Source organism: the organism of the source record quoted next, unplaced genomic scaffold, assembly GCF_019419815.1.
Source record: "Pyrus x bretschneideri cultivar Hongxiangsu unplaced genomic scaffold, Pyrus_bretschneideri_v1 Contig4, whole genome shotgun sequence".
NCBI lineage: Eukaryota > Viridiplantae > Streptophyta > Magnoliopsida > Rosales > Rosaceae > Pyrus > Pyrus x bretschneideri.
This window is the reverse complement of record NW_025999723.1, coordinates 13,419,011-13,563,189: the sequence shown is the minus strand read 5'-3', so window position 1 is coordinate 13,563,189 and position 144,179 is coordinate 13,419,011. Positions and strand designations below refer to the sequence as shown.

General features: G+C 37.7%; 8 protein-coding genes and 2 pseudogenes across 11 annotated transcripts; 2 read left to right on the top strand and 8 right to left on the bottom strand.

The window, feature by feature from the left end:
• Positions 1-46,351: 46,351 nt before the first annotated feature.
• On the bottom strand, positions 46,352-47,674 carry LOC103931116 (putative disease resistance protein RGA1). Its single transcript, XM_009340525.2, has one exon. It carries the CDS (start codon positions 47,672-47,674, stop codon positions 46,352-46,354), a length of 1,323 nt encoding a protein of 440 aa, XP_009338800.2.
• Positions 47,675-53,646: 5,972 nt separating this feature from the next.
• LOC103931114 lies at positions 53,647-55,594 on the bottom strand (annotated as a pseudogene).
• An 8,888-nt stretch (positions 55,595-64,482) lies between these two features.
• LOC103945906 (putative disease resistance protein RGA1) lies at positions 64,483-66,806 on the bottom strand. The gene is made up of 2 exons (XM_048565065.1): positions 64,859-66,806; positions 64,483-64,727 (listed from the first exon to the last, which is right to left on the bottom strand). The coding sequence occupies exon 1, from the start codon at positions 66,569-66,571 to the stop codon at positions 65,114-65,116; it is 1,458 nt and encodes a 485-aa protein (XP_048421022.1). The 5' UTR covers positions 66,572-66,806; the 3' UTR covers positions 64,483-64,727; positions 64,859-65,113.
• Positions 66,807-68,985: 2,179 nt separating this feature from the next.
• LOC103940867 (putative disease resistance protein RGA3) lies at positions 68,986-81,669 on the bottom strand. Its single transcript, XM_048565290.1, has 4 exons — positions 81,589-81,669; positions 81,365-81,505; positions 79,175-79,745; positions 68,986-69,215 (listed from the first exon to the last, which is right to left on the bottom strand). Exons 1-4 carry the CDS (start codon positions 81,667-81,669, stop codon positions 68,986-68,988), a joined length of 1,023 nt encoding a protein of 340 aa, XP_048421247.1.
• A 3,849-nt stretch (positions 81,670-85,518) lies between these two features.
• Positions 85,519-93,327, bottom strand: LOC103945905 (annotated as a pseudogene).
• Positions 93,328-96,068: 2,741 nt separating this feature from the next.
• On the top strand, positions 96,069-99,134 carry LOC103940866. 4 transcript variants are annotated; one of them, XM_048565045.1, is made up of 5 exons: positions 96,069-97,256; positions 97,492-97,569; positions 97,930-98,077; positions 98,423-98,532; positions 98,693-99,134. In XM_048565045.1, exons 2-5 carry the CDS (start codon positions 97,544-97,546, stop codon positions 98,790-98,792), a joined length of 384 nt encoding a protein of 127 aa, XP_048421002.1. In that variant the 5' UTR covers positions 96,069-97,256; positions 97,492-97,543; the 3' UTR covers positions 98,793-99,134. The 4 variants fall into 4 exon arrangements, 3 of the variants coding, with proteins under 3 accessions (XP_048421002.1, XP_048421001.1, XP_048421000.1); XM_048565044.1 differs by having other exon boundaries at positions 96,069-97,271; XM_048565043.1 differs by having other exon boundaries at positions 96,069-97,379.
• A 1,558-nt stretch (positions 99,135-100,692) lies between these two features.
• Positions 100,693-108,577, top strand: LOC103931099 (golgin candidate 3). The gene is made up of 15 exons (XM_048565478.1): positions 100,693-101,135; positions 102,156-102,254; positions 102,428-102,556; positions 103,007-103,161; positions 103,598-103,731; positions 103,823-103,887; positions 104,227-104,394; positions 104,485-104,544; positions 104,765-104,911; positions 105,973-106,269; positions 106,391-106,456; positions 106,916-107,118; positions 107,424-107,478; positions 107,705-107,887; positions 108,047-108,577. Exons 1-15 carry the CDS (start codon positions 100,917-100,919, stop codon positions 108,374-108,376), a joined length of 2,310 nt encoding a protein of 769 aa, XP_048421435.1. The 5' UTR covers positions 100,693-100,916; the 3' UTR covers positions 108,377-108,577.
• A 734-nt stretch (positions 108,578-109,311) lies between these two features.
• LOC103940864 (reticulon-like protein B1) lies at positions 109,312-111,316 on the bottom strand. The gene is made up of 5 exons (XM_009351048.3): positions 110,989-111,316; positions 110,412-110,592; positions 110,149-110,290; positions 109,849-109,918; positions 109,312-109,755 (listed from the first exon to the last, which is right to left on the bottom strand). The coding sequence occupies exons 1-5, from the start codon at positions 111,209-111,211 to the stop codon at positions 109,592-109,594; spliced, it is 780 nt and encodes a 259-aa protein (XP_009349323.2). The 5' UTR covers positions 111,212-111,316; the 3' UTR covers positions 109,312-109,591.
• Positions 111,317-114,553: 3,237 nt separating this feature from the next.
• Positions 114,554-115,993, bottom strand: LOC108865856 (probable methyltransferase At1g29790). Its single transcript, XM_018643464.2, has one exon. It carries the CDS (start codon positions 115,991-115,993, stop codon positions 114,554-114,556), a length of 1,440 nt encoding a protein of 479 aa, XP_018498980.2.
• A 1,343-nt stretch (positions 115,994-117,336) lies between these two features.
• LOC103931112 (RING-H2 finger protein ATL67) lies at positions 117,337-118,171 on the bottom strand. Its single transcript, XM_018643463.2, has one exon. It carries the CDS (start codon positions 118,108-118,110, stop codon positions 117,535-117,537), a length of 576 nt encoding a protein of 191 aa, XP_018498979.2. The 5' UTR covers positions 118,111-118,171; the 3' UTR covers positions 117,337-117,534.
• Between the last annotated feature and the right edge of the window lie 26,008 nt (positions 118,172-144,179).

Genomic DNA, 144,179 nt, shown 5'->3' with positions numbered 1-144,179 from the left:
TGGGTCTCATTTTTGCAACCGCACCATTGCGGCGTTGCTCAAGAAGTACAACGTGATGCATAAGGTTTCCACACCTTATCACCCCCAAACCAGTGGCCAAGCCGAAGTTTCAAATCAAGAAATAAAGCAAATCTTGGAAAAAACCGTTGGGCCAAATAGAAAAGATTGGAGCTTGCGTTTGGAGGATGCATTGTGGGCGTATCGAAAGGCTTACAAAACGCCCATTGGTATGTCCCCATTTCGGCTAGTCTATGGCAAGCCATGCCATCTACCCGTGGAGCTTGAACACAAGGCACATTGGGCAGTCAAGACCTTCAATATGGATGTGGACGTGGCTGGAAACCATAGGAAGCTATAATTGAACGAGCTTGAAGAGATTAGGCATGAAGCTTATGAGAATGCCCGGATTTACAAAGAGAAGACCAAGGCAATCCATGACAAGATGATTAGAGGCAAAACTTTCTCAATCGGGCAGAAAGTGTTGTTATTTAATTCCCGTCTTCGGTTATTCCCCGGTAAGTTACGTTCTAAGTAGGTTGGTCTATTTGTTATCACTAATGTTTTTGTGCATGGTGCAGTCCAAATACAAAGTTTGAAAACTGGACAAGAATTCAAGGTGAATGGCCATAGGTTGAAACCCTACTACGAGAACTTTGTTGAGCATGTTGTGGAGGAGATCCCATTGCATGCCATGGGCTCCAATGGGGAATGAGCATACCGTCGTCCGGCTGCAAGACGTTAAAGCAAGCGCTTCGTGGGAGGCAACCCATGCAATCACCAAGGAGAGGATGGCATTTACACTCCATAACCAGATTTGCGTCCCTAGCCTCTTCTCTTTGTTATTTACATTCTACCATGCTTAGTGTGTTTAGTTGCTGTTTGTGTGTTTACTTTTGTTTGGTGTGATTTTAGGCTTGAAACATTGAGGACAATGTTTGATTTAAGTGTGGGGGGGGGGGGGTAACTAAGTGTGTTGATGAAAATTCGTGGGATTTTATCACCCATAACTTCCAATGTTGTTCCTTGCTGTTTTTAAGTGTTTTAAAGCTATTTTTGAGTGTTTTAGTGTATGTTGACCTAAAAATCCGAAAATCCCATAAAAATTTGAAAAATTGTTTTGAAAAACCCAAAAAGAGTTGTTTTTGTGTGTTTGTTTGTGTCGTAGGTTACCTTCCAACACAATGATGAGGATTTGGTTTTTAATTGCATGATGGTTAAAGAAAGTTACAATCATGGTTGGACGTTTGATATACTTTTTGGTTTATGCTTGGTTGTAGTTATAGTTTATGAATTCACATGTAATCACAAAGGAAAATTAGTTTTTGTAACATGCTTGAAGGAATGAACTCAAACTAACGCTACATCCCTGTGAGACTTGAGCCTAAACTTTTATTTGGAGAGTAATAATCTGTGCATCATTGTTTTCTAAAGTCATTGCATGATCTCATTATTCTTTGCTTGGTTACTACTTAGAAGGCGTTTCATCACTTAGTTCCAAATGCTAGAACTCATGCCCATTTCATTCAAAGCATGTTATTGATTTGCATAACACATATTCAAGATGAAGTTGTGTAGTGACTACCATCAAAGCCAAATAGCCGTGTGCCCTTAATTCATTATGTGTTTAAGTTTAACCCCATTGAGCCGTGTTAGCCCATGTTCTTTGTTAACCCATATTATCCTCACCTAGCCTAGATTAGGACCCTTCATACCCTTGTTCTTGAAGCATAGTAAGCATGACTAAAAATGAATTCCTTTTGATTAATGTGTTGCAGAAAATAAGTGTGGGGGAAGGATTATGGATGTGAGTTTATGTGCCATAGGCACGGCTAGAAAAAAAAAAAAGTTGTGAAAAAAAAAAGAAAGAAAAAAAAAATGAAAAAGAGTTGAAAAGAGGTGAAAAGAGTTCCAAAGTATTGGTTGTTGAAGTAAGGGTCCAAAACAATGAATTAGGCCCTAAGAGTTGTTTGAATCTTCCCTGTATGTCTAAAAGTTGATTTCTGCATTCTAAAGGAATTCTAAGTCTTAATTTCATTACTTTGCTTGCGATTGCTTAAAGAACTTTTGTTTATCCCTATCCTTCCTTGTTAGCCAATACCCCAAGCCCCGTTACAACCCTTGACTTCGATCTTGAGTGTTGTGTATTTCAATTTGTGGAGTTTGAATTTGGTATGAGCATATGGTGTCACTGGTTTTCGCATCTAAGTAGTAGCATTCCGTTCATGAGATCATATCTAAACATGTTTAATTACTCCATAAATTGCTTTCTTTGTTATAATATATGTGAGTACTAGTCTTTCATGTTTACATCAATCGTCTCACATATAACTATTGTAGGGTGTGTAGTCAGAAAATCTGAGTGAAAATTGAGTGCATAACTAGTGAGGAATTGAGGGAATTCTCTAAGGCATTTTACTACATTCAAAATGTGTTTTAATTGATTAAATGCGAGCTAGTGAATGGTGACTATGATTAAGTATGTGCTCGAGGGGAAGGAAGACTAAAAGCTATGTGAATAATGATCTTTGACATGTCATGTTTCATTGGAAATCCCTGAGGCAAACGTTGAAAGGTTTAGGTTATGTTTTGTTTGTTTTGTTTCGTCTTGTTTTCTTTAGTTGTTTTGTTTTGCTCGAGGACTAGCAAAAGCTAAGTGTGGGGGAATTTGATAGGAGCATATTTATGCGACTTAACTGGCTTGTTCTCGTGCATTTATGTTGTGTTTCCATAGTTATTTTAGTGTTTAAAGTCATTTTTGTGTGTTTTCAGAGTATAAAGCCAAAGTGTGCAAGAAAATGCAAATTGGAGTCTTTTGGAGCAAAAGAGGAATGAATGAGTTGAAGACTTGAAGAAATGTGAATTCATAATTGAAGAGGATTCCTACTCCAACGAGGATTCCTACTCCAACGAGGATTCCTACTTGAAGTAGGAAAGTTAAGCCTAGGTTTCCCGTTTTGGTAACATTTCCTAATCTTAAAAATCCTTATTTTCCAGCCACTTTGAAGGCCTTGTATGCACTTTAGGACACAAAACAAAGGCCCTAGACCACTTACACACCTTTGCCGCACCTCTCCCTTTCTCCCCCATCCATTGCCGTGCAAAGGGGGTATTTATGTCCTATTTTATGCACTTAAACACATTCCCCTTTCTAAATAAAACCCTAGCCGCATATTTTAGCCAATTTCCTTTTAATTTCTGATTTGATTTCCTAATTCTAGAAGTTTTTGACTTAATTTTAGTTAACCAAAATAAGTTAGGGTTTTAATTTCTGAAAACCCTATATATTCTAAGCCTTGCCGCACCCTAGATGATCATTTTTCATTCATTCTTTCATCATTCACATCTCTGCCGCAGCCACCATCACCCTAATACCTTCAATGCGCAACTTCCATCCATTCTTTCAACCTTCTACATCTCTGCCGCAGCCTCCCATCCATTCCACCCACCATTCTACACCTCCATACATCACCCACAACCCTTGCCGCACCACCATACCATCCTAACTCCCTTCCTAAACCAAAATCACATCCAAAAATCCCCTAAAACCTCTCTGCCGCAGCAAGGAGAAGAAGAAAGAGGAGCTTGAAACGTGCAGAAATTCAAAGTGGATTCGTTGGGTGTTCTAGGTGTAATCAATCTTTTGTTCTCTATGTTTAATTTCAATTTTATTTATCTTTCTGTGAATATGAGAGGCTAAACCCCTAGTTAGCTAGGGGGTGATTCAAAACCATGTATATGCTTGCAATATAAATTGATTACCTTCAGTTGGAATTTCATGAGTTGTGGATTCAATTTGTTTAACTACTTGATTGATAACGTATTTATGTATGTTTATTGAGAGTGCACGCTTAGTTTTTATGCATGAATATGATGCTAGAATATGAGGGAGTTTCACCTAATAGTTACAAACTTATATTCACAAGTAGTGGAGGTTGCTTATAAACAATCGCGTTAAATGAATTCTTGGCACTAGTTTCATGCTCATCATAGTAACGAATGCCTCGTCAACACTTATAGTTTTCATGTTGCTTAATGATCTTTGATTGTATCTTTATTGTGCTTTTCACGTAAAGGACTTTTGGAGAATGTTTTGAATTGTTGTATGCGCTGTCCCATCCAATTCATTAACTTAAGGAGAACTTGAAGGTTAATTTAAGCGAACCTAATTAACCTGGGGTGTTGGGTTTCATGATTCATCGAAAGACCAACTGAAAATCATCTTGTATGCAAGTGTGACATGTCTGGAGAAGAACCTTCTAGCTAGCATTCCATCCATATTTTCATCAAATTCGTTTTTACAATCTGTTTTTATTACAATCTGTCTTCTTTATTTTAATTTCGTCAAAACTAAATCCCCCTTTACTTTAGTGCTTCAATTTAGTTAGAAAGTGTCTTAGTTGGTGTTTCTAAGTGTTTTGATTCAAGTTATAACCCAAATTCGTCCAAATTAGTGTTAGGTGCTCAAAACTGCCCAGATTGTGTTTTAGGGGCAGTTTTGAGTGTTTTGTTGCAGTTTTGAGTCTTTTGGTTTGTTTGAGTGTTTTAGTGTTTAGTTTTGCATTCTTTGAGTCTAGTTTAGTGTTTTAACCTTTGTTTTACGTTTTTGAGTCAGTTTTCAATTGATTTAGCAATCCCTCCTAATCCCTGGTTTAGAACAATCACTACTTATACATATACTACAATTGTCAAAAGAGGGTTATAATTTGTGTGTTTATATATTTCGCATCACGGGTTGGGTTGAGCGGGTATTCAAGTTTGTAGAAAATGGAATTTCGCCTTTAGACCAAAGAGATTGAAGTGTGGAGATGAAACTTTGAACTTGCTTAGTGGGTGGCTATGGTGGTGGAAAACCTCGAACAAGAAACATATTCAAATTCAGGATTAGGAGAAAAATATCACATCATGTTTGTAGTATTGTTGTATTAGCTGACAAGGGCACCACACTAGCAAGCAAATGATTATTGAATTACATTAGACATATGAGTTGGGTTTTGACGAGTGCAAAATAACTACAATGGAGCTTTATCAAATTTCAAGCGTCAATTATGAGTGGGTTGGGCGGTTTGGTCAATTTGACTAGAAAAACACCCAAACCTGCTACTAGCCATTTTTTATTATATGTGATTCTTAATCATCATTGATATACATTAGGATTAGGAGTGGGAAAATGGGTCCTTAAACTTGCGAGTCGAGGCTGGTCCAGGCAGTATGAGGCGGGTCCAAAAATCATGTTAAACGGGTACCTAGACTTGACTGTTTCAACTATTGGGTCTTGTGAGATTAAATCTCAATTGTTGGATCTTGTGTTGGGCCTATCTCCCACATTCTCTATCGTTAACCAGGTAGTTTCTTGACTCTCATTTCTAGACTCTTACAAGTCCCAAATCAAGATATTGCTACTCGAGACTCTCTCTCTCTCTCTCCCCGCCAACTTGAGCTGCTACTATTAAAATACCCACACATACACATCAATGTGCTAGTACTGGCTTCTATTCCATAGCTCCACCAGAAAAGGAAAAAAAAATAACAACCTCACCGTATCAATAATTCATTTTCTTTTGCACTTTCTCCAAAACAACTCTTTGTACCAACTTTCCTTCTATTTCCTCGAAATTCACGTCGGGATTATCTCGAGTGTGAGAACTAAATTCGTGCACCGCCGTAAATGGTGGTTGAGTACAAACTCAAGCAACCTGCAAAATAGTAAACAACTATAAGTAGGCCTAAGAACGTGGGGAGGAGGGTGTGTGTCGGCCAAAGGCTCTTTGACTGTCAAGTTAGTAAATGATTTTATACTATTTGCAATGGGCAAGAGAATTGAAGTGTTTAGATTGCATTACCATAGATGAACCTTAGATGGGTTTATTTATACTGTTGGGAGAGAGACATTTTTAGGATAGAATTGTCGTTCTAAGTCGGATGAATTCTGGAGGATATCTAGAAGCAGATATTGTATCATCTTAGGAGTTATGATTACTTGCGCCGCACGCTAAGTCCTAGATTGTAGGAACTCCAAGACTTAAAGGATATGATTGTGTCAATTTCTGGATCAAATCGCGTGTCTTGCGGAACAAGCATAGTCATTAAGCGGAGTTGCTAAGACTCTTTGTTCTGGTCGTCAGAATTGAATAAGAATGTGCGAGTTCCTAAAAAGAGCGTGATTTTATCATCTCCTATAAATTGAGTACAGATCATCTCCGGATCTAAAAAAACTGAGCCTAAGGATCAAAAGATCCAGACCTTTGAAATTTGATCCAACGGCTACAAACAGGAGTCCTCTAAAAGTTATAATAATTGTAGCTGTTGGATCAAATTTCAACAGTTCGGATCATTTGATTCTTAAGCTCAGTTTTTTTTGATCCGGAGATGATCTGTACTCCCATAAATTAATCTTCAAAACAATATCATTTGTTGATTGTCAATATGTAAGGAAATTTCCATTAATCTCTAACTTATCTCCATTGTGAGAATGCTTCCTCCGCTGTGAGAGATAATTGATTCTTCTTTCATCTGGTTCATATTTTGATCCAGATTGGCTCTCTGTATCGTTGAAATCAAGTAAGCAAGTTCCTTGGGATCAAATTTTACAGTTGTACCCTTAGCTATTTGACGCCTTGTCTCATTAAAGTATGTAGCCCAATTTCTTTTTGTTCCCATTCATTGATGGATGAAGTAACAGCGAGCCATTACTCCCAACCGCCAATGATTCCTTGTATATAGACCAACCAAACCATCTTTCAAATTCCATTAACTTTGTACAAAACGCAAACTTAAAAAATACTACCATCAGATCTCCTTTTCCTCAACTTTCTTCCTGTTTTTTCAACTTTCTCTTAATACCCTTGTTTATAGCCAAGCTCCCTGAATAGGAAAAGGTCTGCAATTACTTGGAGAATCTTAAGAGTTCCCAAAAAGTTTCCTAGAGCATAGAAAAAATGAAAACTTATCAACTTGCAGAGAGAAGGGGGTTGCATCTGTCAAGTTGTCTTTTTCAAATGGCTCAACCAGAAGTGGAAGACTTAGTGGTTCATCTTGAGGAATCCTTGGAGTTGTCTAGTATGGAACAAGGGGTGAAACTTGTTGGTGCTTTATTAGTGAATAAATCCCTTAATAAGTTTGGGGGGGGGGGGGGGGTGGGGGTTAAGAAATATCCTGAGATCGACATGGAGAGACCTAGGTGAGATTCAGGTAACATGGGTAAAGAATAACACTTTTATTATTACTGTTAGAGATGAGGAGATGACAACAAAGATTTTAAGCCAAGTACCATGGGTGGTCATGAAGCAAAATTTCTCAATGAAAAGGTGGTTCCAGGAGCATGCTTTGGAGGAAATTCAACTTCATTTGGTTCCATTCTGGGTCCAAATTAGATGAGTGTTGTTGCATTTGATCACAGAAGAAAATGCCAGAAGACTTGCAAGGGTGATTAGAGATATAATGGAGGTGGAAAATTTATTACTTGCCAGGGGATTTCTATAGGTCAGAGTTATGGTGAATACTAAGAACCCTCTAATTGCAGGAGTTTGGTTGCCTCGTTCCAATGATAGAGATACTTGGATTGAATTTAGATATGAAAAATTACAAGATTTTTGTTATAGTTATGGTCAGATTGGTCATGGTATCTTTGAATGTTCCTTTAGACTAATTGGCGGCAAGATATAGAGATTAGATGCGAGCAACAGCGGTTCATGATATACCGAAAAATTCCATACCCACAGTAGTCTCAACGAGAACAGGGGATAACTGGTTTAAGTAGAGAGGCCGAAAGATGAGGACATGAGTGGTGAGTGGACGGCACGCGTGGGCAGGGAAATGGATTACAAAAATACAAGAAGAAAGGCCCACAAGGGAACAAAAAAGTCAAGTAGAGGCAAGAAGACCAAGGGATGCTGATTCCAGAGATCTCTTGGTGGCAATCAGAAATTTAGGGCAAAGATGACGATCATGAATTGGATATTGTGGGGAATTAATAGCCCAATGACTCATCAAAACGTTATGGGGGGCCTATGATGGGGAATGCAATACAAGTCTTTGGACTTGAACAAAATCAAGCCCAACTAGGAGCAACAAGGATTGAAGAAATAAATGAGAATAATTATGGGTAGGGGGTAAGTAACATGAGCCCAAGGGCATCGAAGAGATGGAATGCTACAGAAAGTCAAATAACCCAGCCTATGCAACCAACGGAGGAAATAAGGGAAAAAGTATAGAAGAGCAAGCACACACGAAAAATCTGAGTATATTTGCAAGAATGGGTCTCAAAAGAGGAACAGAGAGGAAGAATAAGTGTATTTTTCAACCCCCATAAAAGAAGGCTAGGAAAGGGAAAGGAAGTTCATCACGAAGAAGGCGTGGGAGAGAAAGATTCAAAAGACAAGGTCAAGGGAGGATTACATGAGTACCTCGAAGATATAATCAATATTGAAAGAATGGAGTTGCAAGATAAAAGAGAATGCGATGGCAGCTAGGGGTGGTATTGGTACGATTATCCTACCAAAACCCATATACCAATTACCATACCTAACTTTTGGTATGGCAAAATCTATTACCATTACCGTGCCAAACTTTCGGTATACTAAAATTTCGGCATGCCAAATAGTTCGGTTGGCATGGTAATAGTAATTACCACTTTGTTTTGGGCCACTCTTTTGGGCCAAAATTTGGTTTTTATCCAACCCAATTCAAGGCCGAAACGTGTTTGGGCAACTGTCTTTGGGTTTCCAAAACTTTTTTATTTAATTATGAGAATTTTATAGAGATTCATTTAAGAAAAAAAAAAAAAGAAGTAAATAAATGGAAGAATTGATGAAAGAACCCAGCATCCCTAAAAAAAATAGTAAAAACATTCCTAAATTTCATCTCTACATTCTTTAAAATTGTACAAAAATTAACTTGATAGACGATGACAGGGAGAAAGACAACCCAATTTAATGTAGGAGAAGATGAGATAGATTGCAGAGAGCGAGTAGCCAGAACAGGAGCAACAGAGATGAAGTCGATGGCAAGATGATGCGAACTAAGTAAGCACACAAATTAAAACCCTCTTGTGACAATTGTAGTATATAAATAAGTAGGGATCGTTCTTAACCGGGGATTAGGAGGGATTGCAAAATCACTTGGAAACTGACTCAAAAACGTAAAATAAAGTTTGAAACACTAAACTAGACTCAAAGAATGCAAAACTAAACAATAAAAACACTCAAACAAATCAAAAGACTCAAAACAGCCCCCAAAACACTCAAAACTGCCTTAAAATCACTTTCTGGGCAGTTTTGAGCACTTTGACAACTTTGGACGAAATTGGGTAATAGAATGAATCAAAATGCTTAAAAACACAAACTAAGACACTTTCTAACTAAATTGGACACTAAAGTAAAGGGGGATTGAGTTTTTGACGAAAATAATTAAAATGCACAGATTGTAAATTAGGCAGATTCTAAATATGAATTGGATGAAATTATGGATGAATGCTAGCTAGAAGGTTCTTCTCCACACATGTCACACTTGCATACACTTTGATTTTCAGTTGGTCTTTCGATAAATTATGAAACTCAACACTCCGGGTTAATTAGGTCCGCTTAAATTAACCGTCAAGTTCTCCTTAAGTTAATGAATTGGATGGGTTAGCGCAACGCAATTCAAAACATTCTCCAAAAGTCCTTTACGTGAAAAGCACAATAAAGATACAATCAAAGATCATTAAACATCATGAAAACTATAAGTGTTGACGAGGCATTCGTTACTATGATGAGCATGAAACTAGTGCCAAGAATTCATTTAACGCGATTGTTTATAAGCAACCTCCACTACTTGTGAATATAAGTTCATAACTATTAGGTGAAACTCACTTATATTCTAGCGTCAAATTCATGCATGAACATTAAGCGTGCACTCTCAATAAACATACACAAACAAGTTATCAATCACACAGTTAAACGAATTGAATCAATCATTCATGAAATTCCAACCAAAAGTAATCAATTCATATTGCAAGCATAAACATGGTTTCGAATCACCCCCTAGCTAACTAGGGGGATTTAGCCTCTCATGTTCACAAAAAGAGAATTACAATTGAATTTAAACATAAAGCACAAAGGATTGATTACACCTAGAACGCCCAACGAATCCACGTGAATTGATGCGCGTCGAAGCTCCTCTTTCCTCTTCTCCTTCTGCGGCAGATTGGTTATGGGTGGTTTTTGGATGGTTTTCTGGGTTAGGGATAGATTTAAGGTGGTTTAGGGATGCGGCATGGCTATGGGGTGGTGTAGGGTGGTTTGTAAGGTGGTGGAATGGTAGAGATGGCGGCTGGAATGGAAGGGGAAAATGGAGAGGTGGCTGCGGATTAGAGAGGATTTCTGATGGTGGCTACGGTTTGTGTTAGGGTGAATGTGGAGAATAGGAGAGGGGGTGACGGCTTAGAATGAATGAATATGTGTTTTTCTGATTAGAATTATTGAATGAGAGGTGAATGAATAATACTCTAAGGTTAAAGGAAAAGATGCGGCTGAGATTGTTTTGGCTGAAAATGTGTGATGGATCCTACGGCTTAGAGGGGATTTTAGGGTTATGGATGCACGGATTCAAGGAGAGAATGGAGGGAATGATGGTGGCTGATTGTATATGGAATTTTTGGTTCATGGAATGCACGGCTTAGGGGATTAATGGCAAATTTTTGGGTGAATGAATGGGGGTCACGGCTTAAGGATGAATGGGGTGTGAAAGTGGCTGATTAGAATGAGTGGGAAGTGACGGCTACAAGGTTATAGGTTAGGGTTTAAGAGTGAATGGCTGAGATGATTTTTGTATGAATGAATCAAAGGCTATGAATTAAAGGAAGAGTATGAGAGGGTGCGGCTAGAGTGGGAAAAAGGGATTGTGGCTGAAAATTAAAAGAATGACAGGGAATAGGGTGCGGCTGCATGATATTAGGATGATTAGGGTTTAGGGTTAGGGTTTAAAACATGAATTGGGCCAGAAATACCCCCCCTTGCACGGCAAGGGAAGGAAAGAAGGGCTAAAGCCCACGGCAAAGGATATTAAGGTCCCTAGGGCCTTCGTTTTGTGTCCTAAAGCGCCTACAAGGACTTCAAAGTGGCTAGAAAATACGGACGTTTAAGATTAGGAAAGGTTACCAAAACGGGAAACTTAGGGTTGACTTTCCTAAAATAGGAAACCTTGTTTGAGTAGGATTCCTCGTTTTGGTAAGAATTCATCGTTGGAGTAGGAATTCGTCGTTTCTTCAAGTCTTCAACTCATTCATTCCTCTTTCGCTCCAAAAGACTCCAATTTGCATCTTCTTGCACACTTTGGCCTTATAATCTGAAAATACACAAAAGTGGCCTTAAACACTAAAATAGATAAGTAAACACAACATAAATGCACGAGAACAAGCTAATTAAGTCGCATGAATATGCTCCTATCAAATTCCCCCACACTTAACTTTTGCTAGTCCTCGAGCAAAACAAAACAACTAAAGTAAACAAAACGCAACAAAACAAACAAAACATAACCTAAACCTTCCAACGTTTGCCTCAGGGATTTCCAATGAAACATGACATGTCAAAGATCATTACTCACATGGCTTTTAGTCTTACTTTCCCTCAAGCACATACTTAATCATAGTCACCATTCACTAGTTCGCAATTAATCAATTAAAACACATTTTGAATGTAGTAACATGCCTTAGAGAGTTCCCTCAATTCCTCACTAGTTATGCACTCAATTTTCACTCAAATTTTCTGACTACACACCCTACACTAGTTATATGTGAGAAGATTGATGTAAACATGAAAGACTAGTACTCACATACGTTATACAAAGAAAGCAATTTCTGGAGTAATTAAACGTGTTTAGATATGATCTCATGAATGGAATACTACTACTTAGATGCGAGAACCAGTGACACCATATGCTCATACCAAATTCAAACTCCACAATTGAAATGCACAACACTCAAGATAGAAGTCAAGGGTTGTAACGGGGCTTGGGGTATTAGCTCACAAGGAAAGGTAGGGATACACAAAAGTTCTTTAAGCAATAGCAAGTAAAGTAATGAAATTAAGACCTAGAATTCCCTTAGAATGCAGAAATCAACTTTTAAACAAATAGGGGAGATTCAAACAACTCTTAGGGCCTAATTCATTGTTTTGGGCCCTTACTTCAACAACCTATACTTTTCAACTTTTTTTTTTTTTTTTTTTTTTTTTTCTTTTCTAACCATGCCTATGGCACATAAACTCACATCAATAATCCTTCCCCCACACTTATTTTCTGCAACACATTAATCAAAGGGAATTCATTCATGCTTACTATGCTTCAAGAACAAGGGTAAGGATGGTCCTAATCTAGGCTAGGCGAGGATAATGTGGGTTAACAAAGAACATAGGCTACACAAGGCTCAACGGGGTTAAATCCTACAAAACAAATGAAAAGGGAAATATGGCAATTTGGCTATGGTGTTCACTACACAACTTCATCTTGAATATGTGTTATGCAAATCAATAACATGCTTTGAATGAAATGGGCATGAGTTCTAGCATTTGGAACTAAGTGATGAAACGCCTTCTAAGTAGTAACCAAGCAAAGAATAATGAGATCATGCAACGACTTTAGAAAACATTAATGCACAGATTTTAACTCTCCAAATAACGTTTAGGTTCAAGTCTCACCGGGATGTAGCGTTAGTTTGAGTTCATTCCTTCAAGCATGTTACAAAAACTAATTTTTTATCATTTGTGATTACATGTGAATTCGTAAACTATAACTACAAACAAGCATAAACCAAAGAGTATATCCAACGTCCATCCATGTTTGTAACTTTCTTTAACCATCATGCAATTAAAAACCAAATCCTCATCATTGTGTTGGAAGGTAACCTACGACACAAACAAACACACAAACACAACTCTTTTTGGGTTTTTCAAAATAATTTTTCAAATTTTTATGGTATTTTCGGATTTTTAAGTCAACACACTCTAAAACACTCTAAAATAGCTTAAAAACACTTAAAAACAGCAAAGAACAAGTTTAAACATGTTAGGTGGTAAAACCCTACGAATTTCATGCAAAAATATCTCAAAACAGAATGTTACCCCCCCACACTTAAACTAAACATTGTCCTCAATGTTTTAGACACAATAAAAAAACATTACACAAAACATAAAGTAAGCAACAAAGGGAAGGGTTTAGGGACGCAAATCTGAGTGTGGAGCGATGCCCAAGTTCTTCCTTTGTTGATTGCATGGGTTGCCTCCCACGAAGCGCTTGCTTTAACGTCTTCCAGCCGGACGACGTTCTGCTCATTCCCCATTGGAGCCCACGGCATTCAATGGGATCTCCTCCACAACATGCTCGACAAAGTTCTCGTAGTAGGGTTTCAACCTATGGCCATTCACCTTGAATTCTTGTCCAGTTTTCAAACTTTGTATTTGGACTGCACCATGCACAAAAACATTAGTGATAACAAATGGACCAACCCACTTAGAACGTAACTTACCGAGGAATAATCGAAGACGGGAATTGAATAGCAACACTTTCTGCCCGATTGACAAGGTTTTGCCTCTAATCATCTTGTCATGAACGGCCTTAGTCTTCTCCTTGTAAATCCGGGCATTCTCATACGACTCATGCCTAATCTCTTCAAGCTCGCTCAATTGTAGCTTCCTATGATTTCCAGCCGCGTCCACATCCATATTGAAGGTCTTGACCGCCCAATGTGCCTTATGCTCAAGCTCCACAGGTAGATGGCACGGCTTGCCATAGACTAACCGAAACGGGGACATACCAATGGGCGTTTTGTAAGCCGTTCGATAGGCCCACAGTGCATCCTCCAAACGCAAACTCCAATCTTTTCTATTCGGCCCAATGGTCTTTTCCAGAATTTGCTTGATTTCTCGATTTGAAACTTCTGCTTGGCCACTGGTTTGGGGGTGATAAGGTGTGGAGACCTTATGCAACACGTTGTATTTCTTCAGCAACGCCGCAATGGTGCGGTTGCAAAAATGTGACCCACCATCGCTTATGAGCCCTTGAGGCATCCCAAATCTAGAGAAAATGTTAGATTTTACGAAATCTGCAACAACTGTAGAATCGTTAGTTCGGGTGGCTTTAGCTTCCACCCACTTCGACACATAATCAACAGCAAGTAAAATGTACGTAAAACCAAAAGACATAGGGAACGGACCCATAAAATCAATACCCCATACATCAAAGATTTCAACAACAAGGATTGGGGTTTGCGGCATTTGGTCTCTTTGGCCTATACTTCCGGTCTTTTGACATCTATCACATGTTAAGCAAAAAGCCCTAGCATCTCTAAACAATGTAGGCCAATAAAAACCACTCTCAAGAACCTTAAACGCTGTGCGTTGTGTGCCAAAGTGTCCACCACATGCATATGTATGGCAAAAACTCAAAATGGAATTAAATTCAGATTCATGGACACAACGACGCACAATCTGATTAGGGCATATTTTCCACAAATAAGGGTCGTCCCAAACATAAAAACGTGCATCCTTTTTTAATTTATCACGTTGAGCCTTGCTTAAAGTGTTAGGAACTTGCTTAGACACCAGAAAATTAACCAAATCAGCATACCAAGGCTCACTTACCTGGATAGACATTAATTGTTCATCGGGAAAGGTTTCAGAAATTGGCGCTACTTCCTCATGTACCATTCGACTTAGGTGGTCAGCCACCACATTCTCCACGCCCTTCTTATCCCGAATCTCAATGTCAAACTCTTGTAAGAGCAAAAGCCATCGAATTAGTCTAGGCTTGGCCTCCTTTTTCGTGAGCAAATACTTGAGAGCTGCATGATCAGTAAAAATAATAACTTTAGTCCCAAGTAAGTATGACCGAAACTTATCTAATGCAAATACCACAGCAAGTAATTCTTTTTCAGTGGTTGAGTAATTTAATTGAGCATCATTTAATGTTCTAGACGCATAATAAATAACATGAGGTTGTTTGTCCTTTCGCTGCCCCAAAACAGCACCAATAGCATAGTCCGAAGCATCGCACATCAACTCGAATGGAAGGCTCCAATCTGGAGGTGTGATAATGGGAGCCGAAGTGAGAGCCTCCTTGAGGTGCTTGAATGCCGTGGAGCATGCATCATCAAACTCAAACGCCACCTCTTTTTGCAGCAATCGGCATAGTGGCTGTGCAATCTTTGAGAACTCCTTTATGAACCGCCTATAAAAACCTGCATGACCAAGAAACGAACGAACCTCTCTAACCGAAGTTGGAGAGGGTAAGTGACGAACAAGGTCTACCTTAGATTTATCTACTTCAATGCCTTTTTCAGAAATAATATGTCCTAAAACAATACCTTGTTTAACCATGAAGTGACATTTTTCCCAATTAAGCACAAGATTTGTTTCAACACAACGATTCAAAATCAAACTAAGGTTACTCAAACAACCATCAAATGAATTACCAAACACACTGAAATCATCCATAAAAACCTCAATAATTTTCTCTACATAATCTGAAAATATGCTCATCATGCATCTTTGAAATGTAGCAGGTGCATTACATAAACCAAATGGCATGCGACGATAAGCAAATGTACCAAAGGGGCATGTAAAAGTAGTATTTTCTTGATCATCCGGTGCAATAACAATTTGATTATACCCAGAGTATCCATCAAGAAAACAATAAAATGAATGACCCGCTAACCTTTCCAACATTTGATCTAGGAACGGCAATGGGAAGTGGTCTTTCCTCGTGGTGGCGTTTATCTTCCTATAATCCGTGCATACGCGCCAACCGGTTTGGATTCGAGTGAGCACTAGCTCATTCTCTGCGTTCTCCACAACCGTCACTCCAGATTTCTTCGGCACACATTGGATAGGTGACACCCACTTACTATCCGAGATTGGATAGATGACTCCGCAATCTAACAGCTTGATTATTTCCTTCTTCACAACTTCCATCATCGGAGGGTTAAGACGGCGTTGAGCCTCTCTAGTTGGTTTGGCCCCCTCCTCAAGAAATATATGATGCATGCATGTAGCGGGACTAATACCTCTGATATCGGCCAACGTCCAACCTAGGGCAGATTTGAACTCCTTCAAAACACGCACTAGTTTCTCCTTTTCTTGTGCCGTGAGTGATGAAGAAATGATGGCCGGTAATGTCTCCTCTTCCCACAAGAAAATGTACTTCAAATGGCCCGGTAATGGTTTGAGATCAAGGGTAGGTGCCTGAACTATGGATGGTAACAACTTGTTAGTCGAAATGGGAATCGACTCAAATTTAGAAAACTTACCCTCGTGCCTAGGAAGTGACTCTAGGGCAGCAACCAACTCCATACATTCCTCACTAGGGTGCACGGCATGGGTTGCAAAGTGTGTGCCGTGGGTTTTCAACAATCCCCCTCCATTGGTTTTGAGTTCCATGCTTCTTGTAATGACGTTTTCAAGCGCATCATCGTTCAAATCTTCAAGGTATCCCTGCGCCAAAGAGTCAATTACATCAATGGAAAAACATGAGTGATCCTCACTAGGATACTTAATAGAATCTGAAAGACTAAAATTAACAACTTCCCCATCAAATTCCATGGACAAAGTTCCACTATACACGTCAATCTTCGTCCGGGCCGTCTTCATGAATGGCCTTCCAAGTAGAATGGGCAGCGAAGGAGCATGGTCCGATTCATCCATTTCGAGGACATAGAAATCCGCCGGGAAGACCAAATGATTAACCTGCACAAGAACATCTTCCAAAACTCCCTTTGGATAGGCGTTAGATCTATCGGCCAATTGTATTATTACCCCATCATTTTTCAATGCTCCTAAGTTCATAGATGCATAAATGGAATATGGCATAACATTTATAGAAGCACCTAAATCAAGCATGGCAGATTCAAATCTAGTATTCCCAATGACACAAGGAATGGTAAAGCTACCTGGATCCTTGCATTTGGGAGGTAGTTTGCGTTGCAAGATGGCGGACACATTCTCACCTACCTTTACCACTTCCTTACTCGACATCCTCTTCCTAGTGGTACACAACTCCTTCAAGAACTTAGCATACCTCGGGACTTGCTTTATTGCATCCAAAAGGGGTATGTTTACTTGCACTTTCCGAAACGTCTCAAGGATGTCCTTTTCGGTTTCTTCTTTCTTCGTTTGCCTGAACCTACTAGGAAAAGGAACATTTGAAGGGAAAACATTAGTAGGAACTGAATTTAACACATTTTTACCTTTATTGGCCGAATTGGGCAGATTTGGGACCATAGGGACTTGCGGCAAAGGTATGTCCACCTTTGCCGTGGGTTGCCTTAATTCCTCCTCTTCAATTCTTCGTTTTTCATCCTCTTCGGGGCTTGATGGTGATGGTGTAGGACCTGCCCTGACTTCTTTTCCACTTCTCAATAGTATGGCCTTTGCGCTTTCGAAGCCTCCCTTCGGATTTGGAATGGTGGAACTAGAGAGTTGTCCGGGATCTCGAAACTTACCTACAAACTCGGCAATCTGCCCAATTTGTTTCTCAAGTTGATCCACCCTCTTATCTTGGTTTTGCATAGCCTTCGCTTGATCTTCCTGCCCATTAGACAACTTAGTTAGTATCTTAAGAAGTGCATCATTGTCAAGAGACGTACCTGAGGCACTTGGGCCGGATTGGGCTTGATTTTGGGGTGGGCCGTAGGTTTTGGGAAAGAACCCCGGGGGTTGTTGCCTAAAGCCTCCTTGGTTCTGAGGTTGCTGGGAATCCCTCCACTTGAAATTTGGGTGGTCTCGCCACCCCGGATTATACGTGTTGGAGTATGGATCATGTCTTGACTGATTTTGGCTTTGAAACCCAATGGCATTCGCACTCTCCCATCCGCCATTCTCGATGAGTTGAGGACACTTTTCGGAGGCATGTCCTTGGATAGAACATACGCCACACACCACCGGTCCTTGCATCTTCATTCCCTCGGCCATCTGTGAAACAATAGAAGTAAGATTAGCCAATTGTGAATGAAGATTGGACGTTGAACTTACCTCATGTACTTGGTGCCGTGGATGCCCTCTTTGGCCTACTCCCTCATACTGTTGAGCGTTCAATGCTCGGTTAGCGATCAAGACCTTGGCATCCCTGGGCGTTTTGTCCACCAATGCTCCACCCGCCGATGCGTCAAGCATTTGACGTTCTAGAGGTAGGAGACCCTCGTAGAAATATTGCAAGAGCAACTCCTCCTTCATCTGATGCTGTGGACAAGAAGCAACAAGTGATTTAAATCGTTCATAATACGTAGGAAAAGACTCACCTTCTTCTTGCTGGATTCCGCTTATCTTTTTGCGTAGGAGGATAATGCGAGAAGTTGGAAAGAACTTCTCCAAAAAGGCCCTCTTCATGCTCTCCCAAGAAGTGACAGTGCCGGGAGCTAAGTCGTACAACCAATCTTTGGCCTTGTCCATCAAAGAAAATGGAAAAGCCTTCATCTTCAGAATGCTTCCGTCGACGTTGACGGGAGTCATGCTTGAACACACCACCTCGAATTCCTTTAGGTGCTTGTTCGGATCCTCCATGGACAACCCATGGTACTTCGGAATATGGTGGAGCAAGCTCGACTTCAACTCGAACTCCTCAGTCTTCCCTTCAGCAGGTGGGGGATATTGGATACACAAGGGTGTGGCATTATCCAATCCCGAAGCGGAAAGCTCCTTGAGTGTCCGGGTGTCTACGGCCATGTCTTGTGGCTCTTCAAATGCCCTTGCCGTGGGTTCCTCAAAGATCCCAGCCGTGGGTTCCTCCTCCTCTTCTAGGACTTGTTCTTCAAGCTCAGGTTCCGGGCTTCGCGGATTTGATTCGTGATGCTTCTTCTTTCGTCTCAAAGTCCTCTCAAAGTCACTGTCAAAATCTAAGATGTCCTCACGAATCGGTTGAGAACTCCGAGTCATGCACTAGTACCTAAAACAAGGAAAACAAAATAAGGTCAGAAACTTAACAAAAATAAAGTAAACAGAAAATACAATCCAAGGGATTAGCAAAGTTGCTAATCCCCGGCAACGGCGCCAAAAATTTGATGCGAACTAAGTAAGCACACAAATTAAAACCCTCTTGTGACAATTGTAGTATATAAATAAGTAGGGATCGTTCTTAACCGGGGATTAGGAGGGATTGCAAAATCACTTGGAAACTGACTCAAAAACGTAAAATAAAGTTTGAAACACTAAACTAGACTCAAAGAATGCAAAACTAAACAATAAAAACACTCAAACAAATCAAAAGACTCAAAACAGCCCCCAAAACACTCAAAACTGCCTTAAAATCACTTTCTGGGCAGTTTTGAGCACTTTGACAACTTTGGACGAAATTGGGTAATAGAATGAATCAAAATGCTTAAAAACACAAACTAAGACACTTTCTAACTAAATTGGACACTAAAGTAAAGGGGGATTGAGTTTTTGACGAAAATAATTAAAATGCACAGATTGTAAATTAGGCAGATTCTAAATATGAATTGGATGAAATTATGGATGAATGCTAGCTAGAAGGTTCTTCTCCACACATGTCACACTTGCATACACTTTGATTTTCAGTTGGTCTTTCGATAAATTATGAAACTCAACACTCCGGGTTAATTAGGTCCGCTTAAATTAACCGTCAAGTTCTCCTTAAGTTAATGAATTGGATGGGTTAGCGCAACGCAATTCAAAACATTCTCCAAAAGTCCTTTACGTGAAAAGCACAATAAAGATACAATCAAAGATCATTAAACATCATGAAAACTATAAGTGTTGACGAGGCATTCGTTACTATGATGAGCATGAAACTAGTGCCAAGAATTCATTTAACGCGATTGTTTATAAGCAACCTCCACTACTTGTGAATATAAGTTCATAACTATTAGGTGAAACTCACTTATATTCTAGCGTCAAATTCATGCATGAACATTAAGCGTGCACTCTCAATAAACATACACAAACAAGTTATCAATCACACAGTTAAACGAATTGAATCAATCATTCATGAAATTCCAACCAAAAGTAATCAATTCATATTGCAAGCATAAACATGGTTTCGAATCACCCCCTAGCTAACTAGGGGGATTTAGCCTCTCATGTTCACAAAAAGAGAATTACAATTGAATTTAAACATAAAGCACAAAGGATTGATTACACCTAGAACGCCCAACGAATCCACGTGAATTGATGCGCGTCGAAGCTCCTCTTTCCTCTTCTCCTTCTGCGGCAGATTGGTTATGGGTGGTTTTTGGATGGTTTTCTGGGTTAGGGATAGATTTAAGGTGGTTTAGGGATGCGGCATGGCTATGGGGTGGTGTAGGGTGGTTTGTAAGGTGGTGGAATGGTAGAGATGGCGGCTGGAATGGAAGGGGAAAATGGAGAGGTGGCTGCGGATTAGAGAGGATTTCTGATGGTGGCTACGGTTTGTGTTAGGGTGAATGTGGAGAATAGGAGAGGGGGTGACGGCTTAGAATGAATGAATATGTGTTTTTCTGATTAGAATTATTGAATGAGAGGTGAATGAATAATACTCTAGGGTTAAAGGAAAAGATGCGGCTGAGATTGTTTTGGCTGAAAATGTGTGATGGATCCTACGGCTTAGAGGGGATTTTAGGGTTATGGATGCACGGATTCAAGGAGAGAATGGAGGGAATGATGGTGGCTGATTGTATATGGAATTTTTGGTTCATGGAATGCACGGCTTAGGGGATTAATGGCAGATTTTTGGGTGAATGAATGGGGGTCACGGCTTAAGGATGAATGGGGTGTGAAAGTGGCTGATTAGAATGAGTGGGAAGTGACGGCTACAAGGTTGTAGGTTAGGGTTTAAGAGTGAATGGCTGAGATGATTTTTGTATGAATGAATCAAAGGCTATGAATTAAAGGAAGAGTATGAGAGGGTGCGGCTAGAGTGGGAAAAAGGGATTATGGCTGAAAATTAAAAGAATGACAGGGAATAGGGTGCGGCTGCATGATATTAGGATGATTAGGGTTTAGGGTTAGGGTTTAAAACATGAATTGGGCCAGAAATACCCCCCCTTGCACGGAAGGGAAGGAAAGAAGGGCTAAAGCCCACGACAAAGGATATTAAGGTCCCTAGGGCCTTCGTTTTGTGTCCTAAAGCGCCTACAAGGACTTCAAAGTGGCTAGAAAATACGGACGTTTAAGATTAGGAAAGGTTACCAAAACGGGAAACTTAGGGTTGACTTTCCTAAAATAGGAAACCTTGTTTGAGTAGGATTCCTCGTTTTGGTAAGAATTCATCGTTGGAGTAGGAATTCGTCGTTTCTTCAAGTCTTCAACTCATTCATTCCTCTTTCGCTCCAAAAGACTCCAATTTGCATCTTCTTGCACACTTTGGCCTTATAATCTGAAAATACACAAAAGTGGCCTTAAACACTAAAATAGATAAGTAAACACAACATAAATGCACGAGAACAAGCTAATTAAGTCGCATGAATATGCTCCTATCACAAGATGAGTGAAAAGATGAAGTCGCAACGGTGAGAGGATGATTTTGGATAAATGACTAGATAAAAATATAAAGTGCATATATACTGATAATACCTAATAATATATAGAAATGAATAAATAAATGATATAATACTAATAGAGTGGTATGGTACGATATACCACTAGTAATGGTTTTGAATACCATTACTGTACCGAACATGTATGATACGGTACAAATACCGTATCATTACCAATGTACAAATTTGTTGGCACAACTTTGGTATGGTACGGTTGGTAATTCGGTTGGTATGGTAATTTGACAAAAAATTCCACCCCTAGTGGAGGCTGGTCTTTAACAGTCACAAGGTCGCCATGAGTTATTTACTTTGGAATTGCCATGGTCTTGGGTTAGACACGGTAGTTCATGCCCTACATGGGCTTATTCGAAAATATAGACCCTCTGTGATTTTTCTATCTGAAACCAAAATGAAGAATCACAGAATTGCAGGTTCAAGTAAATTTCTTCTCAAAACATGTTATAGATTCTTGTATTAGATACTTAGGAACACAAACTTGGGTCAAGGCCACTTGGGTTTATGGCACACTATATAGAATCGACGAAAATTTTTGGAATTGGATGGAAACTAATTTCTAGCCCTGTGATATGCCATGGTTTTGCAGAGGAGATTTTAATGAATTTCTGTGGGAGTATGAGAAATTGGGAGGTAGAGAAGTATCACATGGAAGGCCCAGGTTTTTCCACAACTTCATGTCAAAGATGAGTTTAATTGATATGGGGTTCAATGGCCCTCAATTTGCTTGGCGAGGAACAAGAAATGGTGAATTAGTGGAGAAAAGAATTGATAGAGGCTTGGCAAATGCAAAATGGCAGGAGTGCTGGCCGAATGCGGTGGTTAGTCATTGCACGGTTTTGGGATTGAATCATTGTCCAATTCTAGTAACCTAAGAACCACAGGTTGGGAGAGGAAAAAGAATTTTCAAATTTGAAACTTTCTGGTCTAAAGAGAAAGAAGATTGATTATGAGGGCAATTGGTTAATTAAATGGCATAAAAAGCTCAATGCTTGTCATGAGAACTTAAAGGAGTGGAGCAAGAGGAATTCAGGGGAAGAAGAGAAGAAATTGATGAACTGGTTCAAAAGCTAGATGAGCTTTAGAAAAATTGGGATGAAAATACTACGCAAATTAATTCCTTATTGGTTCAAATTGACAGATTAAGGGAACATAAGAAAAATTTTTGGCAACAAATATCAAGAAACAAGTGGATGCACGTAGAAGATGCTAATTCGGCATTCTTCCATCAATCAACTTGTAGAAAATATGGCAAAACAAAATCTTTAAGATAAAGAATGGCCGCGGAGAATGGATGGAAAACCTAACCAAATCAGGGGAACTGTGGAGGACTACTTCAAAAGCTTGTTTAGTACTCATGGGCTGCGGGAGTGGGAGACAATTCTAGAATGTGTTGAACCATCTGTTACAAATGAAATGAACTCAAGCCTTATTTGTCTAATTACAAATCAAGAAATCAAGGAGGTTGTGGAAAATATGGAAGAGAATGCTTTTTCTCATTATTTCTCTACAAGATTACAAGTATCTATATATATGATACAAGTGTGTAGGTAGGACAAGGTAGGACGGCTGTAGGACGGCTTATTCTTCCAATACTCCCCCTCAAGCTGGATCAAGGAGGTTAATTGATCCAAGCTTGGAGAGTAGACTTTGAAACTGAGGAGAAGCAAGAGACTTCGTGAAAATATCAGCAAGTTGATCTTGGCTTCGAGTGAATGTGGTTTGAATTACCTTGGACTGGACTTGTTCCCGAACGTAGTGACAGTCAACTTCAATGTGTTTGGTGCGTTCATGGAACACCGGATTGGAGGCAATATGCATAGCTGCTTGATTGTCACAGAAAAGAGACATAGGTGTGTTGATTGAGAACCCCAAGTCCGAGAGAAGGCCCTTGAGCCAAATGAGTTCACATGCAGTGGAAGCCATGGCTCTATACTCAGCTTCGGCACTTGAGCGAGCAATTACATTTTGTTTTTTGCTCTTCCATGTCACGAGGTTTCCTCCAACCAACGTGCAGTAGCCAGTAGTGGATTTTCTATCAATAGCATTCCCTGCCCAGTCAGCATCGGTGTAGGCAATGATTTGAGTATGACCATTGTTTTTCATGACGATTCCCCGACCAATGGAGCCTTTGAGGTATCTGAGAATTCTTTTAACAACATTTAAATGAGCTTCAGTGGGTGCATGCATGAATTGGCTTACAAGACTGACGGCGTAAGTTATATCCGGTCTGGTGATGGTGAGATATATAAGCTTACTCACCAATCGTTGGTAGTAACTGATATCACTGAAAGGTTATCCTGTCAAGTCCAACTTCAATTTGCTATCAAGAGGAGTATGAGTTGGTTTGCAATCCATCATCTTCACGTCTTGAAGTAAGTCAATCACATATTTCCTTTGACTCAAAAAAAGTCCCTTGGGGGAAGTGGCCAGTTCAATCCCAAGGAAGTATTTTAAAACTCCTAAGTCTTTAATGGCAAATTGTTGATGAAGAGAATGTTTAAGAGTGTGAATCTCATCAATGTTATCACCTGTGATGATGATATCATCAACATAGATTAGTACAACTAATTTGCCAACTGATCCTATTCGAACAAACAGGGAGGAATCAGCATGACTTCTCTTGAACCCAAAATTTTCAAGTACCGAGCTCAGTTTGGCATACCAAGCACGAGGAGATTGTTTCAAGCCATAGATTGACTTATGAAGCTTGCAAGCCATACCTGAATTCTGTGCTTGTGGATGACCCGGGGGTAGTTGCATGTAGACTTCCTCTTCGAGGTCTCCATGTAAAAAAGCATTTTTTACATCCATTTGGTACAATGGCCATTCATGGTTCACTGCAACAGATAACAAAACCCTTATTGTGCTCATCTTAGCCACGGGAGCAAATGTCTCCTTATAGTCCACTCCAAAAGTTTGAGTAAAACCGCGAGCCACCAATCTTGCCTTGTGTCGTTCAATTGAGCCATCAGAATTAAACTTGATTTTATAGACCCACCGACTGCCTACCACCTTCTTGCCTTTGGGAAGTTGAACTACACTCCAGGTTTTATTTTCATTCAAGGCTTTGAGTTCTTCTTCCATGGCTAGCCTCCACACAACTTGACGATTGGCTTCTTGAAAGTTCCTTGGTTCACTTTCATATGACAGTTTACTGAGGAAGGCTGCATGAGAGTGAGAGACTTTGGAGTAATTTACAAACTTGTGAATAGGGTACCTTGCATGGTAAGTTTCATAGTCTTGCAGCCTTGATGGTGGATGTCGATCTCGAGTCGGATTCCTGCGGGGTTGAGCTGGGATCACAATAGGTTCAGCTCCACTCTCTTGTATAGATGTTGTGTTATGGTCATGGGGAACTACTTGTGCTTCTGAGGCTTCAGTGTCGTCTCCAATAAGCAGGTTGTCATTAAGGGTTGCATGAGAGTCCCGGTTGTGAGGTAGTGAATAGACACAGTCACTTGGTTCGACTGGATTTGGCAATGGGAAGAGATCTAGGAAGTGCTCCCCCTGACGATTTTGATCTGATGATTTGTTGAAATATGGTTGGTTTTCATCAAATCGTACATCTCCTGAGACAAACATCTTCCTGGAGCACGGATTGTAGCATTTGTACCCTTTTTGGGTGGAGGAGTATCCCATGAAAACACACTTGACAACTTTGGGATCAAGCTTGTCTCGGTGATGGGATTGAATATGAACATAACAGGTACATCCAAAAATTCTCAGATGGGAAAGATTAATGTTTTTGTTTTGCATAACCTCAGATGGTGATTTTGTATCCAAAACACGACTAGGCAGTCTGTTGATAAGGTAGGTGGCTGCAAGAACTCCTTGAGACCAAAACCTCTTAGGCACATTCATTTGCAACATTAGCGCCCTGGTTTTTTCAAGTAGATCCCTATTCTTCCTTTCGGCAATTCCATTTTGCTGAGGAGTACCTACACAACTTGTTTGATGTATAATTCCATGGGTGCTCAAATAGTTAGTCATATTTTTGGATGTATATTCAGTGCCATTATCAGACCTTAGTATGTGGATTTGGGACGAAAAATGGTTCATGACAAGATTATGAAAGTCCTTGAAAGCATCCATAACTTCACTTTTGAATTTTAGGAGGTACAACCAAGTGGCTCTTGAGATATCATCAACAAAGATAACGTAGTACCTATAACCATCAAAAGACTCTAGAGGTGCAGGTCCCCAAACATCGGAGTGCACCATCTCAAAAAACTTGCTAGTCCTAGACATGGAAGAATTGAATGGGAGTCTAGTAGATTTTGACAAATGACAAATTTCACATACAAGGGAGGATTTGCATAAACTAGGGAACAACGTAGACAACACAGATTCTGAGGGATGTGCTAGGCGTTGAGGCCACAACCGATGTTCTAGGTTTGAGCTGACTTGGAACCCCTTTGGAACATTGAGGTCCTCTGAAAAATAGTACAGCCCATTTAGGTAGTGACCTTCACCAATCAGCTTCTTGGTGGCTAGATCCTGAAAAACAACATTGTGGGGGGAAAAAATTGCACGACAGTTTAGAGAGTTTGTAATCCTTCCTACGGACAATAATTCAAAAGGAAAAGATGGAACATATAACGCTGTGGACTCAACAATTTCTGAGATCAGTTTAACTTTCCCTCTACCTAGAACTGGCACACCTCTACCATTTGCTACAGAAACTAGTGATGGTTTAGTGTAGCTTTCAAAATCGTATTGCTTTGAATATTGATTTGTCATGTGATCTGTGGCACCTGAGTCTATAATCCAAAAATCATGAGAGTGACTAACATTTAGAGCAGTTGAAAGAGCACACATGATACTTGGAATGTCTCCTTGAGGTACATGACCAGATTCAGCTAAGAACCCTGCAAACTGTCCAAGAAGAGCAGTTTGACTTTCCCCAGTCGACGTTTCACCTGTGCTTCCTTTTCTAGTTTGAAGGTAGGTTGAGAATTCATTCAACAAGTCAGCCGGATTGGCTGTAAAGTTCATCGACCCACCGATGGATGTAGCAGCAGCAACATGGTACTTGTTTGTATGTGGTCTAGCGTGTGAGCCCTTATGATCTCTTAAAGGCTTGTTCTCAAACCTTGGCTTCAACTCAGGGTGCAATATCCAGCATCGATTTATTAGATGTCCAACATTATTACAATGTAGACACTTCAGATCTGGCCTTTTTCCCTTGTATACTTTATCTCCAAATGACTTGTGATTTGTCACAAAAGCTCTAGCCTCAGACACACTAGGTTTTACGTCAACATTCATGACTTTTCTGCGTACTTCTTCTCGCTGGATAGTAGTGCAAACACTTGCAAATGATGGAAGTTCGGGATTCATTAGAATATGGCTTCTAAGATCTTCATATTCAGAACCCAAACTTGCAAGCAAATGAAAGATTTTGTCTTCCTCGGACCTTTTTAACAGTACGGCAGCATCGATAGTGTGTGGTCGATACATATCTAGTTCGTTCCACATGTTTTTCATGCAACCGAGATGATGAACAAAGGATTTATCACCTTGTTGAAGACTTGCGAGATTCCTCTTAAGCTGGAACACTCGAGCAACATTGTTTTGATTTCCATACATGTCCTTGACTGCCTTCCAAAGAGCACTAGAGGATTCTGAAAAACTGAAAATTTCAGACAGCTTAGGATCCATGGAGTTGAGGAGCCACGACATGACCAGCTGGTCTTTGCACAGCCATGCTTCATACTCCGACGATGCGACGTCAGGTGCTTCAATACTTCCATTGACGAATCCAAGTTTGGACCTTCCTCCAAGGGCAAGAGATATTGATCTGGACCATGGAAGATAGTTAAACTCATTTAACAACACAGAACACAAACGTTGGTTTGGGTTGACTTCAGCTTCTGGAAAACTAGGGCGAGGAGCTGTGAAGCTTTCAGCTTTTGAGCCAAAAAGATTATCTTTTGCCATTATCGAAACGAATGTGCAGAAGAAGAGAAGGGACAACAATGGAGTCAGGCCGGTTAAGGTTCCGGCTCTGATACCATGTGGAAAATATGGAAGAGAATGCTTTTTCTCATTATTTCTCTACAAGATTACAAGTATCTATATATATGATACAAGTGTGTAGGTAGGACAAGGTAGGACGGCTTATTCTTCCAATAGAGGTTGTATTCCAGATAGGAGGTCTTAAAGCGCCAGGGCAAGACGGATTTCAAGGAGTTTTTTTTATCGATCCTATTGGGAATCATTAACGAAGAAGTTTGAGGAATGACTAAGGAGTTCATGAATGGAACATCATATCCCAAAAAGGTAAATTCGACTAACATAGTCTTAATACCGAAAATTCAAAATCCATGGACTGTGGATCAATATAGGCCAATTAGTAAGGTGTTATCAAAAGTGTTTGCCAACCGATTGAGACCCTTGTTGCCGAAACTAATATCTCCGATGCAAAACGCCTTTGTTTTCGGAAAGCAAATTTAGGACAATATCCTTATAGCCCATGAAGTTTTCCATTTTTTAAAACTTAGAAAAACAAGAAAGAAATGTGAGTTGGGGATCAAGTTAGATATGAGCAAGGCGGATGACCGCATTGAATGAGATTTTTTTGGAGGCTGTAATGGTAAAAATGGGCTTCCACAATCTCTGGATAAATATTGTGATGAAATGTGTAAAATCAATGGACTTTGCTGTTACAATAAATGGGCAACCAGGTCGAAAGTTTGAACGATCTTGTGGCTTGAGACAAAGAGATCTTCTATCGCCCTATCTTTTTCTGCTTGTAAGCGAGGTTTTATCAATGTTAATTAAAAATAATGTTGATATGGATTACATTCATGGAATCCGTATAAGTAATGAGCCATGTCCTTCCCATTTACTCTTTGTAGATGACACTTTAATTTTGTTGTAGGCAAACCAACAGAATTGCAGCAATTTCATTCAGTTGTTGCATGCATATTGTGTTGCATCGGGGCAGAAGGTAAATTTACAAAATTCAAGTGTTTATTTCAGTCTAAACATTCCTACTGGAATAAAGGAAGAATTATGTCAGATTCTTGGGATGACAAGAGTTGAAAACCCTGGGAAATATCTTGGTATGCCAATAATCTGGGGAAAGTCAAAGAAAGAAGCTTTAAATTATGTGAAAGAATAAATGTTGAGGAAAATTCAGGGTTGGAAGCAAAACTTGCTCTCACAAGTAGGAAGATAGGCTCTCATAAAAGTAGTTGCACAAGCAGTACTAGTGTATCTGAAGAATATCTTCAAGTTCCCTTTGTCTTTATGTAGAGATTTTGACTTAATGCTAGCTCAATTTTGGTGGAATCGGAAAGAATAAGAAAGGAAAGTTCATTGGGTGAGTTGGGAATCTCTTAGCTTACCTAAGCAACAAGGTGGAATAGATTTCAGAAATCTTCATGAGTTCAATTTAGCTTTGCCTGCTAAGCAATGTTGGCGTATAATTCATGAACCTGATTTGTTATGGGTTATAGTACTGAAGGATAGGTACTTTCCTAATACCTTATTCTTGGAAGCTAAAAAAGGAAGCAGAGCGTCTTGAGCACGGGCAAGCATCCTAGAAGGATGAGAGGTATTACTGAAAGGTGCTCACTGGTAGGTACTGAAATGTAATTCAATTAAACTATGGGTGGATCGGTGGCTGCCCTCACTACCAATAAGACATCCAACTCTAATTGAAGGTGCTGAAATTGACATAAATCAAAGAGTGAATACTATATTATGTCAAGACACGAGAGAGTGGTAATTGGATTCAATAAGTTCTTAAATTCCAGATCATGAATAGGTAAATATAAAGGAGCTGCAAATTGGGGGATAATCAAAGTGAAGATAGGCTAAAAAAGAAAATTATATTGTGAAATCGGGGTATCATTGGCTACATGACAAAGAAGTCAGAATCAAACCCCGTTGTCCTTCTTCATCATTGTTGATAAACAATCAAGTATGGAAATTAATTTGGAAGTTAGAGGCCCCTCCCAAAATCAGAAACTTCATTTTGGAGAGTTCTGAGAGAGGCTATTGCTACAAGAGTAATTTTTTTTTTTATTAACATTTATCAAACACTCCAATATGCCCTATTTGCAGTGAGCAGGAGGAGTCCGTTGAACACATGCTCTTTCTTTATGCTTGGGTGGACCACATCTGGTTTAGGGGACAACTTAATTATGGAGTGAATAAAAATGAGATTACAACTTTTGAAGATTGGTTAAATACGATATTGTGTGCTGAGATTAGACCTGGCAATTTCTTACATGACCCGTTAACACGACACGTAAACGACACGAAAATAACGGGTTTCGGATCAACACGATAACTAATCGGGTCATTATCGGGTCACACGATAATAACCCGTTAATAACGGGTCCTTAACAGGTTTACACGAGAGTGACACGCGAGTAACTTGTTTCGACACGATAAGAAAAATGCTATTTTGATGATTTTCATTTTTTAAACTACTAAAAACTACTATAAAATGCAATAGATATAATGAATATGTATATATTGTTTATTAATTATTATTCTATTATTATCCTATATAAATTTTAAAATTTAAGTTTCATTTATTTATGTATTTTTATAGTATATTATAGGCAAATATTGAGATTAAAAATCATAAAACACATTAAAAATAAAAATATCAAGTAATTTAAAAATACCAAACACATAAAAAAAATTATAATAATTAATTTCCCGCCTAATATTTCAAGAGTTTCATCCATTTCCCGCCTAATGTTTGGGAAATTTTGCAGCCTATATCCATCCATTTCCCGCCTAATATTTAACCCAAAGAAACTCTAAGTGTTAGTTAATGTATCGTTTTGATGGGATACGCATCCTATGAATCTAATTTCAATGATCCAACCGTCAAACTTGTTTATATATGCTTCAAGATCACATACATCAAAATTTGCAAAAAACAAACATTCAGAAATCAAGTAACGAGACAAAATTTTTCGACGGTTATAAATGAAAAATCATGATTTAACGGTTATTTTAACACTGATTTTGAAGATTTTTTACAGCTACACTCCTTGACCCTATATGAATACAATGAATGAATTCGATCTTTAATTTAAAATATTTACACTAGTGGATACCACAAAATCTTATGTTATACTTGATGAAAGTATAAATAAACTCTTAAGTGTTAGTGAATATATCGTTTTGATGGGATACGCATCCTATGAAACTAATTTCAACGATTCAACCGTCAAACTTGTTTATATATACTTTGAGATCGCATACGCTAAAAATTGCAAAAAACAAGCATTCAAAGATCAAGTAACGAGACAAAACTTTTCGATGGTTATAAACGAAAAATCACAATTTAACAGTTATTTTAACTCCGATTTTGATGATTTTTTACAGCTACACTCCTTGATCCTATATGAATACAATGAATGAATTTGATCTCAAATTTAAAATATTTACACTAGTGGATACCACAAAATCTTATGTTACACTTGATGAAAGTATAAATAAACTCTGAAGTGTTAGTAAATCTATCGTTTTGATGGGATACGCATCCAACGAAACTAATTTTAACGATCCAACCATCAAACTTGTTTACATATGCTTCGAGATCACATACACCAAAAATTGCAAAAAACAAACATTCAGAGATCAAGTAATGAGACAAAACTTTTCGACGGTTATAAACGAAAAATCACGATTTAACGGTTATTTTAACTCCGATTTTGATGATTTTTTACAGCTACACTCCTTGACCTTATATGAATATAATGAATGAATTCGATCTTTAATTTAAAATATTTACACTAGTGGATACCACAAAATCTTATGTTATACTTGATGAAAGTATAAATAAACTCTTAAATGTTAGTGAATCTATCGTTTTGATGGGATACGCATCCTACGAAACTAAATTCAACGATCCAACCGTCAAACTTGTTTATATATGCTTCGAGATCGCATACGTTAAAAATTGCAAAAAAAAAAACATTCAAAGATCAAGTAACGAGACAAAACTTTTTGACGGTTATAAACGAAAAATCACGATTTAACGGTTGTTTTAACTCCAATTTTGATGATTTTTTACATCTACACTCCTTGACCCTATATGAATACAATGAACGAATTCGATCTTCAATTTAAAATATTTACACTAGTGGATACCACAAAATCTTATGTTATACTTGATGAAAGTATAAATAAACTCTTAAGTGTTAGTGAATCTATCGTTTTGATGGGATACACATCCTACGAAACTAATTTCAACGATCCAACCATCAAACTTGTTTATATATGCTTCGAGATCACATACACCAAAAATTGCAAAAAACAAACATTCAGAGATCAAGTAATGAGACAAAACTTTTTGACAGTTATAAACGAAAATCACGATTTAATGGTTATTTTAACTCTGATTTTGATGATTTTTTTACAGCTACACTCTTTGACCTTATATGAATATAATGAATGAATTCGATCTTCAATTTAAAATATTTACACTAGTGGATACCACAAAATCTTATGTTATACTTAATGAAAGTATAAATAAACTCTAAGTGTTAGTTAATGCATCGTTTTGATGGGATATGCATCCTATGAAACTAATTTCAATGAACCAACCGTCAAACTTGTTTATATATGCTTCGAGATCGTATACGCCAAAAATTGCAAAAAACAAACATTCAGAGATCAAGTAACGAGATGATGCTAACTAAGTAAGCACACAAATTAAAACCCTCTTGTGACAATTGTAGTAAAGATGCAAGTAGGGATTGTTCTAGACCGGGGATTAGGAGGGATTACTAAATCACTTGGAAACTGACTCAAAAACGTAAAACAAACGTTAAAAACACTAAACTAGACTCAAAGAATGCAAAACTAACAATAAAACACTCAAACAAATCAAAAGACTCAAAGAATACAAAACACTTATAAACACAAATTAAGACACTTTTTAACTAAATTGGACACTAAAGTAAAGGGGGATTGAGGTTTTGACGAAATTAAACTAAATGCAACGATTGTAATTTAAAGGCAGAATGTAAATATGAATGTGATGAAAATATGGATGAATGCTAGCTAGAAGGTTCTTCTCCACACATGTCACACTTGCATACAATTTGATTTTCAGTTGGTCTTTCAATGAATTATGGAACTCGACACTCCAAGTTAATTAGGTCCGCTTAAATTAACCTTCAAATTTCCCTAGAATCATTGAATTGGATGAATATGCATCGCAAACAAATTATTCCTAACAAGTTCTCTATATGAACAGCATGATAAAGATACAAGTTAGAATCATTACGTTCTTTGGAAATTATAAGCATCGACAAGGCATTTGTAACTATGAAAAGCATGATACTCTTGCCAGGAATTCATTTAACGCGATTGTTTATAAGCAACCTCCACTACTTGTGAATATAAGTTCATAACTATTAGGTGAAATTCGCTTATATTCTAGCGTCAAATTCATGCATGAACATTAAGCGTGCACTCTCAATAAACATACACAAACAAGTTATCAATCAAACAGTTAAATGAATTGAATCCAACATTCATTAAATTCCAATAAAAAATAATCAATTCATATTGCAAGCATAAACATGGTTTCGAATCACCCCCTAGCTAACTAGGGGGATTTAGCCTCTCATGGTCACAAAAAGAGAATTACAAATGAGTTTAAACATAAAGCACAAAGGATTGATTACACCTAGAACGCCCAACGAATCCACTTGAATTTCTGCGCGTCTAAGCTCCTCTTTCCTCTTCTCCTTACTGCGGCAGATTGGTTATGGGTGGTTTTTGGGTGAATTTCTGGGTTATAGATGGGTTTAGGATGGTTTAGGGGTGCGGCAATGGTGGTAGAATGATGGAGGATAGTGTGGAATGGTGTGGAAGGTGGCTGGGATTGGTGGGGAAAGCTGCGGCTGTAGGTTTTTTGGGTGATGGAATTGCGGCTGATTGTAAAAAAAATGTGGAAGATGGCTCGGCAAAAATGGAGAGAATGAATGATAAAAGAATGGCTGAATATATGTATTAGGGTTAATGGCTTGGTTGTAATTTAGGGTCAATGATGAATGGAAAATGCACGGATTATTTTGGCTTTTTAATAATTGGTGGCTGCGTGAATGGCCCAAATTAATGGGAAAAGAATGGCTGCATGCGGCTTAGGGTGAAAGTGTAGATTTGCGGCTTGTTTTGTGATGTTATGCACGGGTTTTGGGTGGAATTATGGAAGAATGGCTGAATATTAAAATGGCATCAATGGGATATGCGGCTGGATTGAATATGGAATCCCACGGCATAGAATTATGGGATAATGGTTATGGAATGCACGGGTAAAGTGGATGGATTTGGATGGTTGCTAGGTTTTAAGAATTATGGAATATATGAAGAATAATGTGCGGCTAGGGGAGTAAAAATGTGTAGGGTTTTAGAAAACTAACCCTAGCTTATTTAAAATTAAATCAAAGGCTTACGAAAATAGGAAATTAAAGCATAAATATAAAGGTGCGGCTAGGAAGGGAAATAGGACTAGGGCCTTGGTTTTGTGTCCTAAAGTGCATACGAGGCCTGTAAAGTGGCTAGAAAATATGGACGTTTAGAATTAGGAAAGGTTACCAAAACGGGAAACTTAGGGTCAACTTTCCTAAAATAGGAAGCCTTGTTTGAGTAGGATTCCTCGTTTTGGTAAGAATTCATCGTTGGAGTAGGATTTCGTCGTTTCTTCAAGTCTTCAACTCATTCGTTCCTCTTTCGCTCCAAAAGACTCCAATTTACATCTTCTTGCACACTTTGGCCTTATAATCTGAAAATACACAAAAGTGGCCTTAAACACTAAAACAACTAAGTAAACACAACATAAATGCACGAGAACAAGCTAATTAAGTCGCATGAATATGCTCCTATCAAATTCCCCCACACTTAACTTTTGCTAGTCCTCGAGCAAAACAAAACAACTAAAGTAAACAAAACGCAACAAAACAAAACATAACCTAAACCTTCGAACGTTTGCCTCAGGGATTTCCAATGAAACATGACATGTCAAAAATCATTACTCACATAGCTTTTAGTCTTACTTCCCCTTAAGCACATCCTTAATCATAGTCACCATTCACTAGTTCGCATTTAATCAAATAAAACACATTTTGAATGTAGTAACATGCCTTAGAGAATTCCCTCAATTCCTCACTAGTTATGCACTCAATTTTCACTCAGATTTTCTGACTACACACCCTACACTAGTTATATGTGAGAAGATTGATATAAACATGAAAGACTAGTACTCACATACGTTATAACCAAGAAAGCAATTTCTAGAATAATTAAACGTGTTTGGATATGATCTCATGAATGGAATGCTACTACTTAGATGCGAGAACCAGTGACACCATATGCTCATACCAAATTCAAACTCCACAATTGAAATGCACAACACTCAAGATAGAAGTCAAGGGTTGTAACGGGGCTTGGGGTATTGGCTCACAAGGAAAGGTAGGGATAAACAAAAGTTCTTTAAGCAATAGTAAGTAAAGTAATGAAATTAAGACCTAGAATTCCCTTAGAATGCAGAAATCAACTTTTAAACAAATAGGGGAGATTCAAACAACTCTTAGGGCCTAATTCATTGTTTTGGGCCCTTACTTCAACAACCAATACTTTTCAACTCTTTTTTTTTTTTTTTTTTTTCATTTTTTTCTTTTCTTTTCTTCCTTTCTTTTTTTCTTTTCTAGCCGTGCCTATGGCACATAAACTCACATCAATAATCTTTCCCCCACACTTATTTCCTGCAACACATTAATCAAAAAGGAATTCATTGCTTACTATGCTTCAAGAACAAGGGTAAGGATGGTCCTAATCTAGGCTAGGTGAAGATAGTGCGGGTTAACAAAGAATATGGGCTAACACGGCTCAATGGGGTTAAACTTAAACACAAAATGAGTGAAGGGCACATGGCTGTTTGGCTTTTGTGGTGGTCACTACACAACTTCATCTTGAATATGTGGTATGCAAATCAAGGACATGCTTTGAATGAAATGGGCATGAGTTCTAGCATTTGGAATTAAATGATAAAACGCCTTCTAAGTAGTAACCAAGCAATGAATAATGAGATCATGCAACGACTTTAGAAAACAATAATGCACAGATTTTAACTCTCCAAATAACGTTTAGGCTCAAGTCTCACAGGGATGTAGCGTTTGTTTAAGTTCCTTCCTTCAAGCATGTTACAAAAACTGATTTTTATCATTTGTGATTACATGTGAATTCGTAAACTATAACTACAACCAAGCATAAACCAAAGAGTATATCAAACGTCCAACCATGTTGGTAACTTTCTTTAACCATCATGCAATTAAAAACCAAATCCTCATCATTGCGTTGGAAGGTGACCTACAACACAAACAAACACACAAAAACAACTCTTTTTGGGTTTTTCAAAACAATTTTTCAAATTTTTATGGTATTTTCGGATTTTTAAGTCAACACACACTAAAACACTCTAAAATGGCTTAAAAACACTTAAAAACAGCAAAGAACAAGTTTAGACATGTTAGGTGGTAAAACCCTACGAATTTCATGCACAAATATCTCAAAACAGAATGTTACCCCCCCCCCCCCCCCACACTTAAACTAAACATTGTCCTCAATGTTTTAAACACAATTAAAAACATTACACAAAACATAAAGTAAGCAACAAAGGGAAGGGTTTAGGGACGCAAATCTGAGTGTGGAGTGATTCCCCAGTTCTTCCTTTGTTGATTGCATGGGTTGCCTCCCACGAAGCGCTTGCTTTAACGTCTTCCAGCCAGACGAAACCTTCTTTTACTCGTCACTCTGGCTCACGGAATGGAGGGTTATGTCCTCCACGGTATACTCCTTGCAATTTCTCGTAGTACGGCTCAATGAAGGGGAGAGGATAGTGATCCTCCCTGATTTTGGTGCTTGGGTTCCGACACTCCATGTACATGCTCCCACCACCTTTAAATTGGTTGTTCACCTGCACCACAGAAGGTAACAACCTATTACTTGAAATGGGAATCGGAATTGGGATTGGAGACTTGCTAGGATGTTGTGGCAATGTCCCTAAAGCAGCCACCATCTCGCTAATTTTAGCACAAGGCACGGCCATATTGGATGTTTTTATGGTAATGGCGTGCTCGTTGTGCTCCAATCCAATTCCTTCCTTGATGGTGATTCTAGATGCATCCTTCTTGATTGGTGCGGATCCTTTCGGCCCTAAGTCCTTATGCACATCTATAACACAACAAGAATGAACATCATTAGTACTCTTAATGGATTCAGAAACTTTAAAGTTAATTGTATCGCCACCAAACTCCATAGTTAAAGCTCCTTTGGCCACATCAATCTTGGTGTGAGCTGTTTTCATGAAAGGTCGTCCAAGTAAGAGCGGTGATGGTGGAGAGTAGGTTGAATCATCCATGTCAAGCACATAGAAATCTGCAGGAAAAATCAAATGTTCTACCTGCACCAAAACATCTTCCAAGACTCCTCTCGGGTATGCATTAGATCGATCAGCTAATTGTATAACAACACCATCATTTTTAAGCTCTCCTAGATTCATAGATGCATAAACAGAGTATGGCATGACATTAATTGATGCACCTAAATCTAGCATAGCATGTTCGAACTTTGTATTTCCAATTACACACGGGATCGTGAAACTACCTGGATCTTTGCATTTGGGAGGTAGTTTGCGTTGCAAGATGGCAGAGACATTCTCACTTACATGAACTACCTCTTTTTCTTGAATCCGTTTCCTTGTTGTGCAAAGCTTTTTCAAGAACTTCGCATACTTCGGGATTTGCTTGATTGCATCCAAAAGGGGTATGTTGACTTGAACTTTTCTAAATGTCTCTAGAACATCTTTTTCCTCCTCTTCTTTCGTGGATTGCAAAAATCTGCTAGGAAAAGGAACATTGGGTGGAACAAAGTTAGAATTAATCAATTTTGACCCCAACTTACCTTTGGTGGCCGAATGAGATGAGTTGGGTGCATTAATGTCCCTTGGTAGTTGCGGCAAGGGTGTTTGTACCCTTGCCGTGGGCTTGCTTGCTTCCTCCTCTTCATGTTGCAGCTTTTCATCCTCGTTATGACCTGTTTTTGATGTAGGACCTGCCCCAACTTCCTTACCACTTCTTAGGGTGATTGCTTTAGCTGATTCGAAACCTCCCTTCGGATTTGGAATGGTGGAACTAGGGAGTTGTCCGGGATCTCGAAACTTACCTACAAACTCGGCAATCTGCCCAATTTGTTTCTCAAGTTGATCCACCCTCTTATCTTGGTTTTGCATAGCCTTCGCTTGATCTTCCTGCCCATTAGACAACTTAGTTAGTATCTTAATAAGTGTATCATTGTCTAAAGAGTTACCTGAACTTGTTTGGTCAGATTGTGGAGGTGCTTGTGTGGGTGCGAATGGCTTGGTGAAGAAGCCCAGAGGTTGTTTCCTAAAGCCCCCTTGTTGTGGTGGTTGTTGGGGCTCTCTCCATTTGAAGTTTGGGTGGTCTCTCCAACCCGGATTGTAAGTGTTCGAGTACGGGTCGTTCCTTGGTTGGTTTTGACCCTGAAATCCAATCGCGTTGGCGCTTTCCCATCCACCATTTTCTATGAGTTGCGGGCACTTATCAGAAGCATGTCCTTGGATCGAACACACCCCGCATACAACCGGTCCTTGCATCCTCATGCCTTCAGCCATCTGAGACACAATGGACGTAAGATTAGCTAACTGGGAATGAATATCGGGGGTGGAACTTACCTCATGCACTTGCTGCCGTGGGGGTCCTCTTTGGCCTACTCCCTCATATTGTTGAGCGTTCAACGCTCGGTTCGCGATCAAGACCTTGGCCGCCATGGGTGTCTTGTCCACCAATGCTCCACCCGCCGATGCGTCAAGCATTTGTCGTTCAATTGGCAAGAGCCCCTCGTAGAAGTATTGCAGAAGCAACTCCTCCTTCATCTGGTGCTGTGGACAAGAAGCAACAAGAGATTTAAAACGTTCGTAATACGTAGGAAAAGACTCACCATCTTCTTGCTGTATACCACTTATCCTTTTTCGTAAAAGGATGATTCGAGAAGTTGGGAAAAACTTCTCCAGAAAGGCCCTCTTCATGCTCTCCCACGAAGTGACGGTTCCGGGAGCTAAATCGTACAACCAATCCTTGGCTTTGTCCATCAAAGAAAATGGAAAAGCCTTCATCTTCAATATACTTCCGTCAACGTTGACGGGAGTCATACTTGAGCACACCACCTCAAATTCCTTTAGGTGCTTGTTCGGATCCTCCATGGACAACCCATGGTACTTCGGAATATGATGGAGCAAGCTTGACTTCAACTCAAACTCCTCGGTCTTCCCTTCGGCCGGTGGGGGATATTGGATGCACAAGGGTGCTGCATTAGCCAATCCCGAAGCGGAAAGCTCCTTAAGTGTCCGGTTGTCTACGGCCATTTCTTGTGGCTCTTCAAATACCCTTGCTGTGGGTTCCTCAAAGATCCTTGCCGTGGCCTCTTCTTCCTCTTCTAGAACTTGTTCTTCAAGCTCAGGTTCCGGGCTTGGCGGATTTGATTCGTGATGCTTCTTCCTTCGTCTCAAAGTCCTCTCAAAGTCACTGTCAAAGTCCGAGATACGCTCACGAATCGGTTGAGAACTCCGAGTCATGCACTAGTACCTAAAACAAGGAAAACAAAACAAAATCAGAAACTTCAACAAAATAAATAAATAAACAGAAATTAAACAATCCAAGGGATTAGCAAAGTTGCTAATCCCCGGCAACGGCGCCAAAAATTTGATGCTAACTAAGTAAGCACACAAATTAAAACCCTCTTGTGACAATTGTAGTAAAGATGCAAGTAGGGATTGTTCTAGACCGGGGATTAGGAGGGATTACTAAATCACTTGGAAACTGACTCAAAAACGTAAAACAAACGTTAAAAACACTAAACTAGACTCAAAGAATGCAAAACTAACAATAAAACACTCAAACAAATCAAAAGACTCAAAGAATACAAAACACTTATAAACACAAATTAAGACACTTTTTAACTAAATTGGACACTAAAGTAAAGGGGGATTGAGGTTTTGACGAAATTAAACTAAATGCAACGATTGTAATTTAAAGGCAGAATGTAAATATGAATGTGATGAAAATATGGATGAATGCTAGCTAGAAGGTTCTTCTCCACACATGTCACACTTGCATACAATTTGATTTTCAGTTGGTCTTTCAATGAATTATGGAACTCGACACTCCAAGTTAATTAGGTCCGCTTAAATTAACCTTCAAATTTCCCTAGAATCATTGAATTGGATGAATATGCATCGCAAACAAATTATTCCTAACAAGTTCTCTATATGAACAGCATGATAAAGATACAAGTTAGAATCATTACGTTCTTTGGAAATTATAAGCATCGACAAGGCATTTGTAACTATGAAAAGCATGATACTCTTGCCAGGAATTCATTTAACGCGATTGTTTATAAGCAACCTCCACTACTTGTGAATATAAGTTCATAACTATTAGGTGAAATTCGCTTATATTCTAGCGTCAAATTCATGCATGAACATTAAGCGTGCACTCTCAATAAACATACACAAACAAGTTATCAATCAAACAGTTAAATGAATTGAATCCAACATTCATTAAATTCCAATAAAAAATAATCAATTCATATTGCAAGCATAAACATGGTTTCGAATCACCCCCTAGCTAACTAGGGGGATTTAGCCTCTCATGGTCACAAAAAGAGAATTACAAATGAGTTTAAACATAAAGCACAAAGGATTGATTACACCTAGAACGCCCAACGAATCCACTTGAATTTCTGCGCGTCTAAGCTCCTCTTTCCTCTTCTCCTTACTGCGGCAGATTGGTTATGGGTGGTTTTTGGGTGAATTTCTGGGTTATAGATGGGTTTAGGATGGTTTAGGGGTGCGGCAATGGTGGTAGAATGATGGAGGATAGTGTGGAATGGTGTGGAAGGTGGCTGGGATTGGTGGGGAAAGCTGCGGCTGTAGGTTTTTTGGGTGATGGAATTGCGGCTGATTGTAAAAAAAATGTGGAAGATGGCTCGGCAAAAATGGAGAGAATGAATGATAAAAGAATGGCTGAATATATGTATTAGGGTTAATGGCTTGGTTGTAATTTAGGGTCAATGATGAATGGAAAATGCACGGATTATTTTGGCTTTTTAATAATTGGTGGCTGCGTGAATGGCCCAAATTAATGGGAAAAGAATGGCTGCATGCGGCTTAGGGTGAAAGTGTAGATTTGCGGCTTGTTTTGTGATGTTATGCACGGGTTTTGGGTGGAATTATGGAAGAATGGCTGAATATTAAAATGGCATCAATGGGATATGCGGCTGGATTGAATATGGAATCCCACGGCATAGAATTATGGGATAATGGTTATGGAATGCACGGGTAAAGTGGATGGATTTGGATGGTTGCTAGGTTTTTAAGAATTATGGAATATATGAAGAATAATGTGCGGCTAGGGGAGTAAAAATGTGTAGGGTTTTAGAAAACTAACCCTAGCTTATTTAAAATTAAATCAAAGGCTTACGAAAATAGGAAATTAAAGCATAAATATAAAGGTGCGGCTAGGAAGGGAAATAGGACTAGGGCCTTGGTTTTGTGTCCTAAAGTGCATACGAGGCCTGTAAAGTGGCTAGAAAATATGGACGTTTAGAATTAGGAAAGGTTACCAAAACGGGAAACTTAGGGTCAACTTTCCTAAAATAGGAAGCCTTGTTTGAGTAGGATTCCTCGTTTTGGTAAGAATTCATCGTTGGAGTAGGATTTCGTCGTTTCTTCAAGTCTTCAACTCATTCGTTCCTCTTTCGCTCCAAAAGACTCCAATTTACATCTTCTTGCACACTTTGGCCTTATAATCTGAAAATACACAAAAGTGGCCTTAAACACTAAAACAACTAAGTAAACACAACATAAATGCACGAGAACAAGCTAATTAAGTCGCATGAATATGCTCCTATCACGAGACAAAACTTTTCGACGGTTATAAACGAAAAATCACGATTTAATGATTATTTTAACTCTAATTTTGATGATTTTTTACATCTACGCTCCTTGATCCTATATGAATACAATGAACTAATTTAATCGTCAATTTAAAATATTTACAGAAGTGAATACCACAAAATCTTATATCATGATGATCTATGAAAATTGAGGATTTTGTAAAAGGAATAACATGTAAGTTTTGAGTTCCATTGGTAAGGTTACATGGTCGTTTAGATTTTTAAAACCCTCCAAATCTCATGAACAATGTTATTTATTTGAGTGAAAAATTAATAAAATTAATAATAATTATTGTAGAAGTGTGAAAAATATAATACTCGTAAAAACTTTATAAATTTCATTAAGGGGCCAACTCCGAAATTTAGTATGTATATACTAATTTAGTATTATGTTTTACATTTTTTTGGGTCAAATTATGTTTAGCTCGATGGATCCCCAAGCTCGATGGATTTCTCGCCGGAGCTCCACACCTGAACCTGGGGTGAAGAACAGAAAGACTACACGAGTTAGAATCTCGGATTCGAGTCCAAAACCTGGGGTCGAATAGGAATGATTCTCAGGTCAAATCAACGACTGAAACGTCGTTCTTTAGTCGAACTTCGCCGGAAAAACATAGAGCTGCCCCGATCAGCCCCCACATCGAGTTATCAGACGGAACATGCAGAGCCATCTCTGTGATTCCCAGGTCACCCAAATGACTAATCTGGTGGTTTCGAGTTGGATTTGACTGAGGAAGGTGATGATTGTGAAAGATGGTGCTCGGTGGTTTAGAGAGTTTGCTGAGAAGGAAAATGATAAGAGAAAGGGACAGATCTCACAGGTGAAGGAAAAAGGGGAAAGAAAAGACTGGGCCGAGTCGTTGGGCTGGTGCTAGAATAGCCCAATGATTTGGGCCGAATGGATAAACCCAAGGTTAAAAACGTAATTTAACTCATAATTTGGAACGGGTTATTGCCTTTGGAGGTTTACTTTTGGTGTTTGTTTTTCACATTCTGTTTACTGCGATCCTGAGGCTGTGGTTGGATGCGAGGATGGGACAGCTCGTGTATTTGACATGTAAAATATGTTCTCAAATCATTAGGTGTGTACTGCAAGGAATGTAATGTAGCTTCCAGATTGGTGTTTCTATTTGTTTCATGTTTCTTGTAAAGAATACAGGGAATTTATATAGCTTAAGAAGATACCTTTTGACTTGTAGACATGTATTTAAATTTCTGGAGGCAAAAAATTTCTTGCCGTAAAACGAAAAAAAGGGAAATATAAGTTAGAATTTAGAATAAACTTCTCTTCTGGCATAAAATGTTCAGTATTTCCTGTAATATGAATTTATATGCTGCTCAATGGTTTATGGATTTCTTTTGATTTCTGATTGCAGAACGCATGCAAGGCCAGTAACATGCTTATGTTCGAGTGATGATCAGTTGATACTTAGTGGTTCATCTCTTGGTGGTATCACAATATCTGGACTTTCATCTGGCGAGCAGGTTGCGAATTTATGATCAGATGATTCCTCAGGTTACATTTTATGCATGTTCTACCATTGTTATGAGGGACACCTACATTCCAGTTATAACTTCTGATACATAAAACTAAAATAAATTTGAAAGCTTATGAGGACACTAATTACGTTCTTTTTTCATCCTCCGCCGCTCAGTCTAGTATATCTGATCATTCTGTCGTACATATCGACAGAGATACACTATACTCTGTCCATATAATTTTGAGTAGTTCTAGTTCATGAAACTGCAAATGGGATCATGTAAGTCATAATTGCACTGTCTCATATTTGTTTGTCATCTCTTATAACCGCTGGGTGTAGTCTTACTATTTGTGTCCTTTTGTCCTCACTGAATAAAATATATTCATGTGAAAGCGAAAGGATAAGGATTTTGATTGCAGTTGTTTGGAAGTGTTGCACTTACTATCAATATTCTAAATAACATATTTATGGGTTTTGAGTAATCCTTTCCCTTGGAGTGATATGGACATTATATTCGCGAGAGAGAACATAAATCTAGTCTCAAATTTTCATTGCAGGCATAAAGACTTTGTGTTTCAACCCGGGCTCTCACTCAGTATTTGCTGGATCCGCTGCTAGATTTGCATTATGTTGGGACGTTAGGTATGAAATGTGACTTCAAAAGCTATTTTAAGAATTTTAATTTGCCTGGTTTCATACTGTAGCTTGATGAAAGTCTATGTCATAACCGTTTCCATATTTTACTTTGTTAGAATTTCGAATACAAGGTTTGATTACTTCAAATCATCTTGGATGATATCATTGGTAGATGGAAAACTTGTCCTTTCTACAGAAGGAGAGTTGCTTCAAGATGAAAACTTCAATAAAAGCAACGATGAAAAAGCGTGTAGACCCCCAATTTTTACCTCCATCGGTCACCCAATGGAAGTGTCAATGGTTTTGAGAGACGTTAGCCCTCCTCTCTAATAGACAAGGGATTTTAATAGAAAATAGAGTCTGATGGCCCTAAGTGTGTTTTCAAATGGAAGTGTCAATTTAACGACATATTCTAAGGGGATTTCTGTTAATTAAATGCCCATTTAACTGTACATTAATTATGTTTAAAAGAAAACCCACAACTTTTAACCAAAAGAAAAAAAATCTTTAAAGGAAACGAATTAATGCAAAAAATTTGAGAAGCTAACCAGCCATGGATAGGGCAGTGACAATGATATCAACAAGGCGACAACCAAACACAGGTGAACGAACATCACATTACTTGTTCCAATTCTAGTAAAAGTTAGGGTAAATTACACTTTACCACATCAGGTTTAGGGTCGATTTCAATTCCTTACATCTTTAAAACATTTCACGTTCTTATATAATACATCCGTTATATTTTTCATCCATTGATCCATTAAGAACTGGCGTGGTTACCACATTTGTGCCACGTGGCTGCCAAATGTGTGCTAAGTGGCAAAAAAGGTTTTCTTAAACAAAGAACAATATGACATGAAGCCTGATGATCTAATTGCGCATTGAGTTTGTTGGGTGAGGGATTTCGAGTTTTCCACCAAGTCTCTCTCCTATTTTTAGTTTGAGTTGCATGTAATACTTTATGGTCAATGTGATCCTATATCTATTTAATTAATTATATTCTTAGATCATGTAGGAAGACTAGCAAGTAGCAATGCTGCAGCTTTTTAAGTTGTTTATTCCTCTTATTTGGATTTGATGTGGGATATCCATGACTGGTAGTCCGTCGGGAGATGAGCGACATAAGTTACCTTTTGAGAGAGAAAGGAAGGTAGGTTGGAGCACAACTGAGGCTGAGAATCCTGACCGAGAGAAACACAGAGGGGAAAAAAGCGGAGAAAAAACAGGCGAAGGAGATATGTGAAAGATAAAAGTGAAAAGCAAGGGAAATATGTAAAAAAAAAATGCATCGATACTCAATAGAAGAAAAGTGTGTTAGACTAAAAGCTAAGCATTTCAATGCTTTTCTGATTGTATCCTCATATCACCAGTACCATTACTTCCCTTTCAACCCTTTCAATTGTCAATTGAATTGCATACCATTTCGAGATTTATCTTCAAATATTGCCAGTAGTTTAGTTGCTTGGATTTCTCAAAAACCCCTTATGTGATGAACCATATGAAACGAATCGGTTTAAATCAAATAATTGTGAGATAAACTTATCGAATATTGACTCTTTATCAATTGGTATTTTCTATAGGTGGCATGATGGGATAGTCACATCAAAGTTCTATCGTGTTTGAAGTGGGCTACTTGAAAACAAGCAAGTTGGGAAATATTTTTGAGTTCCTTAAAAAAATTAAGATTATTGATTTATTTCCCCTATTTCAATGTCAATACAGCTATGTAAACTCTACTTAACTAATGGAAAAGACCTAGCGTTTGGCTGCAGTAAAGTTTTGGTTGGTAAGTTCCTATTGTGACTCATGTGAATCTGTTGTAGGTTGGTTTTAGTGTGTGAATTTCATCTTTCAAGCATTATCTAAATTCTTAGAGTGCTTTAGTGCTTCAATGTTTGAATTTGATCTTTCAAATTGTATCTAAATTGCAGTCCATTACGGAAATTTTTATTAAAATGTAATGGAAGCCTTTGGTTAATAATGCATATCAAGACCTTTGAATTTGTAGATTCAGATATTTGAACAATAATGCATTTCAAGACCTTTGAATCTGTTGATTCAGATGTTTGAACACAGTTGAAGCTTGCTATGTTGTTTCTGCAGTTTGATTAGCAATTGTTAATTAGAGTTGCCTATTTTTTTACTAAGAGTTTAGGGCCAATTAACAAAACTATTGAGTGATATGTAAGTCTAGAAGCAAACCTTTTGGAGAAGTTGAAGTCATTTAGAGTAAACTAATAAAATCTGCCTATCCTGCCCAACATGTTTTTTTGACTATTGACAACTTATCAACCATATTTACTGATTGCAAGAACTGGTTGCATTTCAAACCCATAGTATCGCGCGCGGACAATTTTTGCTAGTAGTACCTAAACCCCGACGATCAAAAGAAAAATCGTATACAACCACTCTAACCAGTCAACATGGGGATCACATATTGAATCCAAAAGGTTGACATCCCATAAAATTGAAAAGAAGGAAATTAAAGAGAAATTAGAAAGAAAAAACATAATTGAAGTTGGTGGGTGAGAAAGCAAAAGTGTGGACAACGAAATCTTTCATCCCCACATGGTATGTCATCTGAAAAGAAAAATAAAATGCTGGTGATGATGAATGAAGAATAAGATTAAGAAACGAGATTGACATATATTTCATAGTTTATATTGAATTAGGTGAGTGTAAATTGAAACAAGTTAGAAAACGCACCTTAGTCTCTAATAGTAATGTGTGAGATGTGAGCAATGTTGCGCAAGTCTTCACCTGTTTCTTTCTTGCATTTTTCGCTTAACATGTGGCACCAATTAATTTTCAATGTATTTAAACAGGGAAGTCCACGAATCCCTTCTGGTAGTGATGCCAAATTATAGCATTGTGTAATTATAAGCTCATGCAGTGATGTGAGATTGCTTATTTCTTCTGGCAGAAATGCCAAATCCTCAATTCCCCAAAGTGTCAGACTTGTTAATTTGGATAGAGGAGGGGAAGAAGAGGCAGAAACATCAACACCAACATCATGTGTAATATCAGATGCTCCTCTAACAAACAAGGAATCAACAACCTTCCAGCTGCTCCTCACGAGTTCTATTCCATCCACATTTGGATACAGAGGCATGGAAGTTAGATTAGGACAACCCCTGATAATCAATTGAGAAAGAGAGAGAAAAGAAGGGAACGACATATTTTCCGTTGATGAAGAAGAAGAAGCACTGTTATGAGTGTGCGCCCTCCACTGTCCCTTCAGAACAGGGCAACCAAGTATGCGGAGCTCTTCCAGGGAGGGAAAGAATGACATCCTCATCATCTCATCACTCATACTATTACTGCTTTCATTCTCTGATAGTAATATGTACTCCAAGTTCCCCAAATTCCAAAGCTCAAGAGACTTAAGGGAAGGCAAAAGATCCAAGGGTGGAAGATGTTGGCATCTCTCACATAAATACAATCTGAGATTAACGATATTTATGAGAGAAGAAAACCAACTCGCAAACCTCACACCACCATAATGCTCCACGCGCAACTGCTTTAGATTTGAATGGGGTTGCAATACTTCCATTGACTTTATAATATCTTCCTCATCAACTGCCTTTACATCTTCTCCATATTTCCACCACAATTTCAACGAATGGAGATGCTGTTTTTCCTTGAGAGGTGTACCAACATTTGATTCTGACACCACATCCCTCAACTTATCAATTTCTAAATGTCCCCTTAATTCCTTAAGGCTCCCCAGCTCACCAAGACCAGCACCACCGCCCCTCCCCAAACAAATGCTTTCGCTCAAAACAAATCTATTCAATGTACGAACACCATTCAATTCACCAATTCCACGTGGCGTTCCAGTCAATCTAACGTACGCATCCAACATGAGATGCCTTAAGTTGATCATTTTTTTAATGTCTCTAGGCAATTTCACAAGACGAACACACCTTGTGAGATCCAGTGTTTTCAAATTCGAAAGTTCAACTATCCAATCTAGAAGTCTCCTGATCTTGCAATTCCAACTAAGATCAAGATATCTCAAATGTTTCATTTTCCTAAGACAATTAGGTAATGTTGTAATTCCTAGTTCATTGAGACTCAACATTCGTAATGACTTAAAATTTGAAAACAATTATAGTATGAAATACATTACATGAGGAACTTTGGCGATCAAGCCAACCTTGTATCATAATATCCATTTACGTTGATGATATAATGCTAATAGACTAAAGGAAGTCATAAATTGGGGTCCATTTGGAATGAGGAAATTTCAAACCTCAATCTATTATTATTATTATTATTTTGAACAAATGATATTATTTACATTAAGGGGATGTGGGAGTAAACTAAGCCTCATAATACTCTATCAATTATGTGGTTCAAATTCGTCTTTGGGGAGAATCGAACCTAAGAATTATCACTTACAAATCTAGAAAAATATCATTAGATAGTAGCACTAAATGGTTCCTCAATCCAATATTTTTATGATTTCATATAATATGACATGCTTATTTATATAGAATAGGAACTAGAACCATTATGATTCTTGAGTTTCATGAGTTTACTGAAAAATATCCGCATAAACAAAAAAAAAACAAGAAGCACGTCAAAGAAACAAATTGATTTGTTTTACACACCATCTAAAATATTATGGTGGTGACAAAAAATTCACAACTGAAAACTTAGTAAACAAAGCGAAAATGAAATAAACTCTTGTATGACAGTTTACACAACTTCAATTTGATCACTGTACCTTTGTTCCCGGCTAAAACTATTGGTATCTAAATGTTGGAACTTGTGAGGAACCATTGTCCCACATCGCCCATCAATATTCACCAATCCCTCTTTTTAACTGAGTTCATTCACCTTGCCTGAAAGAAATTGGGCTGAATCCATGGACCTTGGGTCTTGGACTTTGGGATGAATTTGAGTATGTATTAAATGTCAAAGATGGGTTGTATCCTGCACCATAGAGAAACACATATCAATTCGCGCAATGTAGACGTCCGTTCCTGAACTACTACGTTAGTGATTATATTTACAACTTCTTTTAAAAAAAAAAAAAATCATTTACAACTTTATTAGTTATTCATATGTGGTTAGTGGAATTATATTTTAACATAAACTGTGCAATTATTATACATTATATATTGTTATTTGAGTTGTTCTAACACCAAACTCCCTCCCGAGACGTTGTTTTCATCCTCTGCCAGTGTGCCTACAAACTTTTCGCTGGTCCATACTACGCAGAAAAAAACCATTATTAGACGTTAGTTGCATTGACAAGTTTTAAGTTATAGCAGCCATACAGTTTGAACAACAGGATGAAGCATGGGCAGTAACATACTAAAGAGATAATTAGAGTCGCGTAGGACCTAAAATTCGATTATTGAATGAAAAACGGTGCCAGTGCGCCTACAAACTTTTTGCTGGTCCATACTAAGAGCATTTTCATTTTCTACGGCAATCCAAAATGGCAGGTTAAAGTGAATAAAGATTCAAACTTTTTGGGATCCAGTTATGCTCCCAAATAAGCCTACAAACCCAACTATCTAGTATCTAACGATGAAGAGCACAATCGCTAAACACATGAAATCAGATGACTTTCTTGAGCCAAATAAGTTCACAAGCAGTCGAAGCCATAGCACGGTATTCTGCTTCTGCACTAGAGCGTGCAACCACGCTTTGTTTCTTGCTCCTTTAGGTGACTAGGTTATCTCCTACGAAGGTGCAGAAACCAGTGATAGACTTGCGATCGAGAGTGTTCCCCGCCCAATCTGCATCTGTATATCCTGAGATATGAGTGTGATTATTGTTGCGCATGAGAATCCCTCAACCAATGGAGCCCTTCAGATATCGAAGCGCACGATGAACAATATTCATGTGATCCATGCCTGGAGCATGCATAAACTGGCTAACAAGACTCATGTCATATGCTATATCAGGGCGAGTGATAGTTAGATAAATGAGTTTGCCGACCAATCTCTGATAGTACTCTATATTGGGAATGAGATCACCATGAGATTGCAGCTTTAAGTTACTATTCAAAGGTGTGCGAGCATGTTTAAATCTGTCATGTTGGCCTCATGAAGAAGATCAATAACATACTTGCGCTGATTTAGAAAACAACCCTTGTGAGAGTGTGCCATCTCGATCCTTAGAAAATATTTAAGAATGCCGAGATCTTTGATAGCAAACTTGTGATTGAGATATTGTTTAAGAGCACTAATCTCTGACATAGTATCACCTGTCAAAATGAGATCATCAACGCAAATAAGCACCACAAGTTTACCCGATGTGCTTGAACGCACAAATAAGGAAGAATCAGCATTGCTCTGACATAAACCAACTTTTTCTAGAACATGACTGAGCTTGGCATACCATGCACGTGGACTTTGCTTAAGACCATAAATGGATTTATGAAGTTTACACACTATTTCTGGATTCTTTGATTAAGGATGACCTGGAGGCAGTTTCATGAAAACTTCTTCTTCAAGTTCGCCATGCAGATAAGCATTTTTAACATCCATTTGAAAGAGAGGCCATGCATTGTTAATAGCAACAGATAACAGCACCCTCACATTGTTCATCTTTGCCACGGAAGCAAATGTCTCCTTGTAATCCACTCCATAGGTTTGTGTAAATCCTCGAGCACCCAAATGAGCCTTGTTCCTTTCAATCATGCCATCTGAATGGAACTTGGTCTTGTATACCCAACGACTTCCCACAGCCTTCTTCCCTTTGGGACGTTTCACTATAGTCCAAGTGTTGTTTTCATGAAGAGCTTGAAGCTCTTCCGCCATAGCAACTCTTCACTCACGATGTAGATTAGCTTCTTGAAAGCTTTGTGGTTCATTAGTTTCAGTAATTGCATTGAGGAATGTAGCAAAGGAGGATGAAACTTTGCTATAATTAATAGCAGAAGTCAAGGGGTACTTGTCATTGTAAGTTACATAATCATGTAACTTGGATGGAAGTTTCCTCTCACAGGGAGGATTTCGACGAACTGTGGGAGATTGAGTTGCTTGCAATTGAGCCGTTTCTTGTTTGGAAGGACTACTTGAGGGTTATGATGGGATAGGTTCTTCAGGGACCACATGCGGAGAATTATGCAGGTTGCTAAAAGCATCCTCATTCAATACCTGGTCCCTTGAAATATCTGTTGTATCCTTTTCACTGGGATATGGTATTGGGAACAAATCAAGCAAATTCTCCCCCTCTCTAGAATAGGCCAGAGGTTGAGTGAAGTAAGACATGGTTTCTTCAAATTTCGCATCTCTTGAAACAACTATTTTCCGAGTTGTTGGATTTTAACATTTGTAACCCTTTTGAGTGGATGAATAGCCTAGGAAAACACATTTGGCAGCCCTTGGGATCTAGTTTGTCACTATTTGGTGCTTAAATGTGAACAAAGCATGTACATCCAAATACTCGCAAATGGGACAAATTGATCTGTCTATCTTTCAATACCTCATAAGGTGATTTAAAATTCAATATCTTGCTAGGTAATCTATTAATGAGATATGCAGCAGTAAGAACACCTTGTGACTAGAACTTTTTAGGCACATTCAAGTGAAACATAAGAGCTCTAGTTTTTTCAAGTAGATCTCTATTCTTCCTTTCTGCTACCCCATTTTGTTGAGGTGTTCTAACACAACTAGTTTGATGTAATATACCATGTGTGCTTAGTTAGTGAGACATGTTATGGGACATATATTCAGAGCCATTATCTTATCGTAAGACATGAATGTTTGAAGAAAATTGTGTGTTTACAAGTCTATGAAAATCTTGAAAAACTTTCAGCACTTCACTTTTAAATTTTAAAAGATACAATCAAGTGATCCTTGTGAAATCATCCATAAAAGTTACAAAATATTTGTATCCGTCAAAGGACTCTAGGACTGGTCCCCAAACATCAGAATGCACGATTTCAAAAGGATTACTAGCCCTAGACAAGGAGGAAGTGAAAGGTAATCTAGTGAACTTAGAGAAGTGACAAACATCATAGGGACTTGTAACTTTGCACAGGTTTGGAAACAAAAAGGATAGAACTTTATCAAAAGGTTGCGCAAGTCGTTGGTGCCAAAGTTGTTGTTCTTGAACCAGACTTGAAGTGACTTGGCAAACCTTGGGAGTTTGGACATGCTTGGAAAAGTAGTAGAGACCATTTAAGAAAAAACCTTCACCAATCGTCTTCTTGGTGGTGATATCCTGAAAACCCACAGTTTTTGGGGAGAAAATATCAAGACAGTTTAGTGAGTTTGTGATTTTTCCAACAGATAAGAGTTGAAAAGCGAAAGAGGGAACTTAAAAAGCCTCAGACTCAACATCAGTAGAAATCAAATGTGTTTTCCCTCTCCCTACCACCATAGCACCCTTGCCATTGGCAACTGACACTTAAGATGGACATGAGAGTTTTTCAAAATTATGCAGATTTGTAGACTTGTTAGTCATATGATCAGTAGCTCCTGAATCTATGATCCAATAATCATGCACATTACCTACTTTGATAGCAGTTGAGAAGGATTGTAAGATACCTGGAATATCTTATTGTGTCACACCTTCATTTTCAGCCAAAAAACCAGCAAATTGTTCGAGTAGAGCAGCTTTTTTGTTGTCACCTTGATTAGTTGATCCTTCATTATCTCCATGACCTTGTTTCTTGTAGAGGAAGGCAGAAAATTCATTGATCAGGTTGGCTGGATTGGAGGTGAACTTCTATGCTCCCTCGGATTGAGTGGTGACGGTATGATTTACCTTGTAGGATGAGTTGTGTGAACTCTTAAGGAAACCCTTGTTGTTGTCCCTCAAAGACTTGGGCCTTAGCTCCGGGTGAAAATCCAGCAATGATCTCGTGTATGTCCACCAGTATCATAGTAGCTACATTTCACAATAGGTTTCTTTCCTTTGTAGCCCCTCTCTTCACTAGTTCTGTGGTTAGAAAGATATACCTTAGCTTCTGGTATATTTGCCTTTAATTCCACAATCATGATTTTTCTGCGAGTTTCTTCCTTTTGAATCGTGGCACACACACTTGAGAATGAGGGAAGATCAGGATTCATGAGGACATGACTCCTGAGATCTTCGTATTCAGGACTTAAACTTGCAAGAAGTTGAAATTTTGTCTTCCTCAGCTTTCTTGATCAACACAGCAGCGTCAATGGTGTGTGGCCGATAGGCATTCAACTCGTTCCACATGGTGGTTAACTTCCCAAGATGCTGCACAAATGAGTTTCCTTCCTGTTGAAGACCAACAATATCCTTTTTTAACTGGAACACTCAAGCTGCATTATTCTGATTCCCATACATTTCTTTGAAATTTTTCCAAAGGATGCAGGAGGATTCAGCATAGCTGAAAATTTCTATAATCTTTCGATCCATAGAATTTAGTAGCCATGAAATGACTAACTGGTCCTTATACAACCAGTCATTGTAATCTGATGAGGACACATCAAGCACTGGAATAACACTATTAACATAACCAAGTTTCGATCGTCCTCCCAAGGCAAGAGTGACTGCTCTCTCCCAAGGAAGATAATTGAACTCATTTAGTAAGACATAACTGAGACATTGATTTGGGTTGACATTGACATCTAAATGAAATGAAGATGGCACAGCATGCGAGCTAACTTCTTCGCCATGCACTGAACTCTCTTCAGCCATGATAGAGAATCAGAAAAAACTCATAGATCTCTCAAGAAACTACTCAGAAGCAGGTCAATTAGGATCACTGCTCTGATACCATATTGAGGTTTGAAGGTGTATTTTCTATTATGAAGAAACAAAGTACAAAGATAGCTCATATATATGAGCATGGGAAGAAGATAAAAACAAGGAACAAGAAACAATCTTCCTTCCTTGATTTACGCCTAATCGCCTAACAACTAAAGCAAGATCAGCAATCCCTTGAATTAGTGAGAATGACAGCCATACTTCAAGTTGTTAGATAGCACCCCATGCACACACCCATGCTACCTACCGGCTAGGGTAAATGACAGCACCCCATGCATACACCCATGCTCCCTACCGACTAGGGTAACTAACAGAAGGTAGATCTTCTTCCTGATCTTCTTCCAATACTAAATCATCAAATGACAAGTTAACTACAGAGAATAAAAGCAATAAAGAAATCACAAAACTAATCGCAGGCTGAACAAGGAACATGCCAGAATTCTTCTACATATATTTTGTGTATATCAAAAGTACCAGATAACTTGGCAAGGCTATTTTTCCTAAAATCATTTCAAGTGGTCGTTGTTCATCCCATGTGTCCTCAAACTCTTGTCCTGTGCTTTCAGTCCATGCCCTGTAGTGCACTATGTCACATATGCCAATCACTCAATGATTGAAAAAAATCAGAGTAAAACTTCACTGTAAGACCTTTCTACATGTATCTTAGGCATCCCTTTTATAAAATTCAATGCAGGCACAAATAATTCTCCTATACACATACACAACTCTGTGAACATGGATGTTGTGTGTGTCTGTTTGCAAGACCTTTCTACATGTATCTTAGGCATCCCTTTTATAGATTTCTTTTTGTTTCTAATAAACACGTGTTTAGCAAGCAAACGTAGCTCTCTTGCAATAGCTTTGTCTTGAGGTTCAAATTTGCATGCGTTTAGAAAGTCTTCCCGTGCAGCATCTGTCTGCCCAAGCTCTGCTCTGGCTTTTCCTCACCTAAACAGTGCTTTGACGTTGTTTTCATCCTCTGCCAGTACCTGCAAGCATTCGTTTATCCAATTATAGTTAACAATCACATTGACAACTCAAGAGTATTCAAGAAAAGGTAAATATCTGCCAACTCCAAGCGAAGCAGAAAAATCAAATAATAGACATTAGTTGCATTGACAATTTATGAGTATTCATGAAAAAGATAAATATCACCCGTCTCCATACGACACAGAAAAATCAATTAATAGACGTTAGTTTCATTGACAAGTTTAAGTTATAACAGCCATATAGTTTGAACAACAGGATGAAGCATGGATAGTAACATAATAAAGAGAACATAAGAGTCGGGTAGGACCTAAAATTCGATTATTGAATGAAGAATGGTGCCAGTGAGCCTACAAACTTTTCGCTGGTCCCTACTAAGAGAATTTTCATTTTCTACGGCAATCCAAAATAACAGGTTAAAGTGAATGAAGATTCAAACTTGTTGGGATGCAGTTATACTGCCAAATAAGCCTACAAACCCAACTTTCTAGTATCTAATGATGAATAGCACAATCGCTGAACACATAAAATTAGATGACTTTCTTGTGATAGTACTTACAATACTGCATTGGTCCAATGGCTTCTTCATAACGCTTAAGCTTTATAAAAGACACTGCCATGATAAGGTGGCATGGATTTTTAACAGCCAAAGCCATGTCCCTATACTTCCCAAACAGCTGGAACATGAAGTCGTCACCCATATATACTATAGCCTGAGAAAACCCACTAGAATCTTGTCAGAAAGGAAATACAAAAAAGAGCCTGACAACTCAAAAGATCATCAGCCATAAATAAAATATGTAAGCATTACAAGCGCATAACCATTTCATACCGTTGCATTGCCTCCTCTAGTTTTTCCTCTTTAAATAAGGCATTCCCATCCATCTTTCTTCTATCTGCTGTTCCAATCCTTTCCTCCACAGTCATGTCACTACAAGATTTCCCCTATGAAAGGCAGAACCCACAAAAATACATGTTACTATATTACCGAAGCAAATCCCTGGAAAAAAGATTATGAGACTTCAATTAGTAACTACTTGGGAAAACATTTGAAAGCAAGTGAGCAACATACTTCTTCGGTTTCATCAAATCCAATAAACTCAACTTCATATGATATATCTACCAATGGTGGAACATTCGGAAAAGAAAAGCTCCCTTCTTTCCCATACCCCTACTCCCAGCCTACATGTAATAGGGCACACTCTCCAGACTTCATGCTGGACACCTCAACAGCCAAGCCAGTCATTTCTTTTTTCTCTGTTGCAGTAATAAAAATACACTACAAACTTGTTAACAAATTCATGGCTGCAATCATTAGAAAATCTAATCAAACTTTCTTGTCTATGTTGGGAAACTATAAATGTCAACAACTTCTGTTGTTTCCCCATTTGAATGGCTTCACACTGCCCAGCCATTTTCATGTAAGGCATATTTGTAGCAGATGAGACTGATAATCTTCCAATTTCATGTGTTGTCTCCAAAACCTGCACATGAATTGCTCTCTTTACTTAGCACAATGTTCAACTTGATGTAAGAAAAACTTAATTTTCTTTGTCTTCTTCTTGGATGGTGCTGCCATGGGGCAGCTGTTAGGGTGGTGCGGCACGTTGGCTGGTAGTTTGGGATTTCATGTCTAGGCTGCTTGCCAAAAATGAGGAAACTACTTGAGTTTGATTTCTCAGCTGTCGTAGATAAAGCAATCAAAGATGAAGCTCCGAAGATTGGAGCTGCTGAAGATGAAGTGTCGGATGAGCGAACTGTTGAGTGCGAAGTGGTTACTGCCCTTTGATCATTTGTTGCTTAGCTGGTCTTTAAGTATTCGATCTTTTGAATTATGTGGCATTCTTGCACTGGAGAGCTTACCCGGATGGATGTTGGGGAATTGGTTTATCCTCTTGCGTTAAAGAGCTTACTCAGATGGGTGTCGGGGAATTAGTTTACCCTTTAGCACCGGAGAGTAATTAGTCTAACTTCTCGCATTGGAGAGTAGACGCATATGGGTGTCGATGAGCAATTGGTTTACCCTCTTGCACTAGAGAGCAATTAGTTTAACCTCTCGCACGGGAGAACATACCTATATAGGTGTCTGGAAATTGGTTTAGTTTAACCTCTCGCATTAGAGAGCAGACCCGTATGGGTGTCGGGGAATTGGTTTACCTTCTCGCACTGGAGATTAATTAGTTTAACCTTTCGTAATGGAGAGCAAACCCATATGGGTGTTTGGCAATTGGTTTACCCTCTTGCATTGGAGAGCATTTAGTTATCCTATCGTACTAGAGAGCAGACTAAGATAGAGGTTTGAGCAATTGTTGTAGACAGCGGTTAAGCCAAGCTTATGAATAACTTCTTGAATCTTCATTGAGAATACAGAAATAGATCAACTGTGCTGGAAGGTAAAAATTGCATAATAATGACACGCCCCGATCCCAATGTCCGGGGGACAGCAAGCCATTTAATGAATGTATATGCTAAGAACATTTGAAACATGAATATAAATTTCGCAAGTAACTACGCAATATAATATTCATATACAACCTTACCAAAATAATATGATAATATGATAGTGACAATGCATAACATGTTCAGAGCATACATCTAATTCAGAATACAAGCGGAAAGTGTAACAAAAAGTGCTGTTACAAGTGATGTCAAAAGCAGAGAGGATGACACGATATCACTGGTAGGGGAATGCCTCGTAGCTTGGATCGTATGCCTCGTTCTTATGTCCTAAGGGGGCGCAAAACAAACATAAGTAAACCAAGTTGATATATATATATATATATATATATAATACTAAAATAGTTATTCATCATCGTACTAACCCCCAAAGTTTTATGGAAACTCAATAGTATAATATGTAATAGGTTTTTCCGAAAATCCTATCATGCTATAAAACCTTCATAAAACATATATCATTTATAGTGTGCTAAATAGTGGTATCAGGATTGCCCGAAGGCATAGAGTTCTCTTCATTCGACCGAAGGCATATAGAACACTTTATTCGCCCGAAGACCTTCATTTGCCTGTAGGCTCCTACAACACCCACCCGAAGGCATATATAAGTATCATTGCTCGTAGGCTCCTACAGCACCCACCTGAAGGCATATATGTGATCACTAGATAAGCACAAAAAGCATTGAATATAATCTTTCCAACATAAGTACATATAGGTTCTAAAAGACGCTAGGCACTAATCGGGTGGCAGGCCGAGGCCTAGCCCCTAGGCGGCTAGGCGAGCGTCTAGGCGGATTTAAGTAAATCTATTATATTTCGTGTAAATAAGTGTATGTTTATACTTAAAATATATATAATTTCATCATGAACTACAAAATAGAATGACATGTATATTATGAAGTACTGGACATAATGAAAACGTGGGGAACAAGCATATAATGTGGGTTTAGTAAAGTATTCAACTAGTCTTTACAATTTATTAAAAAAATAAAATGCAAAATGAAAGCTATCTATTTTCTATCTAAGTGAGTCGCAACCTAGTCGGTGCATAGGCGTGTCTGGTAGGGTTAGGCGGTGCTTAGGCGGTCTAGGCAGACGCCCCAGCTGGTATAGGCGCTCTTTCTTAATTTTCAAACGCCTAGGCATTAATCGGGACGGAGCTCAGTAGCTCAAACATCATATCTCAAAACATCTTCATAGTATATAGTCATCCATTATATATACTACAAAGCACGTAAAAATCGATAAAGTATGGTATTCCAAAATAATCTCAGTAAAGCATGATATCTCATAATAAGTAAAATCTAATTTACTCATAAAACGTGACCATTAAATCATGATTTTCATGTATGCATTTCTAATAGTAAAATATGCATTTAAGATGGGGTCCATTCACAGATACTCTGTCATTGAAGAGTCGTGCGAAATAGGAAGGACGAAATTGTCATTATAATGGACCTCGGGTACCCCCATGTGCAACCTCACGCGTCGCCGTAAGGTGGCTGCTCCGGCGGCCACGTGTTGTTGCCGTGGGTTGTCGAAAAGTTGGCCAAAAAATTAGTCGTGGTCGCTGTCGTCTACGACGGCACTCGTGCTTCACACGTTGGTACCAGCAACCTTTTCGCGTGTGACCACGAGCAGGTCCACACACGGCTTGGGTTAAGGTTTTGACTGGGTTTGGGCATGGGCTTTTGGGCCTGTAACCCGGCCAAAAGGGTTGGATTTGGGCTGGCTCAGTGGGCCGAAGGCCCTAGGCTTTAGGTTAAAAGGGTTTAGGCCTAGTAGCCCAACCCAAGGCTTGGGTTTAGGCTTTGCCCAATTTCCTTCGCATGTCATTAGAGTCCAACGGAAGGGAAGGCCAAGTTTTTGGCTAGAAAATTTCCCCGACTCCGATTAAAGGTCAAACCTCAACCAAAATTTACCATTGAAAAGCAAAAATGAAGTTAGAAGAGTGAGGATTTGAGTCGTACTAAGATGAGGTTGTGTCGAGGTAGGGATTGGCCGAAAAATGGCCTGCAACCTACGGTATTTCGTCAAAATTTTGAAAAATGCTTCCCCGAGCTGTTTTTGTGCTTAAACCTTCACCAAAACTGTTTTCCATTCAATAATCAAGAAGTCTAGACTATGAGGGAATGAGATCAAAAGTTGGTTTCGACTTCCCTTCGTTGGAAAATGCTTGTACCGTGACTGCAACGGTGTCGGGAAAGAGAAAGGGAGAGTTTGGTACTTAGTCGAGGTTGTGGGTTATCGTCACTGCCAACAGGTGGTGATGATGATGTGATCGTTGTTGTAAGTATGTAGGTGGGTGTGTCGTCAAAGTGGTGAGAGAACAAAGAGAGAAAAAGATAAACGAAAGAGAGAGAGAGCTAAGAGAAAGTTGAGAGAAAGCTCGGGGGGAGAGAAGAGAGAATGAGAGAAAAGGGATGAGGGTGACACGTTGCAAGCAAAGGGGAGGGGAGAGGGTTAAAATAATAAGAAGATAATAAAAATATCCCAAAAGGGAAATGGGTAAATCCAGATAGGGTGAGGGGATAAAGGGGGCAAAAAGATAAATTCATAAATCTATAAATATGAAATTACATACATTTGGGATGGGGTTTCACAAAAAAATGGATAATCCTCCACTTGCGAGGTCTTGTTTGTCGAGCTGCTTGAGACTTCGAACTTATTTGGAAAAGCCCTAACGGGGTTCAGGGGGTAATGGAGACTTCCCTTGCTTATGTGGGCTATGTTGTTGACTTGTTAAGATATTCATTGCACCATCCCTCATTTGTCAGCTTCTCAAGGTACTACTTCCACTTTTGGGAGTCGTTGGTAGTGTAGCCTGGTCCTTGATGGAATGCGCAGTACTTTGTCTCATCCAGCCTGGTAAGATCGCCATTCATGGGTGACGGCAGTTCGAACCAAGGTTCGTTCTTGAGTTTACGGAGAATTTGGCCAATTGGAGCTATGAACTTGATGAATGTTTCGGGCGCTAAGTCTTCTCCGATTGGGGAATGTTCCATGCGCTTATTTTCTAACTTGTTTTTGTTAAACTGATTAGCCTCATCCCATAGTGCGTGCTTCTCCGCCAAAGCTTACGAAGTTGCCAATGTCAATTCTTATCCCATGATCAATTTTTCGAATAAAGGGTGTTCGGTAGAAAGCTCATTTCTGAATGCTGCAGTTGCTATGTCTTCGTTGCAGCCAACAATCTTGGCCTTCTCCTTTTTCAACTTCTTGACATAGTCGCGAATTGTCTCCCAAGGGTCTTTTACGATGTTGAAGAAATGGTCAAATGTCCTTTTGATTGAGTGGTTAGACGAATATTCCTTAGTGAAAACTAATGAAAGTTCGTTGAAACTCCAGACTGACTACAGCTGTAGGGTGTGAAACCAGTCTTGCACCTCACCTTGTAGAGTTGTGGCAAAAATTTTGCACATAAACGCGTCGTTGTTCATGTAGAGGATCATGGTACTGCAATAATGCTTGAGATGTCGTTGTTCATGTAGATGATCATGGAGTGAAATGAGGCATGATGAACCTACAAGGTGAATTTGTCTACTCGATCTCATCCGTGAATGGTGACCTACTTATATTGGTCATGTCTCGTCGAAACGCATTGTTAGTAACATCTTCTTAAATTTGCATCTGCTGGGGTAGTGGATTTCAACTACCTCCACTTGTGACTATTGGTCTAGGCACGTTTATGTCGTGGCTATAATGCATATGGCACTTTCCTGGCAAACAAGCGGGTTGTTCACAAGCTGCTGGTTGAACTTAAGACAGATTGAGTGATTGCTTCTCTCCGTTCGCCGTGCTACCTACTCCGATGTAAGGTGAAGAATGCTCCTTACGAGCCTAGTTGCAAATGAACACTTCGCCTGAAAGGTTGTCCATGTTAATAATCGGAGTGTGGCCTCAACCGTGAACGTATGCTCATCCGTGGTCTTGAGAGTGCATGCTCCTCCATGCGCTAAGACAAGAGTATACGATATCCCGAGGACCTAGGTGAGAGCGTAAACTGCTAAAACATTCAGATCATGGCTAGTTGAGAGGCTGCTTACCAGGATACTGCTGAAGAGGTTCGTTGTTTACCATCATCATGCTTTGGGACACCTCGTCTAGGGCACATTGCATCTTGATGAGCTACAAGAGCTGATTCACCAAGGTCGTCTGATGTGCGAGGGCGCTTATTAACTCTATGACTTATCGAGACAAGTGTGGTTCGCCATTCGGGTTAGACAAGCTTAGACAATATGGTCTCTTTGAGTAATGGAAGAGTAATGGACTCCGGGTGTAAAATTTGAGTTAGGAAATGTTAAATCTGCGAAGAAATAAGGTGAAAATGCCTCTAGTTCAATCGTCGGTCCAGAAATCTGAATCTGGGACGATTGAATCGGTCTCGGATTGGTTTGGGCTACTTGGAAAGACATGGGAGTGGGCTGGATCCCGAATTGGACAACGGGAGCAGGTCAGATTGTTGGAATAGGCTGGGCCACGTGCGTGGGCTACCTTGCATGGGCCTGGGTGTGGGCGCTGGGCCTGCTTCTTCCCAGGCATGGCTTTGGCCCGGCTGTTGTGCTTCGCAGGCCTAGACTTGGCGTCGCTCTATGGCGTAGGCCTGGGTTTGGCGTCGCTCCATGGCGTGGGCCTGGGCGTGCCAAGCTTTGACTGCTAAAGTGGCTGCAAGTTAGGCTGCCTTTAAGGCTTGCGTCTTTTGGGCCATGGTCTGCTCAGTTTGTGCTGGCTGCCTTGTGGCACGGGCTTGGGCCTGTTGTTGCGAGGTGGCCTGCTTACCCTGAGCAGTGGGCTCGTCGAAGGTTGCTGTCATGGCTACTACCACGGTGGTGCCCCATGGGGGTGGTGCCGCTCTACTCATCGTCGTGTTAAGCCTCATGGATTGCCGTGGTCCAAATTCGTGAACGTTGGAATTTTCATTCGTCGTGGTTTCCGAATCTCTTGTCATTGTACATTTCTTTTACGTTTATTCAAAGGATTTTTGTATAAAAAAAAAAATTCTAAAAGTAAGAACATACAAAAAATCTATGAATGAACAAAAAATTAGAAATCTTGAATGCGAGAGTCTTCTACAAGCGTGTAAATCAAGACTCTCAATGAAAGCACCAATTTGTGGATACAAATTTCCGCCTTCTCATTCTTGGACGAAAATGCACTTGCAAAACAATTAACACCTAAGATCAAGGCCAAGAGCCTCAAGCTCCCACGATAAATGAGGGGGCTTTGGCCAAAGAATCTCTGATGCCAAAGTTAGAATTTGAGAGAGAAAGTGTTTAGAGAATTTTAGAAGAGAATTGAACTTAGATTTTGGAGAAAATGAGTGGCTATATATAGGGGTGTGGTCGGTCCTATTAGGAGAATTAGGACCGGCCACATTTGGTTGATTTGTGGGATTGATTGCAAGATATTATATGAAATAATATCTTGCAATTAATATAGCAATTAATCAATTAAGTTTGTCAATAACTCCCAATTTTAAAAGAATAATTGGAAGTTACCTTGTGGGTGAAGATTTGATGAGAGGGTATAAAGGAATACCATTGAGGTCACCCTTGACCTTGATTGAGCCATTATTGTCAGTTGTATACGTGTGGGAGTCCCGATGTGCCTCAAGGGTAATTTTATCTTTTTAACCTAAAAGTCCACTTGTCGCCTCCATATTTTTCTTGATTATTTTTTGCTCCACATTTTGGAATCTAATTCACTCAAAAGCAAAGGGGGAACGGCAATCTTCTTCTTAGATTTCTTTCTTTCTTTTTTCCACTCTAATTTCTCTCTTTTCTCTCAAATTTATCTTTTCTCCAAAAGGCAACTGACCTTTAATACGTTTTTTTCAATTTAATGGAAGCCAAAACCAAACCTTATTTTAGTGCTTGTAAATTTGGATCGAGCGAGGGAGTAAAGGGAGGGAGAAGACATAAGAAACGAAAACCCACGTACAAATCAGAGAAATGATGAAAAATAAAAAATCAAAATTGAAGGCTTTGGATCTCCTCCAAGAAACATCAAATTGATCACTCCAACTCTAAAAATTCATCAATCAAAAAGTGAAATTTAGCAAACCCAGTTCACAAAACCTCAAATGAAAAGGTAAAAATCGAAATTAAGAAACCAACCCGCATGTCGCCGATTCCATCACCTCTCTCAAATCCAACAACCTTTGTCAGACTCCCCAACAATGTTTCTTCTTCTCTTTGTTTGAAATCACTTTATGAACCATATCGGGCTTCGCGGCGACCTAGTCTGAACTCGCAAACTAGATCCAAGGTCGGGGTGGCAGGTTTCGGATCCGTTTGCTTCAGAATTTGAGGGTTTTGCCTCGAATTCATAGTACTTGCCGCTAACTAGAGGCTTTGAATCTAACTCGAATGAAATTTGGGCACTCAAATTTGTGGATTTGGGAGTTATGAAGTCGATTACTTGGGTAGAAAGGGAGAGATTGGATGAAGAAGATGTGCGGGTTAGAGAAAGAGTTCTTAGATGAAGAAGATTGGTGGGCTAGAGTTCTTCGAACTGGAATTGGGCCAGAGAGATTTTCTCTCTCCTCTATGTTTCTCTCTCTAAAAAGGGCCTCAAAGATCCCAAAGATTAAAGAAAGGTGGTGAAAGGGAAACGTTGTGTCAACACAAGGGGTGCTGAATTTTGAAATTATGGATTTTGTCTCTAGATTTAGAAAGATAATACATTGGTATTTACTAGTAAGAATTCTATATTCTTTTTTTTTTTATTTGATTTTTTTTTAAACAAACGATATTATCTACACTAAAGGGGGGTTAGCTTAGCCTCATAATGGACTAGCAATAATGTGGTTCAAATTCATATTTGCCGAGAATGCAACCTAAGATCTCGCACTTATAAGTGAAGAGGAATAACACTAGGCCGTAGTTCTAAGTGACATTTGATTATGAAATTTTGGATTTTGTCTTTGATTTAAAAAGATAATACTGGTATTTACTAGTAAGCATTCTATATCCTTATTTTTTAAGGAAAATTAATGTAAAAAGCTTGAAAACTTTAAGTTTTAACTATAAGGACAAAATAAATGGTAAAGTGAATAGTACTAGGATTGACTTTTTAGTGTAAAATTGTAGTTTTTTATTAAAGTGAACAGCACCAGGAGCTTTTCGTTAAAGTTCCCTATTTTTTATTTGACTCAATGAAAAAATGGCATGCGTTTTTTTCTTTTTAAAGTCTAAAAAAATTAAAAATATAATTGGACGAAATCAAAGAGAGAATATGAGAGGGAAAGAGCAGCAATGGCTGCTTATTTGTCTGCACTTTGGAGCAAAAGCTTTTGGTTGGAATAGAAGGAAGGGGCGAGTCAGTGCGATCCCAGAATGTCAAGTAGTGATCAAGTGACAGAAATGAAACATAAAAAACCATGTGGAGGCAAAATAGGAAGCATACTGTTTAACAGTGTTTTAGGCAAAAATGTGTTTTAATATATGTATTCTATAATATATATATATATATATATTATATAATTTTCCACTTTCATATCGTAATTCTTTTTACTATTCTTTGTGTATAATTATGTCACTTATATGTTATAACGTGACAAAAGTTGTCTCGCATCCAATACATCAACATATAGTAAAAAGAAGTATTTAAAAAGGGTTGGAACCTAGTCGAAGCTGGGGGGCTAGACCCTCACGCCCATATTATATTACTTGAAGAAAAAACACATACAATGGGGGAACATAGTACCAAATTCTAGACGATCAAAAACAAAATCATATACAACCACTCAAAGCAGTCAACATGGGCATCACATATTGAACCAAAAAGGATGGCACCCCATTCACTGCATATGAGACTATATAATTGAAAAGAAGGAAATTACATCGACAAAAAAAAAAAAAAAATTGAAGTTAGTGGGTGAGAAAGCAAAAGTGTGGACGACGAAATCTTTGCTCTACATTGTATATCATCTGAAAAGAAAAATAAAATGCTGGTGATGATGAATGAAGAATAAAATTAAGAAATGAGATTCGCATTTTGAATATTTCATAGTTTATACTGAATTAGGTAACTGTAAATTCAAACAAGTTAGAAAAAGCACCTTAAATAATTTGAATATTTGGGATGTGAGCAATCTTAGGCTAGTTCTCACCTGTTTCTTTCTAGCATCTTTCAGGCAATCCCAAATTTGCAATGTATTTAAACAAGGGAATCCACGAATCCCTTCTGACAGCGATGCCAAATTATAGCAATTACTAATTTGAAGTTGTTGCAGATTGCTTATTTCTTCTGGTAGTGATGCCAAGTTCGGGCACTTTCGAATGGAAAGTGATTGGAGTGATGTGAGGTTGCCCATCTATTCCGACGTTACACATTCTAAATCCTCAATTCCATCAAGTGACAAATGCGTTAATTTGGAGAGGTGAGGGGAAGAAGAAGAAGAGGCAGAAACATCAACATCAACACCAACATCATGTGTAATATCAGATGCTCCTCTAACAAACAAGGAATGAACAACCCTCGAGCTGGGTCTATTGAGATATAATGTATGCACATTCAGATACAGAGCAATGGAAGTAAGATTAGGACAATAAAAGATGCTCAATGTAGAAAGACAGGGAAATGAAGGCAACGGGAACGGCAGATTTTCGGTTGATGAAGAAAAAGCACAGTTATGAGTGTGCGCCCTCCACCATCCCTTCAGAACAGGGCAATTTTCTATGCAGAGTTTCTCCAGGGAGGGAAAGAATGACGTCCTCACCATCTCATCATTCATACTATTACTGCTCTCATTGTCTGATATGTACTCCAACTTCGTCAACCTTTCAAGTTTAAGAGACTTAAGGAATGGGAAATAATCCAAGGGTGGAAGATGTTGGCATCTCTCACAGGAAGCCAACGTGAGATTAACAATATTAATGAGAGAAGAAAACCAACTCGCAAACCTCACACCACCATAATACCGCACGGTCAACTCCTTTAGATTAGAATGGGGTTGCAATACTTCCATTGACATTATAATATCCTCCTCATCAACCGCGTTTACATCTTTTTTTTTCCAATACAAACACAACGAACAGAGATGTTGCTTCTCCTTCAGAAGTGCACCACCATTTGATTCTGACTTCACATCTTTCTTGTGGCCCAAATTTCTAATAACTAACTTTCTCCTTAATTCCTTAAGCCTTCCCAGTTCACCAAGACCAGCACTGTCCCTCAACAAGGAATTGCTTTTGCTAAAAACAAATCTATCCAATGTACAAAGACCATTCAATTCACCAAGTCCACGTGGCATTCGAGTCAAATGAGAACAGCCTTCCAAGATGAGATGCCTTAAGTTGATCATTTTTTTAATGTCTCTAGGCAATTCCACAAGCTTCCGACATCCTGTGAGATCTAGTGTTTCCAAATTCGAAAGTCCAACTATCCAATCTGGAAGTCTCTCCATGGGATTATCACTAAGATCAAGATATCTCAAATGTTTCCCTTTTTTAAGACAATTAGGTAATGTTGTAATTCCCAATGTATTGAGACTCAACATACGTAATGACTTCAAATTTGAAACAATTGTAGCACAAAACGAATTACATAATGACCCATCTCTATCAATCCAATACTTTTGGCAAGGAAAAAGAAAAGTTCGCATCTTATTTGCTTTTAGCAACGAAGTCGGCACTTCCCATTCCAACAAATTAATATTAAAATTGAAAGATATGTGACGAAGTTTTTCATGAAAATTCTTTTGGTTCAGATCAACTGTGGCGTTTCCGACCCCCAACACTAAGATTGCAAGTTCATTCATGAGATCGTGCATTTTACATGTTCTTATTATACCAGACTCATGTGTTTTTTCTTCTTGAAAAAATGATTTGCGCAACAATTCCTTGTAATATTCAAATGCAACATCCTCCAAACACTCGTTTTCGTCGGATGACTTAATGAACCCTTGCGCCACCCTGTGAACACGAAAAATTCCTGAAACACAAGAGACAAGAATAACGTGTACAAAATAATATTTTTTGCTTTGATGATTTTGGGGTTACGATCTCTTTGTAATTTGATCCTCGAATTCTATCTTCGTAGGGTGTAGGTTTGTGGATGATTTGTTGATCCAAAGGGCCGTCGGGGCTTGATCTAAGGATGAACAGTTGATGAATGGATCTTCAAGGGGCGTTGGGCTTGATCTTGAAGAATGGGTGTATGGGTTTGTTGAGGTTGTTGATCCAAAGGGCCGTTGGGGCTTGATCTTAGGATGAACGGATGATGAATGATGAACACTTTCTTCAAGGGGCCGTCGGGGCTTGATCTTGAAGGTTGATGGATGAGCGGATCTTCAAGAGCTTTTGGGCTTGATCTTGAAGAATGGGTGTATGGGTTTGTTTGTTGATGTTGATCCAAATGGCCGTTGGGGCTTGATCTTAGGATGAACGATGAACACTTTCTTCAAGGGCCGTCAGGGCTTGATCTTGAGTTGGTGGAAGTTCTTCAAGGGCCATCGGGGCTTGATCTTGAAGGAGGATTTGACGAAGAATGAAGAGTGCTTGAGAGCTTTAGAGTTTCAAAGCTTCAAGGATTTTGGATGTGTGGGGAGTATTCTCTTCCATTTTGGGAGTAGAGAAATGTATTTGTGAATTGGTCTTTTTTCCTCTTGATGGAGAAGCCTATTTATAGGCTTTGAGAGTGAATCACCACCACAAAATTTTCCCACCCAAGCACTATTACCTAATTTTCCCACTTAATGCAATATTGAAATTGAAGTGGTCTAACAAATGGCCTAATTTTCCACTTAATGCAATATTGAAATTGAAGTGGTCTTATTTATGGCCTAATTTCCCACTTAATACAATTTTAAACTTGAAATGTGCTTGCTTTGTCATTGCCCGAATGAGAAAAACTTGCTTTGATCCGTAATGGATTGAAATGTGCTTACCTTGTCATTGCCCAAATTGAGAAGAAAAACTTGTTTAATCATCCAAGGGTATTTCTTCCTATTTTGTTGAGTCACATGCCATGTGTACAATTTGTACGACACGTGGCGTATGCCATGTATGCCCTGACACGTCAAAACTTTAATACGTTGGTGAACATTTGTTTCATCGAAATTTCGATGTCTACAAATGCCCCCACTTCAAGGCGCGTCGTAGACATGTGCTTGTCACGTGTAGAAGATGCGTTTTGAAGTCCCTTAATGTAGATGTCAACCCAAGGGCCGTCGAGGCTTGATCTTGAATTGGGCTGGAAATTTCTTCAAGGGCCATCGAGGCTTGATCTTGAGTTCGACTGGAAGATTTTCTGGTTTCCTCCAATCTTTGATTTTCTACAGGCTTAGTCTTGAACTGGGCTGGAGGATTCTTTTGGTCTCCCCCAAAGGCCTAAACTTACTCCTTTTATCTGGAGTTGAATTTGATTCAAGGGTGGTGAACACTTGATTTTGAATCGGACTTGTGATTTCTTCAAGGGCCATCGAGGCTTGATCTTGAGTTCGACTGGAAGATTTTCTGGTTTCCTCCAATCGTTGATTTTCCACAGGCTTAATCTTGAACTGGGCTGGAGGATTCTTTTGGTCTCCCCCGAAGGTCTGAACTTACTCCTTTTATCTGGAGTTGAATTTGATTCAAGGGTGGTGAACACTTGATTTTGAATCGGACTTGTGATTTCTTCAAGGGCCATCGAGGCTTGATCTTGAGTGAAAATAGGACCATGAGCGGTTTCAGGATTCAGACACATGGCAGGCAAGCACGAGGTGGAGGTGATGACCTGTTTCTTTGTTCAATCTTCCCAATTCATATTGAAGAGGGTTAGAGGATGACTTAGCATATGCAGTTGTTGCGTTTGCTGACAATCCACAAGATTGATGTTTCATTGTCACTCGTCTTAGCTGTTCTCCAAGCAGATGTGGTCCCTTCTCTGGAAGTGTATAAACCGTTTGAAGATGACTACTCGAGAGCAACGCTTGGTAAGCAACCAGGGAATAGATTCCAGGTAGTCGGTTCCAGATCGGAAGACTGACTCCAAGTGCCGGCTGATTGCTCTCTTTCTCTTTACCCTGCGAGTAAGAACAAGGACAAAGGAAAGGACATGGAGAAAGCATGATATGAGATACTTTTGCTTTTTGAAGAAGTGTTGACGATATGAGATACTTTGCTCTTTGGTGACGGCGCCATCGGAGGGTTGTTGAGGCTTCTCGAGCTTTTTGATTAGAACAATGATGTCGAGCTTGGATTTGACTTAAACTCTTCTGTCTGGATGGTGCTGCAGGGGAAGGCGTCGTGCTCTAGCAGTTTGTTCCAGCTCCTTGTACCGCATTCTTCTCTGCTTGTTTCTTTTACATAGCCGAGGTGGTGCGCAACCCTTTGCCTTTAAATGGTCTTTCAAGGCATCACTTCTCAGCAATTCATCTATGCTTGGCAGCTTCAGTGTAAAGAGCCGACACTTCGTCGCCTGTCCTGAAGTCTGCGCTGAGGGAATTCAAGACTCACCAACAATTGAAGACGAGCACTCGAGAGCAATGCTAGGTAAGCAACTAGGCAAAGGTTCTGGGCAATCAGTTCCAAATCGGAAGTTTGATTTCGGGTTCCGACTAATTGCTTTCTTTCTCCTTGCCTTGGAGGCAAGAACAAGGGCAAAGGAAAAGACAGGGAAAAAGCATGATATGAGATACCTTTGCTTTCGCCCTTGATGATATGAGATACTTTTGCTTTTGAAGAAGCAGCGAATGAATCAGCACATATATTTGTTGTGCTTGTCTCCACATGCTTCGATCTACCGTTTCCTCCTGCCTCATCTGTACTCTAGGCATCTGGTATCTTCTTTGAGGGTACATCAATAGTTGAAGATGAGTACTTGAGAGCAGGGCTGGATAAACAATTAGGGAAGGGATTCCAGGCAGTCGGCTCCAAACGGGAAGCTTGATTCCAAGTGTCGACTGATCTCTCTCTCTCTCTTTGTCTTTCAGGGAAGAAGAAAACTGAGCATGTTGAGAGGTTTGGTTGCAGCTATATTTTCGGCCGAGAAGAAGAGTCATGCGTTTTTGGATGTATGCCTTGCCATGAATGTTGACATATATAGGAATTTTAATGGCAAGTAGTAGTGCGGATGCGGCTTTGTCACCCACGCTTGTCGGCAAAAGTGTGGTAGTTGGGATAATGACCTCCACGTGTTTTCAACTTTGTCAGAGATCTTTGACAAAGTTGCACGCGTTATCTGAAAAGCCGAGATTGTGTCTGAAGAGCTCTGAAAAGCTGAGATTGTGTCTGAAGAGCGTTGCCGAACTTTACGCAGGAAAATCCGGCTTTTAAGATTTGAAGAGTGGTGTCTCTTCAATTTTTTTTTGAATCGGTGGTTGTGTTGCCTCTCCTTTTATAGAGGTATCGATCACCTCCAACATGCACACTTTGAAGATTGCCCATTCGTGAAAATCATCTCCGGTGTATTTTGTTTTAACGACCCTTTGAGATTTTACTCCATCCAACCCTTCTCTTTTAATACCTTTGAAAATGGCTAACCCATCTAACATTTGCTTATATTTGAGTCTCAGCAGTGATACGGGTGCGCCGCGTCAGGGTAATGTATGGTGCCCGTCTTTCTTATCTTCTAATGGCCCTCTTACAGGTGAAGACTCCGTGATGAAGGATGCAACAACAGCTACGATAGTAGCTAGGAACCTCCTCACTCCTAGAGATAGTAGGCTGCTTTCAGGACGGTCTGATGAGTTGGCCGTTCAAGAGTCCCTAGCTCTCAGTGTTCAGTGTGCGGGCTCTGTGTCCAACATGGGCCAATGCCTACTTGCTCGATCCCGTCAAGTTGAATCATTGATGGCGGAGGTGGAAAATCTTAAACAAGAGATCAAACAGCTTAAGCACGAGAATAGAGGTTTACACGTGCTTGCAAATAATTATTCGACGAGCATGAAAAGGAAGCTTGATCAGCTGCAAGAATCTGAAGGTTGAATTCAAAGTGACCGTCAAAGGCTTGCGGCTTTCTTCTAGATGCACCTTTTTCCTTCGTCATCTAGCGTTCCACCAAGTATTGAGGCCTCGAATGATCCATCTTCGATGCTTCCCGCTCCTGGAGTTTTGCCAAGTATTGCGGCTTTCTTCCAGATTATGCAAGAACCGTCAAAGGCTTGCGGCTTTCTTCCAGATGCACCTTTTTCCTTCGTCATCTAGCGTTCCACCAGGTATTGAGGCCTCGAATGATCCATCTTCGATGCCTCCCGCTCTTGGAGTTTTGCCAAGTAGTGGGGCTTTCTTCCAGATTACGCAGGAAAATTCGACCTTCAGATTCTTGCAGCTGATCAAACTTCCTCTTCATGCTCGTCGAATAATTATTTGCAAGCACGTGCAAACCTCTATTTTCGCGCTTAAGCTGTTTGATCTCTTGTTTAAGATTTTCCACCTCCGCCATCAATGATTCAACTTGACGGGATCGAGCAAGTAGGCATTGGCCCATGTTGGACACAGAGCCCGCACACTGAACACTGAGAGCTAGGGACTCTTGACGGCCAACTCATCGGACCGTCCTGAAAGCAGCCTACTATCTCTAGGAGTGAGGAGGTTCCTAGCTACTATCGTAGCTGTTGTTGCATCCTTCATCACAGAGTCTTCACCTGTAAGACGGCCATTAGAAGATAAGAAAGACGGGCACCATACATTACCCTGACGCAGCGCACCCGTATCACTGCTGAGACTCAAATCTAAGCAAATGTTAGATGGGTTAGCCATTTTCAAAGATGTTAAAAGAGAAGGGTTGGATGGAGTAAAATCTCAAAGGGCCGTTAAAACAAAATACATCGGAGACGATTTTCACGAATGGGCAATCTTCAAAGTGTGCATGTTGGAGGTGATCGATACCTCTATAAAAGGAGAGGCGACACAACCACCGATTCAAAAAAAATTGAAGAGACACCACTCTTCAAATCTTAAAAGCCGGATTTTCCTGCGTAAAGTTCGTCTACACTCTTCAGACACAATCTCGGCTTTTCAGATAACGCGTGCAACTTTGTCAAAGATCTCTGACAAAGTTGAAAACGCGTGGAGGTCATTATCCCAACTACCACACTTTTGCCGACAAGTGCGGTTGACAAAGCCGTATCCGCACTACTACTTGCCATTAAAATTCCTATATATGTCAATATTCATGGCAAGGCATACATCCAAAAATGCATGACTCTTCTTCTCGGCCGAGAATGTAGCTGCAACCAAACCTCTCAACATGCTCAGTTTTCTTCTTCCCTTGAGAACACCTATTCAACCAAGTCTTCGAGAGCAAACGTATCCCATATCATTAGGGTCGAAAGCAAGAGTATCTCATATCATCAAGGGCGAAAGCAAAGGTATCTCATATCATGCTTTTTTCCCTGTCTTTTCCTTTGCCCTTGTTCTTGCAATCAGTCGGAACCCGAAATCAAACTTCCGATCTAGAACTGATTGCCCATAACCTTTGCCTGGTTGCTTACCTAGCGTTGCTCTCGAGTACTCGTCTTCAACTGTTGGTGTCTGTAGAGAAATGTATTTGTGAATTGGTGTTTTTTCCTCTTGATGGAGAAGCCTATTTATAGGCTTTGAGAGTGAATCACCACCACAAAATTTTCCCACCCAAGCACTATTACCTAATTTTCCCACTTAATGCAATATTGAAATTGAAGTGGTCTAACAAATGGCCTAATTTTCCACTTAATGCAATATTGAAATTGAAGTGGTCTTCTTTATGGCCTAATTTCCCACTTAATACAATATTGAAATTGAAGTGGTCTAACAAATGGCCTAACTTTCCACTTAATGCAATATTGAAATTGAAGTGGTCTTATTTATGGCCTAATTTCCCACTTAATACAATTTTAAACTTGAAATGTGCTTGCTTTGTCATTGCCCAAATGAGAAAAACTTGCTTTGATCCGTAATGGATTGAAATGTGCTTACCTTGTCATTGCCCAAATTGAGAAGAAAAACTTGTTTAATCATCCAAGGGTATTTCTTCCTATTTTGTTGAGTCACATGCCATGTGTACAATTTGTACGACACGTGGCGTATGCCATGTATGCCCTGACACGTCAAAACTTTAATACATTGGTGAACATTTGTTTCACCGAAATTTCGATGTCTACAAATTTGTGAACACGGAAAATTTCTGAAACAAGAAACAAGAATACGTGGCACAAAATAATATTTTTGTGTTTAATGATTTTGGGGTTACGATCTCTTTGTAATTTGATCCTCTGATTCTATCTCCGTAAGATGTAGATTTGTTGATCCAAGGGCCGTCGAGGCTTGATCTTGGATGAACAGTTGTAAGTTTCTTCAAGGGCCTTCGTGGCTTTGATCTTGAAGGTTGATGGAAGTTTCTTCAAGGGCCTTCGGGGTTTGATCTTGAAGGTTGATGGATGAGCGGATCTTCAAGGGCTTTTGGGCTTGATCTTGAAGAACGGTTGGTTTTCTTCAAGGGCCGTCGAGGCTTGATCTTGAATGAACAGTTGGTTTTCTTCAAGGGCTTTTGGGCTTGATCTTGAAGAATGGATGTGTGGATTTGTTTGTTGCTGTTGATCCAAAGGGCCGTTGGGGCTTGATTTTAGGATGAACGATGAACACTTTCTTCAAGGGCCATCGAGGCTTGATCTTGAGTTGGTGGAAGTTCTTCAAGGGCCGTCGGGGCTTGATCTTGTAGGAGGATTTGACGAAGAATGAAGAGTGCTTTCTCCATTCTTCGGGATTGTTGGGAATTTGGGGGTTGGATGCTTGAGAGCTTTAGAGTTTCAAAGCTTCAAGGATTTTGGATGTGTGGGGAGTATTCTCTTCCACTTTGGGAGTAGAGAAATGTATTTGTGAATTGGTCTTTTTTCCTCTTAATGGAGAAGCCTATTTATAGGTTTTGAGAGTGAATCACCACCATCCATTTTTTTGGTGAAGTGAGTGGATGTTGTAGGTGAAGTAAATGGAGTTGGTAGGGTGAAGTAAATGGAGTTGGTAGGGTGAAGTATGTGTGTGAGGTTGGTGAAGTAAATGGAGTTGGTAGGGTGAAGTGAGTGTGTGATGTAGGTGAAATAAATAAATGTTGTAATTTTAATACCTTGGTTAACATTTATTTCACTGAAATTTCGATGTCTATAAATGCCCCCACTTCAAGGCGCGTCGTAGACATGTGCTTGTCACGTGTAGAAGATGCGTTTTGAAGTCCCTTAATGTAGATGTCAACCCAAGGGTCGTCGAGGCTTGATCTTGAATTGGGCTGGAAATTTCTTCAAGGGCCATCGAGGTTTGATCTTGAGTTCGACTGGAAGTTCTTCTGGTTTCCTCCAATCGTTGATTTTCCACAGGCTTAATCTTGAACTGGGCTGGGGGATTCTTTTGGTCTCTCCCGAAGATCTGAACTTACTCCTTTTATCTGGAGTTGAATTTGATTCAAGGGTGGTGAACACTTGATTTTGAATCGAACTTGTGATTTCTTCAAGGGCCATCGAGGCTTGATCTTGAGTTCGACTGGAAGATTTTCTGGTTTCCTCCAATCGTTGATTTTGATGATGATTTTGCCGTACACAGTTTATGCTCTTGCGGGCCAGGAGCGTTTGGTGCAGTTTGCAGTTTCAGCTTGTGCAGGCAAGGAGCGTTTGGTGCCGTTTGCAGTTTCAGCTCGTGCAGGCAAGGAGCGTGGTGCCGTTTGCAGTTTCAGCTCGTACAGGCAAGGAGCGTTTGGTGCCATTTGCACTTTCAACTCGTGCAGGCAAGGAGCGTTTGGTACCGTTTGCAATTTCAACTCCTGCAGGCAAGGAGCGTTTGGTGCCGTTTGCAGTTTCAGCTCGTGCAGGCAAGGAGCGTTTGGTACCGTTTGCAGTTTCAGCTCGTGCAGGCAAGGAGCGTTTGGTGCCCTTTGCAGTTTCAACTCATGCAGGCAAGGAGCGTTTGGTGCCGTTTGCAGTTTCAGCTCGTGCAGGCAAGGAGCGTTTGGTTGTCACCTTTTAGGCTCGTGCGAACGAGGAGCTTTGGTGCCGTTTGCAGTTTCAACTCGTGCAGGCAAGGAGCGTTTGGTTGTCACCTTTTAGGCTCGTGCGAACGCGGAGCTTTGGTGCCGTTTGCAGTTTCAACTCGTGCAGGCAAGGAGCGTTTGGTGCCGTTTGCAGTTTCAGCTCGTGCAAGCAAGGAGCGTGGTGCCGTTTGCAGTTTCAGCTCGTGCAAGCAAGGAGCGTTTGGTGCAATTTGCAGTTTCAACTCGTGCAGGCAAGGAGCGTTTGGTGCCGTTTGCAATTTCAACTCGTGCAGGCAAGGAGCGTTTGGTTGTCACCTTTTAGGCTCGTGCGAACGAGGAGCTTTGGTTGTTGTTGTGGATTTGTCAAGCGATCTGGGAGAGGCGTTCCTCGCAATCTTCATAGGAAGGAGCCTTGACCGAGTAATTGAAGAAGTCTTCTGGGAAGAGGTCGCACATTGTGATGGGAATGGACGATCTTTGTGTCGAAATTTCATTATCTCCAACACTTTCACATTGTTCTGGAGGTTGACAAGAGCTGTTTTGCCCCCTTTTCGATTGATAAACTTGTGGACAAGATGGTTGCTGCTTGTCCAATTTCTTCGAAGCGATTTTCGAAAGGCATTCCTCACAATCTTCATAGCAAGGAGCCTTGATCGAGAAATTGAATAAGTCTTCGAGGAAGAAAAGATCTCGCATGAACGATCTTTATGTTGAAATTTTCTTATCTTCAACATTTTCACATTGCTTTGGAGGTTGGCGAAAGCTGCTTTCCCTCCTTTCTGATTGGTGCACTTGTGGAGAAGACATATGTTTCTCGTGCTGTTTCTTCGGAGTGACATGAGTCCATCCTTTAATTTCACTTGACTTGGAGCATGCCCCCAACAGTCGAGGTGAAGACTTTGAGTCGAAAGAGCCAGAAGTGACATCTTTCTTAAGGATTTCATCTTCAGTGCCGTTCTTGCAACCACCAAGGGAAGAAGCATGAGCACTTCCGCCACAAATGGAGCATCCATTGGTGCCACAACCACTCCTCAACCGCTGGGGGCATGCTCCAAAACCATGTCAGTCAATTCAAGTGAAGTTGAAGGATGGACTTATGTCACTCTAAAGAAAATGCACAAGAAACATACGTCTCTTCCACAAGTTCACCAATCGAAAAGGGGGCAAAGCAGCTACCGTCAACCTTTAAAGCTACATGAAAGTGTTGAGGATGATGAAATTATGACACAAAGATCGTCCGTTGCCATCACGATGCACGATTTCTTCCCCAAAGACTTCTTCAATCACTCAATCAAGACTCCTTGCTATGAAGATTGCAAGGAATGCCTCTTTAAGATCGTTTGACAAATTCAAAAAGTTCCTCGTTCGCACGAGCCTAAAAGGTGACAACCAAACGCTCCTTGCCTGCACGAGCTGAAACTGCAAACCGCACCAAACGCTCCTTGCCTGCACGAGTTGAAACTACAAATGGCACCAAACGCTCCTGGCCCGCAAGAGCATAAACTGTATACGGCAAAATCATCATCAAAATCAACGATTGGAGGAAACCAGAAAACTCAAAAGAACAGTTGGTTTTCTTCAAGGGCTTTTGGGCTTGATCTTGAAGAATGGATGTGTGGATTTGTTTGTTGATCCAAGGGCCGTTGGGGCTTGATCTTAGGATGAACGGATGATGAATGAATCTTCAAGGGGCGTTGGGCTTGATCTTGAAGAATGGTTGTGTGGACTTCTTCAAGGGCTTTTGGGCTTGATCTTGAAGGTTGATGGATGAGCGGATCTTCAAGGGCTTTTGGGCTTAATTTTGAAGAACGATTGGATGTGTGGATTTGTTGAGGTTGTTGATCCAAAGGGCCGTTGGGGCTTGATCTTAGGATGAACGGATGATGAACGATGAACACTTTCTTCAAGGGACCGTCGGGGCTTGATCTTGAGTTGGTGGAAGTTCTTCAAGGGCCGTTGGGGCTTGATCTTGAAGGATGGTTTGACGAAGAACGAAGAGTGCTTTCTTGATCATTCTGGATTTTCTTGAGAGCTTTAGAACTTTAAGGCTTCAAGGTTTTGGTGTGTTGGTTTGTTGATGTTGTTGATCCAAAGGGCCGTTGAGGCTTGATCTTAGGATGAACGGATGATGAATGATGAACACTTTCTTCAAGGGGCCGTCGGGGCTTGATCTTGAGTTGGTGGGAGTTCTTCAAGGGCCGTTAGGGCTTGATCTTGAAGGAGGATTTGACGAAGAACGAAGAGTGCTTTCTTGATCCTTCGGGATTTTCTTGAGAGCTTTAGAACTTTAAGGCTTCAAGGTTTTTGGGTGTGTGTCGTGGATGAGTTGTTGATCCAAAGGGCCGTCGAGGCTTGATCTAAGGATGAACAGTTGATGAATGGATCTTCAAGGGGCGTTGGGCTTGATCTTGAAGAATGGATGTGTGGATTTGTTTGTGTTGTTGATCCAAAGGGCCGCTGGGGCTTAATCTTAGGATGAACAGTTGATGAATGGATCTTCAAGGATCTGGGAGAGGCGTTCCTCGCAATCTTCATAGGAAGGAGCCTTGACCGAGTAATTGAAGAAGTCTTCTGGGAAGAGGTCGCACATTGTGATGGGGATGGACGATCTTTGTGTCGAAATTTCATTATCTCCAACACTTTCACATTGTTCTGGAGGTTGACAAGAGCTGTTTTGCCCCCTTTTCGACTAATAAACTTGTGGACAAGATGGTTGCTGCTTGTCCAATTTCTTCGAAGCGATCTTCGAAAGGCATTCCTCATAATCTTCAAAGCAAGGAGTCTTGATCGAGAAATTGAATAAGTCTTCGAGGAAGAAAAGATCCCGCATGAACGATCTTTGTGTTGAAATTTTCTTATCTTCAACATTTTCACATTGCTTTGGAGGTTAGCGAAAGCTGCTTTCCCTCCTTTCTGATTGGTGCACTTGTGGAGAAGACATATGTTTCTCGTGTAGTTTCTTTGGAGTGACATGAGTCCATCCTTCAATTTCACTTGACTTGGAGCATGCCCCCAACAGTCGAGGTGAAGACTTTGAGTCGAAAGAGCCAGAAGTGACATCTTTCTTAGGGATTTCATCTTCAATGCCGTCCTCTTGGGTTTGTTGGCATGAAGATTTGCCAGTGTGGACGATGATGCGCCTCCTTACCTTCAGTGGTCCTTTTGTGTCGACCTCTAGGATTGCTTGGCGCTTCATTCTTGAAGGAATCAAGCTTCGAACGTCGCCTTTTTCTGCTAACCCATCGAACTTTTCTTCCTTTGGTGTTGTCTTCCTCTTTCCAAAAGGCTTCTCATTATCTTCAAATCTTTCCGAAGCTGATCGTCGCAGAGGAGAGATAGCTGTGTTGCTTTGTTTCTTAGGCTTTAAGAACCTTTCAAAAACAGAGTTTTGGGATGTTGGCGCGTTAAGCCTCTTGAAGACAGAGGTTCGGTCTTGACTACCAATGTGATTAAGCACTGAAATTCTGGAGCTTGAATGGCTCATCCTATCGAAGACCGACGTCCGAGGGGCGGGTTTAGGCTCTTTTTGGTCTTGTTCAATGCTCACGCTGATGTGTTGAGCACTAGCTTTCTTCACTTTGCTTGAAATCTTCACGGGTGCATTTGGTGTGAAGCTAAGTCCAGCTTTGTTGTTCTCAACTCCGTAATCATGCTCCTTCAACTTCTTTTGAGCCTTAGTGAGGTCACGATCTTTGTCGTTGACGATGTTTGAAACCTTCTTTCCAAGATTTGAAGAGAAAGCAAAGTCATGCCCAGCCTTTGACATGAGTTCGTAGGTGTTTGGGTTAAAGCCTTCTTCAGTCTTCTTAGTTGGAAGAGAGCTTGGTTTCACTTTGACGCCATGTTGCGCCTCCAGACGGTTGATGAGTCCGGTGGTTTGCAAGTTTTTCTCTTCCACAGTCTTTATCAGCCTTGCAATTGTTTCCTTCATCTGAACCAGCTGTTTTTCAATGGAGGTAGTGCCGATGGTCATGACTTGTTCTTTGTTTGAAGCCATGGAGTGTGCTTGAATATCTTGAACGGAGACAAAGATTAATCAATCTCTGTACGTAGATTTCATAATCAGGTGGGAACAAGCTACAATAAGCAAAACAATGCTTCAAATGTGATGGGAGCACATCATAACTCAATTTAAGTGTTGGTAAAATTTCATTTTCTTTCTGGCTTATTTTTGAAAGTTTCTTTTCTTTGAAATTCAACCATTCTCTTTCGTGATGTTTGGTGCGCAACATCCCACCTATCGTCCTTATAGCAAGTGGAACTCCCTGACATTTTCTTGCAACCTCCATCCCAACTTCCTTAATTGTTGAATTCTCTGGCTCTTTTCCATCTATAAAAGCCATTTTTTTAAATAAAGACCCACTTTGCTTTCCATCCAAGCCCCTTAAGGTGTATGGTTTAGTTGTGTCTGATGTCGTCGCAGCGATTTCACTACATGTGGTTATTAGGATTCTACTACCTTTTCCACCACCCATTAACAAGTACTTCAAGCTAAGCCATTTCTCTCGCTCCTCATTCCACACATCATCCAGCACCAGTAGGTACTTCTTCCCATCTACTTTTCTCCTAAGTTCATTTTGCAACTGCTCTATCCCATTATGTTCGGATTGAAGGATTTTCTTAACAACTATATCCAACTCAAATACATTAGAGACACATGACCATATTTTCAACTCAAAATGATTTTGAATCATCTCATCATCGAATATGAGTTGGGCAAGTGCAGTTTTCCCCAATCCTCCAATTCCAATTATGGAAATGGTTGACACATTCTCAGTTGAGATGGGATCCAACAAGAGTTGGATAATTGCCTTTTTATCTTTATCTCTCCCTATAATAATATTTTCTTTAGGGACAAATGAGTGAGTGACCCTCTCTCTCCTTTTAAATTGTGTATCTTCACGATCTACTTCTAAGTGAAAGGTTCTACGAGATGCAACCTCACGAAGCCTCTCATTAATATCTTTTATCTTATGACCCATCTTCAGTCCAAAAACAAGTTGATTTGAGCTAGAAAAGAAAAGCCGCACCTATAAGAATTTGAGGAGACATAATCATTATTTCGATAAAATTGTATTAATTAAGTTAATAGAGTTTTGTAACGTTAGGTTATATGAAACGTTCAAAACAATTAGGTAGAAGATTTATTGTGGTTAATTATGAGTTATTGAGAGATATTGCATTCCTAATAGGTGAATATCAATAGACTTATGCGACTATAAAAATGTTCTACGAGATTCAACCACACGAAATGTTCTACGAAATTCAACCACGCAAAGCCTCTCGTCAATATCTTTTAGGTAGACTTTGGATCCAGTTTGACTCAAACGATATTAGCTTTTTTTTTCTTTTTTTTTTTAAATTTTATAAAATCTCTTGATTTTGAAAATTCCTTAATTTATGGACTTCAAATTTTATAATAAATGATTCCTTAAAAAGTATAAAAGACACAATAAATAGTAAAATTTGAAACCAACAGAACATTAATCTACTAATAATCAAGTGGTACATTCTAAACGCATAAAAACAACGTACAAATATAATTGGGTCCTCATAGACACGAATCCATATAATTGTTATATATATGAGTACATTTTGCATAGAAATGTATCAGTGAGACTAAAAAATACATTCAACTCAGGAAAAAAAAAAACAATTGCAATTTGTTCCCATTACATTGATACGGATGATATAATAGTATTTACTGGTTAAAAGAATGTACCCATACAATTGCCATATATAATTATGGTACAATTCCAACATCCTCCCAAAAGGAAATTGTTTTAATATGTGTGTACACCTAACTTTTTTTTATTTTATAAAAAGAATGTACCCGTATAATTACATGAGTACAATTATATATAAGTTTCAAAAGAATGTACTCATTTTGATTGAAAAAAAAAAGTATCCATATGCGCTCTAGTAAATATAATATACTCATGATTAGGATAAAAGATGGAGTAAATTCAGCCAAAAGAAATTCATATTTAAATTTCAAATTAAAAGGATTCTGGGGATATCAAGCTGCAACAAAATTCCTTAAATTGTGTAAATAATCATTTATCCTAAACAGAAATGACATAAAGGGAAATGAATAAATGAGTTTTTTAAAATTAAAAAAAAAGAAAAAGAAAAAGGAAAATCTGACGTGAAATTTGATTATTTTTTAAGAATTTGACGTGGACATAAGTAAAAGGACTTCAATCAAAAATTTAAAACTAATAATATTTCAATAAAAATACATTGGTGACTAGGAACCGATCCTAATTATTCCTATCTTTTATCTTATAACCCATCTTTTACCCCAAAAGACATTGATTTAAGATAGAAAAGAAAAGGTTCATGTAAGAATTTGAGTAGAAAACCATTATTTCGATAGAGCTATATTAATTAATTAAGTTAACAAAGTTTTGTAACGATGAGTTATATATGAAACATTCAAAATAAAAATGTAGAGGACTTGTTGTAGTTAATTATAAGTTATTGGGAGACATATTGTATTCCTAATAGGTGGATATCAATAGGCTATGTGACTATAAAAGGTTCTATGAGATTCAACCGCTCTAAGCTTCTTGTTAATATATTTTATCTAATGACCCATTTTTTGTCTAAAAACAAGTTGATTTGAGTTAGAGAACAAGAGGCGTACCTTTTTTAACAACTTTGTATTGCCACGCATAACTTGTCTCCGCCGAACTTCAGTATTAAACTCATCGAGCACATCATCGGCTTCATAAACTGCATCTTCTACGCTTTGGAGCCACAATTTAACTTCATTATTGTTGGCTTGCTTTTGCTCAGCATCAAGAAAACAATTTGGAATCCAGCAACTGTCTCCTTAAGCTTATGGAGCTCATCTTTGACACCCCAAACCAATCCAATCTCTTGGAAAGCAAGGGAGCCTAGCCTCTGGGTGATCCGTCCTGCAATGTTGAAGAGAACTCCTTCCGCCATTTCTTGGATTCAAGACAAGCAAAAACACATGCAAGGTCAATTAAACGAGAATATGGTTTTGGGTACTGAAAAATGTATCCTCCTGCCCGTCTTTATATGCCATTCTCATCCGACTACTCGTGCACCATTCCCTGTATAAAATATAAACAAATACTTGTGAATATGTACTGCTTTTCTGTGTAATTGAAAGTTGACTTTTAGAGCCATTTGCAATTTTATAGCTATCTTCAGTACTAATATTTGGATTTGGATCACATCTGGATTTAAATTGTGAGGATTCTAAATATTTTTGCATTCTAACCGTTTATAATATATCGTGCGGTTAAAAATTGTTTTGAATTTTTTATTTAAAATTAAATACAAATAATACTTTAAAAAAAATGACTGCGTGATATACAATGAACAATTAAAATGTAAGAAACTCTAAAATCCCAAAAATAAAAGGAAGTTTTAACAAAAAAACCCGCGGTACTGTTCATTTTAACGAAAAACCACATTTTTACATTAAAAAGTCAATTCTAATACTATTTACCATTTATTTTATTCTTATCATTAAAAGTCAAAATTTTCAAAGCATTTTTATTAATTTTTCTAAAATAAAATTCGTAAAGCAGCCTCATCCGGCCCTAATATTCTATATATACTAAAAGCCGGTGGATTGGCACTGTTCATTAACAGTGCCGTTCTGGTTTCGTCCCTCAGTTTCTTCATGGTTTTTCTGCTTTAGTGGGATTGTGCAGTAAATTGGCCATTTTGCCCTTCATCATAGGTGCTGCACGTGCCTGCCTGTTTGCTTCTAAAAGCCGGTGGATTGGCACTGTTCATTAACAGTGCCGTTCCGGTTTCGTCCCTCAGTTTCTTCATGGTTTTTCTGCTTTAGTGGGATTGTGCAGTAAATTGGCCATTTTGCCCTTCATCATAGGTGCTGCGCATGCCTGCCTGTTTGCTTCTAAGCGATGTTGACACGTTAGTCTGATTCGAAGAGTTCTCCACCGTTCCTTTTCATTTTTGGTGAGGAAGGTACTCGAAGGCTCTTCCATTTTCTTCCGTCATTTTTTCCTTTCTTTCCTTTCTGTGCTTTTCTCCCTGCGTCAACCCTTCGTGTTTCCCTGCTTCTCTCGCCGCGTTGATCATCGATCGTGTGTTGTGTGAAGAGTTTCTTTTTCCCGCTGATTGTATTGTTTCAGGTGGTTTCTCTGCTTTTTTTTTTTTTTTTTTTTATCATCTTTTCTCTGATTGGGAAGAAAATTTGTGTTTTCAGTGTGGTTGTTTAATCTGATTGGGTTTTTTTGTTTCAGGAAAATTGGTGTGCGAATTTAGGGGTTTTTTGTACAACCTTGCAAACCCCTGATTAAGGTCTGTGAGTTTTTTCTTTCAAATCTTTTCTTATTTTTTTCGATGATTTGTGTGTGGTTGTTCCATCTAATTCGATTTTTCGTTTTAAGAAATCTTGGTCTTCGAGGTTTAGGGTTTTCATCTAGTTTCATCTATTCTCACAAATTACAGGCGTTGGTTCACTTTACTTTTCTTCTCGTCTACTTTTGTGTTCCCACGCGACCACGTGGCCAACCCATAAATCCAGCTCCCCCATGTTCTCTCTCCCACTCCCGGGGCCCACACGCTACTATAAAATAAAAACAAGGACTTGTGAATATATTACTGCTGGTCTTTATAATTGAAATTTGACTTTTAATGCCAACTGGGTCCTTTACATTGTGTTGGTATTTTTCAATTCCATTTTTCGACTTTGGCTCTCGTAGAAAATTAAAATTTAGACCCAATTGGATTAATTATCGTTGTGGTCATAAGATACTTGCACGATGGCTTATGGGATAAAAAAAAAATTAGAATTAAACTCCTATAATCAAGACTGTTAACAAATTTAATCTAAACGCAAGTTTCTGTTAAAGATTTATTAAAATGTTGGGTAGCATTGTATTTTCATGTCCACACCAACCAAAGAAACATCTTACCATTGCTAATAAACTACATCCAAGGTCGTCTCTGACATTTTGAGGGTCATGTGCGCATTTATTAAAAAAACCCTCTTTATTTGAAAAAGATAAACTTTGTTCGACAATATATTCGTAAGGAGTTCAATAATCAATATTCAAATTTAATTGAAATCGGCATTTCACTCTTACTAATTGAATAATTTTCTAATTACCATGAAATCATGATTTAGGGTTCATTCATGAAAAAATAGAGCACGATAGAAAGAAAGATAAGGAAATATGCTTGCTTTTGTTGGAGAAAATAACACACAAGTTAGTTTTTTATTGTTAAAAAAAAAGGTGGAAGACAGTTAATACAAGTAATACACATATGCTAGGGCAAAGTGAAAATTTAATATATTAAATATAAGCTTTCCTTAATCAATTGTAGTATAGATAAAATCACATGACGATGATTTTTCTTTTCAGTTAAAAACTTTCTTATTAGAGCAACTCCAGCGTTGGAGCCCTCCCCCCAGGCAATGCACTATTCAATCCACCTAATGAACAGTAACTGCCCTTAATGAACAGTAAATAGCCCTGGCAATAGAATTTGCATCTCCACCGTTACACTTCAATAGCCCTGGCAATTAGCAATAAAATATTAGTATTTTTTTATTTATAAAATAATACAAAATAATTTTAATTGTAATATCGGATAAGATTTTTAATCGTTCTCGTTGCGCCACGTGTCATTATCCGAAGTATTATTAAATAATACAAAATAATTTTATTTGTAATTTTGGATAAGACTCCACATCTCTCGCAACTGCATCTCATTACTCCGCAACTGCATCTCATTACTCGTAAGCGAACTATGAGTAACTTCAACCCAGCTAGTACACAACGCAACATCTTCAATAAGCGACCAATTCGTACCTGCACCAGTGGTCATTTTGTTGAAAAAAAAAAAGATTCAAACTTTGAGACAAAGAAAGGAATGTGATTGAAAGTAGTTGAGAAAATATGAAATTGTTGTGTAAGGTAGATGATAATGAGAAGGTATTTATAGAAAAGTAAAAACAATTTTTTTTACATTTTTTTTCAGATTTTTCAGATTTTTTTTTGAATTTTTTTTACATTTTTTACAATTTTTTTTAAATTTTTATTCAATTAATTAATCTCTGCCGTTGGATATAAAAAAATTTGAATTCCAACACTCCAGATTGTGCCACGTGTCACAACGGTAACTTTTCTTAATTTTAAAACTATTTTTTCATTTATTTTTTATTTATAAAGAATATTAATATCCACCGTTGATCTCAGATCGAACGGTGGATATTAAATCTGACTTTTTTTTTTTTTTTACCGTTGAGATCGAACGGTCCAAATTAAGTAACCGTTGAGATCTAACGGACCGTGGGAAGCCACGTGGCTTCCCAACGGTAACTAACAAACTTTTTTTTTTTTTCTGATTTTTGTGTCGGCGACGCGCCCCCACGCGCGAGTGGGGTGCACGCGCCTGACACAAAAAAAATTTAATATTCCCTGACGCCAGGCTGACGTCAACCTGACGTCACATAACCCTCAGGCTCTCGAGCTGGCAATTCACCACGGGCCCGGAGCTCGGGCCTCCACCTTCGGTTGGGCTAGCCCACGCTGGAGCCCTCCCACCGACCCTCGGGCCCTTGTTTTCTCCACTGTCCCCCGAGGCAAACCCAACGCTGGGCTTGCTCTTAGAAAATTTATATGTAATATTTAGGAGAATCCAAAATTTTGTGGCCTTTCAAAAATTTGAGCCCCCTATAATTGCACTTTTTGCACACCCCTAACGCCTTCTCTGGCTACACCCTGACATCTTTAACTGATCGACGTGAACTCCGGCACCATCGACCGTCCCCGCTTTTCCAATCTTTTACTCTGTCTCCCTCTCTTTCTCCTCTGTCTCCTCGGTTCCCTCCCTCATCTTCTCATCCTGCTCGTGGCAGTCCCTGAATACAGATCAGGATTCAATTCTGCAAACAAATTAGCCCTTTCGATCTCCTTTCTACTGTTTTGCAATGAAAGCTTACTGAGCTTTGTTGTAGTGCCATGCCAAGGATTTGGTTTTCCCCAAAATTTGGCTGACTAAAATCTGCAGAATTTCCAATGCTTTTACACATTTGGTCCGATAATGCTCAAACTTCTTGCAATCAAGCCTAAGTTTCGCTTCAAAATAATCAAAAACGAAAGACCCAAAAAGCACCAAATGTATAAAACGTTAGGACTAAAGAAAGAAACAGAAAATCTCGCTGCCAAATCAACAAAGAACCCAAAATTCTCGCTGCCAAGTCGACGATGAAGCACGTGGCCACCCCATAAATCCAGCCCTCCCCATGTTTTCTCTCCTACCTTCTAGTAAATTGGAAGACTCAATCATTCTACTTTAGTCTAGTGACTTGATAAAGTATTGATTCATTACAATCATACAAATGGGAAAACTCAGTCATTCAACTTTTGTCTAGTAAAGTATCAGCTAGTGCTCTAGTAAAGCTTGTGTCGTGTGGACCCATAAGAAAACGCAATTACAACAATCGCAGATTTGTTTGTGTCTTCCATTAATGACGGGATTTGATTTCCAGCACATGTTCTCTCTCCCATTCGCTAGGCCCACACGCTACATTATACCCGTCATTAGCGCATTTGTACACCCAACGCTGCATGTTTCTACACCCAGCACTTCCAAATAGAAGCAATGAGTCCAATTTTAGTGGTATCTTCACTACTAATTTATTCATCGATCCTCACATTTATTGGGTAATTAATAACTAATAATTATATATTGTATTGTTGTTTATGTTTGAGCAGCTGAGAAAATTAATCTACTCCAACTACTGAAGCTTTCTTTCAGATGAGAAAATATAGATCTACTCTAATTTCTAGTTTCAAAATGAGGGTTGAGAAAAGAAAAAAACAAATAATAACAATGCTGCTCTTTTGTCAAGTGTCTTCATCTCATAAGATGTAAGATAAAAGGCTAATATTGCTTTGATGTAAGCTTGAATACTGCCAAAACTATGTAACCATTAGAAGACTACCAGTGAAACAACATTGTACACTAAAAGTAAAGGGATGATGAGATATAATAATGTTCATTGATGTTGATAATATAATCCACACTAAGAGCTGCTAATAATTAATGAATGAATTTAAATTGGTTTCCAGAATCTACAGTAAAAGTAGAAGGGATGAAGAGATATTAGTAGTATTATTATTATTATAGATTGGTTTATAGAATTTTAGTTTATTTATCAGATGCTATGAAATTAGCCCGAGGGCCATCATCCAAATGGAAGCAAGTACTCTGAAGGCTCTCCATTTTTAATGTCCTTCTCAGAGGACAGAGGCTAAAAATAAAAGTTTTAGGATAAATTTCAAAAAACTCTAATAATATCACACAATTCGAATACTTCTTTTCTCCATCTCGCAACTTTCTCTTGGAGTCAAAATCTCATGCCCTTTAAGTATTGGAATTCTTGATTTTCATGAGTATAATTACTGATTTTGAGTGGATTCCGCCTATTTTTCATTCTTTAAAAATTATTAAATGATCAAATTGCAGAATCAATTTAGAAAGAATCCAATTCCTTTTTTTTCCCACTCCCCTTTCACTATAGTAAACATATAAATATACCATTCCGAAGAAATCTCAAATTTAAATTTTGGTTCTACAATTAATTAAACAAAATTATAACTGACCTTTTCACAAGTTCTGAACGTTTACAATCAGACAATGAGGAATGAGGAAATTTAAGGCTAAAACCCTTTATTATGGGGACAAAGAAAGTCATAAATTGGGGTCCATTTGGAATGAGGAGATTTCAAACCTTAGTCCAATATCGATTACAATCAGACAATGAGGATCCAAGGGGAGCCTCATCCGTACTTTTTAAACCCATTTACAATTTTACTTTAATCTACGGGATTTGATTTTCAACAAATGTTCTCTCTCCCACTCCCTGGGCCCACACGTTACTATATATTATAAGAAAAACTAATGACAAGGATTTCAAAACTTTAAATTTTAATCAAAAGTTATGTAATAACTTTATTTAATGATTAGGATAAAGCCCAACAATAAATCAGTTCAACTTAAATTGCCCAAATATTGAGTTTCCAATTTTACCCATGACTGCAAACTTTTGTCTGTTTAATATATTTATTTTGTCTCCTTCCCACATTTCTTCCTGACATTCGAAACCTTTCATTTTTTTCTTTTTAATTTCACATCGCAGCTCCATCTCTGTCACCATGCAAAATCCACAAATTAGATCCCCAAACTTCATTTTGAGCCGTCACTATCTCGATTGCAAGGCTATACGGAGTGACCAATATTGACTGCTGAGCCAACGGAAGTCGATATTCATAAGACATTAGAGTTGGAGAAGGTTGTGCTGTCGAATTTTAATCCAGTCTAATATAGGTCTCGTGGACATCTTCCACCACAAAATTAAAAAACTCGAGGAATTCGTCGACAAACACCTCAAACCAGACCTCGTTTGTGCCATTGCACAATGGCACCGTTTCATAGACCCTATCCCAACTACTTTATTGAAGCCATTTTCTGTGGTTTTCTTTGCCGACATTACCAAGCTCCAATTGCAGCAAATTTAATTGCTCATCAAATTAAATTGTATTATGATTTTTTTTTGTTTTTGTTTTTTGTTTTTGTGGAGTGATTCTTGTTTTGCAGAGACAAGGTGTTCGAGCAACACAAATTTTTGTATCCTTTTCTATTTTCCCTCTTTCGTTATGACTAATTAAATTTTACCCGCATGTGATTTTTTTTTTTTTTTTTCATTCGACAATTGGGAAATGCAATCCCATTTGGTGATGTTTGGTTGTTGAAGGTGTTTTCTTGACTTTTATTTAAATTAAAGCTTGGATTTGTGGAAGAACATATAGAATGGAGAAAATAGTGTGACCAGTCTTAGGACTTCGGTTAATCTTGGCTCTGAAGTTCGTGTAAGAGTATAACTTGAATTCATTAAATCATTCAATGTTCTTGTTTTATGACTATGGTTGAAGAAGATGTGGTATATGGACTTGAAAGTTGTAGAGTATGTAGTCCATTGATCTTGAAAAATTGTGGTTGTACACCCATGGATGTATTTCGTATGAATCAATTCTACTTCCATCGACAAAGCTAAACATAATCTTGCTTTTTGTGACGACCCGTCCCTAATTTTCACTGTAATTTCCTTTTCGTTTGTGTAATTTGACATTTTTACCCTTTTGGGGAAAAGTGTAATCTGACGTGGATGTTGTTTTCGACTGTTGTTTCTATTCTTGGTTTCGTACTTAAATTGTACAAATTGCTATGAACGCGTGTTAGACTCGAATCGGATCTGTAACGAAAAAATTATGCCCCGTTAAAGTACGTTAACCACAAGTATTTTTGTACACACACATACGAATTTACAATGTCTAAAACGCTGTAAGCAATTTGATTTGTACATTAAAGGTAGTACAAACTTTGAAGGTCAAACAATCCCACAAAAAAGGGATCCGTGTTTCCTCTCCCTCACGCAAACAGCTAATCACTTGCCACAAATCACTCTCCATAATTCCTTTTCCCAGTTTCTCTCCTCACTGTCCAATTAGATTCTTCTCTCCTCGCGTAGCATACCGTGATTTAAAAAATGCAGGCATGTGTATGAAGGCTAGTGAATCATAAACCAAACACAATAGTTTAGGATGTAGTTGAACGAGCGTGGGTGCTTGGTGAATCAAGAAACTTCATGGATCTAGGATACCCAACAGTCAACACGCATACAATATAAGTTAGGAATAAACAATGTCGTATCAGTTGGCTATACCAAAAGATTTTTTGGCATCCAGAAGATTATTCTTCCATAGAAATTTCAAAAGATGATAAAGTTGAACTAATCAAATTTCAACAAGTTTGAAAAATCAACTATTTATATATATATATATATGAGGATCCTGATTGATGTGTTATGTTGATTTGAAGAACAGTCTTTGGAATGAGACAATCATTTAAAATTAAAAAAAAAAATTGTAATAATCAGAAATGGGTTGTCTAAATGGTGGGGTACTCATTGACACATGACCTAAAATAGAGGAAAAATCATACAATTTACTTTTTAAGTCTTTAAGGAACAAGAGTGGCAGGTTCCAAGTTGGAAATAATGCAATTTTCATCTTAAGAGGTTGTAATGCCGGTTATAAAAAAGGTCTTTCGTACGCGGATAATAATGTGTTTAAAAAATGCAGGCGCGTGCATGAAGGCTAGTGAATCATAAACCAAACACAATAGTTTGGGATGTAGTTGGACGAACGTGGGTGCTTGGTGAATCAAGAAACTTCATGGATCTAGGATACCCAACAGTCAACACGTATACAATATAAGTTAGGAATGCAGATTGTCGTATTAGTTGGCTATACCAAAAGATTTTTTTGGCATCCAGAGGATTATTCTTCCATAGAAATTTCAAAAGATGATAAAGTTAAACTAATCAAATCTCAACAAGTTTGAAAAATCAACTATTTATATATATGAGGATCCTGATTGATGTGTTATGTTGATTTGAAGAACGGTCTTGAAGTTATGGAATGAGACAATCATTTAAAATTAACAAAAAAAAAATGTAATAATCAGAAATGGGTTGTCTAAATGGTCGGGTACTCATTGACACATGACCTAAAATAGAGGAAAAATCATACAGTTTACTTTTTAAGTCTTTAAGAGACAAGAGTGGCAGGTTCCAAGTTGGAAATAATGCAATTTTCATCTTAAGAGGTTGTAATTCCGGTTATAAAAAAGGTCTTTCATACGCGGATAATAATGTGATTAAAAAATGCAAGCGCGTGCTTGAAGGCTAGTGGATCATAAACCAAACACAATAGTTTTGATTAGTTCAACTTTATCATCTTTTGAAATTTGATCAACTTTATCAACTTTATCAACTTTATCATCCTAAACCCTAAACCCTAAACTATTGTGTTTGGTTTATGATTCACTAGCCTTCAAGCACGCGCCTGCATTTTTTAATCACATTATTATCCGCGTATGAAAGACCTTTTTTATAACCGGCATTACAACCTCTTAAGATGAAAATTGCATTATTTCCAACTTGGAACCTGCCACTCTTGTTTCTTAAAGACTTAAAAAGTAAACTGTATGATTTTTCCTCTATTTTAGGTCATGTGTCGATGAGTACCCCACCATTTAGACAACCCATTTCTGATTATTACATTTTTTTTTTTTTGTTAATTTTAAATGATTGTCTCATTTCATAACTTCAAGACCGTTCTTCAAATCAACATAACACATCAATCAGGATCCTCATATATATAAATAGTTGATTTTTCAAACTTGTTGAGATTTGATTAGTTTAAATAGTTGATTTTTCAAACTTGTTGAGATTTGATCACTGTATCTTCGTTCCCGGCTAAAACTACTGGCATCTAAATGTTGGAACTTGTGAAGGACCATTATCCCACATCCCCCATAACCATGCACCAATCCCTCTACATAAGTGAGTTCCCTCACTTAATGTTCGAAAGGAATTGGTGTCGGTGAGCCTACAAACTTTTCGCTGGTCCATACTAAGAGCATTTTCATTTTCCACGACAATCCAAAATAGCAGGCCAAAGTGAATGAAAATTCAAACTTGTTGGGATGCAGTAATACTCCCAAATAAGCCTACAAACCTAACTTTCTAGTATCTAATGATGAATGGTACAACCGCTGAACACGTGAAATTAGAGGACTTTCTTGTGATAGCAGCGTACTTACAATACTGCATTGTCCAATGGCTTCTACACAACACTTGAGCTTTAAAAAGACGCTGCCATGTTAAGGTGGCATGGATTTTCAACAGCCAATGCCATGTCCCTGTACTTCCCAAACAACTGGAACAAGAAGTCGTCACCCATATATGCTATAGCCTAAAGACAACCCACCAGAATCATGTCAGAAAGGAAATATAAAAATGCTCTTCAGCCATAAATAAAAAATGTAAGAATTACAAGTGCGTAACCATTTCATACAGTTGCCTAGCCTCCTTTAGTTTTTCCTCTTTAAATAAAGCATTTCCATCCATCTTTCTTCTATCTGCTGCTCCAATCCTTTCCTCCACAGTCAGGTCACTACGAGTTTTCCTCTATGAAAGGCAGAACCCATAAATATACATGTTACTATAATACCGAGCAAAACCCTGGAAAAGAGATTCTAAAACTTCAATTGGTAACTACTTGGGAAGACATTTAAAAGCAAGTGGACAACTTACTTCTTTGGTTTCGTCAAATCCAATAACCTCATTTTCATATGATATATCTGTCAATGGTGGAACATTCGGAAAAGAAAAGCTCCCTTCTTTCCCATACCCTAACTCCCAGCCTACATGTAACAGAGCACGTTCTCTAGACTTCATGCTGGACACCGCAATAGCCAAGCCAGTCATTTCTTTTTTCTCTGTTGCAGTAACAAAAATACACTACTAAGAAGAAGTCCATTCCATTGAATACCCCTAGACAATGCTTAAATTCTTATGGACCCAAATCATCTGGAATGATAAGTTATTACAGAGAATCAAAGCAATAAATAAATCACAAACTACTTGCAGACTGAATAAGGAACATGTCAGAACTCGTTTGCATATACTCTATATATATAAATATAAAAAGTAACAGACTACTCGGCAAGGCTAATACCTTTTCCTAAAATCATTTCAAGTAGTCGTTGTTCATCCCATGTGCCTTCAAACTTGTGTCTCGTGCTTTCAGTCCATACCCTGTAGTGCACTAACACGCATATGCCAACCACTTAGTGATTGAAAGAACCAGAGTAAAAATTCACTGCAAGACCTTTCTACATGTATCTTCTCAGGCATCCCTTTTATAAATTTTAATGCATGCACAATTAATTCTCCTATACGAATAGTACATCCACAACTCTGTGAACGTTGATGTTGTGTTTGTCTGTTTGCAAGTTACAAGCTCATTCATGTCTTACTCCTATATTAACATATACATGCACACATAACAATTATTGGGTTTTGAACTAATGCACACAGCAAAGCACTACCAAAAAGGAAACCACTTGACGCTTACAGAATCAATTTGAAAACTTGGATGGTATTTGACAAGGCTCACATGGATTGTACTACCCTATAGGAATTATAGTGCCCCATAATATATGGGAACGACCCTATAGAAATTATAATTCACTCATGCACAGAAGGGAAAAACAATCTTCTTCTTTCCCCTGCACATTATACAGGGACTACATAGCTGCCATCCCCACTTATACTACATGAGTTTTGGAACACAGGATTTCTGAGTTACTCAACATAAAAAAGCATGGAGGAATGATGAATCGGTGTACTGGAAGTAGTAGTCATAGTATCCAACTATTGCATTCCTTCTCGATACATATATTATTTCCAAAATCTTATCAATTCGTAAATAAAAACAGTAAGTTTCCGGCTTGATAATGACCTAATGATGAATTGTCCTTGAAGAAACTAAGTAGAAAGGGGTAAGAAAACATCTTCATGTGTTCATTCAGTCCAACTCGATCACTCGAAAACACACTTATGAGTTATTTGAAGCTAACAAGCTACTAAAAGTCGAAGATTAGACATATATTTGCTTTTACAGAAACCGATTGGTGGCCTTTACTGCTCAGCCTGCTCCAGATCCCAGAACCATCCTCCATTACTTCTAACTTGTATAATCCCATAAGCCTTCTCAAAATTCTGCAAATACCCCAATCAAAGACGCAAAATTTAATGCAATTGCATTCGAATTCCAAACCAAAAATTAGGAAGGGTTTCGTTTTCCTTGGAATTTTCTTGGGAAACAAACAGAAAACGTAAAATAGAAAAAGGAAAAAGCGGGACTTACTTGTATGATGAGATACAGACGAGAGAGACATCAACTTAATTAATTAATTATCTGTTGTGCCCAAAAGGCCTTCGCCCACGCTCTTCCTGCACTGTCCTTGTGACACCTGTCTTTTTACTTAACATAAAAGATTGCCTGTTTCGAACTGGGCCGATTTATTATCCTAAAACCACTTAATGTATAATTGTATATTTTTATAATTAAAATAGTATAATTTTTTTTAATTTTATTAAAAGATAATTTTTTTAAGAAGCTATTTCAAATCGTAAATTGTTGATGCTTCTAACTAGATGAAATAAATAAATGCTGTGTGTATTAAGGAACATATTTATGATGACTGTTTATTCATTTGACACATTTCGACATAAATGGAGGCATCATATGCCCAATGGGGGCAGCTGTCCCCACTCAACTCTTTTTGTCCTGAACAATGCTCCAACTAATATGTATACTCAGAAATAAAGTTTCAGTAAAAACACTCAACTCAAAATACTCTTTGCGTTTTATACTTTTCTTATCCTCTCACCCTTCTGATCATGTAATTTTTCCATCAGCTAATACTTTACAATTTTACTGTTCCAACACCAGTTATCCAACATCATGTTGTTTGACAATAAGTTTTCCCCACTAGAATAATATTTGATGTGTTATAAGGTAAGAAATCTTATCTAAAGTAGTTTGGGTGTGACGTAAAGTATTGTCAATTGTGATGTAGAGAAAATTTCCTTATTCTCCTATATAAGGGACAAAAGAGAACGATGTCTTATCTCCAAATAGTTTTAGGGGAGGTTCGGGAAATTTCCTCCTAGGCCTATAAATATGTGTATATTCTATGTAGAACGCATACTTCAATGGAAATCAGTTATTTGTATAAACTTCTCTTGTTGAGTAAATATCCTTATTTGAGTCATTCTTAATTTGTAACGATCCTAATTAGAGTAAACCCTTTAGTTTCTCTAGATTCAAGCACAACACGAGCCTGAGCACCATCTGAGAACTCAACAAGGGACATTTGAGAGTGGGGTGTGAACCCATGTTCTCCCAACAACAAAAATACTCAATTTCCTCATGCTCCAACTTCTTCATTTTTGAACCAAAGGAGAAAGCTAAGGCAGCAAGGATATTGCATATATCGACCTCAATCCTTTTGACAGAGAGCACCTGATAAGGGTGAAGCTTGGATTTAGGGTGAAGAATTCCTACTCCTGTGGCCAGCAGCTGTGGTGGTAGACAAGTACGATGTACTGTAGGGTTTATGTTGGTGTAGCTGCAGAACCAAGAATTGACGGTGCACCTTGAAATGGTTCTCTTGGAACTTAAAGCAGAGCATTGACTTTATAGCTGTAGTTAAAGCATCTCCCAGATCCCATACAGGCGAAAGGTCAAGGTTACTAGTGAATAGCAGTGAGAAATCAACATGTAGATCAATAGTCAAGGCACCAAAAAACTATCGTCTTATTGCAGCATTTGGGATAGCTGCATCTTCTTCTGCCAGGATAGTTTCAAAGATAACTAACCCTTTAGCACCAGCTTGGGCAATCTCAACTAGATAGGAATTTCCTTTCAAAGATGTTCTAACTGAAATCTTGATCGATTGAAGATGACAACAAACAACTAGACTTGAACCCGGATACTTATGCCTCGCTAATGCCCATATATGATCATCATGTCTTCATCGGCCATTGCGAAAACCCAGCACACAGCTATCAAGAAGACCTCCCATATAATAACAAGAAAGCCATCAGACCACGGAGGAGCGTGCTGCACTTTTCGTCCATGAAGCGTTTGATTGCCAATTGTGTTTGTAAACAGGTACTCCAGAAAATATATTGTAGGAGATACAATAATTGTATTGCCAAGTATAAACTTTATAGCACAACTGTAGCAATCGTAGACAACTAGACAAACTAATGTCATAGTATCAATCATATGTGTAGATAAAGTAAAAGTGGAAATTGCTTTAGTTAAGCCACTCATGAAAGTGGAGAAAATACCATTGGCCATTAGAGTTAGAATATTGTTCCAAATTGTAGAACAAATCATGGAACCTCTATTTGTAAATCTAGAAGTCTGTACTGCAGTTTGTTGTAGCCTATAAATTGTATCAAAATTATCAAAATGGATTCCCAGTCCTTACTGTCCAAATTAAAACCTAACACGTTCAAAATCTTCATGTGCTGATAGATTTTCCCAAGCCGTATGTCAAAGAGCGATATTTGAACAGAAATTGTTGTGTGTTGTATTTATCCAAAAAATTGCGGAGCACTAAAAACTGCTAGAATCAATTGGGGATTAGTGGATTGAATGAAGTTCTTTCCTCTTCTATTAGACCATAGGTGAAGTTTTAGTCCCGAAATACCACAAAACCCAACTCCAATGAAGAGTTGGGCCAAAAAAAATTGCGACCCACCAAGCGAATGATAGCCAAAAGACTATCAAGCTAGGTATGTTGGGCCTGCCGAGCAGCCCAATTGTGGAGCCCAGCACCAACGCCTTTCTGGTTTCTTGACAGCTGAGTGGACGCATGCATCTCAAAAACCCACGAGGAAAATCATGCTTTTCTGTATAGACAAAAACATGGCCTGATTTGGCTATACTTTACTTAATCAGAACACATAATTTGCAAAAACATGCATATTGTAGGTATTTTAATTGAAAAAGATGCGGAGCCCTTAGAAATACATAATTTGCAAAAACACGCATATTGTAGATGAACACACCATGTCAACTTTTTGCCACTTTGTTTTCAATTTTGCCCTCACTTTTGAGACACACTCTTGACAAAAGGAGGGCAAAATAGTAATTTTGCATCTTCTAACAAAATGACAATCATACCCTCATTTTCCTATTTTATCCTCACTTTTGATACACAATATTTACACAAAGAGGGCAAAAATGGTAATTATGTAATATTAAAAAAAAAGGTGCCCTTCTTAAGAGATCTCATCATCATTGTCTCTTACTTTTTTCTAAAAATTTTAAAAAGCTAATCACACTACTTAATCAAAAACAAAAAAGAAAAAGAAATTGTTCACACACAAAGTGTGTGCTTATACCCTAGTTTTAATTGAAAAAGATGTGGAGCCCTTAGAAATACATTATGTTTACATATTGCAAATTAGGACCCATTTTAAAACATGAATTTTTACTATCTTGACTCATTTTTTCACATTCTATCCACCTAAAAAATTATGTCTAAATAACCTTATTTTCACATGATATGAGTAGTAAATAAATTTAAAGAGTAAAATTAAAACTAACAAATTAGTAAAAGATTATATTTAATCATTTCGATAGAAAATAGTATATAAATATAACATAACTCTGTTCATTAAAAATTAATTTTTTTATAACTCTAGAAAAAAAATATACATAACCCTTTTAATTGGAGACGACTGACAAATCAGTCTTGTTTGCCATCAAGTTCAATACACGGATTTCCTCATTTATCATACAATTCAAGTGCTTAAGATGTTTCGACCAAAAAAAAAAAAAGAATAAAAATGCCTTAAAGATCTTTGACCACTCAGCTTTACGCCCTTCGTGCCCGAAGACGTAACTCTCTTGCAATAGCATTGTCTTGAGGTGCAAATTTGATCGCCTTTAGAAAGTCTTCCCGCGCAGCATCTGTCTAGGCCCCTGTTTGGTTTCGGAGAAAATCACAAGCTCAAATTTACGCGCACATTTTCTCAATTTTTGTGTTGGCATTGATAGTTTGCGGTGAAGGAGGTTATCGAGAAGGTTCTGGCTGGGCTGATACGGCCTCATTTCATTATAGCTAAATATTGGAAGTGGGCATTTCCAAGTTTGTTTGTGTTCTTGCTCATATGAACCCCTTAATCTTAATTAGTATATCTGAGCACGTTGAGTTATTTGTATGATTATTATTTATTTTTTTGGGGGTTTGTGGGTTTTAGAGATTTTTCGGTGAATGCATTGATTTTTGTATGATTTTTGATAGTGGGTTTTGATGCAGAACCTATTCGGTGATCAATCTGAAGAGGAAGAGGAATAGAGCGATTCCGAGCATGAGTCTAATCCACGGCCCAATTCTGTATGATCCTCTAATTTCAAGTTTCCCTTCTATTCTGATTCCAAAAGCATGTTTGTGAATGATTAGGGTTTCAATTTTTGCTTTAATCTTAGCTGAAGGAACATATAGGTTATGGTGTTGTCGTTGCGGTGGATGATTTGGATGATAATATGTATCTTGGGATTTTTGTTTTGTTGACTGGATTTCACCATGTCGGATTGGTTTTGCTTCTGATTGGTGAGGCTTATGTTATTGTTGATGGGTTTGGTTAACAGGGTTTTCATTCCTTTTCAGATTTGTTTCGGCACACACTTCTTGAAATTTGCAGGATACTACGGTGATATTTTCTATGATCTAATCAAATGAACTATTTAAAGTCAGTACTTTGAGGGCTCCGACCGCAGCACACATCAGCAGCGATGGCGAGGAGAAGCGGCACCAGATGATGCAGAACCTATTCGGTAATCAATGTGAAGAGGAAGAGGAAGAGGTGAATTCCGACGACGAGTCCAATCCCCAGCCCAAATCTATATGACCCTCTAATTTCAAGTTTCCTTTCTATTCTGATTTCAAAAGCATGTTTGAGAATGATTAGGGTTTCAATTTTTGCTTTAATCTTAGCTGAAGGAACATATAGGTCGTGGTTTTGTTAATGGCGGTGGATGATTTGGATGAAAGGATGTGTCTTGGCGATTTTTTTGCTTGCTGTTCTTTAGGCCTGGACTGAAGAAGATTTGGATGAAAGTATTGTTTTCTGTGTTAAACTCTGCATTTACTCCTTTTAACGGTGGGTGTTATCATTTTCTCTCCTTTTTCATATCTGTGTTGCCATTGACTGGGGATGCGGGTGATCCTGCTACCCTGTACGCCTCAGTACTGGGCTATAACAAGATTATCTATTGTGCTACTGCATGCTCTGCTATCAGCGGAGACCTCTACAGGGTTGATCAAAGAGGGGTATACAATCTTACTAAAGCATTTCAGGTGTGATCCTTATTGCCATATCCTTGAAATACTCCTTTTTGACATTTAGTAATCTGTTTCGGTTTTGATGTCTTTAAGTTTATGGGTTGGTTCAATGTTGGATTTGAATTTTACCCTTCGAGAGTTGCTTATGCGAAGCTTTTGACTGTTTGCATTGCAGGACTATAACAACAAAATGTTGCGATTACGAGCAGGAAAGAGTAGCAAGAGCAGACTTACAATTGTTAAGTTCAAGACTCCGGCGACTCCGGCGGCAGTAGATGGACGGGAAGTTCGTCTGGGGACTTACTTTTAGGATGTAGTTGCTCCTACGTATGATGGAGGAATGGATGTCAAGTTCAAATTCACTTTCACCGGAGATGCTGTTTTCTCTAGAAAGAGAAAGACTAATGTGGGGTTTTGAGGCTCTAAATGGAAACCAACTATTATTCCATTTACTCTATTTTATGCTGCATTGTAGGATATGTTGAGCTGTCAAAAAAGCTTTCACTTCCTTTGGGTCGGACCCTTGACCGGCATGCCATATTTGCATTCTCAAATGGAGCTTCTAAGCTAAAAGCAGCTTCCCTAAATGAAATTCATGATATTTTTCTTATTTTTAATTACCAGATTTCGGTAATAAAATTCATGGTATCCTTCTTATTATTAATTACTTGGAATTTGAACACAAAATGCATTCACTTTCATTTTCATTTTTATTGATTTAAAATATATTTTTCTTAACCGGTAACGGGTCGGGTCATATTACCTGAAAATATTAACGGGTTGAATTCGGATTGGGTTATATTACCCGTTTACTTTAACGGGTATTACACGATACGATCCGTTAAGCTATCACGAACACGAGAAACACAACACGAATGTCAAGTCTAGCTGAGATGGGTAACAAAAAGGAGAAGGCATATGTTATGGCCCAATTTGCTTTTACTTGTTGGCAAATATGGAAAACTAGATGTAATTTAATTTTCAATCATAAAAATTACTTCACCAATGCAGGTTATACATGTTATATCTTGTACTTATAGAACATATTTGGAGCTCAAAATGGTGGTCATATTGAGAATCATCAAAACCAAAACATTGGGACATAAAGAAAATGTTGGTCACCTCCAGAGCATAAATCATTTAAGGTTAATGTTGATGCAAGTTGAAATTGTAGAACTAAACAAGCTTGTGTAGGAATTGTGGTGAGAGATGCATAAGGAAAGTTTGTGGTAGCCAACATGTCATCTTTTAGAGCCTCTAGTGTTACTGTAGCTGAAGCTATTGCTGCTCATAAAGGCTGCCTGTTTGCGAAACAACAAGGTTTGAAAGAAATTATGTTGAAGTCTGATTCAAAAGAAACAATATTATGTCTTAAAAATTATGTGGAGTTGGGAAGCTCTTCCTATCTTAAGGAAACTCTTGAATGCTAAGAAGTGGTTCCTCTCGTGTTGTTGGTCTTGGATCCTTAGGTCAGAAATTTGGCGGCAGATTTCATGGCGTCGCCCAAAAACACGGTGATAAGAGATGGTATTTGGGTCAACAGACCCTCATCTTCGCTTGTTCCTATTTTGGATAAAGACGGTTTACCATGCCCCCTAGTATATAAGTTTTGTTGACTGTTCATGGATGACTATTTCGCACTTGTGCAATGTCTGTATCATGGAATTTCATCTTCACCCATTAGATTTTCTCGATTGATGTAGTTTTTTTTTTTTTTTTTTCTCTTGTTAGCCTTTTGTTGGGCTTTTATTATAATATCGGCTTCTTGCCTTGGTTATGTTATGCCAGTGTATTTAAAAAAAAAATATATATATATATATATATATATATATATATCATTTGCTAATTCTTCTATTTGCTTGTTGAATTGCTAACTACGTTGAAAATGCATTTTTTTTTTTTACATGGTATAACAAATCCATCTTTGCTACTCTTCTTTTTCATGACCATTTTAATCATTTTGTTTGAGGAATTTTTCAGTGTATCCAAAATACAGTACATATGACCTACGCCATTATATAAGTGAAAAGATACTTAAAAAACAAATCGTGTAATAACATTTGATATAATGCCCTACGCACTGGCCAACCAAAAAAAAAAAAAAAAAAAAAAAAACCCCTCATCTTTGCATGCGCTTGCTTTATCATTTCATAAGTTACACAACGTGTCCTCTCTAACTATAAAATTAAAAACCAAACTTTAATTACGAAATTCCACCCCTTGGCTAAGGCTTCGCCCCTTCTTCCTCTCCCCCCTCAGATCTACCCAAATCCCAAATTTCAATCCCCAGTCCAAGAAATTTCACCTCCGACTTTCCAACGATTTTGGCGCCCGATTTCTTCAGATAAAGCACCCACGGATATTTGAATTTTTGCTGGTTTTTTCGAGGGTTTTGAAAGATGTGGAGCACGATTGCGAACCTGAAGGAGAATCTCAACAAGATGGCTCAGGACGTGCACGACGACGAAGAAGACGACGAAGAGCACGAGATCTACGCTATCAATGGAAGCCAAGCTTCTTCATTATCTGATCGGAGGAATTCCCACAGCTTCGCCCATTCCAAGTCCCCCTCGCGCTCTCCGATCCCCAATGGCATCGATTTCCAATATAGTCCCGAGGTTTGTGATTTTTTTTCTTGGCAATTTGTGTAATTTGGGTTTGGGAATTTTTTAGCTGTTAATAATGAATGCTTCGATCGATTTCGATGAGTTTGGATTTAGGATTATGTGTTTTTTGCTGAGAATTTGGTTATTATCTTAGTGAGCCATTGAATCTTTCGGCATCTGCGTGTGGCGTACAAATTCCAACTTCGAAAGGGAGGTACATTTGCAAATGGTTGTTTATTTTCGTATTGAAATGGGAGTCTCTAATTTATTTGCGGGGTTAGGTTGTGAGCAACGGAGTTTGAATGGGGTAATATGTGTAGTAATTAATTAGTGAGTGGGATGATTATGTTTTTCAAAATACAAAAGTTGGATACTTCCCGTTAGTAGGTGTCAGTAATTCAGAAATTGATGTATTTATTTGCTAAACTCTACACAAGTATAGTGCATTGCTGTGAATGCACGAATATTTTGTGTTTAATAAGCCTTGATACAGGCCCTGAAGCAGAATTGTCGATAAGAAGTGTGAGGGTCAACATTTTATCTAACTTATGTGGCAGCAGCGGTTATAGGAGGTCTAAGATTTTTGCCTATATGGCCTGGCATCCATGCACCAAGTATAAGTTTTATTATTCTTCGTTTTCCTGAGGAAGGCCTCATAGTTTGTAACGTTTAATATGGATATGATTTTAGCATTCTATCTAGTGTCTGCGCGGATGAATGGGTTTCAGAGTCATTCACTCTTTTGTATGTTGTTTTTGTTAATTTTGACGTTAATTTAAATTTTAATACAAGTAGGTACACCACTAAAAGTATTTTAGCAGAAGCTGAGTTCATGTCAAGAAATCTATCTATAACGAAACATTAAATTGATTCTTAGAGGAGTGTGTTCCATATTTTATTATCATCATCACTGGTTACTGTCCATGTTGACTTTTTTGCACCCCTTGTCTTTTGCAGCTGTTATTTGGTTTGTTTCATCAGATGGAGAATGTGATGATATTCTGATCTGCATTTTTTTCCCATTTCTTTTAGATTGAACAATACAAAGCGGAAATTAAGAGGCTTCAAGAATCCGAGGCAGAAATAAAAGCATTATCAAAAAACTATGCAGCTCTGTTAAAGGAAAAAGAGGTACCCAGATGACTCTATGAAATTATAATATCAATTTCATCCTTTTTGTTTATTGTGTTTGATGGAGGTATCTCTAATTGGATTTGTGCACCTTATATTCGGTATGGAGTGGCATCTTGATAAATACATTACAACTTGCCCTTTAACATTTGAAGCGCCCTCACGTTTGACAGGATCAAAATTTCAGACTGAGTAAAGAAAATGGCTTATTGAAACAGAATCTGGACTCAACTACTGCATCTCCGAATGCATCTAGAAACGAAAATCACAAAGCAGCTGCAAATGGAGTCAACGTGCTCAAGGTAGTTGTTATGAACTTATGACAAAGTCTACTTGTGTCATCATTAACATTTGATTGCAATGAATCTGTTCAGTAAGTTTGCCAGTACTCAGTGGTTAGCTTCAATCAAATCATAAACTTCTTTATGATACATCTGTTATCATATGTTACGAGGTTTAGTGGTCAGAAAAAACTGATTACTTGTTATTTATTTGGTCTGCATGTTAGTTATCTGAACATTTAATAAGAAGGGCATTAATAAAGTAGTTGAATCGAGAGTTGTATAGTTTAATTGCCATAGCAGAGTTCCAGATCCTTAACCCCTTTACAGAGTGGATTAATTGCTTCCATATAGTTTATTAATTTCACATGTCCTACTTTATTGAGTTAGCAAAAATTACGTAGTTGTCTCATTGTCATTGGTTTTCCTTGAGCTCTAATAATTGGCTAAGTTAGCCTCAAATTGACTCAGGGAAGCAGTAATCAGTTGCCCAACAGACAGCATAAAGTGACAAGTCCAGCAAAAATTGGACACTCTGGATATCAGAAACAGAATGGTGTTGTCCATATAGAAGACAATATAAGTAATGGGATTTCTCAGCTTTCAGATATTCAAGGGAGTGAAGGGTAACGCACCTTGTATTCTTTTCTTTTTCAGTTAGATCTACCTGTCTCCTGTTTCCAATAGTGTTTGATTTTTCTTTCTATAATCTGTTTCCAGAAACAAAAAATGATGAAACAATAAAATTACACAAGGAGTGGACAAAATGGCCACAACTAAGATAGAAACAGTTTTAAAAAAAATTATAGAAGAATATATTCTAAGGCACTATCCACTATGACATAAACATAGACCACACAACCTAGATTATAAAAGCTTTCCAATCTAACTACATACTAGAATAAGATAAAGCCCGGAATTCTGTAGAGACTGAAGCCCATAATAGTTATCTAGAGCAGTTTTGGGTGTAGTTAGAATTCGAATTTATGTTTTTGATCCCCAGTATGTTATTTTTCTTGTAATGATGAAAGAACTTGACGACAGATGTATAAATGCCTTCTAGGAGCTTGCAGATTTACAAGAAGAGAATAATAGGTCCCCAGCAGCAGTGCTAGCTACTGCTGAGATGACAAAATTGCGGATAGAACTTGAAAAAGAATGCAATCAGTCGAAAAATATACATCGAAAGTTACAAGGTACACTGCTATGCGAAGATTCAGAAGGGATTCTACAAGTCATCTTGAACATTTTTGTAATTTTTTTTATTTAATCTCTGTTGATTCGCAGAACAACAGAAATTGAATGAAGCAATCCAGGAAGAGCTCAAATTTCTGAAGTTGGATAGAGAAAAGGTGGGTTTCAAAGTTGGACAGAGACATTCATATTAGATGCATATATTTTTTATCAAATGCCTTTATTTCGGTTCTGTATGGTTATTGTTAGCTCTTGACTGCTCATTATTTTTGCACTAGCCATTTGTATCTATCTACCCATGTATATGTGTAATTTATGCGGGTTTCTTCTACACTGCATCATTACCATTTTAATTTGGAAATATCCAAAAAGATTTCTGTACTTTATTTCAGACATCAAGGGCTAGATTTATGGGGGCAGCTATACATGTACATGTATGTTCCTCTTTTTGGTGCTCTGACCTGTGTCTTTGGTATGCATGTACTTTCTTTTGGCAGACCTCTGTCGAGATTAGCAAAATAAGCAATGAGTTAAATGAGAAAATGGCTGAGATAAATCGACTGCAAATGGAGTTGATTAGATGGGGGGATGAAAATGCAAACAATGGTGCAGAGAGTTTGAAAAGGTTAATTGCAAACCTGCAGAAGGAAAATAATAGTCTTAAGGTTGCTAAATAGTGCTTTATTTTGTTGTAAATTTTTTATGATAGTTTTTGTTACTTTGACAATCAACCCTAATACTATGTCACTGCATAGGTGGAGAAAAATGAACTTGAGGGTGCCTTGAAAGTGAGCAGGACCACAAGTGAAATGCAGGTAATCCCGTTTTTGAGAAGAGAATACAATCTTTACTTTTTTTTTTTTTTTTCCTGCAATAGGATGGCATCGTATTTGCTAATCCCTCTTCCTTTGAGTATGGGTGGGGTCATGCGTTTTTACTGTATTAAATATGTTTATGCATGGTAACATAACTCAGTTCTTTGTACTTTGACAGCAATTCTTCTGCTAATTATCAATATTTTAAAATTTTGTGCAGACGGTAGAATCTTCAGAAAGTTTTCCTGGAAAGGAAGAAATGGAGAAATCGTTACAAGAGTTTGATAAAAATTTGAAGGAAACACGTCTTGAAAGGGACAAAGCATTGCAACAATTGTCACGCCTTAAACAGCATCTGTTAGAAAAGGTTACTTGCAATCATTCATTATTTGCATTGTGGTGCATGACAAATGATATTGCATGAAAAATATTTATTATTTCTATTGTGATCCATTTGACTATGAAATTGATGGGATTTTGATTGAGGATATTTTTCAGTGGATTATTCTCTCTAATGCACTCTCATAATTAAATATAATGAGGGGGACAATAGGTAGTGACTGCAGGCTAGCAGAAAATCTAATGACTGTTAATGATAAATGGACCTATGCTTGTTTTTGTATGATATATTCTGCTAGTATATGAACTTTGACACTCCATATCATCTTCAGCAAACATTATATATTCACTATTGTTGAAGAATTTCCAGATTATTATATGACAAAGAGAACTCTTGGGATAGGCTCGGGGGTAGATATAAGATGGGAGTTCTTGAGTACGTTTTGAGGTAGATGTCTCCAGCTTCTAGAGATTGTTCATTATCTGTAAATTGGTAAGAGAGATGAGATGACTGAGACGGGAGGAAAGGGAGTTGGCAAAGACTGCACTAAATCTGGGAGCTCTTGTGGGGTAGAAATAGGACGGAACTTTCAATTGTTCACTATCTGTAATTGGTAAGAGAGATGAGATGACTGAGACGGGAAGAAAGGGAGTTGGTAAAGACGGCACAAAATCTGGGAGCTCTTGTGGGGTAGGAATAGGACAGAACTTTCTATATTTAAATTAAGATGACAGATTTGTAGTTTAATTCTGTGTTGATATATGAATCAGGTTCAAGATGGACCTCTTGTTATTGAGTCTTTATATCTTTATCATGGTTTTATTGTTAAATATTCCTTTCGTAGAAACTTAGAAAAGAACTCCACAACTTTGTTTGCGTAATTCTGTTTACAAGCGTGATTTTATTTAGTGCTTACAATAAGCTGGGTAGTCCGGATGCTGAACTTTTAGCTTGACCACATTGTTTATGTGTACTGTTTTCTATTGCACGGAAAACATTTTTGATGCGTTTTGCATCCAGTACCCCCTAAATGAAATGTCATGCAAAATTAGTGACTTATTTTTCCATATGGCTTATACTTTCTCTAGGAATCTGAAGAGTCTGAAAAAATGGATGAAGACAGCAAAATTATTGAAGAACTCCGAGAAAGTAACGAATATCAAAGAGCTCAAATAATACATTTGGAGAAAGCTTTGAAGCAGGCAATAGCAAATCAGGACCAATTCAAGATGACCAACAACAATGAAATTCAGAAATCAAAGGAAGTTATTGATGATCTAAATAAAAGACTTGAAAGCTGTATGAGCACAATAGATGCCAAAAATGTTGAACTTTTGAATCTTCAAACTGCTCTTGGTCAGTACTATGCTGAAATTGAAGCTAAGGTAATAAATGTTAATTTTGGTTGTGCGCCAATTGTATTAGCAAGGAAGGCATTTGGCATGTTTTGTGTTGATGTACAAAACCCAGATTATTGTTTTGATGCTAGTTTCCTTCTATGTTTAGGAACATTTGGAAGGAGATTTGTCTCGGGCAAGAGAAGAGTCAGCTAAGCTTTCTCGGCTCTTGAAAGTATGATTGCTTTCTTTTCCTTTTTATTTTCAAAATGATTTTGTCTGAGTATGCAATTTCTAATTTGCTTTGTGTTATATAATATTTCTTGCAGTACATTTATTACATTGGTATTCCATCACTGTGATTATGCAAATCATACTCCTTTGTTTGGTTTTTTGAGGATAATCTTATTGACGACAAGAAGAAGAAGATTATTCCTTACATGGTTATATCATATAAAGTTGCATCATTTACACGAATTTAAGCTCTGTATATTCCGATGGTTGCTACTATTTAAGTTCACAATGTTAAACATGCATAAAACTGGAGTCCACCCCGCCCACGGCCCCTCACACCTACACACACACACACACACACACACACACATTCTCTCTCTCACACACACCCCTACACATGCTCTCACACACACACACAGGCACAGGCATACCAGAGTTTAAATGTTTATGATTCTACCAGGAAGCGGATCATCAGGCGGAAGCATCAAAGAAGGAAAAGGAAGAAATTTTGTCCAAGCTTTCACAAGCTGAAAAAATAGTAGTAGATTGGAAAAGCAGAGTAAATAAACTTGAGGAAGACAATGCAAAATTACGCCGAGCTGTTGAGCAGAGCATGACCAGGCTTAATAGGATGTCGGTAGATTCAGATTATCTTGTTGACAGGTTGGTCTGTTTAAACTTTTCAGGTGGCCTTCTATTGGGTTTTAGGTATATAGAGTATTGGTGTTCGTTTGGCCTTCAATTTTCAGTTATGGCTCGTGTTCGTTTGGCCTTCAATTTTCAGTTATGGCTCGTGTTTGTTTGGCCTTCAATTTATAGGCCCCCCTCTTTTATTTCCTTCTTTTTACTTTTTCAGAGAAGTGCTTTCTTTTATTGTCATCAAGGATTATTGGTATTTTTTGTTTACATACTTTATTTATATGCTGTTTCATTAAAAGAGGATTAATGAAGATTGGTTTTGTTCACAGACGCATTGTGATCAAATTACTGGTGACCTACTTCCAGAGAAACCACAGTAAAGAGGTATGAAGATTTCTTTAGACTACCTACGGGGAGGGGCACTACCGAAAATTTTGTACTGTTTTCTTCAGTTTCTGCTGGAATATAATAATTTTTCGTTGGTTAATTCCCTGAAACCAATCAAGTGTTATGCACCAGACACAAGACAATAGTTTTGTGCCCTCTAAGCCTGGTTCTCTCCTTTTATTTTAAGTAACCAGACTCATGTAGTTTTGATGTGGCTCTTCAGGTTCTGGATCTTATGGCTCGCATGCTAGGATTCTCTGACGAAGACAAGCAGAGAATAGGTGTATCTCAAGGTGCAGGCAAAGGTGTTGTTCGTGGAGTTTTCTCTCTGCCTGGGCGCCTTGTTGGGGGAATTTTGGGAGGCAGCTCAGCTGGATTATCTGCAAATGCAGCTGCTGATAACCAGGTACTTTTTTGTCTCCTTTCGATCCAGAGATTAATTGGCATATAGTTTTCTACCTTGCATAAGGCTTTTGTCGATATGTTGTTCTACATTAGTTTTTAAATTCAAATTATTTCTGCATTCATGGACTCTTCCCCTGACTTTGTTCCGTACCAAGTCCAGTCCTTTGCAGATCTGTGGGTTGATTTTCTTCTTAAGGAAACTGAAGAAAGGGAGAAAAGGGAGTTGGCAGACGGTTCAGGCAGATCTGACGAAGATTCATATACAACTCCAAGCAAGGCACACACCGGTCCGGATCCCAACCACAGGACGACAACTAGCGGGTCTGAGCCTGGTTTCTCAAGAAGTAATTTATCACCAGTCCAAAACACAAGTTCCGCACCTTTTGGCGGTAATTTTCAGTCGGAGCATTCGGATTCCGAATTCTCAACAGTTCCTCTCACATGGTCAGAAAGCAATCCATACGCCTCAAGAATGCTTCCTAGATTTTGAAATTGCGGCGGTGTATCTTGTAAGTAATCAAAGGTATAGATCATTGTTTGATTTTGTAGACGCGCAATCTTTGTTCAATCAATTCTTTTTACCCATACCAGTTTGTGCATGGTTGCCTGGTAATTTTAGGTTTGGGGCCTGTTAACTCTCAGACGATTGCAAAACCTAAATACAATGACGGACTTGAAACGATTCAATTTATATCCAAGATCGGCCTGAATCTAATTGGTCACAGATCTTCGGTGAACAATCCTTATTGCCTATTAATAAGCAGTCCTGTTGTTTCAAGGCACCTTGTGCTAAATCCTTACCTCTCTTTTAAGACACACATGGAAATAATCCAGCGCTAAATTACAGTAAGATTGCGAGAAGTTTTGGAAGCTGAATGAATCTTAAAACGTCATTTCGTTCGGTTTTGTACCATTTTTTCCGTTAGATCTAAGTAGTCCAAGATTTTTCTTAGAATATCTATCCAAATCTTCCGAAGTTTTCTTCTCTACCCCTTTAGTCCTGAACCTGTCTCGTAATTGCATCCTCCAGTTGGAGCGTCTACAGATTTTTGTTTTATATGTCCAAACTACCTTAACTGATTTTTTTCTCACATCTACAATTTCGGTTATTCCTACTTTACCTCAAATATGCTTCAATTTCAACTACTCATAATTTACCTCAAATATTCTCATTCCTAATCTTATCATTTCTCGTGTGCCCCACATATCAAACTAGGCATTCTCATCTCCGTTACACTCATTTTATATCTTAAGCTTTAGTGGCATGCACCCATCGCACAATACATCCAATGCACTCTTCCACTTCATTCAAACACCAAAATTTAAATACTTGAACCAAACACCAAAAACTTGCGTACTTGAAACACAAGCAAAATTAACAAACGACCAAAACATCATGCTGACAACCAAAAAGAGAACCAAGCATGAAATAACAAATACACCACAAGTGTTCAAATATTAATCGACAACCCATGTACACGCAGCGTTGAGTAACATAAAGTTGTCATAATTAACATATGGCTCAGGTGCTGTTTAGTGGCTTCCCACGATTACGTATAAGCACAAGAACAAAACCTAATTCTCGAAACTGAAGACCACATGAATATAGTCATTCAAATTACAAATCCAAAACACTTGGAACAGAATGGGAAGCTCAACTATGAAACCTAGAGCTTTGGAACACAACGAAACACCCCCAAGCTTTCTAAGCCCTCTTGTTTTTCAGACCACGCGGAATCTTACTCAAAACCTTGGCATCAAAGACGGCATACTGCTTTTTGAATTCGATTGTTACCTTCTCCGCAAGTGGGTCGATTTTGTCTTCATACTTCTCATAAATGAAGGGCACGGTGTGCAGCAAAACAAAGGCTGTAAAATGAGGGTCATACATTAGTAAGCGAAATTCAGTACAATAATATAAATAGGCATCGAAAGCGCACGCAAGTTTTCCATAGTCCTTACATATGTAAAACAAGGTCAGGAAGTTACACCATTTGCCCACAACGGAAAGAACCCACAGGCCAGCAATAACCTAAAAACAACGGTACATCGTTAAACTAACAATCAAACAAAACCGTACAACAAAATCAACAAAACCTAGGTAAATTAAGGTATGAAACTTAGCATAGCACAAATTCTAAGTGATTATTATTAACCCATGAGACTGACTGAAATTTCTATTGAATAAAAGCAACCAATCTAGTCACCGTAAACCGACTGGGAAGCCTGTATAAAAGGGTTATAGAGATCAAATGTTCTTACAGCAAGGAACTTCTTCAAGTCTTTCCCAGATGCAATACTGTGAAGGAGTGCAAATGCACAGTTGATTACAACTCTCAGCTCAGATGCAACCTGCAGGAATGGTTCTTCAGGAAGACGAACTTCTGGAATACGAGGAGGAGTTCTACACAAGCAAAGTTATTAACCCATCACGCAATGATCCAAACATAACCATATATTACATTAAGATCCAACAAAAGCATCAGACGAAGAAACAATCAAATTGGAAAGGCCGAGCATCTTACTTGTGGATAAAAGTATGGGCATTGGACCAGAGGAACAAGATTGCAAGGGTAGCAATCAAAATGTGGGCAACAAGAGTAAGCAGGTGGTACTGAAGCAACTCAAAAAGGACCCAGACTACGGTGGCTCCGCCGAGAACTCCACCCGAAACCTTCTTGTTTCGCCACAAAAATACATCAGCAGCTGCAACATTTCAGCAATATTAAAATCTGAAATCTAAAGTCTAATGCAATATTAAACAAGGCATCCGAAGATCCAAAACTTAATAAAGTAATTAGTATATTGATCAACTTCGCCGATCGGGACTACCCCGAAAAGACACTGAATAACTTAGCTACTCTGCTTATACGGTAGACCACAACAAATAGATAATCAAAAAGCAAAACTCCAATCGGTTCAGAAATTTTCTCAGCTTCCAAACACAGCTGAAAACCATCTAAAATCCCAGATCAACATACAACCGACACAAATCCACACTTCCTAAAACCCTAAATCACTACTCACACATCAAACATACATATATTCATTTCTAATAATAGGGAAAGTAAAGGCTTCAAGAGAGAGAATAGATGTCCGTACACTTTCCACCGCCGAGCACATGGTGAACCGGCTTCTCCCGGCCGAAAATCCGGAAGACCTTGGCCTTCACAGACTCTGCCTTCTTCTCCGATTTCTCGTCATCTGAGTCGGAAGAAGACGACGAGGAGGAATGGCGATCGCCGCCGTGGATCTTCTCGCCTATCTTCTCCAACAGCGATGGCTCGTGCTCCACCGGCGATCCGGCGTTCTTCTCGTCGGCCATGGCCACCGAAACCGAAAAAGTTCAAAAAAGTACACAAAAAATCACACCGAAAATCTCAGACGAGTGAACCGAAATAATAACACGGACAGTGAGTAGGGTTTTGGGGGTTGGATAAGAGCGTAGATATATAAGGTTGCGGGAAACAAGATCAGATCTGGGCCGTTGATTTTTGTTGATTAGCGCGAGGCTGGAGGTTCGGGTCCGAAACCGGGTGCTTCGGGGGAAATTTGAAATGGTTCTGGTCCACAGTGACCGACCTCGTTTGAAAGGTTGCGAACCACGTGGCGGGGAGCAGTGAGGATATGAGTGGTTTGGACGGTCGGGTGACTTTTTTCCTTTTGGTTTTGGGTGCAGCAATTTTTCGTTGTGCGGAAAATACGATCTGATATATTAAATGTAATAATACAATCAATTTAAATATTTTTTAAAATTTTAACTAATTATATTATACAGTGATATATCAAATCGTCTTCTTGACTTGCGTTAATCTCTCTTTTATAGGTAGGGTTTTCGTGGGGTCCATGACCTTCGTAGGGGGATCCACGTTGGTGTGTGATGTGATGGGAGTAATAGAGATGGATCCAGAATGGGGGTAATATTGACATCAAGATTTATTTTGTAATTTTTTTGTGGTGGGTCGCTTCAAGAAAAAAAGAAAATGGAAAAAATTAATTGATATTTGGTGGTGTTTTAACTTTTAAATGTTGAGGTAAGCTTTTATTTACCTGAAAAAAGGCCTATAATTTTGAGGCTTAGAAAGAAAATGAATTGTAGTCGCAAATATAGTGGAAAGTCTACAAAGAGGAAGAATTAGATAAAATTTTGATACCTAATTCTGAAAAACAATTAATTTTGTCCAATTTTTGTTGGTTAATTATTTAATTGGATTTAAGAGTTTTAAGCGGTAGAGTATTGTATATTTTTCACAAATTTTGGATATATTCAAGATTTTTAGCCCATTTTTTGGAGTTTTAGAAAAGCAACCACTCGAGGAGATTGGAGCTTATTGGGGTTCAAACAATGTTCGAGGGGGCTAAAAAATTATACTATTACCTAACTTAATTCAAACTCCTCAAAAATACTTAATTCTAATTGATTTTTTTTTTTATCTTTAGTCATCACTTGAGGTAACCCCAAAGGATTTAGGTTTTAGGCTTCCACATAAAACTTTCAAAAGTTGTTTTCTTTGGTTTAAACAAAATTCATAGGCATTCTAATTTCTAACACAACTCATATCCTAAATGACGAGACAAGTGTTGTTTATTTATTCTATTCAACTTCATCGTGAACTTATTTATTTACGATTAATATAATCTTTGGAATTTATTTAGTTAAGTACAATAGTTGCATTTCACTTTAGTACTACTACATTGTAAAAAACCGAACTCTTGATTTTTGGGTAAATTACACTAACCACTTTTGAAGTTGAATAAAATTATAAAGACAAAAGAAGGAAGGAAGTTTGAATTTTATTTGTTTCTCACGTGAAGATTTTGAATATAACATCTTCACCTTTACTTATTCATTTCATTTACAGAAAGTATTGATATTTTACACGTGAAAGATGTTATTACTTACGCTCCAAAAATTTCATCGTCACTGTAATGTGACTGTTATTTAACCTTTGTAAAAATGTAGTTATAGATAAATTCGTAATATTGTAAACTTCAGAAGGGGGTCATGCAAATTTACAGTAGCTTCAACTTTTTTGTTGTTTAGATATTTTTTACATATTTGTTGGCTGGCGGAGGGCCCTGGCACTTTAGAATCTTTCGTGGTGGGCCGCTGGAGGAAGGAGCAATCTGAGTCCGTTAAAGAATATGCAGTGACTGCGACCTTCTTTTGAGTCACAGTCACACTGGACAAAGGCTACCTTATTATTTGTAGAGGGACGTAAACAAAGAATAAAGAAATGGGGCTAAACGGTTGGCTGATGGTATTTAATACTACAGTTTAATGATATTTTTTAATTTGTATATAAGAGATTTTATGTTAAATTCTCATTAAAGATGAATTTGAACCGTATTAGTACTCCTTAATGTAGATAATATCGTTTGTTAAAATAAAAAAAATAAAATAAAAAACCAAAAAGAAGTTTGGCTGATAGCCAATTGTAAGGAAGGGCCTGAGGCCCATGGATTAAAAAGGTCCTTCTGCCCCATTTTATCAAAGGCCCTTTTATATATGCAATATCCATGCTCTCATTCTGCTTTGGATTCGTGTTTTTGATCCAAGATGCCGTGAGTAGAAAGTAAAAACTTTTATCTATCACAACAATTCATTATTTGCGTTAATTGTCATCATTATTAAGTTCATCAAATATAGAAGTAATGTCACATCCCGGGTCGGGCGGGACCACTTCCTAGGCCCGACTCCACCGTAGCACGATATTGTCCGCTTTGGGCCCCCAGCATACCCTCACGGTTTTGTTTCTGGGAACTCACACTAGAACTTCCTGATGGATCACCCATCCTGAGAATGCTCTCACGCACTACTTGCTTAAGTTCGGAATTCCCATGGAACCCGAAGCCAGTGAGCTCCCAAAATGCCTTGTGCTAGGTAGGGATAGGAATATACATATAAGGATCACTCCCCTGGGCGATGTGGGATGTCACAAGCAAACAATTAATTTATTTTAATTAATTAAATCATGTCTAGTTTCAACACTAATCACGGGCTTAATTCAATATAAGCAAAGAAATTTGTGCTACAAGAATACAATTTGAGTAGGGGTGTGGCCACGTGATTTATAACCACTCTCACAAAAATATAAGACCCTTTTAACTTAGTACGCTCGACTACATATTAGTCTCATCTAATATGAAAACTATCCTCCTTAGACAGTCCTATGGAAATTTCTGTAGCAACAACTACAACTACAGGTTCCTGCAGGTTTACTGCTAGACAACTATAGCTCAATTTTAGTGTTTTTTTACTTCAACCTGAAATGAGTGGACCCTGTAAAAATACACTTTGAAATTAACTATTGCCTCCAACAATGTAAATTGCCCCGTGGCTGCCCGAACTCCTACCTTCTGTTGGGAAGCAGGGCTGCCTGTTCTATAACATTCTTATTGTACTCAAACACATATGTGAGTTAGGTTAGTTGATCAGCGCAATATCCGCTCTCTAGCATCCAAATTCAAATCCTCTTTTCCATAACTTGGAGTCGTTTAGTAATATCGTATTGTCAAAAGAAACAAAGATGGATTTTGCATAAAATTTTCCCTTCTATGAGAGCAACCTCATCTAACTGTAATGACAATTATAACATCACAATCAAAATCTTAAGCTCATATAAAATCAATAGTAATTATGAGACACATATGATCAATCTGTAATTTACCGGAACGGCCTTCCCGGCTTCTCTAATAGAGCAGAGAAGAAAACTTCCTTATCATCACTTTTATCAAGCTTTGGAACAACAACCCATTTGTGCTTCTTGTACCTCAGCATCTTCAGGGATTCCAAATAATCACTTAAATCCTCCTTCAAACAAAAGAAGCTGTCGATCCACAAGAATCCGCCTGGCCTCAGAACTCTGTCCCAATCATAAAGAACAAAGTCCAGCAGCACGAGATCTATCCATCCGTCTAGAAACCTCGTGGTGTGGATCAAATCAAGGGTGTTATCGAAAAATGGAAGCCGTTGATTTATTGTCAGGTAAAGCGGAACAAGTCCACGCAGCGCTATCATTTCATTGAAAGGTGCTCCAAGATTGATAGTTGCCGAGACTATAGTCACATTGAACTCCCTCATCCTTGCTGCAAAAGTCCCAGTTGCTACGCTGAAATCAAGCCCAATCCTGATCTCCCCGGGCTTGATTTCGAGCACTTCAGGGATGAGAAAATCTACGGTTACATTTGAATTGGAGTCTTCTAGGTTTGCTGGTTGGATCCATCTTGGCATTTCGTGGTCTGCAAGATTGAAGCAATCTGCACATTTGAAGAACCCCCTTCGAGTTTTGTTGCTTGCGAGGCAAGTAAAGTTTTTGCAAATGTAGTTACTCCAGCGGACATTTCTATCATCAGGGAGCTTCCACATGGACTCATGAATTGGAAACGGCATGCTGTATAGCTTTGGGGCTCTGGAAAAGCACCTCCTCCTCGGAAGCGGATCACATCCGTGAATCATCAGCTTCTGAGCCAGCCTCCAGTCATCGTTGCAAATGTCGCCGATATCATAGTCCATGTACTCTTCGAGCTCTTTCTTCATAGCAAAGCAAGCATGGCCGATGCTGGGGAATGTCCCATTGGCTCCCATGAAATTCTGCTTCCCTAATCTGTTCGGCTTGATCTTGACGTACTTTCGAATCTCCTCGGTCAGAAAGTAATTAGCAGGTTCATCGGATTGCTGCTTCGGTTTTAAGAGCGGATGAATGTCTTTGCTCCCATTGTTTACTTTGCGAGCGTCTTCATTCTGTGACAGAGATGTCTGCACTGACTCAAGAAGCCCCAGAACATCAGCAAGAAAGGAACTGTATTTCAACACAAGTCCGTGTGACGCCTCTGGTTCCGAATCTCTTAAATTCTTAACTTGTGTTTGGATTTTCTGGATTACAGTTTCAAGCGTTTTTGTGACATGGCCATCGCTCCTGCTTGGACTCTGATCAGAATTTACGTAACCGCAGAGCGTATCGGTGACGTGAAACGATCCGATAGAGTTAAATTTGGATAAAGTAACAACAGAGATGAGAAGAGCAAAAGCACTTAATGCAAAGATTGAGCTGCGAACTCTTCCTCTCCATGTTCCTAAGTTTTTGAAAACATTTGGTTTCCTCATATCTTTCTGATACAGAAAAAAAAAAAAAAAGCAGCTGTTTGAGAAGTGCTTTTCCACAGTTCACATTTCAACTGTTTTCAAGAAAACGGAATAATCTAAACTGTTGCTTGGTATCTAATTTGAGAAATAAAAAATGTAGGTCAAGGCATGGAGATTGGTGCATTTGTTTTATTTGATCGAAGAGGTTTATGGGCGGATTTCATGAGCACTTTATCAGAATGCAAAAGTCATAGAAGAGCCTTGATCTTTGTTTAACAAAAATATGGGGATCATAAACTACTCCATCCTTCCAATTTCAATATTTTAAGAGAAGTGACTTTATACAAACTCCAGTTTTTAGACTGAATAAGCAAAAGAAAAATTAAAAGAAAACTAATAAAAATGGTATGAAAACTTTGAGTTTTAATGATAAGGACAAAATAAAGGGTAAATGAATAGTACCAGGATTGACTTTTTAGTGTAAAAATATGGTTTCTCATTAAAGTAAACAATACCGTGAACTTTTTGTTAAAACTTCTAAAATTAAAAGGCTAAAAAAAATGAAGGAGTACAAAAGAAAAAAAAACCAAAGAGCGAAAATTCCTATTATATTTGAAAATCACTCTTTCCTATATACAAAGTGGGGACGCAAATTCCACATTTTAAAGAAAGTGGCTTTCATACTCCTGTTTTTTTTTTTCCTGCACTGTTTACTTCTTTTTTTTCTCTTCCTTTGTTGGATTGAACAAATAAAAAGAGAATAAAAAGATGTGAAGAAAGAAATAAGTGCAGAAGGAAAAACGATAGTGTGAAAATCACTATGTTTATTTTAAAACTAATCTTTCCAATACACAAAGTGGGAGGCAAACTCAAATGAAAGCGACTAAGACTTGTGTAATCATTTTAATTGGGATTTAAGAAACAGTGTGAGGTGAGTTAGTCAACATAAGAAGGAAATACAGTTCCATTCCTTAAAAAGCTGATCATTATTCTGGTGTGGTGCGATTAAGAGACATCTGGAGGATGAGCCGGAACAATTAAAATGTATGATTTTGAATCATGACCACCACATGACCTTTGACCTCCCCATGAAATGTATGATTTTTAGCATTAAGACTTGACCATGATTAGCTACCAAGCAAGAAATATAGACGCAACCCTTGGCCGAATGGGGAATGCTTTGCACATGTGACATGACTAGCTTGTCAAGTAGTGTTCAGTTTTTATTTTGTTAGAGGTTGTAAGTTTAAATATCGACCAATGCGTTGCACATGTGACGTGACTAGCTTGTCTAGCAGTGCTCAATTTTTATTTTGTCAGAGGTTGTAAGTTTAAATATCGTGTACGAGAGTTGTTCGTGTTAATTAACATTAAAACAATTCAATTCACCGATTTCACAATCCCAAAAAATTAACATTTCCCAATCTCCCGAAACCAAGCAACAATTCAATATACCCACACTCCATTCAAAATCTAACACAATTCTACAGAAAAAAATAAAACCCAAAATTATATAAAGGAAAAAAACACAGAAATCTAATCATTCAACCAGGGGCAATCAGTCACCCCCTCCATCCCCGATCGGCCGGGTACTGAGACAAAGGCACGACCTCCTGCAACGGAGTCGACAGAGGCGTTGGAAGCGGTGAGTTCCGGCAAACCGGGCACGACCCGTTGAGCCGGAGCCACGCGTCGAGGCACAACAGGTGGAAGTAGTGCCTGCACTCCGGCATCATCCGGAGCATCTCTGCGTCCTTGTAGTCGCACAGGCAGATGGAGCACGTGGACGAATCGGGGATAGCCGCCTCCTTGGAGAACGGGAATTTCGGGTAGGAGTTGATGGCGCTCGGGTGGAGCCCGACGACGGCGTTCTCATCGTCGTCCTGCTGCTCCTGCTCGTTGTCGTCTTCGGCGACGAAAATGATGCGGGGGAGGATGACGCCCTCGGGGTTCGGATTCGGATTGGGGTTTCGGGGCTGAGGAGGGCGGTGGCGGGAGACGCGGCAGCAGAGGTAGGAGGCGAGGAGGAGGGTGGAGAAGAGGACGAGGAAGCCGAGGGAAATGGCGATGCCGTAACCGAGGCCGAGGGTAGTTAGGTAATTATGGGGCGAGTGGGAGGTGGAGTTGGAGGAGAACATTGGAGGAGGGGAGGGGGAAGGGGGGTTTTAGCCATTGGAAGGGGGTGGGGATTTTTTTTTGGGGGTGGGGTGAGAAGGTGGGTGGGTGCTCCTGCTGCTGCATTTAATACTCACAACGTAGACGCATTAAATTGGTGGGAAAATGTGTGAGTGACTACTGCCACCCTTAATTTTGGATTGGGTTTTGTTTTGTGTTTGGGTCTTAGCCCTCCCCACACAATCCCCAACTAGCCCACTAAATAGCAACGTACGATTTTAGGCTTCTTCACCAATAGCCCACACCCCACCGCAACAATTTCATATACACCAAATTCTGAATCCGATGTTGGCGTTATTTAGTAAGAAACTTAAGATACGTCTGTGATTACTTTTGACAAAAGCTAGGGTTGTTTTCTGATGAATGAAAGCATTTCTCAAAAAGTAAAAAACGTTTATGCGTCCTAGGATTGTCTTCACGAAGCACTCCCAAGTTCTTTTTTGAAAAAACACATTAAACTTTTAATAAATTTTTTCCACATGTTTACAATAGAAGCAATTCTAGCATAAGCGCTTATAATGATGTATCTGATGAACAATTATTTTATTGACAAACGTTAGGAATATCTATACTGAATTCATCTAAACTAGTGCTTATAATGATCTATCTGATGAACTATTTTTTTATTGACTAACGTTAGAAAAATCTATACTGAATTCATCTAAACTAGTGCTTATAATGATGTATCTAATGAACAAACTTTTTTTTTTTATCAACAAACAATAGGAAAATCTATACTGAATTCATCTAGATTACGAGGAAAGAGATTCAAACACAGGACTCAAGGACATGAATGAATATTCTCTAGTCTTAACCAATTGAGTTACAAGTCACTTGCGCACCTAATAAACATTTCAGTTATATATATTGTCATGTATACATGTCCGTTCATTAAAAAATTTGTGTTAATATATATGTTATAATTTGGTGAACGGATGTTCCTTGATGTAACAAAGTTGGATTAGGCGGTTCCCGAATCCAGAAATTTGGAAATAATCAAATGGCATTGAGGCAACGTCGGCATCCAAACATAAGTAAATGGATTGATTAGTTTAATTAGAGACGCTTACAGAAGCAAGTCATCACACATACGTTATTATATTTTGTTTATTTTAAAGAGCGAGTTTTGACTTTATATGCATTGGCTATAAAGTATTTGGAAATGAATTTGGCACCTTGAAGCTCCACCACGTCATTTCAAGTGCATGGAGGGCTACGAGGAATCCATTGGCAACTTCTGAGGGCCTATTGAAAATGAGGTCAGAATGCAAGTAGAAACGGTGGAGCAGATGCTCTTCTTATGTCCTTGGGTTGAACCTGTGTGGTTTGGGGGAGTTCTAAATTGCAGAACGATTAGGCAAGAGATCATTACTCTTGATGCCTGGTTTTCGAAGATGATTGAGAGAGATTTTCGAACAAAGAACGAGAACCGGTGATTCTTGACATACATTGCATTCACTTGCTACAGCATTTTTATCTGCCGTGGAAAATATGAAAAGCACGATGTAGTGCGGTGTTAAATGATAAAAAACCCTATTCTATTTCTGTTACAGCATTTTTATCTGCCATGGAATGCACGAGGCCGCAGCATAGGATCGAAAGGGCAAGTAGAATAGTAACAGATCATTGGGTGCCACCTCATTCCCCAAGTCGTAAAGTTAATGCCGATGTTAGCTGGCAAGTGGGTTCCCCGATGACATGGGTGGGTGGTGTGGTTCGCAACCAAGTTGGTGAGTTTGTTGCAGCTCAATGAACAGTTGTGAAGCATCCAGTGCGTTATTAGTGGAGGCAATGGCGGTTTTGGAGGGATGCAAGTTTTCAAATCAGAGAGGTCTCCAACATATCATTGTGGAATCTGACTAAAAGGAAGTTATTGGATGTTTAGAGACAAATTTGGAGGATGGCAACTGGGAGATCTACCCTATTCTGCGTTTGACTGTAGATAGTAAACAGCCTTCCAGGTGTGCAGCAACGTTTTCAGCTTTTGCAGCAGCGTTTTTTTCTCTCTTTCACTGTTTGCTTGTTTCAAGTTTGTTGATCTACTTAGCAGCACTTATCAAATCCAATCAACCCAATTAACACGGCGAGAATCGAAAGCATGCAGAAATTTAGACGCTTTGTATTCACAAATTGAGGGATGCCAATTAAACTGGACTAGTGGAGGTAGAGGGACTAAATTTCCAAAGTAGTTCTAACTCAAAGGAAAACCCTACACAAAAAATCTAAAGAAAATAAATTATCTAAATCTCCAAACTAATTAATGTACCAAAATAAAGCTACGAAGAGTTAAGAGCTTACTGTCATCCACCTACACCAACCACAACAATGCAAGTTCTCTATGCCGCATGATAGGACGCCATGGACATAATAAAGTAATTGAAATTCCATATTTCCTTCTTGTTACCAGAAATCAGCGATTTTGGTTCAGCTTATTAAATTTAAAACCCTAGCTTTCACACCTGACTCGAGGTTTTTGCTACAATAAATCTCCATACACAAATCCCAGTGACAAAAATCTTCAAATTCAGCATAAAGAAAGCAACTTTATTCCCAAATCCTCATCCCTGGGCGTCGGATTTAAGGGAGAAATTAGTAACATTGAAATTACAAGAAAAACGCACAAACAAAAAAAGGGGAAAAGTGAATACTAATAAATAAATAACAACAATAAAAAAAAGAGTAAAATGTTATTTCATTTCATGTTGCAACCGAGTTACAATAACATCAGAAAAACAAAAGATCGATCATGACAGAAACACACAGTGAGATACCGACCGGACATGACAACTAGAAACCCACTACTAAGAAAGCCACATACCACTACGGACCACAACACCAGGTCGACCTACCAAACAACACCACTGGACCCGATGGACCTAAGTTTCAGACGTCTCTACCTCTCCTCCAGCTTCTTCTTCTTGAGTTTGTTTGTTTGTTTTTTTTTTTTTTTTTGTTAGAGTCCTTATCCGCATCAAATATTCCAAATTTTTTTGTTGCGATGGTTGTAAGAGAGCGGGAAATTCACATCCTTTGACAGCATAAAGGCTCACACCCATGACATACACCTCTGAACTCACTACATTTGCTTGGAGTACACCGGGTAAGTGTAGTGAGTTCCGAGGTGTATATAATGTACGTGGGTCTTTAAGCTTTTAAAAGATGAGAATATCCTGCTCCCTTTCGTACAACCATCGCATCAAAAGCTTTGGTACATTTTGGAATTAAAAAATAAACAGTTTTGATAGAGAAACTAATGGCCCTTTTGGATTTGAGTCCAAAGTTTTTAACTAAAAAACAATTTTTAAGTTTTAGGCTAAAAAAATCAGTTTAGTAAGCCTATCACAGAGGATTATCAAATGGTTGGCTTATGGTTTCAACATATCAGATGGAAGCATATTTATAGGGAGACTAATTTCGTGGAGGACGCATTAGCTCATATGGGCCTCATTGACCCTCATTTTTGAGATTATTGTCTTCCAACTTCAGCTATGAAGGCCTTTAATTTTGAATGTATGGGAAATAGTTGTATTAGAAGTTCAAGCTTTAATAAATTTATTCTCCTTCTTCTTTAGAGAAAAAAAAAAAAAAACTCAAAAACAACCCTTTATAATAAAGAACAACAAAAGTCAGATATTAGGGCTTTCTTTCACACGATTCATATTCTCGCGATGAAGGTCTTAATTACCAATCAGAGTGACCAAGAGATTCCAGTCAGTAGGCTGAAGTTTCCACTGAATAGCTTTAAGGCACGAATCTTTGAGTGCTTGATTGAGGATGAGACTGGGCCATTCTCTTCACTGGCAGGAACGATTAAAGTATTGGGGCTTTTTTTTTTTTTTACTGTTTTGTTTGGTTCCTCGGAAAATGGAGGAAAGGATGAGAAAGTTGATTTATGTGATTTGTTTGTTCGGGTTGTCAGAAATTAACTTTATTTGTCTAATTGGTTTGATTCATTTGTGTGTTGTGTATATATGTTGACCTAACTGAGCTCAATTGAGCTCATTTAGTTTGGTAATTAATATCTGTTTATGGACCATAATCACAATTTGTAAATCTAAAAACATTTATGTTTATGTTTTCTGATGTGCCCATGAGGACTGATTTACTGTATATTTTGAAGTTCACTTCTTAAAGCCTTGTCTCCCCCAATATTGCAAACCACCTCTTTAAGCATTGCTACTTTTAATTGTTTTTTTTTTTTTTTTTTTTTTTGTAAAAGTACTACTATAGCTTTTGACATGCATTTTGCATTTAGAATCCTTGTTAGGACTATTGGTTTTAGTTTCAAAATTAATTTTGACTGCCCTAATTAGGACATGCTACCCCTAATTGGATTGTGGTTTTATTTTCCTGGTAGCATGTTTGGAATGTTGTCGAGAGAATAGTTGGGCCAAGTTCAGAAGGGTTGAATGTTTATGATTTCGTTGATAACGGCTATTCTCCTTTCTGTTCTAGATATGTATCCAGGATGGGCTTTCAAACAATGGTTGATATTTTAGATTATGGTTGGATTATTATGAAATGTGATGTTGTTCTTGCTTTTCGTCATCATTCTTTTCTTTGTGTTGCTAAAGAAAGCTTTGTAATCTTGTTTTATAGGTGGGTCTCAAGAGTGTAATGTGAGCTTCTCACCCCCCCCCCCTCCTTTTTTTGTATGTTTATTTACTTGTCTTCCTTGCTAGGAATGATCAAGGTATTGGGATTTTTTCTTACTATTTAATTTGGTTCCTTGGAAAATAGAGGAAAGAATGAGAAAACTGGTTTATGCATTTTGTTTGTTTGGATTGTGAGAAATTGAATTTATTTATCTGATTGTTTGAATTATATTTTGTGTACTCACATGTTATGATTTAAACTAGGCTTTTTAGTGTAAATGGTCCTTGAGATTTGCATAACTCTTCACTTTGGTCCTGAGATTTGAAATCAACAAAGTTGGTCCTTGAGATTGTTCGCTATCAATCATTTTGGTCATTCCATGAAAAGTTATGTTAAATAAGGATCAAAAGTGACAAAAATACCCTCTATTTACTAAACAATAGGTCAAAATCATTTTGACAAAAATTGAGGGTATTTTTGTCATTTTATCATGATTTAATAAAGATTTTTCACGGAATGACCAAAATGATTGATGGTGGACAAACTCAGGGACCAATTATATCGATTTCAAATCTCAGAGACCAAAATGAGGAGATGCAAATCTCAAAGACCATTTTAGCTAAAAAGCCTTTAAACTATAAAATGGTAGAATTGCCTTAGCGTTATTGATGAAACTCATATCTGTGCATGGGCACTTACATAAAAAAAAATTTCGTATCGCTTATGTGTTTGTGGGCAAAAACCAAATCTTTGAAAATCATTTCATAAAATGCATTCTAACCCCTCGCCGTAAAACCTGTATACTTCCCAGAAAATAAACACATATATGCAGATATGCCAAGTCATGCTCAAAGGTATGCCATCTTGAAACCTCATAACAACATGCAAGTGCTCAGGTATAAATCGCATCAATATCATAACATCTGACAGCCGGAGTCCCCTAAGTGACCTGTACGGCTGAATCTAGAGCTCAAATCTCAATTTCCATAACTAAACCTGCCCACGAGTCGGAACCACCTAAAGTGGTCTGTACGACAGGCCTGGGTGCAAAACATATAAACGCTCTAGTGCTACGATCACGTGAAGGCTGTGCGAATAATCGCGGGTCACCTACGAGTCGGAACCACCTATAGTGGTCTGTACGACAGGACTGTGCACCTAACTTGGATTCAAGCTGAGCGTGTGGTGCGGGAGGTGAACAACACGTGAAGGACTGTGCCCTACTCTGGGCGGGAGCACTAACACCGGGGGTGCAGGTTATGAGCTCTCTAAGCACCTCTAATCGCTATTTAATGCAAATGTTAAATAATGCTTACCTGGCTACTTACCTACGCCTCCACAGCACCAACATATATAATGCAATCATAAATGGATATGTACTTAAACGTATATGCCACAAGTCGTGCATAACCATCAATCATATAAAAAGGATGACATAAAACAAAGCATTCGTACTAATTTCTGGGAATATATATGTATATAGGTGTATACGGAAAACAAAAGCCCACTCACTGATATGTGGAAGGGTCGTAGCCCCCCTGCCTCAAATGTGCACGCTCGTCCTCGGGATACGTGTCACCTATATGCGAATTAACTATAAAAACGTTAACTTTAGAGCACATAACCGTCCTTTCAAAATAACTTCTCATACATTGCTCAAAATGGACAAATGAATATACCAACGTGATCTACACAACCTCACGATCACAACTACACCCTTGGTTTCCTCGAGTTAGTGTTATGTTGGCATGTTCATTTGACATGAAGTTCGCTTATGCATTATCACTTACATGAATTTATAGGAAGAGGTAAACGTCCAACATGAGCAATAGAATTATTCAACTTTAGGCAAAACATTGTTGAACGATGCATTAGAGTGCTTAAGAATCATTTTCCTATTCTAAAGTTGGTGAAAAGTTATCCAATAAATTCTCATTGCATGTTGTACGTGCACAATTTCATTAGAATGCAATAAAGAAATGATATAATGTTTCAAACAACTCGAAGACAATGATATATATATATATATATATATATGTATGTATGTATGTATGTATGTATGTATATGTATGTATGTATGTATCTGTGATTTTCCCAACAACAGCTTTTACATATTATGATGTGACATGCCATGTTTAGCTTTACAAATAGACTTTCCCTACACTTTATGTCTTTTTTTAAATATTATTTGTGAGCATAAACATGTGGCATGGCATCCTTGCATTTTATCTGCTCATTATTATGTGTTTGCATGGTGTCTCTTAGTTATTTGTACTGTCCTGGGCCAAAGACCAACTTCACGTGTAGTTCACATGCACCGTTTACGTTCGCTTTGGATCCATAGTTAGGTGCTAGCCTATTCTTTTGTGTGATGTTTTGGGCTCGTATGTGATGTGACTAGCGCAGCTCACATGATATAGTACTAGAATGTAAAACCTACATCCAACCTGTTCCATTGTTTGAAAATCTCTGCAGTGGACTTATGTGCCTACATAAATTAATGAGCATTGATTTCTTGTAATAACGATTTGAGATTTAATGTTGAGATACCTTGTTGTTGTACCTTACATCTTTGACTCACTTCTGTTGCAGGGTACCGCATTACATACTGGTATTATAATATTTTCGAGAAACTTTATACTTATTTTACAACCAGGGGTTACACATTTTCTAAAACAATTCACAAAACTTTATTTTTTAGGCCCACTCACCCTTATTTTTCGCCACTCCAGGATTTTAGTGGCAGAGTTTTGTGACGATGAGGATTGCTGGTAAAAGCTATTATGTTGGAGACTTTTTCTTTCTGTACAAATGTCCTTACTCTTCTTTTATTGCAATTTATCTATGCTTTGACATCACTTGTGAGATATGGGTTCATTCCTGCTCACATGTGCACTCTAAATTAGTTACTTTTAGGTTTTAATTTATTCACATTTTCCACATTACTACACTTTATGGCTTCGTCACCCTTCTGGTGTCGGCCAGCACATCGAAATTTGGGTGTCTACGTGGACATTCCGGATTGAGGTGTGTCAGTTTAATTTGATTCATCAAACATATATGCATTGTATTAACACATGGATATCAAAATAATATGTTCAAGGATTAATTTTATATGTTTTGTCCAGCTTCTAACAAATAAATAATTGGAAAAAAAAAATGTTTTCAATAATTAAACCCAACAAGTTTCTAAATTATTAGATTTAAAAACAGATTTTAAGTTCAATACCAAATAAGTTTTTGAAACTTTTGAAAAAAAAAAAAAAAAAAAACTATTTTTAAGAGATGTTCCTAACAATTGGATTTTAGAACAATCAAAGTTTTTTAGTAGAATACCAAACGGACCCTAAAACAAAAGTTTTTTTTTAATAAAGAAATCAGATTGATGGACCTAGAGAAATTTAAAGAGATGGAGGTATTTTATAGAGCAAGGATTATTAGGGAGATATTAATTTCTTTTGAGAGCCTAATTACTTAGATTTTCACGCAAAGTGAAAATCTTTTGGAATGGACTAAGTTGAGTAGGTGAATTAATCTTTCAAGCCCGGGGTCAAATCAAGAAAACGAAAGCATACATTTCAATGATGACAATGTGTTGAATGATTTTAGAAACCACATAGCCGGATCAATGTAGCTTGATTACGTTAATTTTTTTGATTTTGTTGAATGTTTTAATACAATATTTATCTTCTAAGGCTTGAAGTTCAATTTGATTCATCGAACATATATGTATTGTATTAGCACATGGATATCAAAATAGTATGTTTAAGATTTAATTTTATATGTTTTGTACATCTTAAAACAAATAATTAATTGAAAAAAAAAATGTTTTCAAGTATTAAACCAAAAAGTTTCCAAATTTTTAGATTTAAAAACCAAATTTTAAGTTTAATACTAAGCAAACTTAAAAATAGAAAAAAAAAAAACTATTTTTGTGAGATGTCCCTAGTACTTGGTATTAAGAACAATCAAAATTTTTTAGTAGAATACTAAATGGACCCTAAAATGAATGAATTTTTAAGAATAAAGAAATCAGATTGATGGACCTAGAGAAAGTCATAGAGATGGATGTATTTTATAGGCAAGGATTTTTCGTGAGGTATTAATTACTTTTGAGAGATTAATTACTCAATGATTTTCACCTACCTAGGGTGAAAATCTTTTGTAGTGGACTAAGCTGAGTAGGCGAATTAATCTTCCATGCAATGGTACCAACTTCAATTAATCATGCAAAACATGTAAAAAAAGATTTATCTGAATATCTTTACCATTAACATTCAAAAAGAAATGTTGTAGCTATTTTTAATTAAAATTTGGAAGCTCAATAGTTCAAGATTGTTGTTAGTTAGAGTGTTGATAATGTGCTTAATTTGTTTAGAATTTAGGAGAAGGGTCCCCACATCACTATGGATATGCTTTTATGGTTGGTATTGAGATCTTTTACTTTATGATGAGCTATCATTAATTAATTAATTAGTTTTCTTTTTATCATATAGTATTGTTTTGTTACTTGTTTAGCTATTAATTATTTGATAGTTGAAGAGAATAAAATTTGTTTGTTTATATAGGACGGATTTAGATGAAGTTGACAACAATGGTTCAAGTTCTTAAAGTGATACATCATTTGATGAATCATATGGGGAGTTGCTTTTAGTTACAAGATTATATGAATATACTCTTGTTTAAATAAAGAGGCATGCATGACTTCACAACTTTCAGATTGCCAATATGTGATAGAATTATTAAATGGACATCCACATATATTGTTTTATATTACAAGGATGAATGAAAACACATCTAAGAATTTGTGCTACACATTGAGAGAATTGAACTTTTTTCATGAGGATAGATCAATTTGTGAAATAGGTCGTATGCATGTAATGTTGTTGGATGATGTGTTGGAGTGGTTAAGAATTATTTTCCTATTCTAAAGTTAATGGCAAATTATCCAATAGGAAACAAAAATGAATTCTCATTGCGTGTTGTATGATGCACAGTTTCATTAGAATGTAATCTATAAATGATATAATGTTTCAACAACTTGAAGACAATGATATTGATGTGGTATGTGAAGAAAGGTCGGGATCAAATCAAGAAGGGAAAAACATACATTTCAATGTTGTGAATAATGGTAGAGTTCACATAGCCAGATCAATGTGGCTTGATTACGTTAATAACAATTAGTCTCAAAATTTATTGATTTTCTTGAATGTTTTGATGTATTATTTATCGTCTAATACTTGAAGTTCAATTTGATTCATCGAACATATATGCATTGTATTAGCACATGGATGTCAAAATAGTATTTAAGGTTTAATTTTATATGTTTTGTACATCTTAAAACAAATAAATAATTGAAAAAAAATTGTTTTCAAGAATTAAACCAAAATGTTTCCAAATTTTTAGATTTAAAAACTAGATTTTAAGTTCAATACCAAATAAGTTTTTGAAAAAAGCTATTTTTATGCGATGTCACTAATACTTGGTTTTAAGAACAATCAAAGTTTTTTAGTAGAATACTAAATGGACCCTAAATCGAATGTTTTTTTAGAATAAAAAAATCAAATTGATGGACTAGAGAAATGTTGTAGCTTTTTTTCTATTAACATCCATAAGTAAATGTTGTAGCTTTTTTTCTATTAAATTTTGAAAGCTCAATAGTTCAAGTTGGTTGTTAGTTAGAGTGTTGATAATGCGATGAATTTGCTTATGGATTATGATAAGGGTCTCCACGTGACTATCGATATGCTTTTGTGGTTCGTATTGATGTCTTTTGCTTTATGATGGGCAATCATTAATTAATTAATTAATCAGTAAGAAGATGACTAGTGTTTGTAATATGAATAATATTTGTTATGTTTTTATCCTATAGTATTGTTTTGTTTTTGTTTAGGCATTAATTATTTAATAGTTGTAGAGAATAAAATTATGTTTGTTTATATAGGATGGATTTAGATAAAGTTGACAACAATGGTTCAAGTTCTGCAAGTGATGCATCATCTGATTTGGATGATTCATTTGGGGAGTTGGTTTTAGTTACATTTTATTTGACTACTACTAATGTTCAAATAAAGAGGTATGCATGACTTCACAACTTTCAGGTTGCTAGTATGTGATAGAATTATTGAATGAACATCTACATAGGTTGTTAGTTGTTTTATATTTCTAGGATGAATAAAAACACATTAAAGAATTTGTGCTCGACATTAAGAGAATTGAACTTTTTGCATGATAGATCAATTTGTGTGGAAAGTATCATATGCATGTTCTTGTTTACTATCAGTCATACAGTTTAAAATAGGATAATTGCTCAAACATTTAACATTCCAAAGAGACCGTATCAAGATAATTCAACCGAGTTCTAAAAGCAATATGTTGACTTTGTATTCATATAATTTAACCTCAATTATGAATATGACAAGTTACGAGATTTTAGGGAATGCGAAGTACGACCCATGACTTGAGGTAATATATTTACAATGTATACTTTATTACTTGGTTGGACAATGACTATTATTTTTTAATAAAACCTAGAAAGATACACGATTAAGACTCTCTAATGACAACTTTGGTTGAAGTAAATTATTTTATGTACTCAAATGTTATGATTTTAACTATAAAATGGTAGAACCCCACTGGCGTTATTGATGGAACTCATACTAATGCATGGGCACCTGCATAAATTTTTTTTATATTGAGGTAGAAAAGTCAATGCGGCACAAAATATTATGTTAGCATGTTCGTTTGACATGATGTTTTCTTATGTTTACACCGGATGGGAAGGAACGGCAGTGACTGAGAGTATTGATAGATGCAATAACTAGAGAAGAGAATAAGTTTCCGATGTCTAAAGAAGGTTTGAAGTCAGTGAAATATATCAAAGTACTTACAATAGTTTACATATTGCAAATGGATCGAACGCAATACTTATACGCATGGTTCTTTAAATAGGAAAATATTTTGTTGTTGATTCCGGCTATGCCAATATGAGTGGGTTTCTTGAACCATTTCACAAAGTACGCTATCATTTACATGATTTTTAGGAAGAGATAAACATCCAAGAGAAGCAAAGGAATTATTCTTTAGGCATTCATCACTATGTTACGTTGTTGAACGATGCCATGGAGTGCTTAAGAATCCTTTTCCTTCTAAAGTTGGCGCCGAATTATCCAAGTAGGAAACAAAGACGAATTCCCGTTGCATATTGCACCGTGCACAATTTCATTAGAATGCAATTAAGAAAAGATGTTTCAACAACTTGAATACAATAATATTGATGTGGTATGTGAAGAAAGCTCGGGGTCAAATCAAGAAGGGGAAAACATACATTTCAACGATGACAATGCAATGAATGATGTTAGAGACCACATAGCCAGATAAATGTGGCTTGATTACGTCAATAACAATTAGTCTCAAAATTTATTGATATTCCATAATGTTTTAATGTAATATTTATTGTCTAAGACTTGAAGTTCAATTTGATTAATCGAACATATATGTATTGTATTAGCACACTGATATCAAAATAGTATGTTTAAGGTTTAATTTTATATGTTTTGCACATCTTAAAAAAAATATATTGAAAAAAAAGAACTATTTTCAAGAATTAAACCAAACAAGGTTGAGTAGTAGGCCAGATACGCTCCAATGGATCCTCAAAATAGCAGGAGAGTGACCACAATTATGATTGCTCTTCTTGACAAATTGAAAGAGCGACTATAAAGACAAAAAACCGAGAGTGCTACTATACATGCCCACTAATATTTCACATTGTCACATCTACTTTATATTGATTTCTTATATGTATTTTAGTTATAAGGTGAGTAATAAAATAGGACAAGTGAGTGAGCATATAACACTCAAATATATACCTAGAGAATAACCTTCCTCCTGCATTTTTGTTTTTGAATTGCATGGCTAGAAATATAACTGTCATAACAACTACATGACTCTTGATAATATTCAACATCGTCACCACCTCTTGGAATTCGAGAATTGCTACTCATGGTTATCAACCCTAACTTCAAGTCCAGTATCAATTTGGGGTTGGACATGAGGCTGTCCGTGTTGGTATCAAATTGTGACATTCATCCTCATAGTCTGTAGAGCCCTAGAAAGTTCCCTCGAGCTATAAGCCTCCCCCACCACCACGCTGTGATAATACAAAGTGGTGGTACTGTTGTTATACCAAAATGAGGCCACATTGGGATTTTTCACTAACACATCTGCTGTTAGTGAAATGCTGGAGCTTGGCTTAGAGATTGTGTTGTTGTTGATCAACTCCAACCTTGTAATTCTGACCTTGTTCAATTATATCTTTGGATCTTCACGCGGAACCCAATGAAAGCAAGAATTATGATTAGCATAGCTTGGCTTAAGATTGTTGTTGTTATGCAGCCACATCACTTGATGAACTTTCTTTGTCTTTTTCTAACTGAAGAGCAACCTCATCCACATCATTGCTCTGACGGAGAGCGGAGGGGACTAGTGGTTTGTCTTGCATCATTGTTAAGGGTTGAAGATTATTGAGATGATGTAGGTGTCTTAGCTTGCACCACGACATGGGTTCGAATCCTGTCGACTCTCTAATCTAAGATCTAATTTAACAAATCCATCTTTTGACAACAAAAAAAACCCCTACTATATAGTATTTTTCTTCTTATTAATAAGCAAGTTTGTTTTAAGAACATTATTTCAGTGATATTATTCAATGAATCCTTGATCTAACAAATTGGAATAAAGACAGATATTTGTAAATATCAAAAAATAAAAATGAAAAATTCTTTGCAAAATTGTTTGTTATTCAAAAACTCTTAAACAACTTTCTATTATTTTTTTAACAACCGATAATTTCTACACTAAAAGGGTGGAGGAGTGGGCTAAACCTCACAATGAGCTAGCAATAATGTGGTTCAAATTCTTTTTTGGCAAGAATCAAACTTAAGACATCTCACTTACCAGTGCAGAGGAATATTATTAGACAGTAGTCCTAAGTGACAACAACTTTCTATATTATTAAAGGCACATTTTATTATTATTAAGGACATTTTTTTTCTTCTAAATTCAAAATCCTCATGAAAGGACTACTTTTTTTTGTTTTGTTTTGTTTTGATTTTTTTTTTTTTTTGGTTCTTATAATACAAAAAACGTTCTTAATAATTATTATATATATATAAACTGTTAAAGTGTTTTTCAATTAAAAAAAAAGAAAGTTTTGTGAGAGACCTTTTATAAGTTCTCCTTGAAAAAAGCCATGGAAGCAATGGTTACAACCAACCGTAACTAAATTGATTAGTTTAATATGGTTAGGAATGTGATAGAAATAAAAACACTTAAAAATAATTGCAAGAGTACAATATCATAATATAGCAGCTTAAACAAGGTCGTTCTCCACGGAGATTGAATGAATAATTCATGTAAATACCAAATCTTAATTAATTATTTGAAAACAAAGTTTGGAAGAAGTTGATTTTATGACCTAAAATATTAAAAACGAATTTAATTAAAAATAATTAAATAAATTGGCAAACTAAAGAAAACAAAAGAAAATAGTTTTGAAAATAAATTTGAGCATTAGGGTTCCGTCATCACCTTAACAATCTCACGTAGTTCTTCTAACATAGAACGTATATCTAATATGCAACCCGTTCGTGGCATCCAGATCGAATGTGAACATGCAAGACTCATTAAGTTTTGTGAAAACTTTTTGAAAAACCATATAACCCTTAAGACGTGTCGTCCATCCTAAGAAGTTACACATATTAACCACAAGAAGCCATTGCCAATTCCAGGGACAACCCTCCGTCAAAATTGCATCAAATTACTTTTCTAAATATCCTAATGATGGCCAATCACTAAGACAAATAAATAGTTTCAAACACGGTGATTAATAATTCAAAACTTGCATGCATAATATCATAAGCAAATTGAAAATAAACTACATATTCTTTCTAAGGCTTGTGGCCTTGCCCTAGCAAGCGAGTTAGTTACGAACAATCATAAACAAAATATTATTAAGAATATGAATATAAAAGACCTTGAAAATAAACTTGAAACTTCCAAAGTAGTGTGTGCGTTCTCCCACTCTTTAACCCTAATGCTAAAAAGCCTTATTTATACTACTACAAAATAAAATCCTACCTAGAAAAAGTCTTCTAAAAACTAAGAAACATAATAGAATAAGACAACTACGAAATAAAAGGTTCCCTATTTAAAATGAAATTCGGACTTCTTAGAAAATCAAACTTCTGACTAACCAAATCAACTCCAATTTGGTCCCAAAAAGTCTCTTTTGAAAGGTTGAGACGCCCCCAACAAATCCTCACAAGAATCTTCCTTAAAATATGCCATCTTGATCTCCAAAATACCCAAAACGTCCAATAATGTCAATCTAAAAAAACTGTGCGCTGGGTGGGTGTTTATTTCATTGCCATGGTCAAACGGTTTGGTAGAAAAATTTGAAATTTTGGTAAAATGATCTTGAAAGACTCACAAACATCCTCCAACTAGAATCACTCCAAAATTCATCCATTTGATCACGTTTTTCTCCTGAGGAAGTCAAATGTTCTAAATTGAAAATATGTAACAAAGTATCAAAATTCTACCAAAATAACCAATAAACTATAACTAAAAATAAGGTAAAATATATGGTATAATATGGACTCAGCAGAATGTTTACTGAAGCAAAGTCATCACACATACATTATTTTAGTTATTTAAGTTAATTAAAGATCGAGTATCGACTTGTATGCATTGGCTGTAAAATACAGGAAAAGACTGTTGGTGTATAATGATTCAATATTATATTGAACAAATCAAATAAAGGAGTAAACAAAAGGGATGTTGTATCCTATGTTTAAATAGTTTAATCATGCTGAATGAGATATCGCATTGGTTTATTTTTCACAGACCTCATGATCTATTTTATATTTCTGCACAGTTAAATGAATCTTGTGGTTGTTTAAACTGATATCAGAGAATTCTCTTGGCAGAAAATTTTGATTCTAATCTTTTGATCATCGATCTTCCTATTTGTTGATTTGCAAGGTACTTCTTTTTTCAAATCAACGATGTCTATATTGATCCAATTATACTTTATAACGAAATATGATATATGTAGTTGATGGCACAATGGATAAGTATATTGACATTAGATATAGATGGTAACTTATTCGAAGTATATATGTATTCTGCACAAACGTAAAATTACTATCATGTTCTTACAATCAGCAAATGAATAGACATGTTAAATATTGTCACACTGATATAGCGTGAGCGAAAAACTTCTGATACATAAGTCATAAAAACGATTGAGAATTCAGTAGCTTCAGGTTTCTTGGTAGAAGAAAAGTTCTCATGGCTGAAGGCCAAGTCCTTAATTAAGGGTTGAGCTCAAGGTGATTTATTAGGATATGTGTGGCCTATAGTGGTTTGAGTGTTTTGAGGCTTGCTATCTCGTCCATCAAATTAATTAGCCGTATAATTTGGAGAGACGTAATAAATGGTACCATTGAGAGTCCGAAATAAATAGGTCTTTAACCGAATCGGAGATCATAGTCTGTGACCGGAGAATGATTATAGAGATCGTTATCCTCTAACTGACCTTGCGGGATCACTCCTTACCGTTTGGTACACAGACGGGATGAAACAGAATGGAATGGGACGGGACGGGATGGTCAGAACAAAGGTTCCGTATATGTTTAGTACGCGCAGGACGGAACAAGACGATTGTTCCATCCTGCATTCGGTACGTGTTGGACATAACAAAACCAAAAGATTGAATGACTGTGAAGCCACAGCCGGAGGTGCAGAGACTGAGAGGCTTCCACCGGTATTGTAGGTGTTCATCACGCTCAGCAAACTCTTCGGCGCTTGCAAAATTATAGAATCGAAAATCGAAAACCAATTATAAAGAATTTGGCTTTGCAGTAAATCATACAATCTAAAACAAAAACGAACTAAAGAATTTGCAGTAAATTATATAATCTAAAACAAAAACCAACTAAAAATTCCATTTTTCAGTAAATTATGAATCCTAAAACAAAACCAATTAAAAAGCATTCATCTTTGCAGGAAATTATGGATTGCAAAACATAAACCAATTAAAAAGAATTCACTTTTGTAGTAATTCTAAAACAAAAATCAATTAAAATTAAAAACCCAATTCTCAAATTACCTGATAGAGGCGAAGAAGGCAGAGATTGGCATCGAGACTGTAGGTTACAACCAAATAAACCCAGTCGTTCAATCAAAATTAATCAAACCCAAGTATCGGTTCCCGTCAATGAAGAGACAGAGACAGAGACGGAGAGAGAGATGCATACTTGCTCGTTGACGTAGTTTTCGAGATCGGGAAGGATGTTGGGGTTGTACGGATTCACGGCGAGCAGCTGCTCCACTACGAGCGCCACCTGCTCCTGCTGTGGAACCTCTCTTCCCATTATTCTTCGATTTATTTATTTATTTTTTTTTTGCTTTGATTATTGGAAATAATCTATTCCTATGAATTTTGTATCTTCTTTTTGCTTCGATACAAAATAAAAGTAGAGAAAAAACGAAGGGAGGGAGCACAGATGCCTCGGATGAAAGCCAGAGGAAGAAGAAGGAGACGGAGAGGTTATAATTTTGTGTTTTACAGATGTAGAACGAGTCATTCCAGTAAGGATGAAGCAGAACAAAAATTCATCCAAAATTCGTTTCAAGGAACAACGCATTCATCCGTTTTAGGCGCATCAAATGTGAGACGGAATACCTCTTCCACTCTGTTCTGTCCCGTCTTACGTACAAATGATGCTCTGAAGCCCATTAAACTTGCTAAGTTTGGTAACCCGTCAGTTACATTACGTGAGTTCAATACGCAGAGCGGTAAAGGTGCATCGTCCGATGAGCAAATTTAATGTGGAATTTATTCCCTTGTGCAGTTGGATGACATGTTCATCTATCTAGGCTCTTGTAGTCCACGAGTAATAATCTTACCAGGCGATGTTTTTTTTCTATTACCACGCTTAATCATTTGACAAATAAAGGAAAGGAAATAAAGGGTGCGTTATCCAAACATTTAATTTTTATTTTTTACATACTTTTTAATTTCTAGCTATCAGATTAAATAAATTAAAGAATATTAAATAACATAAATTAACAAGAGCTTCATAAAAAGTAAAAATAAGTGTGTAGATAATACCAAAAAATAATAGAAGAAGAGTTCGATGCATATGGTAACTAAATCTAAATATTCAATACGTAAAAAGTGGGAAATAAAAATAAGAGCATTCTCAATACTTTTACATATGATATTAGTTTTATACCATGTTCATAAAACCTATATTATTACTCCTCCTTCTACTTACTCCTCTCTACACTGTGTTTAAACACAACAAATAAATAAATAAATCAAGTAGAAAAACCCAATGAAACCTAGAGATTAACCTTCCTCTTGCATTTTTGTTCTGAATTTCCTGATTGGAAATATTAATAGCGAATAGTACAATTCATTTTCATGACCACATGTTTCTTGATAATATTCAACATCTTCACCTTCCTGGAATTCTAGAATAGCTATTCATGGTCAACAATCCCGAACCCATATCCACCCTAAAGTTGGGGTTCGACGTGAGCCGGTCTGTGATGATATTAACCGTGATATTCATCCTCATAGTCCGTCAAGCATTAGCCTGGCTGGGCGACCCATGAGCCTCCCCCAACATAACGCTGTGATAATACAGAGTGGTGGTGGTGTTGCTATACCGGAATGAGGTCATATTGGGATTTTTCACCGATACATCTGCTGTTAGTGAAATGTTTGAGCCTAGCTTAGGGGTTGTGTTGTTATTGATCCTTGTAACTGTGACCTTGTTCATCTTGATCTTCGGCTCCTTCAAACGGAACACAATGAGAGCTAGTATTATGATCACAATGGCTTGGAGTAACTGTTGGAGCAATTTTAGAAAATATGAAAAATAACAATATAATTACAATGATAATAATCATAAAGAAAATCACAACATCAATTATATATCAGATTAATATAAACAGCTAGAGAAAAAGTTAGAAAAACTGATAAACTTGGAGATTGAGGCTTGTATAAATGCAATGTCCTAGAGACAGAATTTCGCCCCTACTCTTGTGCTTGTAGTTCGGTAGGCATCCGTCTCCCAAGATTCAACAATCTATAATCCGAAGTCAAAGCATTTTAATCTTTGGACTCTGGCGAACTTCATATATTCCGTACTCTCAAAACATGACTCGAATTTTTACTAACACATTGGAGAAAACTCTTCTCTTGATTCTATTACACAGGTGGGATGCTTGGGTTTATATAGAACTTAAGCCACCCTTTTTGAAACGTTATGACTATTGCCTAAAGTTCCAATGAACAAATACAACTCATGAATTTGAATTCAACTATGACACATGATTCTTATTTTTCATTCATACAAAAATTAAATATTATAATATTAATTATAACATATAATTTCCAACAATCCCTCACATGAATGAAAAATTAGGAAGAATTTGAGAGTATAAACGGACAAGAGATGCATCTGGAGAGGTGTGTTTTGGACTTGAACCTACTCTAGTGAATACTTATCGGATTTACTTGATGATGTAGTGGATATGGAATCTTGAATTGTTCACCGCAACAGTAAATCGTGATAATAAGCAACACACATCACTAATCCTAATATATTTTGGTTCATACGGTTGTGTTCATTTTGGTCCTGGACAAATCCCGGATTCATGAAAAGCTTTAGAGAATTTAGTCATCTCATGCTCATAGAAGCGACTCACTTGTACTCTCACATAGGTGACCACTGATTAAGAATACTCTGCAATACTCTTATTTATAAGATTTCACTGTCATTAAGTATAAATACACATCCTAAAACATTTGCAAACAACACTGTTCTTTCAACATAAGAATGAGGTATATAGTGTGTTAACTTCTTTTAATCATGCCCAACTAGTTTGCCTATTGAACTTAGACCATGGGATCTCCAATCAACTAAGTTTGGTTTCCGCTCGGCTGATTCATTAATTATGTTGGCTTTAGCCTCATTCCCCTCAATGATCAACTTACTCTCTAGTCTAACCTTTAATAATTGGATCCACCACTAGGTTGACTATCATTAATATTGTTTGGCATTGTTTGAAATGTTAAGTCATCAAAATTATATTAGGACTTAATTACTAAGTAATATGCTAACACTAAGCACTTGTAAACTGTCCCAGATTTAAGGTATTTGTAAGAATATCTCTAACTTTGCCATACCTTAAACAATTACTCATTACAAGAGATGACATCTTAAATGTCGTTCAATTAGCAAATTACTTTTAACCAACCCCCACATTTCTTTCACAATTTTAGTTTCTTTTAATGCTATCATTAAATCGATCACATTTTCCACTTTAAGAAGTAAGGAACAACTAAGATGGACTCTATCTATATTTTTAGGCCTTCTTGCCTCACTATAAATTATTAGAAAATCACTTATCGGCTTTCATTCTTTCCTTACTATGACTAACATGTATGACCCAATGGCCATGTCCATTTATATGCTTACTTAATAAGCATCATTATGTCTAATTCAAATATGTGAAATGTCCTTCACATTTTCAGTGTCATCTTTTTCTTTCTGAAAAACCTCCACACTTTCAAGATTATTTCTCTATATTGAAATCATTTTGAATAACACTCAATAATATTCATTTTCTCCATGTTGACATGGCAAATGCAAAACTCTCCTCAGCAAAGAAGCAAAACACTGCTTACTTAAGTAATCTTCCAGAATGTGATGCATCATATATGACTATGGTCATCAATATATGATATCCATTATGGGCCTCTTGAAATTTACTCATCTCTTCAAAAAAAAAAAAAAAAAATCAGATAAATAATTGTTATCATTGCGTGGAGGTTAAAGGCCACAACTATTAATGTAAAAATAAATAAATAAATAATTACTCCATTCTCATCCCATTTCAGTTTTATTAGTGTTGCACGTATAAGGTTTATAAGCATGTAATTCTTCCAGAAGATAGTGCATGCACAAAATGGAAAAGGAACTACCATATTAAAGCATCATTCAAACAGTATTGTCCATGCATCGACATGATGAATATATACATAAACCAAATGCAGTTCGACGCCCTAATTAATTTTGTAATGTATCATTGTACCTTAAGACATCAAAGAATAATTAGCAATCACATACTATTGTCAACCCAATTTCATATCATGCAATTCTAACTACCAAATTCACAAGACTTATTCTAATTCAAGTATTGCAGTATGATATTTATCATCAATAAATCCCAAAACGATCTTTTGTTGTTTTGTGATGTGATATAAAGTAGCACACAAAATTAAACCCTCTTTTTGATAGTTGTAGTATGTGAAAGTAGGGATCGTTTAAGGCCGGGGATTAAAAGGGATGCTAATCTACACAATTTAAACTCTAAAACACTAAACTAGACTTAAAAATAGAAAACTAGACTCTATTGACTCAAAACAAACTAGAATGTCTCAAAACAGTACAAAACAAGCAAATTGACTCAAAATATGAACTAGAGACAAGTTTGGACGAAAATTAAACAAAAAAGACTCAATATACTAAATGGGGGGTTGTTTTGATGAATTTAACTTAAACTAAGTAGATTGTAGAAAACAAATCAAGTTAATACGAAATTTGGGTGAATTAAAGGGTGATAGGATAGCTAGAGGGTCATTCTCCACACATGACGCAAATGCATACAAATCGATTTCCAATTATTATTCCAATAAACCATGAATGACAATGCCCCAAGTTAACCGTGAACTGCACAAATTAACTCTCAGATTTTCCTAATTTCATTGAATTGGACTCAGCGACGCAATCAAATTATTCTTATCAAGTTCCTTATATGAACTGCATGATAGAGATACATATCAAAGATCATTAAGTTCTATGAAAATTATAAGCATTGATAATGCATTCATAACTATGAACTGCATGATACTCCTGCCATGGATTTACTTAACACGATTGTGACTAGCAACCTCCAATATAAGTTCATAACGATTAGGCGAAATTCCCTTATATTTTAGCATCAAATTCATGCATACAAACTAAGTAGGCCTCCTTAATCAACATACAAGAATAAGTTATCAATCAAACAGATAAGTAAATCGCATTCATGTTTTACGAAACAATAATTGGATGAAATCAATGGATATCACATATATGTTCATGGCTTTGAATTCTCCTCTAGCCAAAACAAGTTTAGCTCCTCATTTTCGCAATTAAACAAGTATAAATAAATTTAAACTTTGAAAACCAAAGATTGAATACACCTAGAAACGCTCCAACAATCAAAAAAGTCTTGAATGGCAAATACGACTCCAAGCTATCCTCTCCTTCCTTGCAAGGTTGCAGCACAAAGGTGTTTGTCTCTGAAAGTAGGTTAAAGTGTGTGGTGGATGGGTTGTACGAATTGTGTTGAGAGATGGATGATTAGTCCTCCTTTTGGTGCGGCAGAATGCATATATTATAGGGAAAAGGGAATGGCATTAATTAAATTTGGAGAAAGATTTGTAATCCAAATCCACAAGGAAAAAGGCTAATTAAAATCAGAATCCAAGAGGGAAAGGGAAAGAAAGGTGCAGCAGGATCCTAGAGAGAAAGGGAAAGGAGTGCACAGTAAGGCATGGTCTTCTAGAAGGAAAGGGTGCGAAACCCTTGTAGAATTATGATTAAACCTTCTAGAATCATATATTTAGGTGTCCTAATATAATTAGGGATCCCCTTGGCAGCTAGAACTTAGTTAGTGTAGGATTAGGATTGCGCTAAGACAAAATAAGGAAGTTTGGCTCATGTTTCCTTCTTTCTTGTTGAGCTCCATATCTTCTTTGTCTTGAATTAATTTTTCCATCTCTTTAGCGTATTCTTAGCCCTTCTTGAACTTCAAATTTGTCCATCCACCTTACTCCATGCATATGCTATCCATTCCAAGCCCCAAATTGCTTTAAAATGCTCCAAATTGCTTTTCTTGCCACATTAGCCAATTGAACCTACAAACACACGAAAATAGCTTAAATCACTATAATAAATAAAAACTAACTCACTAAATGCAAGGAAATAAGCTAATAAAGTCGCATAAATATGCTCCTATCATTTTGTATACTACATATACAATCTACAACCCATCATTTAGTCCAATGATCAAATTAAATCTTTATATTGAAATTGGGAAGATTCATGTCTCAGTTTCATCATTAGATGTAGTGATCTTCCTTCTCGAAGAGGGCTAGGGTTTACATCAAACACAACATATTCTATTTCCAATATCTAACCACTGCTTTATGAGAATTGTCATATTTTCTAATATTGCGAAGAGATATAAGATTATGTCTTTAGATTGTTGGAGCAATTTTAGAAAATATGAAAAATAACAATATAATTACAATGATAATAATCATAAAGAAAAAATCACAACATCAATTATGAGATTAATATAAACAGCTAGAAAGAAAGTTAGAAAAACCAACAAACTTGGAGATTGAGGCTTGCATAAATGCAATGTCCTAAAGATAAAATTTTACGTGCTTGTAGTTCGGTAGACATCCGTCTCCTAGGATTCAACAATCTATAATCCGAAGTCAAAACACTTCAATCTTCAAACTCTAGCGAATTTCACATATTCCGCACTCTCAAAACATGACTCGAATTTTTACTAACACATTGGAGAAAACTCTTCTCTTGATTCTATTAGACAGATGGGATGCTTGAGTTTATATAGAACTCAAGCCACCCTTTTGAAACATTATGACTATTGCCTAAAGTTCCAACGAACAGATACAACTCATGAATTTGAATTCAACTATGATACATGACTCTTATTTTTCATTCATACAAAAATTAAATATTATAATATATAATTTCCAACAGTAACCACGGCTATTATAGCAGTTGATGAACTTTCTTTGTCCAGCTTTTTTCAAGTGAACAGTAGCCTTATTGTCGTCGCTGGTCGACAGTAATGGGGTCTAGAGGTTAGACTTGTTCCTTGTCCACCATGGCTAATTGAGAATTATAGAGATGAAGAAGAAAAAGAGGGGGGGGGGGGTGTTAAGGAAAGCTAAGAGGTTTGGAAGTGTTGGTCTTGATGTGGTGTATTATATGGTGCAGGGTAGTGAAACTGTGGAATGTGTATGACAGACTTATTTTGTTTTTTCTATAAATTGTGGACATTGAAGATATTGTTGGGTCTATTGCCTACCCAAAATATTTCAAGATGTTGAATGTTGACTTCTAATCAACAATAACATGAATTGTTCACACGTAATTAATTGTATGAAAAAGCTTCTACATTTGAGGTTGTGACATAATATTGATGGATTACACGATCGATCTCTAATGTTGTTAGACTATTGATTACTATGCAGTAGTGCCAAGCGAGAAATAGCATACCAAAAGGAAGAAGAGAAAATGTATTTCACATTGGATTGATTTATCTGGAGGAATGAATCATCCTTTTATAGACTTCATCATACCCTTTCCAGAAAGTTGTGAGACTTATTTGAATGGTTTTATCTTTCATGATAAGACACATCACTTATAGAAGGTATATCCCTAATGATAAGTCAAACTTTTTATCACACCTTTTGGTTAAGTGTATATCAATACACCAATCTTATGGTGCACCTCCATACATCAAATACACACATAGTAAAGCCAACATCATCATGATCATATTCCAACATCTCCTAATTGATCTTGGTGATGTATAATCTAGTTGGCTACACAGATTGGATATCATTACCGAATATCCAGTCCTGATTACTCTTGACTTTCCAACTGTAGTTTACAAACATTTGTAAACTGTCGTTAGTTTGTGGTTCGGCTTATATGTGTACACGCTTTGACCACTATTACTGACCCCACTTGTGCTAGTGACTCCATTGACTATCTTTCAAGTAAAATGGAACCATTATTCTTTACTAGGAAAATACCATCTGTACCTAATATTAATGACGACTTTAGCCAAGTCCAATTTGATCTGCATTGAAATTTCAATCAAGTACTTCCTCCTAAGGCAATCTAGAGGCATTACTCAATAAACCTTATCAACGACTTTACACACTATGCGCCAAGATGTTATACAAATTCAAACTTAATGCCTATAAATGGATTTTACATACAAGAAGATATGTTATAACTCCGTTACCTTGCTTGTGCTCCTCTATCTTTTATCTGACTAATCAATCAGATAAAGTCGCATCAAGATGTTCATTTCAGGCATCCCTGAAATCCTTCCAATGATGCCTATACTACATGCGCTAACTATAACATCTAGATGATTCCAACTTGTAGTCACATACTCCTTTGAATTATCTTTTAGAGCAATCCTTTCATCATAGGATTAGCCACCATCTTAGCCAAGGGTGTGTGGTCGACTCTCACTTCATACCTCTCCACTATAATTCATATAGTGATACTTTACATCAATGTGTTCTCCTTAGAAACTAAAAATTTGTAGAAGATGGTGGATTTATTATCATAAAACACATTGACATAATTCCTAGGAATACAATCGATATATATATATATATATATATATGTATCAATAAACATTTAACCTATACTACAGTACTTAACGACCCATATTAGAACACAACTTTGTTTCTTAATACTCAATAAGCGACCACTATGTTTTTAATCATAATTTCTTGCATAAATGCACTACAATAGAAAGAAAAAAAAACACATAATTTATTACTTAATTCAATAAATTCCATACCTTGAGTTCTTGGTAACCCTCTTGACTTCTTGTCAATGCATTTGATTAAAAACATAGTCATCTTTTGTTATTAAAAACACCAAAACAAAGTTTGCTTAGGTCTCCCACTGAAATCCAAAACAACGTTTCCTTTGGATCTCCCACTAATTGATTAATCTTGTCAAGATTAAAAAGTTTAATTATAGTACAAAACCTTGTAGACAATTTCTTTTTCCTTTTCCCCCACTATTCTAATGATTTCTATTAGAACCTAGTAGTACATCACTAACCATATCATTGTAGACAATTTCTTTTTCTTTTTCTCTCATTGTTCTAATTATTTCTATTAAAATCTAGTAGCACATCACTAACCATGTCATTGTCATAATCACTGAATATATCTCTCCCACTTGGTCATTGACAATATATTAGTTTTCAACCATGTCTTGCCCTTCTGTGAAATTTTGTGGCTTAGTGGATTTCCTATGATAAACGATTCACATTTATCACAGAAGTAGGTTGATACCAATCTGGGAATTGTATCCCCTCATAAAGAAGAATCAAACATCTTCTATATGCTTGAGAATAGCGGCACAAGCCATTACATTATTATTCTCCAACTTTGTATAATCTCAAGATCTTGCAGTGTCTCTCACTTTAAAGTGTATACAATGTTTTCTCA

What these genes read in the sequence shown, in the direction of transcription:
- LOC103940864 (XM_009351048.3), bottom strand. Translation starts at nt 111,211, where the DNA reads ATGGCCGACGAGAAGAACGCCGGATCGCCGGTGGAGCACGAGCCATCG. An exon ending in TGTGCTCGGCGGTGGAAAGT is followed by an intron (nt 110,593 to 110,988) that starts GTACGGACATCT and finishes GAAATGTTGCAG; the next exon opens with CTGCTGATGTATTTTTGTGG. An exon ending in CCTGACCTTGTTTTACATAT is followed by an intron (nt 109,756 to 109,848) that starts GTAAGGACTATG and finishes CTCATTTTACAG; the next exon opens with CCTTTGTTTTGCTGCACACC.
- LOC103931112 (XM_018643463.2), bottom strand. Translation starts at nt 118,110, where the DNA reads ATGTTCTCCTCCAACTCCACCTCCCACTCGCCCCATAATTACCTAACT.
- LOC103940867 (XM_048565290.1), bottom strand. Translation starts at nt 81,669, where the DNA reads ATGGCGGAAGGAGTTCTCTTCAACATTGCAGGACGGATCACCCAGAGG. An exon ending in ATACAAAGTTGTTAAAAAAG is followed by an intron (nt 79,746 to 81,364) that starts GTACGCCTCTTG and finishes AAATTCTTATAG; the next exon opens with GTGCGGCTTTTCTTTTCTAG. An exon ending in GTTAATGGGTGGTGGAAAAG is followed by an intron (nt 69,216 to 79,174) that starts GTAGTAGAATCC and finishes GAATTCCCTCAG; the next exon opens with CGCAGACTTCAGGACAGGCG.
- LOC103940866 (XM_048565045.1), top strand. Translation starts at nt 97,544, where the DNA reads ATGAGTCTAATCCACGGCCCAATTCT. An exon ending in CCAATCCCCAGCCCAAATCT is followed by an intron (nt 98,078 to 98,422) that starts ATATGACCCTCT and finishes TGTACGCCTCAG; the next exon opens with TACTGGGCTATAACAAGATT. An exon ending in ATCTTACTAAAGCATTTCAG is followed by an intron (nt 98,533 to 98,692) that starts GTGTGATCCTTA and finishes TTTGCATTGCAG; the next exon opens with GACTATAACAACAAAATGTT.
- LOC108865856 (XM_018643464.2), bottom strand. Translation starts at nt 115,993, where the DNA reads ATGAGGAAACCAAATGTTTTCAAAAACTTAGGAACATGGAGAGGAAGA.
- LOC103931099 (XM_048565478.1), top strand. Translation starts at nt 100,917, where the DNA reads ATGTGGAGCACGATTGCGAACCTGAAGGAGAATCTCAACAAGATGGCT. An exon ending in AGGAAAATAATAGTCTTAAG is followed by an intron (nt 104,395 to 104,484) that starts GTTGCTAAATAG and finishes GTCACTGCATAG; the next exon opens with GTGGAGAAAAATGAACTTGA. An exon ending in ATGCTGAAATTGAAGCTAAG is followed by an intron (nt 106,270 to 106,390) that starts GTAATAAATGTT and finishes TTCTATGTTTAG; the next exon opens with GAACATTTGGAAGGAGATTT.
- LOC103945906 (XM_048565065.1), bottom strand. Translation starts at nt 66,571, where the DNA reads ATGCACGATCTCATGAATGAACTTGCAATCTTAGTGTTGGGGGTCGGA.
- LOC103931116 (XM_009340525.2), bottom strand. Translation starts at nt 47,674, where the DNA reads ATGAAACATTTGAGATATCTTGATCTTAGTTGGAATTGCAAGATCAGG.